Raw genomic sequence first — 141,525 nt, forward strand, 5'->3', positions numbered from 1 at the left:
TGAAATCTGTCAAGAACAATTTGAACAAATCTGGGATGAAGAAGAGGAGTGGCATTTAAAGAATGCCATTAGAGTGGATGGAAAGATTTATCATCCATCATGTTATGAGGATTTATCAAAACACATCTTCATTTGATTGTACACCATCTCCCAGCAAGACACCAGTTGAAAACCCTTTGAACATTATGTTGAACATTGTCAAAAATGAATTGCAGGAACCCTGTGAAAGTCCCAAAGTTAAGGAAGAGCAAATTGATACCCCACCAGCTTGTCCAGAGGAGAGCATAGCAACACCCACTGAAATTAAAACTGAAAATGATACAGTTGAGTCAGTTTAAATAAAATGAGAAAGATATGTTTTTCTTTTTTAAAAAAGCTGCTGTTTGGATGTAGGTAAAGAATTTTTTTATGTATATACAGAACTATCTATATAAATTGTCTAGGTGAGGCAGGGCTTTCTGCTATCATTTGGTTAATAAATACATTTTAGTATTTGCATATCCTATTGCCTGCACAGTTTCAGGTGCTTGTTGTTTGAAAGTTCTGTAGATGTGTGCAAATTTACAAAATGAAATTGTTATGTGTAAAAATGTACAATTTTCACTTGTGAAACTGTAAATTATAATAAAAAATATTTTTGCTACCAAAAAAAATAAAATAAAATAATAAATTTGGGGGAGGTATGGAAGAAAGGAATACATTTTATAAAATGTTACAATAAATCTCACAACTGACTTTTGACTAGTTGGTGTTTTAAGAATATTTTTTAGATTTTGTAATGTGCAGTTAAGGTCCATCTTGGAGGTTGGCTACCAGAGCTAAGCATTCCCTTATAACGCACCCTTCCTTCCTCCGTTCCTTCCTTTTCTCTCACTAATCAATTTCACATAATTACTATTTCAGTTGAACTAAAGATCAAATCAAGTTACAAAAAAATCCAGTTATAGTTTCTGTTGAATTTTCATGGATTCTACAGATTAATGCAGGAGAAATGGACATATTTATAGCATGGAGTCTTCTGATCAAGCCTTTTTATATCCTGTTAAGTTTTCTATTTTTCTTCATCTAGGTCCAACATACTTCCTGTTGTGATTTGCTGTTATTGTTTTTCTTGCACTAATTTTACCTCTTATAATTTTGAACTGGTTTTAGCTGGAATATAACAATACTATTGATTTTTATACATTTATTAAAAATGTATATTTATACTTATATAAATGTATGTTTTATGCATTTATAAAAATTTAATGTCTGACTTATTGAATTCTCTTATTATTTCCAATAACTTGTAAATTGATCCCCTTAGGTTTTCCAGGTATATTATGTCATCTGCACATAATGATAATTTTGCTATCTCCCTTTCAATAGTAAACCTCTTATTTTGTTCTTGTGACTAATTATACTATCAGTTATTTTTATGAGAAAAACCTGGGACTAGAAAGTCTTCTGAATTGGGTGGAAATAATATATAGGAAAACTATTTTACATATTTTATTATTTAAATTGGGGTGTAAATGTGGAATAACGTTTCCAAACTACCCTTCTAAATGCTATGAATCAAAACTTGCCACATAAAAAGCTTCCCAGAATTTTAGTTTTTAAAAATATCCCATATCTACATTGCTTTGAAAGAACTTACCACAGAGTCTGGCTTCCAGACAGCAGCCCTTTTTCCTTACCACTTCAGGCAAAGGTTCAAAGGATACTTTTCATGGGGCTTTAAACAAATTATTTTCCCAAGGAGTTTATGGCATAATACACTTTGAATCATAAAAACAAGAATCACACATGTAAAGATAAATAAGGAAAGACTCCTCTGAAAATCCAGAATACAGACCACAGCACAAAAACAACATAACTGAAGGAGGAGAAGGAAAGACAAGGAGAGACTCAGCTTTCAGAGGAATGTTACATCCTCTGCCAGGCATTGGCTTCTGTCCTTTGACAACAGTTGTTAACAATCTCTTGAGCACTGGGAGTGTCAGATATTTTACAGAGAAAATGCTGATGGGTAGCAATCTGGGAAGGGGAAACTAGAGACTTGCCTTAACTTAGTACTGCTCCTGTATGGTAAGCATAATGTTCTTACTTAGATTGCATGTTACACAACAATAAAAATAACATGTTTTCTAAAGATGCTTTTACTTATAATTTATAAACCTTCTTCTCCTTATATATCAATTATTGTTTGGAGGGATATAGCCTAAGCGACCATTGCAACTGAACGAACAGTTGATGGGTTGCTATGATGCGCACTAACCACCAGGGGGCAGACGCTCAATGTGGGAACTGTCCCCTGGTGGTCAGTGCACTCCCACAGGGGGAGTGCTGCTCAGCCAGAAGCCAGGCTCATGGCTGGAGATCCCAGCGGCAGTGGTGGGAGCCTCTCCTGCCTCTGTGGCAGCCCGCTACCAGGGGCGGCAGTGGCAGGCCTGGATGAGCAGTGGAGCTGTGCCTGCCCGGCCTGGGGCTCCTCCCTGGCTGCCTCGGCACTGCTACATTCCCCGAGGGGTCCTGGATTGCAAGAGGGCACAGGCCAAGCTGAGGGACCCCACCCGTGCAGGAATCCATGCACTGGGCCTTTAATCTATACAGCACTGTTCTGAATTATATAAAAGTATAAAGTTTAAAAGGATACAATTCTTACCCTCAAAACAGCACAGTACAAAGATCCAAACAAATGGATACAAAGAGAATGCAATGAATCAAAGAAGATGACTGAAATACCTGTTAACTATGGGCACAGTACAGAACTACTCAATCTCTAGGTTACAAACGAAAACACTGAAAAATGTGGCCTGCTCTCTTTAACTCTCAAATGGCCATCATGGGAGAAAAAAACAAACGAAAAACACTGCAAACTTAAGCGAATTTTGCTACGGCTCTGTAGGGGACTGAATTAACAGCAATTTTTAACTTAATGCCAAATGTGAGTCAGTTTAAACCAAGGATGTCAAACCAAGCCATTCTATTGTGCAGTAGATCGGAACAAACCGCATCCTAGCCTGGATCAGCAATATTCACCAGAACTCAAATGAGTGGGGAGAAAAACCAATTTAATTAATGTTCCTCACTGAACTCTTGATTGATTCTATCCACCATCCCCTCCTCCCAAACCTTTCTCTCCACACCTCCTCCACCTAAGAAAATGGCACCCATCCACCCAGCCACTTGGTCAATCCAGAGGTTAATGCTCTAACCTCCCAGTTTCAGACAATGACCTGTTCGTTCTACCTCTTATACAAGGTGGGGCAAAAGCAGGGTTACAATTATTCGTATGGAAAATAATACAATAATTAATAATACGAGAATAAATGATTTCATGTATTCACAACTGTAAATCTACTGTTGCTCCATTCTGTATATCGTGAATTTATCTACTTCTCTTCCCCCTACCATCACCCTAACCCAGGAGTGGGGAATGTCTGGCCTGTGGGCCATAAAAGGCCCGGGAAATCATTTGGTCTGGCCCTGTCAAGGCATTAGGACTGCGAGTTAATTAAATGTTTGACCAAATACAGCAGGCTAATTTTTAAGTTGATAATTCTGTATAGTCCACAAATAATGTTATAAATATCCAAAAGGTCCTTGGCAGAAAAAAGATTCCCCACCCCTGCCTTAATCCAACTCATCTATATCGCTTACTTGACACCTGCAATAGCTTCCTAATTGGTCTGCTTACTTCCACCCTGACCTCTACCAAATTCCATATATATCTATATCTATAGATATATATTCAACTTGTATACTGCATATTTCTTCCCTCAAAATGTAAGCTTCATGAAGACAAAGACCATGTCTGATTTTAACTGGGGTGTTCCTGGTGCCTAGCACAGTACAATAAAAGTTATTGTGAGAATGAATGGTTTGTAGAATCTCTGCATGACAGAAGTCATGTCCACAGCAGACAATTATAGTTCAGAGTCCATTCTCTTAAAAGTCTCCCTTCGCCGCCTGCCCAGGCTGATTGTATGGTGATGTTAGCAGAGCCTCTTAGGCAAAAAACCAGAGTGAGAGCTTTGATAAAGTGTGACTAGATGCAATGTATTCAAACTGAGCCTAACCCTTCCTAGTGCCCTGGAAAGAGATGAAGAAATTTTGTGGACACACACACACACACACACACACACACACACACACACACAATCTTATGGAGCCTTTGAGACATTACTGCCCTCTGGTGGCAATAATCTTTATCTGCTTGCAACCAAGAACTTCCTGTCTAATGTCTCAATTTTCCTGAAATTTTATGATTTTAACCTTGATATGTCTCCGTTGATCCATCATGTCTTCCTTCTAGAAGTGCATGTCCTTCGGTTCTAGAAAATTTTCTTGAATTATTTCTTTGAAATTTTCTCTGTCCTTTTTGTAATTCCTAAAATTTGTATGTTAGAGTCCTCAATTGATGTTTTAACTTTCCAATCCTTTTCCTCCCTCCCTGGTTTTATTTTGTACTACTTTTTGAGAGGGGATTCTTTTGGCTCCACCAAAATGTCACCAAAACAACCTGTTGATAAAGCAAAGCTGAGTTTATTCTCACTCAAGTGCGGGAGAGCACTAACTGTGGGCAGATTCTCTCAGCTACCTCTCGAGAGGTGGAAAGGCAAAGGTGAGAGGCTTATGAGGTCCTGAAATCTGGTTTAAGGCCGGTCTTCCAATGCCGGTGCTTCATTAGAAATCGACAAGGCCGGCCTTGGGTGCCGACGAAGGTTTCAGTACATGTCACTTTCACCTTTCAGGGTCTCCGTGTTTTCAGTTCACCTAAAAATGCGGGGTCTCACTAGATCACCTTGAAAGCCCCATCCCTGTTTTACCTGTCTGTAAGTCTAGGGCTCAGGGGCAGGTGGAGGTGGGATGGGAGGATGTACTGCTACAGAAAATAGTCCAACAAGGAAGCCGGTGAGAGGAAATTCATCAGAAAGGGGCAGTAAGTCAGTAGAATCGGTCTCCAGGGAGGGTACGTCAGAGAATGTGCAGGAGGAGCCCGCGTCCAGGAGGAGGTGAGAACAGATGCTCCTTTCTCAAAACTGCAGGATGTGAGTGACCTGGCGGTAACTTAGAGGCTGGACCTGCTGACCAGGCTGCCTAGGTCCAGGCCTTTGAGAGAAGGGCAGTCCCACTCAGAGGGACCGAGGGAAACTCCCCATCCCAGCCTCGTCTTAAAGGGCCAGACACCACGTCCACAAGCAGGTTAGTTTGCAGGCCGTCTGAGGCCGCAGGGGGGCTCACGTGGTGACTCCCAATTCCCCAGGCGTTGCTTTACTGCCCCCTGGGATGAATTCTTAGGGCACCCCTTACTCCCGTGGGTTATCCGACTCTTCAATGCCCCGCCGGCTCTCTCCTTTCCTCGTCCCCCAGGTCTCCTCACCTCGCCGCTCCTCTCACGTCCCCCCTCCCCCCATTCCTTCCCTCTTCACATTTCTCCAGACCCTCCTACACGCGCGCCCTTTCTGCCTCATGGTTTCCTATTTCTCGGCTCTGATGGTGGTATCTCCCTCCTTTCCCGTTTCTACCCCTTTCCCTGGCCTCCTTCGTACGCCTTTCCCGCGCTCACCCTGCTCTACTGGGCCCGCGGTTCGCCGACGACCCGGCTGTACTCAAACCTGGGGTCCTAGGGGCGCAGAGGCGCCGCCCTCCTTAAGGCTGCCCCGATTCTCCCGCCCTCTGAAGGCGGAGTGAGAAGGCTATTGGTCCCCCTGGTGCGCCTCCCAGGATTGGCAGCTCTTTCTATCCAACCCAGACGCGCAGCCGACTCCCGCCCCTCGCCTGGAAGGACCCTCCCCCGCGAGTGGCTGGCTCGTGCCTGACCTGGTCTGGTCCCGATTCCGTCCCCGCGCGCGTGGTGCCTCTCCCAGCTCTTCAGTCTGTTCTACAAGCGGCTCCCGCAGTTCCTTGCGGGGAGAGCCGCGCCCAGATTTGGTTTAAATAGGAGGCCGAGTCGGAATTAGAAAGCTGGCCGTTCTTCTGCAAATTTCCTGCTTGCTCACACGTGTTGGCCACACTTTTAAAGAACTCCAACAAACTGATCCTTACTAGTAGCCATGGACCGAGCTCCATGATGATAATAATAATAGTAAACACCAGCATAGACGCCTTATAAGAATGAGCTCCTTTCTCCGCAAGGTAGATGTATATGATCCCCATTTGTCAAGTGAGGAAACTAAGTTGCAAACAGGTTAAGAATCTTGCTAACGATCCGCTATTAAAACAGCTGTTAAGTGGCAGTTAGCGTTAGAACACAGGCAGTGGGACTTCCCTGAGCCATTCCCAACCCATGGTCGCCACTGCCTCCGGAGCGTGGGGTGAATTCACAATTCAAGAAGCAGATGCAAGTCTTCCACCGAGTCAGGGTTAGAAAACACGGAGAAGGAAGGCGAGGATGGAGAAGACCACGAGATTCTTCGCTTTGGCGCTGTGTTCTCTGAGCTTGGTGAATTGAAGGATGAGGTGATTTCATTAAGTGTGTAATACAGTATGTGGGTATCCTTTTGAAATCATGATTTAAAGCTAACTTTTTAAAAATTAAGTGGAAAAAGCTATTAAATGATTCTTTATTAAAATGGGAAACCATGGCTCTTTAATACTAAAACATAGTAAATACCTTCAAGGAGCAGGCTATCCCTTAGGAGTTTGTAAGTAGAAAGTATTTTGATTCTGTATTAATATTTAAAGGGATGTGTAACAGCTATGCAAATGCAGGGTGGGTGTCCTGCCCCTTAAATTTATATGCACCTTTCAAATGATTGAATAGTCACATAAATCTCAGCTCAAAATTCCCAGAAATAGAGCTTTTCTCCACAAGTACCTGTATTCACCATACCACATGTATACCACCTTACAGCATATTTATAGAATGACTGCCAGGAACAAAAATGCTAAGAGTTTATTTGATCTGGTAATATGAATTATTTCAAATCCAAGTTCAGGTAAGTCCCATGGGCAATTTCCAATATTGTTCAGTAAGTTTCCATTATTAGGATACAGTGAACTAGCCTAATCATTTCCTATTAAAGATTTTGGTGAGTTGATTGTAGAGCAGGAACTCAACTAGCTTTGCCGACAAAGACGTAGTCCGAATAAAGAATGGTAAAGAAGGGAACCCAATCTTTCTTACACACAATGGTGTACTGAACTTTTCCACTGAAGACCTGGAAAATGTGCCCTTTAGAGAAGCACTGAAATGAAAAAGCAAAGGATGACATAGTGGTTCAGATTTAATATAGAGCAACAAGACTGTCAGTATGTTTTGCTAAGTAAGTGGAGGTGAAGCCTTCAGCAATGACGAAGTGAATAAACTATGTATTTTCCCTTTTATACCTCAAATTATACCAGTAAGGAGCTCTGTAAAATGTGTTAGAATTGGTTCCTTTCTTTCTTTTCCCATGCTTCCTACTTAACTCTGCACCTGCTGGCAAACTCACTCCCCAGGCTTTGTTGTAATTTAGTTCATGCTTTGTAATTTCTATGGTGATTCTTTGTCCTAAAAGTTAAGTTAGGTATCCTCAGGCCCCTTTACTTCTGAGCGAGAGAAGACCCAGGCTTAATGTCTGGTTGGTTGGGTAAAAATAGTCATTCTTTCAGATTCTGGATGCTAATGCCTTCTTCATGGAGCCTTAGGCAAACAGTTAATTCTGGTTCTGAAGGAAGTCAGTATGAACCACTCGTGTTTTGTTCATTTGGGCATAGTATACATTGGTGATGTAACTGCAACTCATTGTGAACAAAAAATTGGTTATTTTTCTATTATTATTTTACTACCTTTGGCCCTAATGATGACACAGGTCCACAATAAAAATAAAATGTGTGGGTTTTTTTTGAAAGGCCAGGTCAAGATTATTCAGCTCAGAATGGGCCAAAAGGACTCATTTGGAGAACTGGATTGCCTTCCCTGGTATTAACCTGCAAATTCAACAGGACAGCATCCTATAACTTTCCCTGGATGGAATCAGGGTTGTAAACATAATACCTCTATTGTGACTGCCATTTATTTGCTGTTGACTTTCAACTCTAGATTTCCAGTTCTGACTTCCAGTTCCAAGTTCTAAATTCCAACCTTCTTTGTTCTGGCCTGTGTTGCTCAGTGGGTTGGGGATTCATCCCATACTCCAAAAGGTGGAGGGTTTGATTCCTGGTCAGGGTACATACCCAGGTTTTGAGTTCAATCCCTGGTTGGGGTGTGTACAAGAGGCAACTGATCAATGTTTTTCTTTCATATCCATGTTTCTCTCTTTCTCTCTTTTTCTCTCTCTCCCTCCCACCCTCTTTCTAAAATAGTAATAAATAAATACAGCCCAACTGTCTTCTTTATCTCTACCTGGGTGTTCTGGGTGTCCCACAGCTATCTCCAACCCAGCATGTCCAAAACTGAATTAACTTATATCCTCCCTCATGCCCTGCCCCAGAACTACTCCATATTTCTCTGAATGAATAGTAAAAATCCTTTTAGAATCAAGCCATAATTAGAGAACATTCCAGATCCCTTCCTCCCTTTACTCTCCCTTCTCACTCATCTAACTCGTGTCAATTGTATTGATTCTACTTGGGTCGGTGTATCAGGCATCTCCATACTCATAAAGTTACTACTGGTTGTCGGGTTGCCTAGAAGCAGAGTCTCAAGAGGATTTAGGTTGCATTTGATCTATTGAGGGAGTGAGTTTCAAGAGAAACACCTAAGGGAAGGAGAGAAAGAGACTAAGGAAAGGAAAAGAGCCCACCTAATAAAGATGCAGTCTCGGGTAAAGTCTAGCCTGGTCTGGTCCACAGGTAAGGGATCTGAAGCATTAACCACACAGCAGAATTATACCCCCTTGAGGCAAGGGAGCCAATCTCTTGTAGTAACCCACCCCCCATAGATATTGACTGAGGGCAGTGGTTGAAGAGGGTGTCATAACTTCCTGGGGAAGGCGGCCACAGTCAATGGTGGGTAATTCACTGGAGAAAGGGGCAGCTGTGAGCCATTCGCAGCATCCACAGTCACTGCTGGGGATGAGGGCTGGGCCCCCGCCTGGTGAAAGATCTGGGCAGGGCACCACAGTGTCTACCATGCCAGCCCTCATCATCTCTCACTTGAACTACTGTAGCAGACTTCTTGTTGGAATCCCTACCTCTAGTCGCAACCACCTCTAATTCACCATCCACACTGCAACAACCAGGATGATCTTTCCAAACAGAAAATCTGATCATTCATCTCTCAAAATTATAGAGAAAAAAGTAAACTCCTTAATTTCACAACAACCCTTCATGCTAAGACGTTATGCTACCTTCCTAGCCTTATTTCCTATAACTCTCTTCACCCACTTACACTTCATGACTATCTCATACTCACACACACACATATAAGTACATGACTGCCCTGGCCAGTGTAGCTCAATTAATTGTAGTATTGTCCTGTACACCAAAAAGACCTGGGTTTTATTTGGGTCACAGCACATATACAGATTGTGGGTTCAACCCCCAATTGGGGCATGTGTGGGAGGCAACTGATCAATGTTTAACTCTTACATCAATGTCTCTCTTTCTCTTTTCCTCTCCCTTCCTCTCTCTCTAAAATCAGTAAAAGCATGTCTTCAGGTGCAGATTAACAATAATAATGGTAACACGTGCATTACTTACACACATGCACACACTCACCTTTGCTCTAGTAATATCAAACTCACACTTCATACTCTCATGTTCCATGCTTTTACACTGCTGCTCAATCTGCCCAGGATATCTTTCTCACTCCCTGCTCCCACTTATCTGAGAAATTCCTGTTCCTTCTTCAATAGAAAGTGCATCATCACCTATAAAGAGCTTTCCCTGGCTTCTTTAGCTGGATTCAGCACATGTTACCTTGTATTGTAATTGTGTGCTTATGCACATATTTCTACAATTAATCAGTAAGCTAGCTCCTCATTTTATCTCCTGAGACTGGCTTGGCGTCAACGCCCAATAAATGTTGGTTGGTGATCTTCCAGCTTTATCGCCCCTTGAACACCAAGTTCCATTAGTTTACCAGTCAGTTTCATGTGATCTTCCCTTGCATGTCCCAAAACTCTCTTCTTGAAGCTCCATGGCATATCCCCTTCTTTTAATATTGTAGAAGTTGGTAAACAGTCTATGTTCACTCATGATTTGAGTGATGTTAACATTATTCCTCCTGAGTCTTCTGCAGTTCTAATATAATAATTTATACTTGAGCCAAGTAAGCTTTAAAAGCTGAGTAAGATTTCTACAGTGAGAAATGAGAAAGTGTCCTTCCAGACTTAGGAAACAGCATGGACACGGGTGGAAGAATGAAAGCACTAGCGAGTCAGAGCACTAACTAGCAGTGTCAGGAGGTCAGAGGGATGTAGTGGGAGAGGAGACTGGAAACCAGTGAGTGTAGTGCCCTGAGCCTCACTGATGGAGATGCAGGGCACTCCCTGTAGAGACAGAGGCTGTGTAAATCCTGGCTCTACCATGCCCTAGCTGGATGATCTTAGGTAAGCATCTTCACCTCTCTGAACATCACTTTCCTTGTTTATAAAACTTAAACACACACACACACACACACACACACACACACACACCTACCTTAGTTAAAATGTGCTGACTGAATGCTATTGGGGAGATGGCTGGCAGAAGGGAAAGAGAAGAAGACCAGTTCCAAGGAAGGGGAAGAGCTGGCTGGGGTCTGGAGGCCTCCCCTCCCAGCTGTTGGTGGTCCAGCATGGGCAGATGGAAAAAAGCAGATGGAAGTAACTCCCTGGTCAGACTGGAATATAAAAAAATGACTCATGAGTGCCCGGCCAGTGTGGGTCAGTGGTTGAGCATCAACCTATGAACCAGGAGGTCACAATTTGATTCCCGGTCACGGCACATGCCTGGGTTGAGGGCTCGATCCCCAGTGTGGGGCATGCAGGAAACAGCCGATCAATGATTCTCTCTCATCATTGATGTTTCTATCTCTCTCTCCCTTCCTCTCTGAAATCAATAAAAGAAATTTTAAAAAATTTTTTTAAATATATTTTATTGATTTTTTACAGAGAGAAAGGGAGAGGGATAGAGAGTTAGAAACATCGATCAGCTGCCTCCTGCACACCTCCTACTGGGGATGTGCCCACAACCAAGGTACATGCCCTTGACCAGAATCAAACCTGGGATCTTTCAGTCCACAGGCCGATGCTCTATCCACTGAGCCAAATGGTTAGGGCTAAAAAAATTTTTTTTTAAAGACTCGGGAGTTGCAGTAGACTAAGGCTTGGTTATTGCCCAAGCAGATTAACTTCCCAGAAGTTTCCCATATGGGCTGAGAAATAGGAAAGAAGTTTGCCTTCCAGGGTGGGAACTGGTTTGGGGGAGGCAGCCCAGTCGTTCAGACTCCCTACTTGGTGCAGAGTTGCTTGCCCCAGAGTCGAGAGCATGTGCAGGTAGTAGAGAAGCAGCAGTAACTGCAAGAGCATTCACAGCCATGGTGAGACCAACACATTTGGTCTCAGTGGGTGGGAGGACTGGAGCAGAGAAATCCCCAGGGCTCAATATCCCCCCACCCCACCCCCGCGCCCCAAGAATTAAGGAGCAGCTGTTGCAACCCATCAACACCTGAGAAACTGGAGGCTCCTCAAAACCAGGCTGTGGAGGCAAAACACTTAAGTTCAATCTTTGTGTTTCCAAGTAGAGACTTCATCTAGAAAGAGGTTCCCTCCCTCACTCCTCCTTGGGTACTATTTGGGATGTGCTGAGACAAGACTCGTGTGAGTGGTGAGTTTGGGAGAAGGGACAGGGCTTATAAGGCTCAGTCTCTAACTTCCTCCTCTTTGGAACTGGGCCTGATCTCAGGATGCAAATATTTTAGTGTGTATAGCAAAGAGACTGTTCCTATAGGGCAGCGGTTCTCAACCTGTGGGTCTCGACCCCTTTGGGGGTCAAACGACCCTTTCACAGGGGTCGCCTAAGACCATCGGAAAACACATATATAATTACATATTGTTTTTGTGATTAATCGCTATGCTTTAATTATGTTCAATTTGTAACAATGAAAATACATCCTGCATATCAGATATTTACATTACGATTCATAACAATAGAAAAATTACAGTTATGAAGTAGCAACGAAAATAATTTTATGGTTGGGGGTCACCACAACATGAGGAACTGTATTAAAGGGCCGCGGCATTAGGAAGGTTGAGAACCGCTGCTATAGGGCGAAACCTGAGGTTGTCCTCGGCTACTGTCCTGAGTGGGAAAGTGCTGCACATTCTTCAACTTAAGCTTTTATCATTTAAAAAAGAAAAAAAGCTGATCTTCTCTTTTTTCCCCCTCAAATACACTTTTATTGATTTCAGAGAGGAAGGGAGAGGGAGAGATAGAAACATCAATGATGAGGGAGAATCATTGATTGGCTGCCTCCTGCACATCCCCTACTGGGGATTGAGGCTGCAACCCAGGCATGTGCCCTTGACCGGAATTGAACCCAGGACCCTTCAGCCCGCAGGCTGATGCTCTATCCACTGAGCCAAACCAGCTAGGGCTGATCTTCTAATTAATTTTTAAAATAAATTTCGTTTGAAATGGATAAATTACTAACTTTATTTTATTTAATTAAAAATAAATTTAAATTTATTTTCATACTTTTAGAATAATTAGTACACTTAAAAATGTTTATGTCTAAAGAGGCAGGACTATGGGCTGATTTTTATTTTTGTTAAGCCTCACCCAAGGATATTTTTTTCCATTGATTTTTAAAGAAAGTGGAAGGGAGGGGGAGAGACAGAGAGAAACATCGATGTGAGAGAGACACATTGATTGGTTACCTCCCATGTGGAGTTAAGTGCTCTAGACCCGTGGTCGGCAAACTGCGGCTCTCGAGCCACATGCGGCTCTTTGGCCCCTTGAGTGTGGCTCTTCCTAAGCCTTAGGAGTACCCTAATTAAGTTAATAACAATGTACCTACCTATATAGTTTAAGTTTAAAAAATTTGGCTCTCAAAAGAAATCTCAATCATTGTACTGTTGATATTTGGCTCTGTTGACTAATGAGTTTGCCGACCACTGCCCTAGACCAAATCGAACTGAAGACCCTTCAGTCCACGGGCCAACACTCTAACCCAGTGGTTCTCAACCTTGGCTGCACATTAGAATCACCTGGGAATCTTTTTAAAATACTGATTTCTGGGCCTCATCCTCCAGAAATTCTGTTTCTTTGTATGGGGTGGGGCCACAACATTAGTAACAAACAAACAATTTTCAGAGGATGAGGCCCAGAAATCAGGATTTTAAAAAGATTCCCAGGTGATTCTAACGTGCAGCCAAGGTTGAGAACCACTGCTCTAACCACTGAGAAAAACAGGCTAGGGCTGGGCTGATTTTTAAATTCCCACCTCCTTTATACTTTCTTTGGGAGGAAGTCCACCAAACTCATTGACACAATCTGAGTTCAAACAAAAATCCCTTAGAGGAATGTAATACCACACCAAAGTACTTCCAACAATTTGGTTTTTTTTGTTTTTTTTTTTTTTATTTTAATAATTTTTATTTCTTAAAGTATTACATATGTCTCCTTTTTTCCCCCCCTTGACATTCCCCCCAACCCTACCCCCCGCCCCCCCCCGCCCCGTGTCTTGTGTCCATTGGTTAATCTTATATGCATGCATATAAGTCCTTCAGTTGGTCTCTTAATCGCCCCCCCAACCCTCCCCAGGCTTCCCACTGTAGTTTAACATTCTGTTCAATGTTGCTCTGCTTCTGTATCTACCCCTGTACATCAGTCCATACTGGTCCCCTTTATTTGTCCCAACCTCACTGAAGTAGTCTCAACCTCACCAGGGCTGTCTGAGCCTCACCAGGGCCGTTTCAACCTCACCGGGGCCGTCCCTACCTCACGGGGGCCGTTTCAACCTCACCGGGGTCGTCCCTACCTCACGGGGGCCGTTTCAACCTCACCGGGGTCGTCCATACCTCACGGGGGCCGTTTCAACCTCACCGGGGTCGTCCCTACCACACCGGGGCCGTTTCAACCTGACCGGGGTTGTCCCTACCACACTGGGGCTGTTTCGACCTGACCGGGGTTGTCCCTACAGACCGGGGTCGTCCCTACCTCACGGGGGCTGTTTCAACCTCACCGGGGTCGTTCCTACCTCACGGGGGCCGTTTCAACCTCACCGGGGCCGTCCCGACTTCACCAGGGCCGATTCAACCTCACCGGGGTTGTCCCTACCACACCGGGGCTGTTCCAACCTGACCGGGGTTGTCCCTACCACACCGGGGCCGTTTCGACCTGACCGGGGTCGTCCCTACCTCACGGGGGCCGTTTCAACCTCACCGGGGTTGTCCCTACCTCACGGGGGCCGTTTCAACCTCACCGGGGTTGTCCCTACCACACCGGGGCTGTTTCAACCTGACTAGGGTCGTCCCTACCACACCGGGGCTGTTTCGACCTGACTGGGGTCGTCCCTACCTCACGGGGGCCGTTTCAACCTCACTGGGGTCGTCCCTACCTCACGGGGGCCGTTTCAACCTGACCGGGGTTGTCCCTACCACACTGGGGCCGTTTCGACCTGACCAGGGTCGTCCCTACCTCACAGGGGCCGTTTCAACCTCACCGGGGTTGTCCCTACCACACCGGGGCAACAATTTGTTTACTTAGAGATATTTCCCTGAGGCCCATCCCAGGTCATCAGGACATCATTTGGCTAGTGATTTGATGAGGATAGATAGTGCCTTTTCAGGTGAGGTAGTGAACAACAGCTAGCAGCAGAATGAAGAATTTTAGACTGTTTGCATTTCAATTTGTGAAAATGCAACAGGTCTTTCCGAAGAATAGCCAAATATGAAATAAAAAATCTTTGCTTCCCAGGAAATTAAATTCCATGCTGAAGTTTTGCAAGCAGTGGAGGGAGAGTGTCAATAAGAAGCACCCTTCTTCCCTGCCCAAGTTGAGCATCAACTGAAAGACAAAGAGGTTGGTTAGATATTTTTTAAACGTGATAAAATCTTAATTAGGAATCTGGGAGAGTGGAATACAGATGTTCTTTGTACTGTAACTGGCACCCTGTAATTTTATTTGCTAAATCTGGCAACGTAGGACCAGATTGTGGAAGACTTTATTCCGTACTAAGGAATTTACATTTTATTCCATAGCTAATGAGAACGCATTGGCACAAAGGAATGACATTGATAAACGTGGTGTTTTGAGACTAGCCAGAAGGCAATGACAATTGTCCAGGTATGAAATTCTGAAATATAAGCCTAGGATGGTGGAAGATGGAAAGGAAGGGGGGAAGGATCCAGTAACTTGCTAAATATGGGCAGATGAAGAATGACAAGAAATCTAATATGATAGGTTTGCAGCCTGAATGGCTGAAAGAATGGCAGAACTACTAATGGAACTGAACGTATCTGGAGGAGGAATTGCTTTGGAAGGAAAGAAAAACTGACTTTGAGATGAGGCGTGTATGTCTAAGTGAATTCCACAACAGGAAAAGTAACTGTTACCCTTTCTTCAGCACCTCCTCCCAGGTACTGCAGAAATGTTACTCCTCACCCTCACAGCTACCCTGCCAGATCGGTATTATTACTACAATTTTCTAATGGACAAAATCGATGCCACCAGTAGGTGGCAGAGTCAGAATTTAAAGTCCCAGGCCACTTGACTTGAGTCTGAGCTTATTTTCACTATTTCACAGTCTTTGATTAGAGAACTAGAAAGAGAACTCCAGAGAAGTCGTGGCTTGAGCTGTGGCTGCTGAGAATTGAGAAGAGGGAGCTGAAATGGAGGAAAAATCTGCTAAAAGGACGTGGAGGAGGAGGATCAGAGAGAGCTTTGGAATACCTCTGGCAGGGAAAACAGCATGGGAAAGGAAGTTTGAGTGAGCCTAGTGTTTTGAAAACAACAGCATAATGTGATGTTCCTGGAAAACGGGATGGTGAAAGGAAATACTGGAAAGATATAGAGACACCATGTCATGAAGCCTTGTGTGCCATGTCCAGATCAGAACGATCTTATAGGCAGGAGAGACTGTGAATTTTAAGCAAAGAATCAACATAACCAGACTTGTGTTTTAGAAAGATCATGCTGGTGGCAGTGGTGTGAAAGGACTGAAGGCCAATCAGGACGCTGCTGTGCTGATCCAGGAGCGAAAGAGTAAGAAGAGGAAATAGATGTTTGAGAGAATCAACAAGTTATAAACAGAAAAGAGATGTTGGGCGACAAAGAGGACTCTTTCAGGGAGACTGGGGATGGGGATAATATTTACAAAGCAGTGAATGCAGGGGGAGGAGCATATTTGGGAAGGAAGTGTGAAATTGCTCATCTTGTATGTTTACCTACAACATAACTTAGAGCTGACAGAGTAGAGAAGTACTATGTGACTCTAGGGAGCTGGTATCTCAAAAAACTTGTTAGTCGGGACACTCGTAAGTCAAGGCCCCACTGTACTTACCAAGAGGAAAACCAGGCTTCTGCCTTCAGGTAGGTGGGCTATTCAATTCCACAATCCTATTTTGAGGGTCTACTCTTAAAGACCACTCCTGGGACCATCATTTTAACAGGATCCAAGAAAACAAAGCTGGAAGCATAAGATTATGTATTAATGCTTTATTGATGGGTGAAATTCCAGGGAAGAGAGTGTGAAAGAAAAAGGAAGTGAGGCAGGAAAAAAGTGAAAACAAACATGAGAGATGTGTTACCCAGATGGCCATAGCTTCACTGCAAACAAAGGTGGTTGCTTGAACTTCCAGGACATCTCCAGAAAGAACTTACAGAGCTACTGCCTCTCAGAACCCTCTATCACACAGGAGGAGTGAGCAATGTTGGCTTCTTTCTGTCTCTCATTGGTTAAGGTTTATCCCACCCCAGATATTAATTCACCACACTTACAGATTATATGACCTAGTCCCTCCAGGTGGCTTCTTGGGAAGCTAGAGCCTCTGTATTCCATTCTAGCCCATTTCCAAGTGCTTCAGTCCTTCCGCCTAGTCAGTACTACATGTGGGGGCCCCTCAGTTTGTGGGGCCAGATTGCAACAGAGGCTGTGGCTTTATGACTAAAGGATACTTCACAGAGTTTTTGCGAGGACTCAAGTCAAGTAGTACCCAGTGCCTGGCATTTAGTAAGTACTTAGCAAATGTTAGCTATTATTAGCAATGGTAATTAAGTGAAATTTTTGTGTGTGATTATTATGTGACATGGCTGCTGGGAGCATTTTCTCCATCCCCTCTGAGCCTTTGTTAAACACCACTAGATTCAGTCAGCACTCTGACACACAGCCAGACACATCTCAGTGGTTCAGCAATGCCATGGGCTGTGGTCCATCCATAGCAGCAGGAGCAGGGGCAGGGATGAGGCATCCAGGCAGTCAAAAGGTTTTGCAACAAATTCGCAATGGTTGTGGCCACCTGCCAAGCAGTGCACAGCTATGCAATGAGGCTGAGTAGTTTGCCTTTATAAAAATATGACTAGTGATAATGCCTTCCATTGTATAGCCACCTTAAAATACTCTTTTAAACATTTAACTTGTCTCTGAAGTCCACTAAGAAAATGAATTGACATTATTTTCTGTTCTATAAATTACAGCTATGCAGTGGATGGATCATTTTCCTATTCACAGAGTCGTAGATTTGCTTCTGAAACCATGAATACAGGAACTCTCAAATGTCAAATACCTGAAGGCTAATATTTTCCTTGGGAAATGTGCTACATTATCCTCTGAGCTAGGTTAATCATAAATAAATAGCCTTCATTTGATGAATAATTCAAATCTTAGTCTTGTCACCATGGAAAAGAGGGCTCCCTTCTCCATTTTTCTCTGTGAGGCACTCAGTGCTACAGACATAATGTTTACTTCCCTCGAGGGTATAACCGCTCTTGACAAGTGGAAATATGATTTCAGCCAAGAAATTGCTGTTCTGTATGATAAAAACAGCTTCAATGTTCTGTTTTGATTCCTGCTTAAAATATAGAGAGAGGATTTTTACAGTCAGGGTAAATCTATGTAGTGATAAATGTAATAGACTTGAGCCTTGAGACTGAAAAAAAGTGAATTTGGGGCTTTGAAAAATATGCCTTTTGCTTTTCTGGAAGCAAGAGTTAAGTTTTTAAAAATAAACCCAGTAGAAGTTATTCAGTCTAATGAAAAATGTAAGCTGTAACATGGGTGGTTTCTAATAAATTTACTAAATCATGCTTTTCTTGTCGAAGACAAATGTCTATCATAACAGTCTCATCTTTGCATTTAAACCATTTGATGACCTAATTGCCCCTCTTCCCAAATCGACATCACCCCCATTACCTGAATACAGGTTTGGCTCTATCAGCTCTGATCTTTGGACTTGTACCTTAACATGGCATGGGCACCTGTCTAAATGCCTCAGGCCACCCCCAAAGACTACCAGCCAGAACTAATCCAGCCCGTAGCCCCACCCTTCTGAGACTAACTGTGGGCCCAGGAGACGAGTGGGACATGCTCAGCAACATGGAGCTGGGTTTCATCGAAGTTGCAAAAAAAATATAAGAAATATGTGGTAGAGTTATGCAGAAAGTATTGGACTTTAATTTGGGATAAATGCAAAAGAAAGCAAGCCAGGGAACCAGGAGAGAAGAGAACATCCCTTAAGCATCTCTATGTTCCAAGTGCTTTAACATTAAGATGTTTAATCTCCACTACCCTTCAATGAAGCCATTATCATCTTAATTTCTATAACTGTGAGAATAGAGGCTCCAAGAGGTTAGGTACCTTTTTTAAAGTCACTTAGGTTTCGATTTCTTAGGGAAAGTCAGTAGTTCTGTGTGGTAATTACATACATGGATGGGTGGCATGAGACAGTGGTAAGAAAGATGTTGGAAAACTAGATTTCACCCAGATAATAGAAAGCCTTAGTAAGCCCTGTCCTTTTCACATAGCTTGGCTTCTGTCCTTGTTATCTCTGTAACCAAAGGCAAGTATACCTCTCTCCACCTGAATTTCCTTGTCATTAAAATGGAGGGCGGGGGAGGGTGTGTGTCTGTGTGTGTGTGATTTCATCATGCTTACCACAAAAAGTTCTGTTAAAGCCAAAGGAGACAAACTCTCCTGGATGTGGTACGGGACAATCAGAATAGTCCGGAGCTTGTAGCCAAAGGAAAGAGGCAGGTGTGAGGAGTCAGAAGAAAAAGGTGGCTAGAAAGAGGTCCAGACAGTGGCCACAAGTGGGCCTCATTTTAGTATCCAGGGCCTCATCCTCTGTGGCAGGGTTTCCTATGAGCCGCGCTCAGCATGGCCAGGGTGAACCTGAGGAGGGGGCAGTGAAGGATTAAAGAAAACAGACAAGAGAATAAAGCTGGGGCTAGATGGGACACTGCTCTCGGATGGAGAGACAGCACCACAGCCTGCAAGCCGAGTCTTTATTTTATACCCAGATTCCACGAGGCAAAGTAAGGGCGTGGTCAAGATGTTTACAATGTTCTCTCGGGTTTCGAATCTACTCAGTTACATGCACCTGAACTCTATCAAGCTTTGTTTTGGCAGCACTTGCTGCACCTCCTGCAGCCTATATCACTTAGCCACCTGGGACCACAGGTTCGGACCATAAGGTCAAGCTTACAACCATAGCCTTTGGCTATAATTGTGCTGGGAGGGCTTTGCCCTCCAAGCTGGGATTTGCATGTGGCTTTGCCCGAGAGGACTGTGCCCTCTCATTAGTCCGAGGCTTGAACCTGTCCAAACACTGTAGCCGCTCTCCATATTCCTATAAAGGGCCAGATAGTAAATGTTTGCAGCTTTGCATAGCCTCTATCGCAGCAACTTCACTGTGCCCCAAGCAGCCACAGACAGTACGTAAATGAGTGGGCATGGTGGAGTGCCAATAAAACTATTTAGGACATGGGGGGGGGGGGGGTGGCGGGGAGAGACAAAAAATACTAAAAAAATTGTTAGCTCAAATGAATTAATATAAAGAGGACATTCATACATAGAAAAATGCCATGCAACTTCAACTCATTTTTCATTGTTTCTAGTTGCAAAAATGTGCAATCCAGCTGGGAGGCCATATCATAAACACAACCTATATAGAATAACCACAGAAGTGTAATTCAAGGTTTAGCTGCCTTGATGTCCCAAAGTCCTTCAGCCTACTGGAGAATCCCTCATCCTTTAAGATTTAATGGATATGGTCTTGAACCCCCATCCTATATCAAATGAGAAAAAACAACACAGTATTGCCCCCAATATTTCTGAGGTTTCTTGGACACCTTACCTCTTGCCTTATAATCTATGACTCTATTTTTACTCCTGTTGACTGCTTTGTCTCTGCTGACTGATCCATTTACAGCACGCCATCTACATTGGACACCACTTAGTTTCTTGAATTCTTCAAAATACTACTACTGACACTAGATCATCTGTAGAACAGGCTTTTACTGAAGATTTGAGGGCAAAACTAGTGGGGTTACAGTAGGGTAAATATTAGGTATCCCTGTTCTTAAATGCCCTTTGCCCATTTCTGCCTTTGAGAAGTCCTCCCTGGCCATCTCTTCACAAGCAGCCATAGTTCAGCATCATTTTGCTTCGTTTTTTCTTTCTTTTGCCTTCCTATTTTCTACCTGCTACGTATAAGCCCCACCCCATCCCTATTACACTTATGTAGCAATAACTAACATTGACTAAATGCTTACTTTATATCAGGCATTAAAAGTACTTTATGCAAAAGGAGACATATGTAATACTTTTTGTAATACTTTAAGCAATAAAACAATTTTTTAAAAAACCAAACCAAAAAAAGTGCTTTATGCATGTGCTTTCATTTGGCAAACATTTTCTCTGTGTTCGTTTTGCCTCAGGTGTAGGACCAAACCTTGGAGCTTCATCTTTTTTAGTCCTCAACCAATATTAAACACTTCATTTATTATTTACCATGTATTTATTTAGGCGAGGCAGTGCTAGCTCCTGGGCTTTGGCAGCAAACAGACTTGGTCTCTTTCCTCCTGGAGCTCCACATTCAGGGCTGATAAAAGTAACTTGTTAAATAAAGACATTTTGGTCTTTGAGGGAATTTCCAGATTTTATAACAATTATTTTTATATTTGCTTCAATAAAAGACAACAATAAGACAAACAGCAAAATAAGACAAAAATACAAGATGCCACACAGCAGGACATGACTGGCACACAGGTACTTCAGAAAGTGTAAATATGTTAGAAGCTGATGAGACCACTTGGATTAAACCAGTGGGCCTTGAGGCACTGGATTAGAGCAAGCAGATGTAGGCAGGGAAGCCTGAGGTCGTATGAGAATAGACGTAGTGGTTATAAGCAAGTCCTTTGGAGTTAGACAGATCCTGGGCTCAAATCCCAGCTCTGTCACTTACTATGTGAGTCTAGGGAGCAATTTATAATCTCTCTAAGCCTATATTTCCTCTCCTGGAAAACTTGGATAGTAATAGTACTTTCCTCAAAGGGTTGTTGTATGGATTAAATGGGGGAAGAAAGCAAACATGTAAATCTCAATAAGTAAGCAATGCCAGAAGTGTGATAAGTACCAAGCGAAAGTTCATGTATAAAGGAGCAGACTCTCTGAGGTCCTTGCACTTTAACTACTTGTGAGAAGACTATTTTTGGAGACCTTACCATTTCCACAATGTGGCTTTTCATGTACATTCAAATTTTCTAGCAACGTGTAAGGTAGATATAACTATCATCACCTTCATTATTCAGAAGTGGATATTGAGCTTCAAAGAGATTAAGAATTTTCACGTGGCTTCAAAGGAACTCAGGCCAAGACTTTGAATCCAGATCTTCTGGCTCCTAATCTTTTTATTTCTGTCTTAAAAGTCAGTTATTCTCCTAATGGACATAAGACACTGGGGGGTAAGGGAGGGCAGGGGCTTGTCAAGGGCGGGGGGGGGGGGGGGAGAAGGACACTTATGTAATACCCTTTGTAATACTTTAAGCGAAAAATTAAAATAAATAAATAAATAAAATAAAATATAATCTGAATTTTACTGGAAAAAAAAAAAGTCAGTTATTCTCACAGGGGTGAGAACCTGGCTTGACAACCAATAGCTTAGGCAAGAACTTCCACCAAGAGTAGATGGGGCATCTAAAGCTAAGTCAGAAGTGGGAGTCAAACACAAAATTTGTGTGCCTCAGGCTTCCAGAAATAATTGGCCAAATATAAATCGATAGAAATGCCCATTAATAGAGAAAGGATAACGTAAGTACCTCCTTACCTGGGGTACCATGTAGCCAACAGAATGAATGAGGTACGTCCATATGTACTGGCCTAGAAAGACGTCCACACACCTTAAACAAAAGGGCAGGCTGTGGAACAATATGCACAAGAGGGACGTCATGGGTAGTGTTTCAGAGAACAGACTTGACCCACTAAATGACTCAGGTGGCCACTGTCCTTTCCTCATCACATGGTCCCCTTTCCACACTATTACTCCCACAGCCTCCTTTCACAACTCCTGTTTCTCTTGGTCCTGCTTATCTTTTCTCTTCCCCTCCCTCTTCCCCAGTTTCCTCTCTTCTCTCTGCTTGCCGCTCCTCCATCAGGGACCCTAGGAGCACTGGTTTGTGGAAGCCAAGCGCAAGCGCTTCCTAAACCGGGGCGTGGGCATGTTTGCCCCGCCCCCAGGATGAGTCCGAGAATCATTGATCCCGTGCCTGCACCCAACCCCGGCTGCCCAGCCCATTTCCGCCCAAGTCACCTTCGTGCTCAACTGGGAAGTTGTCTGAGTTTGCAGAGATCACATTCGGTGCCGGGTTTTCCTGTTCGCTTCTCTGGCTGGTGAGACTCTTCTGCAGGTGGTGGTGTTAATGATTGCCGTGCTTCCTGCTGTTACAGCTCCGCCCTCTAAGTGAGGGAGTTTAAACCAGATTTGCTTTAACTAGGAAACTGAGAATAAGAAAGCCCGCCCTTCCCCCTGAAAGGAGATAATGAGTTCCCTCCCCTCCGTGCTACAAGCTTCCTTGTGTGAACTAAATTGCATACAAAACTCAAACTGATAGTCGTGAACTAAGCTCCTTAAATAGTAATGATTAGTAGCAGGTAACCCTTACATTGAGCCTACAGTGAGCTGTCAACCTCACAACCTTTGCCTATAGGTAGGTCCATTTACCCCCATTTTATTGATGAGGAGCCATGACACAGAGAAGTTAAGGAATTTGCCGGAGTTCACCCAATGTACATTCATTTAGTACATTTAGTGGCAGAGCCTGAATTAGAACCCAAGTAATCTGGCCAAGTGTCCAGTACCACCAAGCACTGCATTCTGCTGCCTCGCAGAAAGAAACCAGGCCAGGGTGAACATCAGTGTGCAGGTCAGGAAGCAGTTTATTGAGGCTTCGCTTTCTTTTATGTCAACTTTGGGAAATAGGAGAGAGGAGATTGGAATGGAGACTGGAAAGAAGACCAAGAAGTTCTGAGCTCAGAAGACTGTGAGGTGGAAGAAGGTAGATTAGTTACAGGAACATACAAGTATCTACATCCATTTTTAGACATATAAATATAATTTATTGAGGTGAAATTCACATTACATAAAACTGATCTTTTTAAAATGAACAAGTCAATGACATGTATTACATTCATACTGTGCAACCACCACCTCTACTAGTTCCATAACATTTCCATTACCCTGAAGTAAAACCACATGCTCGTGAAGTGGTTGCTCCCAATTCCCCACGCCCCCCAGCCCTGGCACCACCAACCTATATTGACTCTATGAACTCATCTGTTCTGAACTTTCACATAAATGGAATCATACAAAATAGAATCATACAATAACAAGCCTTTGTGTCTGGCTTCTTTGACTTAGCATAACATTTCCAGGTTTCTCTTTGTAAGTAGCATATATTGGTACTTCATGCTTTTTATGGCTGAATAAAATTCCATCAAATGTACATAACACAGTTTGTTTATCCTTTCAGCCATTGATGGACATTTGGACTGTTTCCATCTTTTGACTATCCTATATAACAAAGAGGTAGTATGCAAATTGACATTCACACCCTCACAAGATGGCTGCCAAAGACCAGTCTGGCAGGGGGGTTAGTGAGCGACTGACCAAATGACTGAATAAGCAGGCTGGGTGGGGCAACTAGGCCGGCAGGGGTGACAGTTGGGGGTGACCAGGCCATCGGGGGGGAAGTTGGGGGTGACCAGGTCAGCAGAGGGGGGCAGTTGAGGGTGACCAGGCTGGTGGGGGGGGGGGCAGTTAGGAGCGACCAGGCTGGCAGGGAGGAGGCAGTTGGGGGTGACCTGGCTGGCAGCAGGGGGCAGTTAGGGGCAATCAGGCCAGCACGCAGAGGCAGTGAGGGGCGATCAGGTCCGGGGCGTGGGGGGGGGGGGGGGGGGGGAGTTAGAGGTGACCAGGCAGGCAGGTAGGTGAGCGATTAGGAGCCAGCAGTCCAGGATTGTGAGAGGGATGCCTGACTGCTGGTTTAGGCCCGATCCCCTGGATATCCCCCAAGGGGTCCCGGATTGGAGAGGGTGCAGGCTGGGCTGAGGGAAACCCCTCCCCCAATGCACGAATTTCATGCACCGGGCCTCTAGTTATGAATAATGCTACTGTAAACATGTACATATATACTTGTATGAATATCTATTTTCAGTTCTTTTGCATCTATGCCTAGGAGTGGTATTGTAGGAACATGAGGTAATTCCATGTTTAACTTTTGAGGAACTCTATATCCTTTTGAAACTCTTAATAGCATAATATTTTAATACTATAAATAATATTAGATATAAGGAATATACTAGACATTTTAAATCAGAGTGGTGAAATTTGGGGCCAGAGAAACCTGTGCATTATAGGATGCTTAATAGCAATCCTGGCCTCTACCTAGTAGATGTCAGCAGCGTCCTTCCCCTCTTCCCCCATTTGTGACAAGTAATAATGTCTCCAGCCGAAACCGGTTTGGCTCAGTGGATAGAGCGTCGGCCTGCAGACGGAAGGGTCCCGGGTTCGATTCCGGTCGAGGGCATGTACCTGGGTTGCGGGCACATCCCCAGTGGGAGATGTGCAGGAGGCAGCTGATCGATGTTTCTCTCTCATCGATGTTTCTAACTCTCTATCTCTCTCCCTTCCTCTCTGTGAAAAATCAATAAAATATATTTAAAAAAATAATAATAATGTCTCCAGACATTGCCAGACGCCCCCTGGGAGGCAAAATTGACATCCTGTTTTGAAGGGTTCCCTGTAAACTTGAGACAAATAGGGCACTAAAGCACAATACTAAAACAAAGTACGGATCTTGAAGAAATGGACATTCCTTTCAAGTTTGTAGATAGGAAATACTTTTTGTTTACTATGTTATGTTAAGGAGGTTGTATGTGTGACAACCAGAAAAAAATTTCATCATTATATATTCATGTAACTTTCATATGTATCTTTAGAACCATAAATCTATCTCATCCACAGAACTCCAAGAAATACAGCTTTTCACCACAGTGTGCATTACATACTAAGTCACATTTATAGCAGACTGTATCACAGAATTTTTAAGGTGGCAACTAGAAGGAAGATTTGCCAGATATTTTTGATATGGTAATATTTATTATTTCACATGTAAACTCAGACAGAGCCCATAAAGAATTTCCTATTTGGTTCAGCCAAATAATGGAAAGACAAATGCTGATTTTCATTATTGGCATACAGTGAACCAAATTATTTTTTTACATGTACTGTTAAAGATCATGGTGAGTTAGTTGTAGAGTGGGAACTCTTGACTACATAAATACCTTTACCATCAAAAGTCTGTCAAGACTGAGACTGTTATGAAAATGGACCAGCCTTAGGCACACACAGCATTGTTGTAGAAGTCACAGCAGTTAGTAAGGGCTATGGCACTGAACTCTTTATTTTCCCATGGACCAGAAAAAGAAGGAGCGTTGGTACCATTCAGAGAAGTACTGAAATGAAAAGCCAGAGAGATACATAGTGGGTCAGATTTTTTTAAAAATTCAACAAGACATATCAATAAGTTCTACCAAGCAACTGGAAAAAAACAACAACCTATAAATGGATCCAATTGCAATGACCAATTAAATAGGACAGAATTAAGTATATTTATTTTCTCATTCATGCCCAAGATAAGACCTGTATATAAGCATTTATTTCCACCACCTCCTATATACACTGCCCCCCCTCCCAGTCCCAGGCAACCACCACTCTACTCTGTTTCTATGAGTTTGACTTAAAAAAAATTTTTTTTATTCTACATATAAGTGATACCATGCAGTATTTGTCTTTGTCGATCTTATTTCACTTTGCTTAATGTTGTTACAAATACCAGGATTTCCTTCTTTCATAAGGATACGTTTTCTGTATCCATTCATCTGTCAGTGGACACAGAGGTGGTTTTCATACCATGGCTACTGTGAATATGCTGCAATGAACATGGGAATACAGATAGTGATTTCATTTTCTTTGGATATATACCTAGAAGTGAGATTGCTGGGTCACGTGGTACCTCTATTTTTAATTTATTTGGGAACCTTCATACAAGTAGGGGATTTTAATATTCCCACTTAGTAATGGATAGATCATACTGACAGATAATCAACAATGAAACTTTGGACTTAAATGATATGATATACCAGATAGACTACCATACATTTACAGAACAATCCATCCAACACCAGAATATACCAGTACATTCTTCTCAAGTACACATGAAAATTATCTGATAGGTCAGATGCAAGGCAACAAAACAAGTCTTTTTTTAAAGAAATATATATTTTACTGATTTTTACAGAGAGGAAGGGAGAGGGATAGAGAGTTAGAAACACCGATGAGAGAGAAACATTGATCAACTGCCTTCTGCATAGCTCCTACGGGGGATGTGCCCGAAACCAAGGTACATGCCCTTGATTGGAATCGAACGTGGGACCTCTTGGTCCGCAGGCTGACGCTCTATCCACTGAGCCAAATCGGTTAGGGCCGTGGTCAGCAAACCGCAGCTCTGGAGCCACATGCGGCTCTTTGGCCCCTTGAGTGTGGCTCTTCCACAAAATACCACGTGCGGGCGCGCATGTACAGTGCGATTGAAACTTCATGGCCCATGCGCAGAAGTCGGTATTTTGTGGAAGAGCAGGTATTTTGTGGAAGAGCCACACTCAAGGGGCCAAAGATCCGCATGTGGCTCGAGAGCTGCGGTTTTCTGAGCCGCAGTTTGCCGACCACTGGGTTAGGGCAACAAAACAAGTCTTAATCAGTTTAGGAAGATTGTATTACTATCTGTTTCTTGTAAGGCTGGTCTAGTGGTAATGAACTCCATCAGCTTTTGCTTGTCTGAAAAACACTATTTCTCCACTTCTGAAAGACAACTCTGCCTGATAAAGTATTCTTGGTTGGCAGGTTTTTCTTTTGAATATATTATCCCACTCCCTTCTAAACTACAAGGTTGCTGTTGAAAAATATGCAAATATTCTTATGAGGATTCCCTTGCACATAATAAGTTACTTTTCTTTCGCTGATTTTAAATTCTCTTTGTTTTTAACTTTTAACAATTTAATTATGTGTCTCTGTGTAGGTCTCGTTAGTGTCCCGAAGGGGTGGTTTGCAGTCAGCGCCTGAATGCAGGCTAATTAGAAGCTGGATCCTTAGATACCAGCTGCGGTCAGATTCTTTTCAGGGAGAAACTGGGAGGTGGGCATTTGTGCCTGCTCCCTCTGTGCTGAACCTGGGTGTGTAGCTATTGGGGGTTGCTTCTGTGCTCATTTAAAAACTTCATCTTTGTTGGCTAGATTTCCCACTGGAAATGGATTTCCAATGCAAGCCCAGTTTACTACCAGAGCCAGGTGATTTGGGGGCCTGTGGCAGCCATCTAAATTGGGGCATTAGATGTATATACATGCTCCTTCCAGGGAGATACTGGAAAATTGGTTTTATTGTTGGAGGGAGAAAGTGGGCTCCAAGGAGGATCACCATCATCCCATAGATACATGCTAATTAGAAGCTAGACACGGGGGACTCACGAATGCAAGCCACATTGGTTATCAGAGCCAGGTGACCTGGGGGCTTGTCCCTTGGGCAACACCACAAAACCTGAGGCACCATAGGTGTGTAACACTCTTCCCGGAGAAATGCTGCTGACCCGGTTTCATCATTGAAGCGAGCCTGGGGGAAAAGGTCGGGGAAGTGCCCATGGGCTTGTTTGGGATCCGGGGAGGATTGCAGTGAGCACTTAGACGCATGCTCATTAGAAGCGACAGTCTAGGCAGCAATTTGGAAAGTGTACTGTTGAGCCCTTTCCTGGGAAAGACTGGGAGATGAGTAAGTTTGCCTGTTCCCTCTGCACTGAGCCTTGGAGGATAGCCGCAATGAGTGCTCACCCCCTGTTAAGACTACTCTTGGTTTGCTATAGTTCTGGGAGACTCAGAAACCCAAGCCCCATATTATTTCAGAGCTAAGTGTTTGGGGCACCTGCCCCTCAGGTGGGAACCTTAGAAGTTGGTGCCCTAGATGTGCAGTCCAAAACCTTCCCTCCTCTGGGAGAAGATGAGTTAGGAATTCCCTCAATTGTATGGTTCTGTGCCAGGGGTGGGGTTTATGGTGAGACTGTGTCTTAGCCTTTCCTACCCAATTCAATGTGGGTATTTTCCCAATGTGTAGGAGTCACTCAGCTAGTTTCTGGTTTTCTTGGAGGGAATTACAATATAGCTGTACATTCAGTGTAGCTTGGAGGAGGGAAATTCAGGAGCCTCCTCATTCCCATCTTGGTCTGGAGTGACTCAAAACTTATTTAGTATAAACAAAAACATGATCTCTTTTAGAATCTAGTCAGCCGTGGGCAAACTACGGCCAGCGGGCCGGATCCGGCCCATTTGAAATGAATAAAACTAAAAAAAAAAAAAGACCGTACCCTTTTATGTAATGATGTTTACTTTGAATTTACATTAGTTCACACAAACACTCCATCCATGCTTTTGTTCCGGCCCTCCAGTCCAGTTTAAGAACCCATTGTGGCCCTCGAGTCAAAAAGGTTGCCCATCCCTGATCTAGATGCTAATGACACTAAGTAAATGACTATAGACAAGAAGTCCATTACAGCTTCAGAGGCAGAAATGAGCAAGAAAGAGTATTCTGTTAATTTTTCAGTGAAGTTCAGAGATGGAAAGACAACTCATTGTTAAACAAAAATTAGCATTTTTCACTTTATTCATTTACTTTAGATTGTGCTTACAATGAACTCCACTGGACTGCCACAAGAACATAGGAATCAAACTATGTCACTATCCTGTTTATAATTCATCTTTAATAGTACAATAAAGGGATTATTTTTTAAAGATTGTTGGTTGCCTACTCTGATGATAACCTCCAAACACAAGAGGGTAATATCTGTTTATTTGGCATAGTAACTTGTTAAGCAGCCAGCACCCAAACATCTGCCTATATAGTGAATAGATCACCTATTTAATGATAATTTCCAAATATATCTCCCACTCTGATTTCTCTCCTGAACCCCAGACCCCGATTGGCTTGTGAGTAGTGTCACGTGGTGGTCCCACAGGTACCTCCAAGTCAACATATCCAACTGAATTAAGCTAAACCATAATCTTTCCCCTTTATCCCCATTCCTGAAACTAGACCTCCTCTCAGTGAGCTAGTGTCATCCCTTTTAGACCCACTTTTGCAAGCTACAAAGAAGACAATCACTTGAGGCTCCTTTCCCTTCCCTACCCCATCCTTCCCTCCTATCTAGCAATGACCAATCCCATTAATTCTCCTCGGTCTAGTGCATTTCATCCCCATAACCACTTAGTATCAGCTGTCACCATTTAGTCACTTAGACTATTATAGCAATGTGTTTATTGGTCTCCCAGACATCTAAATGGCTATAAGAATTATCTTTAAAAAAATCTTATCATGCCAATGTTCAGAATTCTGTAAGTCAAGATCTAAATTCCTTAGCATTTCATACAAGGCCTTTTAACATTTTTAGCCTCGCCTCCCAGAACTCTCTTCATTGTCTTCAAAACTCTCTTCACTCACCCATATATCACTACTGTACACATCTTTTATTTTGGCAGAACTAAACATTCTAGTTCCTCAAATCTTTCTTTCTGTGTATCCTATAACTAGTTCTTTTAGCTTATATATGCTCTCTTTTTCCCCCTCCTGGCTTCTTTTAGTATGTTTCTTTATCTTTGATTTTCTGTAGTTTGAAAATATGCCTAGGTGGAGTTTTTTTGGCATTTATCCTGCTTTGTGTTCTCTGAGGTTCTTGGATCTTTGGCTTGGTGTCTGACATTAATTTGAGAAAATTCTCAGTCATTATTATTTCAAATATTTTTTCTATTCCTTTCTTCTCAGTTGATTGGAGCATCATCCCATACACTGAAAGGTGGCGGGTTCAATTCCAGGTCATGGCTTATACCCAGATTGTGGGTTTAATCCCTGGTCAGAGCACATATGGGAGGCAACCAATCGATGTTTCTCCCACATGGATGTTTCTCTCTTTCTCTCTGCCTTCCTCTCTCTAAAATCAATTTTAAAAAATATATCCTTGGTGAGGATTAAATAAAAAAATCCAACAGCCTGGCCAGTGTGGCTCAGGTGGTTGAGCATCGTCCCATGCACCAGGAGGTTGCTGGTTCGATTCCCTGTCAGGGCGCATGTCCAGGTTTCAGGCTTGATCCTCAGTAGGCGGGGTGCAGGAGGCAGCTGATCAATGATTCTCTTATCATTGATGTTTCTATCTCTCTCTCCCTTTCCCTTCCTCTCTCTGAAATCAATTTTAAAAAAGCAGACATAGATACAGAGAGCATTTTGACAGATGGGACAGGGGTTGGGAGAATGGGTGAAAAAGGTAAAGGGATTAAGAAGTAAAAATTGGTAATTATAGAATAGTCACAGGAGTGTGAAGAACAGCATAGGGCATATAGACAATAATATAATAACTATGTATGGTGTCAGATGGGTATGAGATTTATCAAGATGATCACTTAGTACGTTATATAATGTCTAATCACTGGGTTGTACAACTGAAAGTAATATAAATTTGCATGCCAACTATAATTGAAAAATAAAAAATTGTTTAAAGAAAATAACTCATAGAAAACTAAGACTCAAATGGAGCACCTGATAAAGTGATTGTATTTGACCATACAGTTCTACTGTTCTACAGACCAACTTCTCAATAGCATATTTTTCATCATACATGTATCTACTCTAGGACCCAGCAATTCTACTCCTGGTATTCACCCAAAATAAATAAAAACATGTGTGAACAACAACAACAAAAACAGAGTCTCTGGTATGTTTTTAAATGGTTCCTTTTCCCCCTCACCCAGGGAGGGGGAAAGGGAACCATTTGAAGTACACCAGAACTTCATCTCTGTTTCTTTTCTATTTACTGTGAGAACCTGGTTTATCTCCTGGAGGTAAAGCTCACAAAAGTGTGGGGATGCCCCCTATAACTGTCACCCCCCCCCCCAAGTTTTTAACATTCAGACTTGTCCTCACTATGCCTTCAGCAATTACACTTTCAGGTTTTCCTACACCTGCATAGGTTTCCACTCCTGAGTCTCTGCTCCAATAGAGATAGTCTCAGTGACTATCTCTATTCACCTGTCTCTCTAATCTTGAGGGCAGTTGTTTTCTGTGTGTTCTCACCTCTCTTAGGAATCTAAGAAGAATAACTGATTTTTCAGATTGTTCCGGTTTTTTACTTGTTTACCAGCTCCTTACATGAGAAAACAGAAAACCATTATGATATCCCAGAAATTGGTAAACAAATTCATTTTTCTGAATGCATCATGACCAATTCAACTTGATCCTCTTTCAGTCATCATTTCTGTCTGGAGAAGCCCATAATTTTTTAGCCACTTAGGACCATTGCCAAGCCTTCACCTACAGCATTCTGGTCACAAGAGGGAAACCACACTTCCTTTCTTCTTCCCCTGCCCTTCCACTTCTAAGTATCCCACCAACATCGGTAAGATCTGTCACTTGTCCACACTAGAGATAATACATACTAATAAGAGAAATAAGTAATAAGAGAAAAGAGCATAGATCTAGACCACCACAAATACCCATCTTCCTTCTTAAACACTCTATTCAGGATCCACATGATTACTCTCAATACCCTATTTCTCCCAGAAGATTCCTGAGTTGAGGGCAGAGTGTAAGAGGAGGAAGCTGGGGTCCTGATGCTCACTCACCTCTGGAAGAGCTCTCTGCAGCACACATAGGCCTCATAGGTTCTATTGGTGAAACTTGTGTTTAGGAAGGAGACACAGTCAGCTTCAGCTCCCCTGGGAACATAGAGGATTCCTGGATAAAGGAGACAGAGATCGTAAGGGGAAGATTTTACACATGTTCCTGATAGCTCTCAATAATTTGGGTGTAAATTGGAGAAGGTTGTAGATTAGGTGCCTTTTCTATGCATCTGTGATGGATGGTTAAATCGGTATTCTGAGAGAGATCTTATCAGTTCCTAGGTGTGTGAGTTCTACCAAGAGACTAAACTGAAGTACATACCTGCAACACAGGCACTGATAAGGGATACACAGGCCCCTGTGAAGAGGGCTCTGACTACAATCTTGGACAAGTCACTCTTCCGGTGGGGTACCATTGATGCTGCAGACAAAACAAAATAATTTTATCTCTTCCTCACCAGCCAATCTGGTATTTCCCATGAGCCCCAATTAAAGAATGCAGAAGAACAAAACACAGCAGATGAATAGCTTTTTTTTTACTACTAACCACCAGAGGCTGGCCAGCAGTGCCCTAAGAAGTGTGTATATACAGTAGTCCTGAGGGTTCACTAACTCAAACATTTCCCAGGTCAAGGAATGTGTGTCTGACCCTAACTTCAGTGGTTCCATGAACATTCCCAAGATGCATCTAGATCAAGGAAAGCTCCAGTTTGGTCCAGACAGACACAGATGCCTGGTGTTCACTAGTTGGACCAGAATCTGATGGACTGTTTGGAGCCAGAGGGATAAGGACGGCCACATCTGCCTAAACCTCAGTCACATGATGCACATCCCACTGCTAGATGGCAATCTCACAATCAGACAGTAATTGGGCATCAGAATTAGAACAGCACAGACAAGCATTTAACAAAGGGGGGAAATAAACCAAAAGGAAATTGTTTCACCTTGAAATTGTTCAACCAGCAGCCAAATAAATCAATTTAATGATTCTTAATGATTCTAAATGGACACACTTAGCTGCATTTCTTCTTACACTTTATTTCTAACCTGGATCTTCCAAACTCTTGGCATTTGCTTTCCCTGCCCTCAAGGACAACTCCACTTTCCTCATACTTTTTCATCCAACCATCACCCACAATCTAAATGTATCTGTGTCTGCTTCAAATACTTACCCCTCCCCCACCTAGTGATTTTTAGCTTTTAATCCCACACTTGATACCAGTGGTTCTTACTGTCTATCTGCCTTATGTGTCTGATGATTTTATTTGTCTTTTGATTCCTTATGCAACTCCTACTTCTGTGAAGACAACTGGTGAGCAGCCTAATCTCAGAAAGTACCTTTGGTACTGAATAATAAACCAAGTATCTCTACTTATATATGCATAATACCCACTTAATGGCAAAATAAAAGTAATATCATGATAATCTTCCTCAAAGGGAAAATAAAAGTAAAATAAGTCTTTTGAGCCTTTGAACGGAAAAAGAGTAACAGAAATTGAGATTGTAAATCCAGTGTGGGCTCCATGCATAGTCAGGCAGCATGGTTGCCTTAACTCCAAATTATCTGTGCCAATCAGGGCCCATTTCACACCAGCTTCTCTATCTGGTCTCAACTTGTACTGAAGCACCAGACTGCTTACTACAGAAACTGGAGTCTGTCTGGCTTATTGGGTAGCTGGGAAAATGAAATAACTCACTCAGGCCTCCCAGTGTGATTCCTATGGAACTAAAATTGGCAAATCCACAGAGTGAGAATGTTGTAATGGTTTCAGCTCTCACCTAGGAAAAACACATGTAAATAAGTAAATAAATTCAGTCCCATATGTGTAGTCATAAAATCATGATAGAAGTTCCAAAGATCATAGAATCCCCAATCTTTTCCACATTACCCTAAAGACTATGGGAAAGATGCTCAGAAAATAATCACTTCCTGAGTTATTACAGGAATAATATTATGGCAACCACAATGGGCCTCTTTGCCCAGCACTCTTCTTGTTCAAGTCCATGAGTACGGAGAAGGCCTAAGAATGAGGATGATTGAGATAGAGGGAGAGAGAAAAGGAGATCAATTTATAGCATTTAAACCTATACATGAAGCCCTGACCGGTTTGGCTCAGTGGATAGAGCGTCAGCCTGCGGACTGAAGGGTCCCAGGTTTGATTCTGGTCAAGGGCATGTACCTTGGTTGCGGGCACATCCCCAGTAGGGGATGTGCAGGAAGCAGCTGATCGATGTTTCTCTCTCATCGATGTTTCTAACTCTCTATCCCTCTCCCTTCCTCTCTGTAAAAAATAAATAAAATATATTTTAAAAAATAAAAATAAAAAAATAAACTTATACATGAAGAAGGGGACCTTAGATCATCAAAAATAGTGTCCACCCTGAACTGCCCCAACTGTAAACTACATTATAGAGAAAAGTTGGGTCAGAATGCAGGGGAGGAATAGCACACAGACCTCAGGGGACTGGAGCTAAGTATACTGTTATGCTTCTTTGTGGTTTAGGCCTGGGACCCTGGAAAGGGGTCCATGGGTGTGAAACAAACTTGTGTAACACTTTCTGTCTCCCCACAAATGACTTATGCTCTTCTGAATTGTCACTTACAGAAATCCACTGTTTCTCGCCCCCGATCCACTCTTCCACTCCAGAGAGACGTTTGCTCTTGTATTGAGACAGTTGCTGATAGGCCACAAACTCATTTGTGAAGAACTTGATCCCCACCATCTCAGCCACCATTGGACAATCTGCCCACTCTACACCCATCATAAAAACCATAGGCCTTAGGATATAGGAGCAAATCACCTAGGTGAAAAGAAAGAACAAGTAACACAGGTCAGGACCCAAGGACTTTCTCTGGAGCCTTAACTTAGTCTCCTCCACCCTTCTATCCATACTTTCTTTTAGCTCACTGTGGGTCAGGGGAGCACGCACAGTTCAAGGACCACTTAAATACAATCTACAGGGGCAGCCCAACAAATGTAATTCTTTACCTGGAAAGTGAGCCCCTGTATGTCTACCAATTCCCCTAGCCAGGTAAGGGCAGCATTGACGAAGGCCAACACGGCCAAAAAGGCAATCAGGTTGGCTGCTACATTAGTAGCAAGGCCTATGGCATCTGAGGCTCCATTGCTGGCAGCTTCCAGGATATTCGACTCCTTCCTGTGGTCATTGGGCATAGAAGAATATGGTGTCTGGATTAGTCTCAGCCTCTCTCAGAAGAGAAATTCCACTTTTCCTGTGGTTCAGAAGTGCAGGAGGAAGGTGCAAGACCAGCTTAAAAGGTGATGGGGTTCCTTAGTGATCCTTGTGGTGGAAATTATAGTGAAGCAGTATCAGATTTAATTGTCATGAAATTGCACTAACACCTAGGACAGAGGATACTGGTCTGCAGAAGACAGAGGCAGTTGAAGGGTTAAACAAATAAAACCTACATGATCAGCTAGAGCAGCGGTTCTCAACCTGTGGGTCGAGATCCCTTTGGGGGTCGAACGACCCTTTCACAGGGGTTGCCTAAGACCATCGGAAAACACATGTATAATTACATATTGTTTTTGTGATTAATCACTATGCTTTAATTATGTTCAATTTGTAACAATGAAATTGGGGGTCACCACAACATGAGGAACTGTATTAAAGGGTCACAGCATTAGGAAGGTTGAGAACGCTTGAGCTAGAGGCAGAGGTGGACAAGAGGGAATATAGAATCATATTATTCTTTCTCCAGGAGACCTGAAGCCTCTGCCACCACAGCACTACTCTTGACTCTGCACCTGACCTCAGCCTCTCCCAAATTATATGCCTCATTGTACTCACCCACGGGGCAATTTTACTCCCTCCTTATTCTTGAACTTGGATTCCTCCACTTCTGGATATACCAACTTTGACAAAGCAAGAGCAGATGGGGCAGCCATCACAGATGCAGAAATCAAAGATGACGCTTCAATCTGTAAGGCCAGACATAGGAATCAGAGTCTGCAGAACGCAGACTTGGGTTTACCCAGGAGTGATCAAACAGATGGTGCCTACCCCAAAGGATATGAAGGCTCCCAACACAGTGCCTGAAATGGTGGCAAACCCTCCGGTCATCACTGCATGGATTTCAGAGAGTGTCATGTCTGCAAGGTATGGACGGATGAGCAGAGGTGCCTCTGTCTGTGAACAGGAGAAGCGAGTCAGATTCAAGAGGATGTGACTCCCCACCCCAGAGTGCCCTCAGGGACACATCCCTCTAGTGTGAGTGCCCTTCCAGGACAGAGCTCTGTTTGTAGGCCCTCCCAGCATCTGCCTCACTCTCTCTGGCACCTAATCGTATCCTGGCTGGTATTGTTATCATCAATTTTCATACATGTTTGTCTTATTTATTTAAATTCTAAAATGCTATGGAAGGGGGAATGGTATATTTTTTTCTCTATGTCTAAAATCAGCTACAGTACATCCTCACTTAATGTTGATAAGTTCTGTGACTGTATAATGAAACCAGTTTTACCATAGACTAATTGATATAAACAAGAGTTAAGTTCCTATGGCATCTCATCAACTTTATAATGAAATAAAATTGAATGAAATACTTTTTGTCCATACATTATTTGAGGACCTAATGTATTTAATGAGTGACCTTATGAAATACAGTGTATTTCCTGAGTACATATTAGTAGCTTTAAAAGTACTTGTTAAGCCCTAACCGCTTTGGCTCAGTGGATAGAGCATTGGCCTGTGGACTGAAGGGTCCCAGGTTTGATTCCAGTCAAGGGCATGTACTTTGGTTGCAGGCACATCCCCAGTAGGGAGTGTGCAGGAGGCAGCTGAATTGATGTTTCTCTCATCAATGTTTCTAACTCTCTATCCCTCTCCCTTCCTCTCTATAAAAAATCAATAAAATATATTTTTTTAAAGTACTTGTTAAATTAATTGCAAATATATTATTAAAGCCCATTGTTGATGAAATAAAAATATATGTTTGTGAAAATGTAATGAAATTATGAAGACCCAATTCTAAACTGTATTTAGCATCAACCTAAGATAATGTTATTTTTCATTTAATGAGTGACAATTATGTGCCTAGTGCTATACTAGATGCCAGGGATATTAATATAAATAAGGAAAAGTTTCTACTGATAGGAGCTTATAGTCTAGAACAGAAAACTAAGCCAATTATGGATAACTTCAGTAAAATGTGCAGTGCTAAGGTGGAAGCATGCAGAAGTTCTCTGAAAACATTTCAGAAACAGTTAATCAGCCAAGGGCCTTGAGAGAGGAAGACCTCAGTACTAACTCCTTGTCAATTTGACAAGCCATTGTCATTGTCCCTAACATTGAGTTAATCAGTCAATAGCATATATTGAGCACCTATTCCATATAAATGTATCAAACAATGTGTTATGGGGAAGAGCCTTGGTGTTAGCTCTGAGCAAGACAAATTATTGCCTCCTCAGAGACCCTGGAAAACACGGATCACAGGGAGAAACTAGAACCATAGAGCACACTGAAGGCGGTGAGATTTGGACCAGGACATTTCCCTATATTCCTGTGTAAGAAGTTGGATCAGTGGTTAAGGATGTCCAAACTAAGTATATCCAGGTAAGTAGTTGTATTACACATGAAGGGTAAAAGCAGTAGCCGAGTTTCCTTTGAACTTCTGAGTTTTCTTTCATCAGTGATTGACTGCCCATACATCTCATTTATTTGACTTTTCAGAAGGAAAACATACTTTTCTCAACCTGTTTTCTGCCACATCATGTATTCCCAGGAAAAAAATTATCAGAAGGCCTCAGAGTACTTACCATACCCACAAAGATGTTTCCTGCCACAGCTAGGGTCTCTGTGGCGGTCGTGCCCATGGTAATTTGTAAAAACCAGGCAACCTAAAGGGATACAAAAACCTAAACCGTTAACATTAGTGGAAGTCTTGGAGAGTATCTAGCAAGACTCCTCCCAAACCCCTACCCCCATTCCCTTCTCCATTTACTGGTAAGGAAACTAAAGCCTAGAGAAGTGGAATGACAAGCCCACGGCCACAAAGCAAATTACAGCGCCTGGACCAGGACTCAGGACTCTTGGCTTCCAAAGCTAGTAGATTAAAAGTCAGTATGAAATAGCAGTCCAGCCCATTTTCTCTTCCTGCTCTGCTCCTCAGCCTACCTAGAGCCTGGGCCTGGCCATCTGACATCAGGCATGCTTGAGTTTGTCTTTTCACACTGGTTCTAACATCTAGATCCTACATGTGAGCATTTTTCCAAAGCAAGTGTCATGTTCATGCTTCCTGACAGATCACAAGATGAAAACCCCCCTCCTGAGTGGTATAGGAGAATGACTCACCTTCTGAACTATCCACTGCACAAGGCCCAGATAGTAGAGAATGGACATCACACATCCAAAGTAAATGATGATTGGTAAGGCCTGTAATGAGAATGACGGGCAACTAATGAGATACTACAATAGACCCCCCTTATCCATGGTTTCACTTTCTGTGGTTACCCACCATCAACCATGGTCAGAAAATATGTTATGGAAAATTTAAGAAGTAAACAATTCATAGGTTTTAAATTGTGTGCCATTATGAGTATCATGATAGAATCTTGTACTGTCCTGATCTGTCCCAACTGGGACATGAATCATCCCTTTATCTAGTGTATACATTGTTTACACTAGCCGCCAGCCCATTAGTCACTTATTAGCTGTCTAGGTCATCAGATCCACTATCACAGTATCTCAGTGCTTGTGTTCAAGTAACCCTTATTTTATTTAATGGCCCCAAAGCACAAGAGTAGTGATGCTGGTAAGTCATAAAGTGCTTCCTTTAAGAGAAAAAGTAAAAGTTCTCAATAAGAAAAGAAAAAAAATCGTATGGTGAGGTTGCTAAGATCAATGGTAAGAATGAATCTTCTATCTGTGAAATTGCCTAATTTATAAATTAAACTTTATCAAAGGTATGTCTGTATAGGGGGGAAAACAATATTTATAGGGTTTGGTAATATCTGGTTTCAGGCATCCACTGTGGGGGGGGGATATCTGGTTTCAGGTATCCACTGCGGGGGGGGGAGGGGGGTGGTGGTGGCGGAGTCTTAGAATGTATCCCTCACAGGTAAGAGGGACTACTGCACAAATGTGCTCATGTATGCCATAGATGGACTGTGTTTCAGGCCTCTAAATTAACTCTCAGCCTTCCAAGAGCAGCTGACACAGTATAGATACTCAGCGGATATTTTTTAACACAAGCGAGTTTAGGAATAAATTTTAAATGTATTATATCTACTATCCCATTAGTACCAAGCCACAAGGAGCCTTCCTCCCCCCTCCTATTTTATTCCAGTTTCAGTATGGTAACGATCAAAGGGCGGGAGATTGATGCTGTTTCTTCTACTGATGAGGTTTGATCCTCTTCTTAGGGTCAAATTGGTATGTAGACTGGCTGATCTCTTGGGCACACATTTTTATCCTCTCCTTTACTCTTCTCCCCACACAGACCCTCATCCCTGCCTACAAAACAGATAATGACCTGAAAAGCAAAGACATCCTTGACCAGTGTATCCCCAAAGACAAAACTGGAGCCAGCCACTGTGTAGTTCAGGAAAATCTGAAAGAAAAGAGAGAGAGAGGTGAACAAAAGTGAAGCCAGGTAAGACACAGAGGAACATTTGATCAGACTCAGGCATGATTAGGTCCTCCTTCTGTTACTGAATGTATCTCTCACAGGTAAGGGGGGACTACTGTACGAATGTGCTCATGTAGGCCATAAGTGGACTGTTACTGAAGTGGGTCTCCCTTTGACAACATGGGGATAGGCTGTATCTCCATGAGCTACTCACTGAATGACATAGAACTCGGCAATTCAGTTCTCTTTATTCATGTGATTAGTTGTACCCTAGTATACTCTTTCCTTTCCCACCAGATCTCCCACCACCATCATTAACAAGACATAGTCCAATCTCTGCACGCCCCCCCCCCAAACCCCAAATCTCCTTTCTCTCGGGTTCTGAAAGAGCAGAGCCTTCACATTCAATTTCTCATACCTGAATCTGGTCTCCCAGCCATTGAAATGCATTAAATCCAGGATCAGTTCTGATGACCAAGATCCCAAAAACAAATTGAAGACCCAGGCCCCAAAGCACCGTCTTCCAGGACACCTGGGACCAATAAGAACTCCCGTTATTCCAATGTGAGTTCTAAACCCTACTTGTCCATTACATGGTTGGAATTTTAAACATGAATTCATGGTACTCTGGATGAAACCAACCAAGGATATTAACAGGAAATCTGGGGTAAGATTGAGTAGGGAGCAGGGGGAAACAGAGTGGGGTAATATTTAAAGAGCCACATATGTCCATATGGTTTTTAAAACTGTGTCTACATGTTAGATGACACACATGCATACATACATATCCTATATAATAAAAGGCTAATATGCAAATAGACTGAACTGCAGAACGACTGGTCGCTATGACATGCACTGACCACCAGGGGGCAGATGCTCAACTCAGGAGCTGCCCTCTAGTGGTCAGTGCGCTCCTACAGGGGGAGGGCCGCTCAGCCACAAGCCGGACTTAAGGCTGGCGAGCGCAGCAGCACTAAAGATGTCTGACTGAGGGTGCAGGCCAAGCTGAGGGACCTCCCTGAATGCATGAATTTTGTGCACCAGGCCTCTAGTATACAAATAAAAGCATCATAACCAATAGTTTAATATTCCTATGTGCAATGCAAGCCGATTCTTTATTGTATTCTATTTTCTTCCTTTTCTTTTCTTTTTTTTCTTTTTTTTTTTTTTTTTTTGGTTCTTTCTTTAACACTGGCCTCGATCCACTAATTTGATATTAAGGCTCATCAATGGATTATAACCTACCATTTGAAAATAAGTGGTCCACAGCCTCTGAGAACTTTAAAACTTCTCTTAGAAGCAAAGTCATCAAACAAGCAAATTCCAGAGATTCTAAAGAGCTTAGTTCTATGCCTTTGTAATCAATACTTGACACATGCACTTTGTAATCAGTAACACACAGTCCTTGGCCCACCCTGCATACCCCAAACTCACTGCACTGTGGTGTTTGGAGCAGGCAAAGAGGATGAGGATGAACATGCAGATTCCTGCAAAGGACATCAGCTGCTCTGGCCTTTGGGCTGTGTCTAGAGCTAGCCACAGGATGAGGCCAACCAAGGCGACTCCAGCGAACACCCTGAAGAGGGAATGCCAATACCATGTCATCAACTCGGTGAATGAATAACAAATAATTAACCTTACCTCTAAAAAACAGAAGTTCACCCCAAGGGTAAATGAAATAACTCAATAGATTAGACACAGAGACATCTCTTGAGAATCACTCATCCAGCAGTTTCCTAGCTAGCAGCTCCCTCTCCATTCCTTGTACTCCCAGAATGAAGCTGAAAGAGTCCAACCTGAGGATGCAAATCACATGAGTTCCTTTCCTCAAGCTTCCATATCAGTAAGATGTGAGATAAAGACTCATTCTTTACGCTTGTACTAATGAAAAACCACAGTATTTTTAATAGAAAGAAAAGTATGCATGGTCCTCCCCATGAATCTTCAGGCAATTTCCAACCACTCCGAGGGCCAGAGTAAAGGCTAAGCCACCAACCAACTGCTATGGTCTTATGGTCCCTTGATGTACCAAACATGCTGGATCAATCAATGCACAGACAGGTTTCCTCACATCTGAGTGTTGGAGTCATTTCAGTTCGAGGGAAAAGAATTAGAAGCGGGGGGCGGGGGGGGAACATATGAAAAGAAAGCAAAACAAAAAGAGTACTTTGTCCACTGAGGTGTCTCAGGAACAACAACAAGGATAACAAAATGCATTACAAGGCAGGGTTGAATTGTGGAGCTGTTCTTACTGTGAACTCTTCTCACTTAAAGTGAATAAAATATGGCTTCTAGAATCTATCCTGCTAATGAATAGTGTCATTTTAGCTTTGTCTCCTCAGTGTCAAATAAATCAATGATCCAAAATTTAGGTTTCTCCAAATAATTGCTGTTGCAAACATTTTTAACACCTATTCTCTGTGCGTCCATTGGAGAGTAGGCAGAAAACAGGAACTCTATAGAGAGTCTAAAAGTTATTTTGTCACTCCAGGCCTGTGTTCAAAGAACATGCACATGCTATATAGTTAGTTAGATGAGCTGTGGCTGCTATAAAATCCAGTTCAGTATTTATTGAACGGTAAGTTTGCCGGTTAAGCTCTAAGGAACTGTAAAAGACACTGGTGGGGTGCCAGAAATCTAGGGGACTAGAAGAAAAAAAGTATCAGGGAATTAAGGGAGACACATACCAGTATGACCATCAAATCAATATGATAGCTTAATGCAGCTGTAAGCCTCTTTGTTTTGATTACTACGTTGCAGAAAAGTATGGTTTTCCTTATTTCTGTCATAAACCCTGACAATAAACAGATGGAAACGCTTCTCTGAAACCTAACCCTTCCTGCCCCCCCCTAGAAATGTTGATACACGAGGCTACAAGAAACTGGACGGAAGTCCTGTGCTCAGAGGCCTGTTGTTATTTGCTCTCTGAGCATTGATTTTGAAAAGTATAGGTGAGGGTCTGAGAGACAGCTCAGGAAATGTCAAAGAAGAAAGGGGGACAAGTTTGAGCGACCAGGGATATTGAGATTCTTAACTCACCGGTTCATCCAAAGCTTCAGACAGGAGTTTTCAAAGGGCTTCAGACATCTTGTTAATGTTTTACCAAACACACTTTTCAGAGCTCGGTGAACCAGGACCAAGAGCACCAAGCACGTGAGGACGAACAAGGCCAGTGCCCTCTGGAAATCCAAGATGCAGGCTGCCAGGAAGTAGGCAGCGTAAGCTAAAAGGAGAAGGGGCAGTGTAAGGATCAACAACTGAGAGCTCCCCAGGGGCAAATGAAGCTCTAGTCACGAATGTCTGGGACTTAAAGCAAGAAAAACCCTCCAGCGATGTTGCCCCCCCAGCCTCAGACTGAGCTGCAGTTCTCAAGGCCAGGATAGATGGCTGGTTTCTTCTTGAGGATACCCAGGGAGAGTCCAACTTAGTTTGAATACTGCATGTTTTCACTTATCTTTAATTAACTCCCTCGAATTTACTCTGATATCCTTTTTCAGAGTAAATTTGGAGTGCATTTGATCAGTATCCACCATTAAAACACTCCAAAAGTCATCTTTTCTAAAGCTTTTAACCTTTCCTCTTGAGCAAAATCATATAAACATGAGGAAGAATATCAGGTCCTCGAAATATGTCTTTTATTATAACATTGATAAGATGCCATTGGAACTTAATTCTTGTTTATATCAATTAGCCTCTAGTAAAATTGGTTCATTATACATCACTCCACTTCGAGTGACAGAACCCATTGACAATGTTAAGTGAGGACTTACTACTATACAGTCCTCATCCCATAGCTCCTTGACTGACCCCCAAATATAATTTTTGTTCTCATCATCCCAGCTGCCTCTAATATTGACATCAAAATCCCATACATCACTGACAATATATATCAAATAGAGGTTTGCTGTTTTAAAAAGTATTTTAGCCCTAACTGGCTTGGCCCAGTGGATAGAGAGTTGGCCTGTGAACTGAAGGGTCCCAGGTTCGATTCCAGTCAAGGGCATGTACCTTGGTTGCGGGCACATCCCCAGTTGGGGGTGTGTAGGAGGCAGCTGATTGATGTTTCTCTCTCATTGATGTTTCTAACTCTCTATCCTTCTCCCTTCCACTCTGTAAAAAAATCAATAAAATATATTAAAAAATACTTTATATCATTGATCTTACTAGCAAATAAATAATGTATACTACAGGTTTCTCTTGTAAAGACTATAAAGACCATGCCCTACATTGAATCAAGACACTAAAACAGACACAAGCCCAGATTCTCTGAACTATTTAAGTCTATCAAATAATTTTGAAAAATAGTTTATGCTCAGATTTTACTTATTCCTAGAAGTGCAACTCAATAAATATAGTTCAGATTATTTACTTATAAATAATTCAGATCTATACATCAAATAAAAAAAGAACAATTTGTGAATAAAGTTGTATCTCATTTAGAAACATCTTGACACAAGGTCACATTCCTAAAATGATGTGTCTCTCGCTTATAGGAATTCTCAACACCTCACCCGAACAGAACAGGCCCAGCAGGATCTTCTTGAACAGGCTGGCATGTCTTTTGCAGAAACTTCTTGCCCTGGTGAAAGGTTGTAGTAGTCTCCCACTGGTGAGAACCCAAAAATTAAGATACAAAAGTTACTCCATCCCATTTGTGTCAATTCCAGACCTTAGATGACCTGGCCCGAGGAAGAATTTTCTCTTCTCCGTGAGGAAATTATTCAGCCAGGGGGACATTAGGTAGAGTCCCGGCAATGCCCCAAAGGCCACATCGCAATGGGCCAGAATAACCCTACCCAATCCAGACTGGCAATATCTCAGTAATCTCCTACCACACAGGTGGACACTCACATCAGGGAGAGACTCCTGGGACCTATTCCTTTCCTGTTCCCTGGGGACCAGGCATTGCTCAGTTTCCAGATTCAGAAAAGGGCCTTTTCTTCTGAGTGGCAGCTTTGACCATTCCTTTCTAAAAACCACACAAACCCGTAACTCTGAACAGCCAATCAGATGTGCATTGACAGACTGGAAGGAAAACACCAATAACCCCTGGGTGGGCAGGGCCTGAGAGAAGATGCCCAACAGGGAGGACTATTCAAATTTGATTTAACATTTATATAGCCCTTTCTATGTGCTGGGCTCTTCCTAAGTGTTAGGTTTCCAGCAATTGAGTTAACTCTGCTACCTTTCCAGGCTTAATAAAGAATGTAGTGAGTAAAAAGTATTGCTTAGAAAGGTGTCAGATACCCAAAGCACATCATTCTCTTTGGGATGTCATTCACAAAGCACATCAAGGAAAGAATTTATTTTTAACCCTAGTCTTCCCCTATGTGCCAGGTGTATTTAATTTGCTCCTCTAGATCCACTCTCCACCTTGCTTTGTGCCCAGGGAGTCTTACCCTGTGGACTACACCTAAAGGCTCCCATGCCCTCTGGCTTATCTAGTTGGGTTCTACCAGGGGAACCCAGAAGGGGATCAGAATGTAAGAAAAGACTGAGGTCAGCATACTGAGATCTTCTTTATCTGACTCTCTTGGGTCCTCTTACATCTTGTCCCTTCGGGCCTAGAATAGTAATGGTTTACTGTTGCTGGCCTCAGGTTCTTGCACTGTCCTTCCTTGTGGTTCCACTACATCTTACACACATCTTTGTAATGGTCTCTTTGTACAGAAACCCTTTTCTAATTACCCTAACTTAAGTATTCCATTTGTTTCCTGTTGTTACTCAAACTGATACAGTAGGTAAAGCTGATATAAAATTATACCCAGTCCAATGCCAGATCAGTAAGGTCACTGCAAAGTAAGAGTGGGCATCCACTAGTCCAGTGGTTCTCAACCTTCTGGCCCTTTAAATACAGTTCCTCGTGTGGTGACCCAACCATAAAATCATTTTCGTTGCTACTTCATAACTGTAATGTTGCTACTGTTATGAATCTTAATGTAAATATCTGATATGCAGGATGGTCTTAGGCGACCCCTGTGAAAGGGTCGTTCGACCGCCAGAGGGGTCGCGACCCACAGGTTGAGAACCGCTGCACTAGTCCAAGAGTGAATATAAGTCACACGTCTGGAAAAGGTTTTTGCCATCACCTTGTAATCAGACTTGACCATTTCCTGGGAACTAAAGTTCAATGGGTACTACCAGAAATCAATTAAAGAACACTCATTTCTGCAAAACCCATTAACAACCTGATTCTAGAATATCAAGTTGGAACTGGACCTCTGGTTTAAAAAATTAAAACAAAAAATAGAAAGGAAAGCCAGGAGGGGCATCCAACTGAAAAGAGGAACCAATTGAGAAGCAGTGCACAGAAGCATGTGAGCAGGTGTTCATGATCCTGGCATCCTGCTTGGCCCAGGATCTTGCTAATACTACCAAGCTCTTTACTTTACATAATGGTAGTGTTTGAGGGTTAGTGTTATGTTATATCAGGAAGCTGAATTTAGAAGTAATCTACCTGATAGATGCTGAAATTCCACACCTTGCCCATAACTTGTTTGAAGCATGTGCCCACTGTTAAGTTCTCCCGGTATGTACATGGGAGGCTTTCCAGATATGGACTAACAACAACCCTCTCACTTATAGGCTTACTGCCTGCAGGCTCAAGTGATAGAGCAAGAAAGAGTAGGGTAAGGATGATAGGCCATGCTAGCTGGACATAACAGTAGAGGACACTACAGGTCAGGCCTAGCAGTAAGAGTGTGCATGCATTTTCTCAGAGATCCTATCCACAACATGATGGTCTGAGTAAAGAGTGAGGACCTCCAGGCAGAAGTGATCAGAATCTTTTCAAAGGCTTAAGGGATTTATTTAATGAGGATATGAAAAGAATTAGTCGGTGGGTACTGTACTTGTACCGCTTTGCCAGATTCAAAATTATGTACACAGCCAGTTTCAAACTGGATGGGCAAGGAGAGCTGGGTGGTGTTGTACAGGGTTTGAGAAGTTATCAAAGTGTCCAAGGGTGACTGAGTCTGAGGAACAAAAAGCTTATCAATAAGCCAAAGTGGAAATCCAAATACTAGTAGGAGTTGGAAAACCCAGGAAGGCAAGAGAAAGGTCTGTCAGAGGGAAGCCAGAAAACTTACACTGGAAGCAGACTGTGCACCTGGGGATTACCAGTTCTGAGACCCATCAGCCCAGGTAGAGTGAGAAGGCAGCCCAAACCAGAACGCGGCCAGGTGCTTAGTTGCTGAGCTGTGATGGATGTATTGTCTTGGAGAGAACTCTTCCTCCCACTGTATCCAAATCTCTGCTTGCTGTGGCCATTTCAGGTAACAGAAAACATCAGATCTTCACACTAAGACAGGAAGGACCTATGTGATGGGATTTCTAACTAGCCCTTCAACCCATCCTCTTCTTCCTTCCAGAACTCTGTTCTCTCCAAGTTAGAGGTAGCAGTGGTTCCGACAGACAGTGAAATCTTCCCAGGTAAAGTGTCCCCTCTCATTAGGGAGAGTCATGACTACCTTTTGAGCCAGGCCCTTTAGTTCTGTTGTTAGCAGAAGTTTCTCCTGGTTTCTAATATATGGTTAATGCCCATCATGGACTTCCTGTGCTAATAGAGTTTGCCCTTATTTACACCTTTTAAAAAGATCTCAATAGGAATTTGAAGACAAAGGAGCTCTAGCTCATTCAGCTATTGATATCAGGTTCAGGCCCTAATAAGAAACAAAATAAAGAGGAGTGAGGAGAAGCTCCCAGCAAGGAAGGGCTGCCTAAAATTCTTCACTTGGAAATTGCACTGGCATGTAACATAGGCTGCAGGCACCCTTCCCAACCTCCCTCCTGGTAACTTGTACAGCTCACACCCACCTACCTATCTTGCCATCCCCACCCATCCCTACCAGGCTTACCACCATCCTCCCAGGAAGTCAGAACAGTCGCTCTGATAGGGCAGCCAGAAGACACAGCAGACATAGTAGGAGCAGTTTGAGAGCTAAGAGAAAAAGTGAAAAAGAGAAATGATCTTTAGGCAGGAGGAGAGGTCAATGATATTCAATGATGATAAAATCAAGCAGCTTAGCAAATGAGAAGAAGATGCTAGATTCAGCAGTGAAGAGGTCACTGGTTCTGTGGGAGAGAGCTGTTTACAGGAGAGTGCCTGGGTGAAAGCGGAATTGCAGGGGATTGAGTATGTGTGAGCATATATGGACTACTTTTTTTATTTTAGGTTTGCCTGTGAAGAAAAAAGCCAGATAATGTTTATTAAGCACCTTTTTCCAGGCCTCACCAATCATCCTCCCCCCAACCACAAGGTTAGTTAGGTGTATGAGCAAGGGAACTGAGCCTGCCAGTAGGTGGCAGAGTTGGGATTTAAAATCCAGATCTTTCCATTACTCCATGTGGCTTCTACTTAGAGATGTAAGACTAGAATTTCAGAGGGATCATCCCAGAATTCAAAATGTATGATTGCTAAGAGAGCAGAAGAGAAGAAGCAGGTAACCATGCCTGTGATTGCTGAAGAAGCTCTCACAAAGGAGAGGAGACGTGAACTGATAGGAAAGGAAGGGGAAGAAGTCTGCTAAGTGGGTATGTTGCAGGCAGTTAGAAGAGAAGGTTGGGGAGTCTCCGGAAGAGGAAAAGCATACTTGAGTGAGCCTAGCATTTTGAAAGAATAGTATGATTTTCAGTTGCTGGGAAGCAGGGAGGATGTAGATGGATGGTGGGAAGAAAGCTGGTAAAAAGGGACAGAAGCCAGGTCATGGAGATTCCTGTTATATGCCATGGTTAGGAATTCAGGTATTATCTTGTGGAAAATGGAAAGCCATCATAGAAGGTACGCAAGGTAATAATGTGAGCAGATGTGTGTTTTAGAAAGATCACTCTGGTGGCAGTGGGGCGAGAGATAGACTGGGGCCATAAAGGAAGTAACTGAGGGTGCAGGGGGAGATTGATATGAGAGGTGAATGGCACAGATGTTTAGGAGAGAGGATTAATATCAAGTGGAGGAAAACTGGGATGATAATGAAGTTCCTGCTATGCATGCCTTAGTCATTCACCAAAATAGAGAATATAGGAGGAGGAACAGACCTAAGGAGGAACAGACATGAGGAGGAAATGTGAGTTTATTCATCTCTGTGTGCCTAGAGCCCAATCTGGGACCTGAAGTAGTATGGAAGCCTCAAACCTATGCTGATAGGAGTTGGGTTGCAATGTTTGATTTGAAGTATAGATGTGACATCTAAGTGTTTAGATGTTTGGCAAGTGGTGGATATATAGGGATGAAGCTTAGAACAAAGGTACAGACTTCAGATATGGTTTTATGAATCAAGACATTACATATAGGAGTGAGAAGAGAAGACAAGTGACAGACCCTGGAAAACTAAAATAAAGAATATCCAGAGAGGTAGGAGAATGAGGAGGGTGTAGTGTCACTGAAATCAAAACATTAGTTTCAAGGAAGGAAAGGGTCAGAAAGGTCATGCTGCAGAGATTTCCAATGAAGTGTGTGTACATTGAACTTGATAAGTAGGTTTTTATTGCTCATCTGAGTAAGAGAATTTCAGCTGACCAGTGGTAGTGAAAACTAGGTTACATGGGACTGAGAAGTGAATGGACAGGTGATAAAATGATGTTGCAAATAAGTCCCACTTTTCCAAGAAACTTGGCCACGAAGGAAAAAGATATCATAAGGTTGAGGTAAGCTTGAGTTGTTTGTTTGCTTATTGTAAGAAGAAAAAACCTTGAGCACTCTATTCTGTTCTATTGGTCTATGTGTCTTGACATACTAGAGGCCCAGTGCACAAATTTGAGCATGGGTGGGGTCCCTCGGCCTAGCCAGCGATCAGACCTGATTCCATAAAACATAAGACCTGATTCCATAAAACTCTTAGAAGAAAATGTAGGAGGAAAACTGGGATGATAATGAAGTTATCACTTATAGATTGAGGAAGGGTCTAACAGAGAAGGAGTAACTGAAGATGTCGGGGAAAGAGGGCTCTGTAGAAGGGGATAGAGAAGGATAATAATGAAGTTGGCTTCAGACTTAGGGAGAGTAGGCCTTCTGATAAAGGAGGGAAAAAGATAAGGATTCATGCAGGTGGAGGTACATTTAAGTTGGAGCATATAGGAAGATAATTTAGTATTTAAACAAAAATAGTAGTATGGAGTTAATAACATGTAGAAGTAAGATGTGTAAACAAACAATAGTAGTATAAAAACTGGAAGGAGAGATACAGAAGTATACTATTATATGGTTCTTATACTTTACATGAAAGGATATAATATCACTTGAAGGTATACTTGTAAGTTGAAGGTATGTTATAAACACTAAAGCAAGCACTAATATAACAAAAAAAAAGAGTTGTAGCTAATAAACCAACAAAGGAGATAAAATGAAATCATTTAAAATATTAAATCAACCTAAAGAAAGACATAAAAAGAAGAAAGGGCATAACAAGAGGAAAGGCATTAAAAATAAAATAGAAAGACATCTCATGTTTATGAGTCAGAAGAATTAATATCGTTAAAATGTTCATACTACCCAAAGCCCATCTATGGATTGAACACAATCCCCATCAAAATACCAATGGCATTGTTCACAGAAATAGAAAAAAACATCCTAATATTTGTATGACACCACAAAAGACCCCAAATAGCCAAAGCAGTCATGAAGAAACAAAACAAAGCCAAAGACATACTTTTTTATTTCAAACTATAATACAAAGCTATAATAATAAAAACAATATGAACTATATATATAAAAGCCTGATCGACCATTACACCTGGATGACTGGCCAGTAGCTATAACGCCCACTGACCACCAGGGGGCAGGCATTCAATGCAGGAGCTGCCCCCTGGTGGTCAGTGCACTCCCACAGTCAACCTTCCATGGCTGGCCAACCTCCTGGGGTCCCTCCCCACTCCACCCATGGCTGGCCCTGATCGCTGGCTAGGCCGAGGGACCCCACCCATGCTCAAATTTGTGCACTGGGCCTCTAGTATGTCAAGACACATAGACCAATAGAACAGAATAGAGTGCTCAGAATTAAATTACCACATATACAGTCAACTAATATTCAACAAGGGAGCCAAGAACACCCAATGGGGAAAAATAGTCTCTTCAACAAATAATGTTGGGAAAACTAGATAAACACATGCATAATAATGAAATTGACCTCCTATCTTACACTACTCACAAAAATTAAGTCTAAATGGATCAAAGATTTAAACATAAGACCTGATTCCATAAAACTCTTAGAAGAAAATGTAGGTGAAGAAGCTCCTTAACATTAACCTTGGTGATAATTTTCTGGATATGACACCAAAAGCACAAAAAACGAAAGCAAAAAATAAACAAGTGGAACTACATAAAACTTAAAAGCTTCTGCATAGCAAAAGAAACAGAATGAAAAAAAGCAGCCTACAGAATGAGAGAACATTCTGCAAATCATATATTGCATGAGAGGTTAATATCCAAAATATATGAAGAACTCATACAACTCAATAACAAAAAAACAAACAATTCAATTTAAAAATGGAGAGAGGAAACTGAATAGACATTTTTCCAAAGAAGATATCCAATTGGTCAACAATGAAAAGAAGCTCAACATCAGTAATCATCAGAGAAATGCAAATAAAACCCACAATGAGCTATAACCTCACACCTGTTAGAATGGCTGTCGTCAAAAAGACAAGATATATAACTAGTGTTGGCAAGGATGTGGAGAAAAGGAAACCCTTGTACACTGTTGGTGAGAACATAAATTGGTTCAATCACGATGGAAAATAATATGGAGGTTCTTCAAAAAATTGAAAATAGACCTACCATATTATTCAGTAATTTCACTTCTGGGTATATAGCCATAGGACCCACAGGAAATGAAAACAAAATATTAGAGAGATGTATGTGCTCCCCTGTTTATTTCAGCCCATCAATGGGTGAATGGATAATGATGCGATATGAATATATAGGGTATCTCTAAAAATGTATATACCCTTTAAGAGCTAATAGCTCAATTTTGAAAGTAAAATGTATTTTAATAAATGCTGCCTTTATAATTATTCAAAATGTGTGTATACATTTTTGGGGACACCCTGTATATGTATATATAGCTAAACTCAGAAAGAGTAATGGAAAGAAAGAGAAGCTAAAATCAGTTTACATTGCAAGATCAGATTAAGGATTTCCTGAGGAACCAAGAGCAGAAGTAAGAGAGGATAAAGATGGGTCTGAGTGTGTGTCCTGAAAATGGTTGACCTTTAATCACTAAAACTTGTCAATTCTATTCTAAAAGTATATCTGGGGTTTATCTTTCCTAATCTAGTCCCACATATCTGTGTTTTTTAAATTGAGGTTTAGAGAGAGAGGAAGGGAAGGGGAAAGAGAGAGAGAGAGAGAGAGAGAAACATTGCTGTGATAGTGAAACATGTGGCATGCCCCCTACCAGGAAACTAGCTCGAAACCAGGGCATGTGCCCTGATAGGAATGGAACTGGCAACCTTTCGGTGCATGGGATGACACCCAACCAACTGAGCCACACTGGGCAGGACAAAATCTGTAACTGGCTGTGATCAATTGATTGTAGGTACCATTGCACTTGGACCAGCCATGTCCATGTTGATATATATCAATTTGTATACAAAAGTGACTTTCTGAAGAAGAAAATAGAATTTAAAATTTTAAGCTTGTTTTCTCTGTGAAGTCACTAAGTTAATTCTTAAAAATAAAGAAAAGAAAACCAAAAAAATAACTCTGTATTTGGGATTATTACCTTTAGAAACTATTCAACAGCCTCTTCTAAGCTTCTCAACGTCTGATTTCTGCACTTTTTGATAAATATCCAGGTCCTTTTCCACACCATGCAACATGGCTTCCATCTGACCCACTTTATCCAAACAACTTTCTTAGGCATCACTTCTGGGACCAAATCCATGAGCAAATTCAAAGATTGTTCTCACTCCTACTTCCCTGACCCCTGTCTGTTCAGACAAAATTGTGAACTGTTCATTCTTGATACTTCCTTCCCTTTTGACTTTCAAGGCTCTACATTTTTACTTTCACTGTTGTCCCTCGTGGTGGTCCTTCTCTGCCTTTTTTTTCTTTCTCCCCATCCCCAAATTTGAGTATTCCAGAAGAGGTTTTGTTTGTTTGTTTGTTTGCTTTTCTTTCAATGATATGGGTAAGTTAATTTCTAAGCCTCAATTTTCTAATTGATAAAAAAGGGGGATGAAAATTAATGTTCACCTATTGTTGTAAAAATTAAATTACAGTGGGGCCTTGACTTAAGAGTGTCCCGACTAACGAGTTTTTACAAGCCGTCTCTCAGCCGATTTTTTGCTTTGAGTTGCAAGCTAAAATTCGGGTTACGAGCCAGCTTCAGATACCCCACTGCTAGTTGGCGCAGTGAACGTCACAGTGAACGCCACAACATCAGCCCAGCATCACGTGTCTCACTCGTTCACTTTAATGATTTGACATACAAGTAATTTGAGTTACGAGCTCTGTCACGGAACGAATTAAACTCATAAGTCAAGGCCCCACTGTAATTACATAAAGCATTCTGTACAATACTGAGTACTCAAAAAATGTTAGCTGTTACTATTCTCATTGTTGTTATTTTTGTTGTCCGTCCAACCAACACCAATTATATATCGCACAGGTTTAGATACAAATAGTTGTGCATATATAACATCAGGTGGCTGTGAGTCTTATCGCTACAATACGACCATGAGCTTCCTGATTTCAGTGGCCACAATGAACCCACCCTAGCTCCTTAGGCCTTAACTAAACCAATTCCAGAACACACGTACCTGTGGTGAGTGGAAGGCCCCAGCCCATCCGGGGGGCTTTGTCCTTGCTCTTCAGTCCTCCTGGGTCCCTCAGGATTTAATCCTTCTTCCTGTTAGCACAGGTAGAGCTGGGTCAGTCATAGGGCCCTGCCAGGGGTGATGGGGATTGTGAGCAGCCAAAGACCCTACAGGAGGCTACACAGCAGACCTGAAAGCTCTGCATGAACTACTAGTGAACTGGTGGGTTACCGTGAGCTCCAGCCCTGGGTTGTCTATGCCAGTCTTCATTGTGGACAAAGCAACGGCTTCTCTTCCACTTGTTTTCTCCAACTCCTGTTCTCCTCAACTGCAAAACAAATCCAGGGCCAAGGCTGAAAGATTGGCCAGTCTGTAATGTGGGACTCGGGAGAATTTTTAGGGCGTTACCCACAGAAAAAAAACAAAACTAAAAATCTTTAGAGGTTTAGCTGATTTCTTTAAGAACTGAAAATTGGGAAGATTGGAAACATAATTTTAATATAATAAACAATGAAATACAGACTTCTGTTTCCTATTGTGAATAGGCAAGGAAGGGTAATAAGATAGGAGAAGAGAAATAAAGGCCAGGAGGAATGGAAATGAATCAGTGGTTCACCCAGGTCCCCATTAGGTCCCGTAAGGAGTCAGAGGGCAACTACTCCTGTTAACCTGGGAGAGGCTCCACTGACCTGTGCCGGGTAAGAAGAAAACAGAAAGGGAGGCAGAGGGCTGGGAAGGCTCCACAACCCAGCATATTGCTGAGAAAACAAAGATTAACAGGTTTTGAAGTTCCTGACTATATTATAACACAAACATTGTTTTTGTCCTGGTCAGCGTGGCTCAGTGGTTGAGCATCAACTTATAAACCAGGAGGTTATGGTTCGATTCTGGTCAGAGCATATGCCTGGGTTGTAGGCTCGATCCCCAGTGAGGGGCGTGCGGGAGGCAGCTGATCAATAATTCTCTCTCATCATTGATGCTTCTATCTCTCTCCCTCTCCCTTCCTCTCTGAAATCAACAGAAATATATTTTGGAAAAAAAATTGTTTTTGGACCATCTAAGACAGCTCCTCATTAGTTAAATAAAAGAAACCTACACTTAGAATAGTCAGCATGAATGTTAATTATCCCAAATAAAGAAAGTTTTAAAACAAAATGAGAGAATCAAGAAACTAAAGCAACATTTGAGCCTCACTGTACTAGTAAGCAATCCTAATAGACAAACATTCAAATTTATAAACTTATTCTGAGATGTTTCTTTACTTTGCAGAAAGTTAACTTACCCCATGAAATGTTTTTTTTTTATGTGATCTCTTCAAGCATTAAAATATAATTTCATTAAACACACATAACAGATTTTTGCTGTGTAAAATTAGGACCTTCCCGTATCAGCAGAGAACAACCTGAATTTGGTCTAAATAGGATCAATTACGGAATTTAGCAAATCAGGTTCCTACCCTCCCCAAACCCCCTTTCTTACACCAGCTTCTGAGATTCCTTCTGTCTCCTCGGGGAAGGACGGAAAGAAAAACTCAGCTCCCAGAGATCCTGACTCTGAAGGGAGTCCTCCCCTGTAGAGGAGGAGGGCAACTCTCAAGTTAAACATTTACATATTTTAAAGGCTGCCTTGCGGGGTCAGGTCTAAGAGTTCTACAGGAACTCCCAACTGGCATATCAGCAGAAGCTCTGTCCAGCACTGAACTAAGAGAAAGGGCTCTGCGCTCGGGAAATGTATCGTGTTGTATGGGAAAGACAATTACTAGAAAGAAGGAAAAACAGAAAGCAGGACTATGCAGGATTCAATGCCAAATGATTACTAGGAAGCACTAGGAAGTCTTTCATTAATCCATTCAACAAATATTCATGGAGTACTCACTGTTTTGGGTGCTGAAGATAGAAAGATGAATGAAACATGGTCTCTGCCGTGAAGGAACTTACAAATCATTAAGGGAAGACATGTGTCAGAAAGGTTCACGGAGTTGGTAACATTTGCCCTGAGTCTGGAAAGTCTTGAAAGGTAAGTAGGGGATGAATGATGGAGAAGGGGAAAGACGTACCAGCAGAGAGAGAAGCGTGAACAAAGGCACAGAGGTGTGGCCTTCTCTGACATGCTAAGGAGGCTGCAAAAATTAGCTAAAGAATGGAGAGACTTTTTAGAGGAATTAAGAAAGGACAAAATAAAGAAATTAGTTAAGAAATGGGGGGGGGGGGGCGGTATGACCGCCCGGTGTTGCTCAGTGGTTGAACATTGACCCATGAACCAGAAGGTCATGGTTTGATTCTCAGTCAGAGCACATGCCTGGTTTTGGGGCTCAATTCCCAGTAAGGGGCATGCAGGAGGCAGCCGATCAATAATTTTCTCTCATCATTGATGTTTCTCTCTCCCTCCCTCCTCCTTTCTCTGAAATCAATCTATAATAATAAAAGTGTAACATGCTAATTAGACCAGATGTCCTCCTGGACAACCTTCCAGATGAAGCCGGGGCTGCAGCCACAGGATCCAAGGCAGCCGCTGCAGCTGCAAAGGCCTACTCTTGCACAAATTTCATGCACCGGGCCTCTAGTAAAAACATGTTTATTGGAGAAACTACTGAAAAAGCGTTCAAAATGAAGCTAAGCATGTGTTGAAGCTAGGTATAGAGTTTATATTAGAGTTAAGACCTCTGTTCCCTCTGACCAGAGGAAAGTCCCTTGAGGAAATTGTAGTAAGTGTAAAGGCAGAGAAACAACAGACCGAAAATTCCAATTTTCTCATCATTGGCTGAGCTAATGTTGAATGGATATGTCACATTATATTGTTATCTGCTAAACGAGAGCACCGATTTGGAAATTATCCTTCTTCCAGGAGGACAACTGAAGAAATTAAAGCACCGAGGAGGAGTATTTGGAGGCCCTGCTTTTCCTCCCTTGCTCAATTTCATCTTGCCTTGGCACCAGCCAAGGTCATAAAATAGCTTTATCTAGGGGTGTGGAGCAGGTTATCTTGTAGAGTGATATAGATTTTTAGAGCAAAGTGGACCTTTAACATCTTCTGGTTAGCCGCAACTGCTCTGACTGTAGGTATTGTAAGTCATCAAGCGGCAGGCAGTTGCCTGGTGAGCATGGCAGAAGGACTCTGTGCTCTGCTGGTCATGCACTCAGGCCCAGTAAACCCAACAGCCTGTTACAAACCTCCCACTTTATGGAGATGATATCCAGTCCCTCTCTCTAGCCCTGACCTTGAGAAGGTAAAGTAAAAACAAAGGTCGTCCCAGAAACCTGACGTTCATTTCCACTTAAATGACTCACTGATGTCTCAGCACCAATAGGTTCTAAACAAGAACTTTCTGTTATCTTCTCAGGTGCCACCTTCTCCCCTAGGTCAAGCATTCCTTATACTTACTACCCTCCTTCTTTCACTGCCCCCCTCCCATTGGCCCTTGCCCTCACTCAGCTTTGTGTTGGAGGTAAGTATGTGTTAGAGCTGGGTATAGAGTTTGCCTTGGAGCTAAAGCCTTTGTTCCTGCTCACCAGAGGGGAAGTTTCTCCAGGGAAGAGCTTTCGAAGGAGAAAAAAAAAAAAAAAAAAAAAAAGACATGATGGGGCAGAAGGCAAAGGGAAGCATTTAAAGATACATTTCTTCAAATGTCACAATTTTGAGTAGGGTTGACCCTGAATATCAAGCCGTTTGAACTACTGGGGGTATTTAAAATGGTTTAAAGAGGTGGTGATAACAAGTGTTTTCTAAGAACCCCAATATTTTTATAATGCCTAGGTATACAATTATAGTTGATTTTTTAAAATGTTTGCCATTTCTCATAGAATCCTGAAGTTTTTTAAACTTTGCCTTCAAGAAGCTTAAGGTCTTTTTCTCTCTAGCTTTGTCCCTCCTACAGGCTCCTTTCAGAGTAGTGAACGTGTGAAGGGTGTGGAACTAGAGAAGGGGAATGATAAACACCCCTCCATACTGCAGCGCTGGGCTTGGCCAGTTCCGTGAGCATGTACTAGACAACCTGCTTCTTCAGCAGTTTTTAACAATCCCAGTTGAAAGATCAACCACGTTATCTGACCACAGAAAGCAGAATGAGAATATGGCAAGTCCTAAGCAGTTATAACCTTTCTGCTCTGCCATTAGGGGTTTCTATCTTCTTTGGTGCCCTCTGCTTTTACATCCTACTTTTAACCTCTCCGATCTCTTTGACTCCACCTCCCTCCCTCCCTCTCTTTTCTCTGTCTCTTCCGCAAACCCCTTCCTCTCTATGTCCCATCTCTCCTTCTATTTAACTTTGCAGTGCTTCGCCTGAGAAGGTTGTGATAGAGAGAGCTCTGGAAAAATAGGCTGCAGAACGCCTGTGGGGGCCGTGTCAGTCCTTGCAGAGCAGAGCTGGTGATGGAGGCTGACAGGGCTGAAGGCCTGTGTGTCAGGGAGCAGATGGGTGAGCAATCCCGGCTTTGTGATGGGAATGGGTGAGGCTTATGTTCTGGAGACTTAGCATCAAGAACCACCTCCCACACTCAGTCATAGGTTGGATTAGAATCTTTATTCCCTATTTGCTGAACTTCCTGGAAGACTTTGGTTTGGGTTCTAATTTTAAAAGCCTTACCTCCAGTAATTCTTATCGATTAATAGATGGCTAATGATTTCCCATGGCGAAATGGGTAGGTGGACAAAGTCTAGTAAGTTGGTGGTTGTAAGCCACTCCTGACCCTCCCCGCAGATGCTCTAACTATATCTCATTGGTGAAAGTCTACCGTTGATTGGGAACACAAGTGATAAGGAAGTAATACTATTTATTATTAAGCATTTCAGGGTTTACCTCTCCTGTTTTGTTTTGTTTTTACTTTACCTTCAAGGCAGGATCGGAAAGATTTGGAGTCAGACTCCATGGGCACAGTGACCTCACTCCCAAATGATTAAATTAGAACAAAAGTGCAAGGTAAAAGAAATTGTATCAATGGTAAGTGCTTCAAAAAATTTAATAGCTAAAGTGTTAAGTTCCCCATGTAGATCTTTGCTTTTTAAAGCTGTATTGTTCACTTATATTCCAGCCACCGAAATGCATTTCACACATTTTCTGATTTACTCCTGACCATGCACCTCTGAGGAAGGTACTATTGCCATCCCAATTTTCCAGACGAGGACACTCAGGCTTAGAGACATGAAGCAATTCACCAAACACCAAAGTGAGCAAATGACAGAACTAAGTCTGAGCCCAGAGTCCTTGCCCTTAACCACAACTATCTGCTGTTCATCCTGGCCCCAGCCGTATGCCTCTCTCCCCTCTCCTGTTCTCATTATACCATCCGTTAATGTCCAACTCAGCTGATTTCTTTTTCTGAACACCGCTGGCCTCCACTTCAGCCTCCAATGAACTCACTGTCTTCCTTTTATTGCCTGAGCTACTCATGTGGCATCTTTTATATTTTTCTCTAATGCTGTTTGTCATAATGTTGTCATATTGTATTCTGGAGGGGGGGGGAAGTTTGCATAAAAGTGGCAGTACAATGCCTCATTGAGAATTGTGGGTTTTGTTTTGCTTTGTTTTAGTTTTAGCAAATTTCTTGATTGACTTTTTGGGTATGAAGCTCCATTAGAGCAGAGACCCAAGCCCCTAGCACACAGAAATTGTGTAAATATTATTTGTTGAAAAAAATAGAAACACCTACGTATGTGCCCAGATATCTGGAGCAAAGGAAAGTGAGGATATCTGTTACTTGAGAAGTGTACAGCGCTTAGCATCGTGCCTGGTACAAAGTAAGCATTCAATAGGTGGTGGCTATCTTGTTTTACATAAGTAATAGAGCAGGAATTATTGGAGCATCTTAGGAGGAGCAAGTAGAAAAGGGCAGGAGAAGAGAGAGGGGAAGAAATGGAGTAATATGTTGGTCACAGGGGCTCCATGTAAACTGCAGGCCAGTGAGGTCTTTTCAGAGGTGGCAATGGCCAAGGGACAATTAAGGAAAGGCTAGTTAACATTTTCTGTGCTGAGCTACAACTTCACCCTCCTTCCCTCAAGTCTTTAGTAAAATCTGTTACACATACAACTTGATGTCAGTAATTCTTGGAGAATTCAGGAAGCCAGGTTGTGTGCGGGGGCTGCCAGGGAGTGGGGGCAGAGAGGTGATACAGTGGGGCCTTGACTTACGAGCGTCCTGACTAACGAGTTTTTTGAGATACCAGCTGTCTCTCCCCGATTTTTTGCATTGAGTTGATAGAGTAATTTGAGTTGACGAGCTCCTTAACGAGCTCCTTAACGAGCTCGGTCTTGGAACGAATTAAACTCGTAAGTCAAGGCCCCACTGTATATCTATATGAACAGCCCATTCAGCAGAGTTAGAGAATTTAGCCAAAGTATGCAAACAGAACCAGAGGCAACAAGGAGAGAGGCCCCAATAATTTTCAGAAATATTGGGAGTGATGGTGATTAATCTCATTCAACAGAAGATGGGGGGTTCGAGATAATTTTATTTAAATATTAAAGGATGGGGGATGGAGACAGGTCCCAGCAGTCCAGAGGACTTTGGGAACATCCAAGTGATTAACACTTTAGTCACATATACATTGTTATCATGCGGTTTATGTTATGTTCCCTTAGCTATATTATAAACTCCTTGGAGTAGCAACTATGACAAGGTATTGAATTGAAACTGTATGGCTTTTTCTCATTCCTGTGTATTGACACATTGGATCCTGGCAATAACCCTCTGAAATAGTGTGGCAAGTATCCGTGTATTTCCCCTATTTTCAATATAAGAAAGTGCAGCCTCAGAGTGGTGACATCCTGTTCCCTGGGTTACAGAATCAACAATGAGTCAGGCCAACCTGGGGCAGTAGGGAGAGCCTAGATATATGAGAGTGCACCTGGATGTCCACGTGAAATCTACCTTTCCAGCCCTACTCACGCTCTGCCCATTAGAGCTACTCACACAGCAATCTTTGTCCTCTCTAGCCCCACAGAAATATTTGTCTATCAGCCCACAATCACATTTACCACCTAAGGCAGTGGTTCTCAACCTTCTGGCCTTTTAAATACAGTTCCTCATGTTGTGACCCAACCATAAAATTATTTTCGTTGCTACTTCATAACTGTAATGTTGCTACTGTTATGAGTCGTAATGTAAATATCTGATATGCAGGATGGTCTTAGGCGACCCCTGTGAAAGGGTCGTTCGACCGCCAAAGGGGTCGCGACCCACAGGTTGAGAACCGCTGACCTAAGGCAAAACCTTTAGACAAGTTATTTCATATTTAAAAGGATGATAACAGAGGAATCTTCACAGAGCTGTGGAATTAAATGGAACAAATAATTCATTTAATTAAATGAAAATCTTTGACACAGTGCCTGGCACATAGAAATGTTCAATAAATGGTCTCTCGTTTCTCTCCTCCCTTCTACAGCTCACTCTTCTTTCTCTATCTCGAAATGTAGGTTCAATGTTTGTTCTATCCTGCCATGTCCCTTATGTTTTATTGTACCTTTGATGGTCCCTGACACATAACTGTATCTGACCCTTTGCCTGGGGGTAACCCTGAAGAGTGGGAGCAGGGGCTGGGCTGGGCTTAGGCTTGGGATGAGAGAGCCAGATAGCAAACCCCCGGCCATGTTTAAGGTACAAGGCCTGGGATCCAAAGTGGTGGAGCCAAATCTGTTCTCATGTCCAAGAGGCGACTTCAGAGCCAAGAACCAGGGGCAGCCAGGTCACTGGATGGTTTCAACACAAATACTAGTCCATGTGAAAACATCTGTCAATGAGAGAGAAACATGATCTGGAAAGTTTATTGGTGTGTTAGTTGGCTTGGGCTGCCATAACAAAATGCAATAGAGTCAGTGGCTTAAACAACAGAAATTTAAATTGATGGCTCACCGTTCTGTAGGCTAGAAGTTCAACATCAGCGTACAGCATGGCTGGATTCTGGTGAGAGCTCTCTTCCTGGCTTGCAGATGGCCTCCTTCTTGCTGTGTCCACACGAGAACAAGCGAGCTCTCTGGTTTTTCTTCTTATACGGGGATTAATCCCACCAGGAGGGCCCCACTCTCATGACCTCACCTAAACTAATTACCTACCAGAGGTCTCATCCCTAAATATCATCACAGTGAGGGCTTCAACATTTGGGAGGGACGGAGAAACAAACATGTAGCCCATAACAATAGGCAACTACTACAGTACAGTTTTTATTTTACTTTAGTCTGTACAATTTTGACCATTAAAGGAAGCCTTTCAGAAATGTGACTTTCTTTCTAACCAAGTGAAATGTATACTTTTGAAAGCACAAAGTTCATTTTATTTACTGACACAAAATGCCGGTGACCAATACCAGCATGTCATGATTTCAAGAGTTTCATCAAAAGGCTGATGAGACTTGGGGACTCAACAGGGTTGAGTCACACATGAAGTCACCTGCTGGGAATGGCTAACGGCATTTCCCCAAACCTGAAAAGGGATTATTGATTGTGGCTGCCAGACAGTTAAAGGGCATCTTAATCTACATCAGTGATGGCAAACCTATGACATCCGTGTCAGAGGTGACACGCGAATTCATTTTTTTGGTTGATTTTTCTTTGTTAAATGGCATTTAAATATATAAAATAAATATCAAAATATAAATCTTTGTTTTACTATGGTTGCAAATATCAAAAAATTTCTATATGTGACAAGGCACCAGAGTTAAGTTAGGGTTTTTCAAAATGCTGACACGCCCAGCTCAAAAGGTTCGCCATCACTGGTCTACATGTTATTGCCTCCTACTGGCCAAACACCTGAACAGCCGTAGGCTAATTCCCCCATTCTGACAATGGACTCTGTACCAAATCCTGACCCTTTGAAGTGTTTATCTCTGCCTCGCCTCAGGACAAATTGTGTTAATAAAAAGCATGGGATCCTGGGGACGAGGAGAACCTAAGACCTTAGACTTAAGATCTTAGATCTTAGCTCCTTTAGCTAAGCTCCTCTGACCCCCAAATGCCTTTCAAAATTATATCTCATTTCCGAACTCTTTATTAGTCTCTGGATTCCTATGTCATCTATGTATTCCTTCTCCAGATTCCTGAACCCTTCTTGATGCTGGGACAAGAACCCCGGCAACAATACTCAAAGCTACTTCACTCATAAGTTTGCAGATTTCCTTATAAATATCTCCCCATATATTTGATGTAGGAATTGAAACAGAATGTTAAGTCTGTTTTTTAACAAGTTTGGAGCAGCAAGTTCTTTGCCAAAACCACATTTCTTCTTGTCAAGAGCCATTGTTCCCTTAAGGGAAGTGAACATTATGTCTGCAACACTGACTTTCTTGTAAAGAGAAATTAGAGGGGACTCCTTTTCTCCTATGCACTAGGTTTAAATTCTTTGTCAAAAGAATACCTCTTTGTGATTAACACAATGCACAGAATGATAAGGCGCATTTCCTTAGGAAAATAACTGTTCAGATCTATTACATATAATAAATTACATAGATTGCATAGAATAAGTTATTTATTACATAAGAAATTATTGGGGATAAGAGGCAAGTTAATTGACCATAAACAGGCAAATAATCCTTTTGCCACATGACTGTAACATTCAGATAAAAAATATATCTATGCTCTGGCTGGTGTGGCTCAGTTGGTTAGAGCATCATCCCTGACACTGAAAGGCTGCAGGTTCCATCCCTGGTTAGGGTGGGATCAATGTCTCTCTCTCTCTCTCTCTCTCTCTCTCTCTCTTTTCCTCTCTCTAAAATCAATAATACATATACATATTATTCTTTAATAATTATATAGATAAAATAAATGCTACATTTTCCCATTTGAGGTAACTAGGCTTTTTAAAAAATTAATCTTTAAAACATCCCTGTCCTTTAAAAAGTGCCACAATACATAGTAGCCCTTAAAAAGTGTCAGGTATTATTTTGGGGGGAACACAACAGAATATAAGAAAGAAGTGCTAGACTAAGAAAGACACTGTGAGAAATCATATTTTTGTAAAAGGAAACATTCCATGCCATGGCAAGTGAATGCCACCTGCCAGGGAGGCCCCGCTTGAGCTTGGTGCCCAAGCACCATGAAGTTTTGTCAGCTCTCTCTATGTCAAAGCACTGAATGGGTTCATGAAAATTTGACCAAGGCCTACAGGGAGAAGGAGAAAATGCTCACTGAAACCATGTCCTAGAATGGTCACCGATTATTAATAATAATAATAGTTAACCTTTATGTTCAGCTTACTTGGTCTTGAACTCTGAGCCAAGGGCCTTTCATGCATTATTTCACTGCATCCTTCCAACCCCCTCCCTATAAGCTCACTGCTTTGTTAAGCCCATATTTTACAAAACCTGGGGCTTAGAGAAGTTAAGCAACTTGTCCAACTGCTGTTAAGTGGAAATCTTATATATGAATCCAGATAGTTGGGTATTTTCTCAAGTGGAGTCACAAACCTTCCGTGGTAGGCACCAAACTTGCCTCCTGGCTCCTCTAAGGCCCCAGAGGGTGCTGACGGGGCATTGTACAGTTGGGGAACTGATTCAGGCCCTCAGTGCATATCTTCTCAGGAAAAAGCCTTCTCAAGCAGTGTTGCAATGGGGATAAGTGTAATTCTGCATTCTACTAAAATGAATTAAGATAACTCTAATGATAGGGAAAGGCCACCAGGCTGGCACCAGCTTTGAAGTCTATAAACTCCACCTATGATTCACTCCACAGGCTTCTTGCTCAAGAACTTTTCCAGGTGGAAGTTCTGCTGATTCTGTGGCCTACACGAGTGGAACCTGCCTGTGAGGAAGATGAAATAGAGTGGTTGCTGCCACCTCCTCGCTTCACTCCTCTCTCTTCCACCTCCACAAGCAGCCCTAATCTGATCCTTTCCAAGGAAACCACTGTCCATATCATCTTTGTGAGAGTCAGAGAGGAAAATGGAGTCCAACCTGGGTCAGATGGGGGTATAAAGAGGAGGGGTCATGCCTGAGACATGTACTGAAGGACAGCACAGATAAATGGGAAGCCAGCAAAGTGTCTTTGGAGCCGAGCCCCCTTTCTTTTCCCTTTTCTTCATCCTCCGTCTTCCTCTCTCTGGCCTGACCAAAATCTGTCTTCAGGGAAGGATCTGAGATCAGCTGCCTCACTGGGAACAAAGTCAGGAAGTACTGATGTGGTTTCTGTGCCCTGTTAAGGGCTTTTAGGAATTAGTGAGCAAGTCAGGGAGGTAGGTTTGTCTTGTTCAGGATTAATGACTCAGTGCCTAGAATAGTGCCTGGCTCCTTAAACTTTGTGGGATAAATACATTTAGGAGGCCAGGGAGTTCTTGGGACCCTAAACTTCCACACCTCTTGGCCCTGGACTGTGGACCTGTGAGCCACAGGTGCTGGACAGAGCTTCCAGCCGCAGCATTCCACACCCACTTCTTGGGATGCAGCGCCTCCTAGTGGGAGTCTGGGGCTGCTGCCTCCTCCCTAGATGCCTCCAAACATGGGCCCCTATATTACTCCCCCTATATCTCCATCTTCTCATTCTCAAAACCTCAATGTCACCTTCATCGGTGAAGCCCAGTAGATGGAGCAGGCCCCTTCTAGTCACCACAAGTACTCACAAGATGAACAATAAAGGGCTTCAATGGAGCCAGGTAGAGAGTTACCCTATGTGAGAGCAGCACTCCTCAAACTAAGGTGCAGATGAATAATGTGTAAAAGCTTATAAATTACAGTTGTCATCTTCAAGATTTGCTGCCTCTTTTCTAGTGCTGAGACCTAAAGAAGAGCTTAAACTTCGAGTTGGAAGGAATGCTGGGGAAAGGACCACATTCCCAGAATCAGAAACTACAAAATATGGTTTACTAGTAAAGCAAGAGGTCAAGGGGAAGAGGGTGTGGTCTGACTTCTCGGAGAGGGCGTTCCAGAGCAGCAGGTGAGGTCATCCCTAGTTCTCAGCTCTGCCAGCCCAGAAACTCCTTTTATCAGTGCACCCAGAGATAAGGAAATTCAAGGCTAATGAATCATACCAAATTATTAAGAATCTAAATCAAGCCTTGTCGGCATAGCTCAGTGGTTGAGTGTAGACCTGTGAACCAGGAGGTCACGGAGTTCCATTCTGTCAGGGCACATGCCCGGGTTGTGGGCTCAATCCCCAGTAGGGGGCGTGCAGGAGACAGCTGATCAATGATTCTCTCTCATCATTGATGTTTCTCTTTCCCTCTCCTTTTCCCGTCCTCTCTGAAATCAATAAAAATATAGAGGAAAGAAAAAAGAACAACTGAGCTTGTTCAGAACAATGCTCTTCCCTGCAAAAACATCTACATGGATCTACATGGGCAGTCATATCATTATCAAAAGTCTGTTTTGTAGGCCTGATATCAGAGCAAGGGGAATCAAGTGACTTCAGAAAAGGGCATTATGAGCCCTGACTGGTTTGGCTCAATGGATAGAGTGTCGGCCTGTGGACTGAAGGGTCCCAGGTTTGATTCCAGTCAAGGGCATGTACCTTGGTTGCAGGCACATCCCCAGTAGGGAGTGTGCAGGAGGCAGCTGATCAATGTTTCTAACTCTCTATCCCTCTCCCTTACTCTCTGTAAGAAATCAATAAAATATGTTTTTAAAAAAGGATATTATGAAATTTTGATAGTTGGGTGCATCTATCTCCAGGATAACTGTATACCTGCCAAGAAGGTCAGCAGTTGCAAGTGCAGAAGAACACCTTCCCCTTCTGTCACTCTTCCTCAAGAAAAAAAACAAGAGACTTTTCTTACTTCCCACCCTGACACCTCATTCCAGCCTGTGAATTTAAACACCTTCAGTGTAGCTATTTGGTAAATGGTCAGAGGAAAAAAGTTCATATTTCTGTTGGCCAGTTCTGTTTTTTTTAAGTGATGTTGACTATGGGTGTGTGTGTGTGTGTGTGTATATATATATATATATTCTTAAGTCTGGCACTTTCTCAGGCTCACCTTCCTCCATTCTGTTCTCTTGTGGTCTGAGCTGTCCTGTTGTGTGGCTTTAAATTCATCAAATTTCGGAAACTGGCAGTGGGGAGACCGGGAAAATGACAGCCCTCAACAGTGTCTTGCTCTCACACACCATCAGTACGTCCTTGCTGATAAACTGTCGGCAAAGGGGGCCCAACCCCACTGCAGTGTCCACCTCTCCCAGGTTTGCTTCCTGGCTCGCTGTGCCAGCCCCAGGTGCCCTGGGGGCAGCTGGAGAGGCTCATTTCTCATCAAGTCCTACCTCATTCCCTCCTCGATGTGATACAGCTGCTGTCAGCCACCCCAGAGCCAAGTCCAAAACTTCCATTTTGCCTGATGCCAAATGACAGGCCTTCATTTGCTAAATTTGGATTTTTTTAAGTGCTCATATAACAACTAACAAAATTTGCTTTAAACCCGAGGTAGATTAGGAGGGAAATCCTCAAGGAGGAAACACCCTGTCACCTAGAAGGCTGTGGAGACGGAGGTCACAAACTCCTCATCGCGACTCTGGAAATCAGCCCCCCCAGGGCCGCCAAATTTTCCGTTTGTCACAGTGTATTGTCTACTGCACATTCTTCTCACCCTTCATAAATGTTTGCACATTGTTCTTGTGACCCCTAGACTCCAAAGTATTTAAGTTCTAGCCCAGTTGGTGAATCTTTTGAGCTCGGCGTGTCAGCATTTTGAAAAACCCTAACTTAACTCTGGTGCCGTGTCACATGTAGAAATTTTTTGATATGTGCAACCATACTAAAACAGAGACTTATATTTTTGATATTTATTTTATATATTTAAATGCCATTTAACAAAGAAAAATCAACCTAAAAAATGAGTTCGCGTGTCATAGGTTCGCCATCACTGTCAGTGCGAGGCTTTTTAAAGAGCACAATATATGATCTGACCCTTGATAGGAGCCAAATGAAGAAAGAATGACGTCCTGCGGTAAAACAATCACAGAGCAGGGAACATGAAGGCCAGCGTACCCAAGGGCAGATGAACTAGCAGATGAACTAGAAAGGGGAGTCAAGCCCCAGAGTTTATTTTTGGCCGCTTTGGGATCTGGGCTGTGGCTTAAAGTCATAGTAAGAGCTAGGGAACAACAGAGCGGAATGTGACTTCCCAAACCCAAAAGGGCGCCCTTGCCGTGCCATTGCCCCACAATGCCGTGACTCGGATTCGAACCGAGGTTGCTGCGGCCACAACGCAGAGTACTAACCACTATACGATCACGGCGAGCTACCGGAACGCCACGGGGACCGGCCTTCCGCGGGCTGTACTCGTCTACAGAGCCGTCATGCCAACCTTCCCAAGTTGGCCATTGTCACCCAGGCCCTTCTGGCCGGCGCCCTGACCCGAAGCAGAGGACGAGCACCGCGGACTCCCCGGCCTGGTCGTCCACACAAACCGTAAAAAAGAGACATGAAGATGCTTTGCAAACGAAAGGACTCCAGTGAGGCCAGGCCTACGTGGGCAGCGCGAACGAGAGGCCCCGGAGTCGCCCCAAAGGTGGCCCTCCACGCACGCCGCTCACGCTATCTGGTTTGGAACGGGGCTCTCTCTTAAATTCTACAAGAAAATCGGTTCCGACCCACCCGAGCAACTTCCTTTGAGACGCAATGAAGCGAAAACCCGAGCGCAGCTTCCCTGCAGGCGAAGCGGCGGGATCCGGCCCGCGGAAGAAAGCAGGGAAGTGCGCCTGCGTACGCTCGAACAGCCACGTTGGAGATGGGCGGGAGCAAGGGCAAATCAAAGATGTGTTAAGGGGCGGGGCTTTTAACACAGAAGACTTCAGGAGACGACTCGGTGCGTCAGGTCCCCAGTAGCTCGCCGTGATCGTATAGTGGTTAGTACTCTGCGTTGTGGCCGCAGCAACCTCGGTTCGAATCCGAGTCACGGCATTGCGTGAAGCAATGACACGGCAAGGGATCTACCTTTTACTTTTCTCTCGAGTTTTTAACGGCAGTCTGGAAAATGGATCGCAATTCTCTTATGACAGCGGGAAATGACTTTTTCGCCATCTCTGGCTAAACTGGATATCTGACAAAAATAGGCTTCCGGTTACTCCAGATCTACGTGCGTTATCATTCTTGGGGGACAAAGCACAAAGCACTCACAAGGCTGTGTTATAACAGACGTGTACAAATTCCCATGGCAGCACTGGAAAAGGACTCCCAATAATAGGAAGAGAAGACCTCGCAGAACAGTTGTCCTTTGAAGTAGCTCTTGAAGGCAGAAAGGAAATTTGTTAACCAGCCAAGATAATCTCTTGTGCAAAGGCTTGAATAGCTATCGTAATTTCTCTTTGTAAATTTTCTCTCTGAAAGGGTAGACGAATTTCTTGGAGGGTGGGAGTGAGAGGTGGTGCGGTCAAACGATTCAATTCGTGTTTAGCAAGATCCCTCTGGCGATGCTGTAGGGTGTGGGGAGGTGATTAGAGCAGATGGCACTGGAGAGACGGGTAGTCATTGTGGATTCACTTTTTAGAACCAGTGGCAGGTTCTCGGTTTAGCAGAAAGCCACTTCCTACTGTGGGCTCGGCCGGGTTCTAGGCGCGGTGGGGACGAGAGCACAAGAAAAACCCGACCTAAATCCTGCTGCAGCCCAGGCGCACAACAGAGGTGGATACCAGGTCCGGCGGGAGATTGCGGAGGGAGGAGTCAGCGCCATCGGGGAAGTAGAAGAAGCTGCAAGGCAGTGGGTGTTGGGGGGAGAAGAACGGCAGGGTGAGATGCGTTGAGTCCATGCTACGTGGCCAGCCGGGGTGTGGGGCGTCCACATCTTCCGCAGAGGAAGCGTTGGGTCACTCCTGGGGGAATCAGCAGGGAAGAGAACCCCTGAGGAGCGCCCTGCAGGCCAACGATTATTGGAAGCGTCTCCCGAGCACAGAAGCAGAGGTCGGCGTCCCCCAGGGAATGGGAGTTACACAGCTTGTGGACACTCTGATATCCGACCAGTCCTGAATGCGGATGCCCCAATGGCCCCCTCTGAACTCCCACATCTCACATGGAACCCACCCTTCCCACTGCATGGTCAGCATCTCCCGCGACTGAAGGACCAAAACAGGAGAGAACCCGAGCAACTGGCGTGAGCGCAATGGACTGCGCGTTCTCAGGCCTTAAACAGAAATCCCGCCCCAGAGGCGGGGCTTTTAGTGACGTGCAGACTGGGAAGGCCTACAACTATTGAAAAGGACAATCAAAAGCTGCGAGTCCCAAGGCTCCGGTAGCTCGCCGTGATCGTATAGTGGTTAGTACTCTGCGTTGTGGCCGCAGCAACCTCGGTTCGAATCCGAGTCACGGCATTGTGGAACAATGGCACGGCAAGGGGCTTAAGTTTTTAACTTTCTTTACTTACTCTATCTCTTTCGTATATATCATAAATTGCTTTTGAAAAAATAAGCCACTGCATTTCCCTACCCTGAATATTGAGCCACCTTTAATATCGCCACCCCCAGTAATTCTGATTTAACGCTTCGGCTTCAGATCAGTTTGAAAATCGGTGTCTAAATCATTCTCCTACACCAGCAGAACAGCGCCTCTGTGACCTTGCGATTTTTTCCCCTTTCATGCATTTTTTAAAATTTGAGTTGTTCTTTTTCAATTAGAGAGTGCATGTGCACAAGTCCAGTGAAAAGTGAGTCTCCTCATTCTTCACTTCGTCTACCAATTATTGCCAGTTTCCAGTGTATCTTTCTATGACAGTCCTTGTATATGTATGCAAATATATTCCCGCTCTTACTTCTTGCAAAATGTACAAATGACCTCTTCCCTTCCTCTCTCACCCTCAGAGTCAAAACTTGAGGTGATAGATTTGCACTGATAGGCAATCTCCATTTACAGGGAAGAATAGTACACATACCTGGAGGGAATCTCTACTACCCCGATCCTGTCGTTTTTCTCCCCAGCCCTCGATCCTGGCTGGGGAAGGTGGGAGATGTTTGGGTTGGTAAGAGAGGGGAAAGTGGTTCACTACTGTGTCCGTAGAAACCTTTGCATGGGAAGCAGCCCTATTTTGATGATTTCAGGTTGGAAGGGCAGGGAAGCACCCTGGGTTTAGAAGTTGGAAGAGGAATTTGATTAGTTAATTCATTTGAAGGCTCTCTACTTCCATCTCTCCCCAATCGTATTGTCAGGATCCAACTTGAGTCACAAGCCAGTGATGTTAGAAAATTCAAGTTCATTGAAGGCAGAACCAAATCTTACTATGTTTGTGTTCGAAGCATACATCTTCTCCATAAATATTTGAACTGAGGTTTCTAATGGAGTTTATAAATGAGTGAAGTGGCCTAATTTGCTTTTTGGTTGTAGATTAAGTTGTATTCTTTCAACACAGAACCATGTTATTTTCATATCAGATAAATAGAAAACTCGGCCCAAATGAACCTCCATTTACATCCAGAATCTCAAAGAACAGAGTGCATATGTGAGTGTACTAGGATATGTTAGTCCTCACAAGGTTGTGGACAGGGATTGGTCCAAGGCAGGGCAAGGACCAGACTTAGAAGAAGGCAAAACCCAGAAGGAAGCAGAGTTCAGGACAGAATGAGCATCCAAAGTCAGGCACAAACAGAAGTGATGACACCCACTCAGAGTGTGCTCAGTAAGAAAAGTGAGGGCTAAGGACTAGGCCTTGGGATGTGCACAAATTTAGGAGGTTAAAGGGGGAAGAGAGGATTTGGCCTGAGAGAAAGGAAGAGAACCAGAACAGTGTCATTTAAAGAAAAATTTGGGAGAAGAGTTCAAGCACAGAGGAAGTCAGCAAAACCAGATGCTGCAAAGGAGAAAGAGGAATGAGACAAAATCTTTGGGTTTGACACTTAGAAGTCATTGTTGATTTTTAAAACCTTCTATAAGAGCAACTGGATAATGTGTATCAAGAGTCAGGAAAAAAAAAAGTATACTCTTTGCTCTAATAATTCTACTTTTAGGAATCTTGCCAAAGCAAATAATCCTAAACTTGGAAGAGTTACCTGCATAAAGATGTCTGTTTACAGAGTTACTTAGAAGGGAGGAGAATGGAAATAGCCTAAATGACCAACAAATAAAGTGCTGAACTAAACTAAGGTATGTAATAATAATTTTAATTTTTTTAAATAATGATCATTTTTAAAGTATAAAGTCAACTTTTAAATATTATTTATAACTAAAAAAAGAGTAAGATTCCCTTAAAGAAATGACTGATTACAGATCTTCAGCAGGGGAAGTACAAGTTGAGTCTGGAATATCTTGTGTCAGAAAGCAAGTAAGTGCTTAAAGATTGATAGGACCAAATCAAAAGGACACAGAAACCTTCTGAAAGGACTCCTATTGGACAAATTTGGGGCAATTTGAGCATCAAAAAGAATATTGGTAGCAATAGATTACTTCACGTAGAATTAAAGAATTTTTGAGATCATGGGGAGAGAGAGAAAAAGACGAAAGAGGAAGAATTCTTTACAGAAGAATGCCAGATAATAAACACAAAAGTAATGACAGAAGTAGAGAGTCACCATTTTGCAATCGCAGTGTAATAACAAATGCAAGCAGGGAAGCCAAAATTACTTGGTAAAACCTTGTTGGGAGCAAATAGTGAAAAGGTCTTAGGAAAGCACAACAGAACTTACTTTAACTTGTTGTGTAGAGAGATCTGATGAATTCTAACTTAACCAAGTGAGCAAGCCTAGCACCACCAATAAAGAGACAAATATGGCCGAAACCGGTTTGGCTCAGTGGATAGAGCGTCGGCCTGCGGACTGAGGGGTCCCGGGTTCGGTTCCGGTCAAGGGCATGTGCCTGGGTTGCGGGCACATCCCCAGTGGGAGATGTGCAGGAGGCAGCTCATCGATTCATCGATGTTTCTAACTCTCTATCTCTCTCCCTTCCTCTCTGTAAAAAATCAATAAAAATATATATTTAAAAAAAAAAAAAAAAGAGACAAATATGCACTACTGGCCTCCCAGTGTGACACAACATCCCCTACATGGTCGTCTTTTCAAAACTGAAAAGTCTTTTCAAATATGTTTAACCTGAATCTAGTCATGAGGAAACTATGGAAGGATCCAGAATGTGGGACATTCTATATGACAACTGCTTTGGACGCTTCAAAACAATGCTATGAAAAAATAAACTACCAGCAATAAAATGGGGAACTGTTCAAGATTAAAGAGACTAAAGAAACTTAAACAAATGCAATGGAGGAATCTTGATGAAGTCAAATCTATGTAAGTATATATAAATACTAAAGGCCCAGTGCACGAAATTTGTGCCCTTGGTGGGGAGGGGGTCCCTCAGCCCAGATTGTGAGAGGGCACAGGCCAGGCTGAGGGACCCCACCAGTGCACAATCAGGCCTGGGGAGGGACGCGAGAGGACTCCAGGGCATGTCTGGCCCATCTCGCTCAGTCCTGATCGGCCAGACCCCAGCAGCAAGCTCACCTACCAGTTGGAGCGTTTGCCCCCTGATGGTCAGTGCAAGTCATAGTGAGCGGTTGAGTGGCCTTAGCATATCATTAGCATACTAGAGACCCAGTGCACAAATTGTGCACTCGGGGGGGGGGGGGGCTCCCTCAGCCCGGCCTGTGCCCTCTCAAAGTCTGGGACCCCTTGGGGGATGTCCACCTGCTGGCTTAGGCCCGCTCCCCAGGGGGATTGGGCCTAAGCTGGCAGTCAGACATCCCTCTGGCAGCCTGGGAGCCCTCAGGGGATGTCCACTTGCCAGCGGGGAGCAGGCCTAAGCTGCAGTCGGACATCCTTAGCACTGCTGAGGAGGCAGGAGAGGCTCCCGCCACCGCCACCACCACCACCACCACCGCTGTACTGGCAGCTGTCAGCCTGGCTTGTGGCTGAGCAGAGCTACCCCTGTGGGAGCACACTGACCACCAGGGGTCAGCTCCTGCATTGAGCGTCTGGCCCCTGGTGGTCAGGGTGTGTCATAGTGACTGGTTATTCCCAGTTGTTCTGCTGTTAGAGTCAATTTGCATATTACCTTTTATTATATAGGATTATGCTTTGATTGGTTGGATGACTGGATGACCGGACATTTAGCATATTAGGCTTTTATTATATAGGATATGAATATATATATATATATATATGATTTTGCAGAGAAAAATAGAAAAAATTCAGTATAGACTGAATTTTATTTATTTGTCTATCACAATAGACAATACTATTGTGATAATGTTCTTATGGCCCTATAGAAGAATTCCTTATTCTTAGGAAATTGCTGCTGAAGTATTTAGAGCTGAAGAGCCATGATATTTGCAATGTGCAATCAAATGGTTAAGAAAAAAAGGGGGGGGGATAGAGAAAATATGGCAAAATGTTCAAAAAGAGTGAATCTAGGAGGTGAAAGGTATACAGATTCCCACTGTACTTTCTTTGAGCTTCTCTGTAGGTTTTCAATTTTTAAAAAAAGGAGTTGGAAGAAAATAAGACATAACAAAAATGGGGAAATTATGCAATGCTAAGTATAGCTCTACAAAATAAGAACAAGAGAAATGTTCTTTATTCATTTCAGCAGGCTCCTGCCACACAACAGGCTCTGTACTAAGCGGTGGGAACACCCTGTTCCCCTTCAGAAGCCTGGTTTTATGGTGTCATGCTTAACGTGTTTAACATTCAAGACTTTGGATCTGGCCAATGCCACCCAAGTCTCAGAGGACGCTTGCTGTGACAGCTTCACCTCTGCTATCCTGGGTTCCTAGCAAGATGCCTGGCCCCATGACACATTCAGTAATGCCTGCTGCCAGGAGTCCACACTTTGGTGGGGAAGGAAATTGCATTAACAGATAATTTAAAATAAGATTAAGAACATGGTGCAGCCCTAGCTGGTTTGGCTCAGAGAGTAGAGCGTCGGCCTGTGGACTGAAGGGTCCCAGGTTCGATTTCTGGTCTGGGCACATGCCTGGGTTGTGGGTTTGATCCCCAGTGTGGGGCGTGCATGAAGCAGCCAATCAATGATTCTCTCTCACCATTGATGTTTCTATCTCTCTCTTCCTGTCCCTTCCTCTCTGAAATCAATAAATGCCGGGAGCCGGTCCATCCTTGCTGCTTGACACAATCGTTGCAGGAAAGAAACATCTGCACAGCATATGTTTCAATGGACCTGGCATATATAGCATACTGTTCTTAATATGTTTGCTCCCTTTAGCGCCATGTGTTTTAACCAAGGTCACCTCTCCGAGAAAGGTTGTTTCCCCAGGTGAGGATCTTTCCCTGAGGTTAGGGAGGGGATACAACCCCTTAATTAAGTGCCAGGCGGGTAGTTAAGCTACATAATCTTTACTCCCTGGAATGGAGATAAGAAACGCCCTAACCTTTGTAATAGAAATTGACAGGATTAAAATCGGCTGGTATAAATACGGATGTAACAAGACAATAAACATCAGAACCTCATCAGTTCCTAACCAGAACTCCGACCAGAACTTTGGCTGGAGATCCTGGCTAGAGGTCCAGACTAGGCTGCTGATCAACTGAAGGCTGTCTTCGTGTCATTCCTTCTTCGCCGACTCCGTCCACACCTTTGGGGACCCCTGGACCCGCTGGGATTGGACCCCAGCAAATAAAAATATATTTTTAAAAAATGCTAATTGTTTACTTTAAAAAAAAAAAGAACATGGTGCACACAAGGTATTAGAGCATTTTAATTATCATTTAAACTCTTACCTTTATGATATCCTCCCCCTCCTCATCTAACTTTATTTCCTACTCTTCCCTACTATGAATCCTCCCCTTCTTTATGGCATTCTGGTTCCTACCTCAATGCCTTTGCTCAGCTCATGCTGACCTCCAAGCTTGGCATGAATGAACTTTCACTCCTTTGCTCCAAAGCCTACCCAGCTCAGGTCTGTTTTTACAAGGTGCACATGTCATTTTCCCAATTGTAGTTCATGAAGCCAGACAGGGTATCAGATATTTCAGTATTTCTTACAGCCCAGCTAATCGAAGTGTGGCGGGAGGACCAGCAGCATCTGTATCAGCTGGGAGTCTATTAGAGCTACAGTCTGGAGTCCTACCCAGCCACAACCTCAGAATCAGACACTGTCGTTGAACAAGTTCCCGGGGAGATTCATGGTCACATTAAAGGGTGAGAAGCACGGTCCTGTAACAGTAACTAGAGTATGAGTAAAGCAGAAGCTCAAATATTTTGAGAGCTGAGGCCCTCCCTGGGGATCCTAGGGGGTTCTCAGGTTTGCCATCCAGCTCTGAGCCCCCTTCCTGGGCTCTTTGCTCCCTCAGAAGGCAGATAAGAACCTAAGAGTGAGGGAGGCGCTGAGGCCGTGTCCACGGGGCGATGGTGAGGCGAAGCTGCTACCTTCCCAGCAGAGCCGAAAGCAAATGTTGATGTCTGCTTCGCGGGCACTTTTCCGGGGAGAAACTGGCTTTACTTCTAAGACAAAAACGCCTATCGCTTCAGCATCCCAGCCTCAGGGTAAGAGGTATGTGATAGACAACATTGGAACGGTTTCTGGACTTGATTTATTGACTTGTCTGTTTCTCGTCTGTCAACTAATCTGATTGACAACGAAACCCGGGATGTGACTTAAGGTGATTCCTGCGGGAGCGCGCGCTCGGCGGGCCTGCTGGAGGCGGGTGCTCGGGAGAACGAGAGGCAGGTCTGCGGGGGCTGTTGGCGTGTGCGGAGGGCGTGTGTGGAGACGACACGGGAGGAGTGGGCGCCTCTGGGGAGCTGATTGTCTGTGATGGGAGATGTGTCTGCCGGACTGAGAAGCAATGCGGGCTGGAGTCTGTACCAGGCGAGCAGCTGGGCGGGAGGAGGCAGGTGGGGCTCCCACAAGGGAGGGTGCAGTTACAGACACATCTTAGGCACACCCCCTTTCTCGCCTTCCCCAGCTTCCCCTCCTCGGGTCTGATTTCCCAATTGGGGGGCCTTGGGGGAGGGGAGGGAGAGGGTCGGAAGGTGCCCGAGGGCTCTTCGCTGGCAGCAGCGGAGGCAGAGCTGGTGGGACAGGTGCGCCCCCACAGGGGCAGCGGGGCCGCACGTGGGGGGCTCGTCCTCCGTCCGGGACTCGGCCCCCGCCCCGGGGTCGCCCGCTTCAGTCCCCGGGAGTCCTCTTCGCGGGGAGCCCGGGGAGGTGGACCCCGCCGGGAGCGGAACCCCGCCCCTCCTTGTTACTGGCGAGCCCCGCCCCGCCCGCCGCCGCGGAGCCCCGCCCCCGCCCCGCCCCCCGCGGCCGCGGCTCGGAGCGCAGTCGGCTGGCCCCATGCTGCTGAGCGGAGCTCCGCCCGCGGGCTCCGGCCCCGGGCCGCGGGCGCAGGGGGGCGCGGGGGGCGGCCCGGGGGGCTCGCGCCGGGGCGCCGGGGGGCCCGGGGCCGGCCCGGGAGGAGGCGGCAGCGGCGGCGTGGCCAAGTGGCTCCGGGAGCACCTGGGCTTCCGCGGGGGGAGCGGCGGCGGCGGCGGGGGCAAGCCGGCGCCCCCGGAGCCGGACTACCGGCCGCCCGTCCCCGCCCCGGCCGCGCCCCCCGCGCCCCCGCCGGACATCCTGGCCGCCTACCGGCTGCAGCGGGAGCGGGACTTCGAGGACCCCTACTCCGGAGGGCCGTCCGGCTCCGCTGCCCTGGCCGCCCCGGTGGCCCCCGGCCCCACGCCGCCCCCCGCGCCACGGCTCGCCCCCGCACCGCCTGATTCGGGTCGAGACCCCGGGCCCCCCAGCGCCCCCGCCCGAGGAGCGGACCTCTGGACCCCCGGCCGGCGGCGACAGGGTGAGTGCCGGGACGGGCGGGGGGTCCAGGAGCGGAGGCGGCGGTGGGCTCGGGCTTCGGAGAGGGACAAAGGTGGCCTGGCCGCCGGCCCCTCGGTGTCACGGCTCCTGACGGACCCCGGGGGCCCGGAGCCTTCACCCACCTTTGTTCCAGTTCTCGACCGACTCCTCTGGGCGCGGGCCCCCAACTCTGCCTCTGTCCCCTCTGATCGCCCCAGGACTCGGTGACCCTCCCCCTCTGGGCTCTGATCTCCTCGTCGCAGCCCCCGGGAACCTAACCAGCCGACCGGCCTTTTTCTAACGGGATTTGAGTTCCCCTCACCCCCCTTATTGGCCCTTGTGCCCACGGGGAGCAGCAGCTCACTGCCCTTTGATCTCTGACCCCTCCCACCAGGGCAGAACCAGCACAAAGCTCCACTCCTCCCCCTCCTCCTCCTCCTCCTCCTCCTCCTCCTCCTCCTCCTCCTCCTCCTCCTCCTCCTCCTCTTCCTCCTGTAGCCCGAGCATCCTTGCAGGTGGCTGGAGCCCCGGGAAGGAGGGGACGGCTGGGGTTTCTCCCCGTAGACACAGCAAGAGCTGGCCTTTGCCTCACCCAGTCGGACTGGAGCTGGGTGGACTGTTGTTCTCGGGAAACCAGACGGGCAGTGCGAGCTCTGCGCTGAGGATGCTGACCACTGAGGCTCGGGCAGGCCCACCCTACACTCCCTCCCCTGTCCCCCCAGGTGTGGGGACAGCCAGTGCTCAGAACCTGTTGCCCAGAGGGGCTGACCAGCTGAGACCACTCTCCTTCTCCTTTTGGCCTCTCCCTCCCTCTGTCCATTCTGAGGGTGGTGAGAGCCTTTTATGGATCTGCAAGCTTGGGATGGAGAGGAGAGCTGGACGCCCCCTGATCCAGAGAACACCCGCTGTGCCTCGGCAGGCCCTGGTGGAGAAGCCACCCCACGCCCAACCGCAGTTTGACTTACCCTCCTTGACAGCGGAAAGCCAACCCCAGGTTCCTCTGGCCCTAAATTTTATGACGGTCTGGGCCGCTCTGGCTCTGTGGTCCCTCTTCACTCTCCCCTGGGAGCTCAGCTCTGGGGCTTGTCCCCCCCCCCCCCCCCCCCCCTCAGAGAACAGTTTTATTGGATCGGAGAGCAAATTGCTGTCCGAATCCACTGGCTCCAGGGTGGAGGCTTTCAGCCGAGAGAGCGCCGTTCTGCCTGATTTCCTGGGCAAGAGAGATGTGTCAGGGTCAGAGCAGAAGCCTCAGGAATGCGAATTATTTTTTCCCCTAGTTCCTGCCATGGGGCACGGCTGCCCATCCTGAGTTAGGATCCTTAGCCTGCAGAAGGAGGCTGTGCTTTCTTCACATGTCCTGACCTAGTCTTCTCTTTTTCCTGATTGTCCCCGGCTATTGGGTGATGTGATGGTGGTGGAGTAAGGCACAGAGAGCATTAGGCCTTGTTTTTACTATTTTTAAAAAATGTTTTTGTTGATTTTAGAGAGAGAGAGGGAGAGAGAGATGGAAACATCAATGGTAAGAGAAAATTGATTGGCTGCCTCCTGCATGCCCCCTACTGGGGATAGAGCCCTGACCAAGAATGGAACCGTGACCTCCTGGTTCATGGGTCCACGCTCAATCACTGAGCCACACCAGCCGGGCTTGTTTTTACGATTGACCAATAGTCTCCTCCTCCCTGTCCACACCTATTCGCACATGGGCCTGAGCTGTTCCTGGCCCTCTTCCTCCTAGAATGCTTTAACAGCCTTCTCACCAAGCTGTGGGCTCCTCCAGGACAAGGACCATGTTCTCCTCAAGTCTGTGTCTTCCAAGTGATGGACACCATTTTTGGCATAGAGAAGGGTGCATGACTACGTCCTGAATGATGACTGTCCATTGCCGGGGTGGCCCAAGGTCAGAGACCCCCCTTGTACATTTTGCCACAAAGACCCCACAATGAAGGAGCTGTGCCCACACAACCATTCAGAGACCTGCAGCCTCCTCTCACTGAGAGCACCATGCCTCACCCTGGGTCAGTTCTGTGATCTGTGGGCTGTTCAGCCCTTGGGGGCCAAGAGGTGTCTGACTCCTTTGTCGGCTGCAGGGACAGGAATGAAATCCAGCAGGATATCCTGGGAACCACACAATCAGGGGTTTCTTTACCAGGTGTGTTCAGAAGGAACCAGGATGCCATCCAAGATGGCCCAGGGGCAGGGATGCTGACCTGGGACTTCCCACCATTTCGAGAGAGCAGCTCCACCCCTTTAGGAGCCGTTTTGGGGGCCCCAGAGTCTTCCCTTAGGAAGAGCCCTGACGAGGTACCTGAACCCCTTACCCTAAATCCAAGTGTCAGCACATGCCTACAGAGCTCACTCTGTCCCTGAACAGTGAGCTGGCTCTGGCTCTTGAGGCATTACTGAGCTAGTTTTTCCATTCTGTGGCTGTTTTATCCCTATTCTCTGTTCTCCCTCCTCTCAGCCCTGCAGATCCTCTTGGCTTGTTGCTTTTGGGTCACTTGCTGAGATGAGGTAGGCACTGGATGTACCTTGGGCTGGTCAGTTTCCTCCGAGAGCCCAGTGACTGGTGCTGGGTGGGTCAGAACCCTGTGAAAGGGGCTGGTTTGTGAGGTTTGATGAAATGGGTGGAAATGCCTCTGTGATGAGCCAGAGAGATTGAGGGGAAATGAGTTCAGTGACTATGGGGTAGGAGAGAATGGGGACTTAGATGGGACCCTGAGAGGCCCAAGGGGCTCAGGACCATTAGCTTTCTCCCCAGGCAGGGCTTTGGCTGTTGGCCCACCCTGAGACCTAGTGCTGCAGTTGGCAGGGTACCAGGGTGGCCATCTGGGCAGGCCTGGCAGGACAGGCATGGGAGCAGCAGGAGCCGAGCCCTGCATGGGATGGGAAGGCAGGGACTCGCCATCTGGCCGAAAAAGAGCTCCTGCTGGGTGTGTTGGACCCTTTCTGGCTGCCAGGCCGTGCTCTGACAGAGGGGTTAGAGAGCCAGGCCTGCCCTTGCTTTGCTCCCTTTTCTCAGACCTTCAACAGGAAAAACCTGGTCTAGGAAAGGGGGATGGGGTGGGAAAGGGGCCCTGATTGGATGAAGCTTTGAGTTGTCTGTGACCGTCTGCACAGTGTGTCCTTTGCCTCCATCATGCCAAGCAAGATATGTGTGTGTGTGTGTGTGAGAGAGAGAGAGAGAGAGAGAGAGAGAGAGAGAGAGGGAGAGAGAGGGAGAAATGTGATGGGAACAATAAGACAGGCATCCTGTATGAAGTGAAACTAGAGCTCTTATTCTTAGCTTATGGGGGCGTTTCTGGAGTTCATGAGCCTCCAGAAATTGTGCAGACATATGAGTAGATGAGCATTTTTTCTGGGAAAAGTCTCACAGCTCTCAGATTCTCACAGGGGTTCACAGGGCCCAACATATTAAGAATGTAAATAAAAATAGGTGTACCTCATAGATGGTATCCACATGGACTTGGATCCCTCAGGCCCAAATTTAGAACAGACAGGTAGGAAGAGTACAGTAAAGTGAAGGAGATATTTGGGTGTCTGAAATTACACAAGACATGCCTCCCCTGGGGTTAGGAGGGCGGGTAGGGGCCCTCCCTTACCCATTGTTCATAGAGTGTTTATGTATCATTAAATGATACCTAGGCCCTGAAAGGGACTCACCACCCAGAAGACCTGGTCCTTGACTTTTTTGAGTTTGCTTGTTTGCTTTAATTTTCCTTGTTATGCCTTCCACAGAGCCCCGAGGTCTGATCTGTTTATCTAGCACATGGCCTCCTGTGGAAGTAGAGGGAGGAGAAGAGAGAGGTCCAGATCAGGAACCTTTGTGGACTGGCTAGACCTCTTAAACCCTGTGTGGCCTGAACTGGTCGTCTGTGCTGCAGGCGGTGCTTTGGGGAGGGCTGAGGCCTGAGACCTGTGGGATTGTATGGCAGGCCTGTCCACTCAACCCAGTGCCGCCTCCTCACATTGCGGCACTCCGACCCTCTAGAAGACATCTTTGGCTTGTTGGCTTGGACGATGACTCAGAGACATCTCAGCCCTGGCACTCTGTCCATTGGGAGTCTGGAACAGCTGGGACTCTATAGACCAGTGGTTCTCAACCTTTCTAATGCCACGACCCTTTAATACAGTTCCTCATGTTGTGGTGACCCCCAATTTCATTGTTACAAATTGAACATAATTAAAGCATAGTGATTAATCACAAAAACAATATGTAATTATATATGTGTTTTCCGATGGTCTTAGGCGACCCCTGTGAAAGGGTCTTTCGACCCCCAAAGGGGCTGCGACCTACAGGTTGAGAACCGCTGCTGTATACCATGAATGGGAATGGGAGCAGCTGACTGGGCCCTGGGCTTGGAGGGGGACCTGCTGCCTACTCCAGGTGCCCTCACCATAGAACCAGTGTGGTATATGACAGCAGTGAACCTGTGGTGCCTCTAGAGCAGTGGTTCTCAACCTTCCTAATGCCGCGACCCTTTAATACAGTTCCTCATGTTGTGGTGACCCCCAACCATAAAATTATTTTCGTTGCTACTTCATAACTGTAATTTTGCTACTGTTATGAATCGTAATGTAAATATCTGATATGCAGGATGTATTTTCAGGGGTCGCGACCCACAGGTTGAGAACCGCTGCTCTAGAGCCTGGGTCCCAGATGTGGGGCTTCACAGCACCTCGAGATGCTTCGATCTTTTGGAGTTTATTCTGTGTCTGTCACTGTGAGCTTCTGGAGGACCAAGGAATTTGGTCTCTTCATCTTTAATGATATAATGGCAGACATTTACTGAGCACTTACCTTGTGCCTGGTACCATTTTGAAGCGGCTGACATGGATTGGGCCAGTGATCCTTACCACAGTCCTATCAGGAAATTCAGTTATTATCCCCGGGTTATAAACAGGGGGACTGCAGCACAGGAATGCCGGGTCACACTTGCGTGGTTTCATAGCTAGCAAGCAGGAGAGCCCAGGTGAACAGCCAGGCAGCCCGACTCCGGATTGGCCGCTAGCGCCATGCCAGGGGACACTTGCACTTATGGAGAGGAGCCCCGCAGAGCAGAGGTGCTCACTAGACATTTGCTAGTGAACAAGGGGAAGGAGACTCGGAGAAGGAATGAGGAGTGCATTCTGGCCTGAGTTCACCAATTTCTGGATGATGAAGGACAGCATTTGCCACCCAATCTCGAGGGAGCCATAGACACACCTTTTAAGGGCTGGCAGCATCGATTGCATCCATCATCATCTTCCCAAGCCTATGGGGTAGGTACTAATACCAGCTCCGTTTTACAGATAAAAATACAGGCCTCCAGATAGTAAATGTAAACTAAAGAAATGGAGAAAGGGGGCAGTGGTAGATTTTGGGGACCTTGCAGAGCCAAATCCTGTGATGTTTGTCCCCTTGGTCTCCCTGGACTCACAAGCCCCATAGAGGGCGGAGGTCAGAGACTCATAGCAGGGCCCAGCTGCAGAGTAGAAGGTTCCACCAGATGGTGGGCCTTCCAGCCACCTCAGGAGAGGCTTGGGCAGGAAGGAGAGTCCAAACCTGACAGCTGCTCTGGGAGGGGCACTGCCCAGTTGGAACAGGCACAAGAGCTGCCTTCTGGAGGCACCCTGCCGGATGACAGAAAGGAGGGGATCTGGTGGGCAGGCGGTATGGGGACAAGGGGGCCCTCTGATTCAGCATTTCAACAGCATTGTGACTACCAGAGGGCTTGCCCAAATATCAGCCCTGGCCTTGATGTCTTCCCTGCTAGTTTCTCTCTTCTGCTCCTGAGTCAGGGGCTTTGATCCCCATTCTAAAGTCGAGTCTCTGCCGAAACCAGTTTGGCTCAGTGGATAGAGCGTCGGCCTGCAGACTGAAGGGTCCCGGGTTCGATTCCGGTCAAGGGCATGTCCCTGGGTTGCGGGCACATCCCCAGTGGGAGATGTGCAGGAGGCAGCTGATCGATGTTTCTAACTCTCTGTCTCTCTACCTTCCTCTCTGTAAAAAATCAATAAAATATATTTAAAAAAATAAAAATAAAAAAGTAAAGTGGAGTCTCTTGACTGCCTGCTCCTACAGCTGCTACTGGTTGGTCAGAGTTCAGATAAATGGGGATCTGAGAGTCTATGGGTATAGGGAGAAGGAGGCCTGTTGAGCCTCCAGGTAATGTGCACTGGGCACCCACTGTGTGCTAGGCTCCGTGGTGGACGTGGTATATAATAGTGAGCACATTAGAGTCCGGTAAATACACAAAATAAATAGTGGTAGGACAAAGGTGTCGGAAGCCTACAGGGGGGCAGCTTCCCCCACTGAGCAGTTTTGCCTCCTTGTGTAACCCAGAAGCTCCTGAGGAAGCAGGCCTGGCCTATGACACGGGTCCTCTGTGCTCGGGCAAGTGCCTGTCCTGCCTGGTTTCCCAGCAGGCATATCTGCTGTTGCTCCTTACTCCCAACCCCATGGGCGGCTCCTTGGGCACCCCAGCCCAGGGCAGGGGAGTTGGGGCTTCCTGGAGCAGGGTGTGGGGCCAGGAGTGGAACAGAGGAGCCATTGAACTGCCCACAAAGCTGCCACCTGGGCGCCCACGGGCACCAAGGGCTGGCGCTAGGGAGGCCCACGCGGCCTGGGAGGGGTCGTGGCTCTAGGCACCGGCCCAGGACTCCAGTGGGAAGGGTGCTGAGTGCAGCTGTGACCAAGCTTGGTGAGGGAAGGGCTGGGGGGCTCTGTGGAGTTGGGGGCCACCAGTGCGTGGTTCTGGGTGCTTTTGCTCACTGGGCAGCTTCCAGGGCCTCAATCCCCCTACCTGGTCCTCCACCCCACCCGGATTCATGCTTCCTCCCTCTTCTGAATGAACAAGAAAATGCGCTTCCTTTGTCCATTCTTCCTGTTTTATGTGAACTGATTTAACAGATTTACTGAGCACTTTTGGGCACTGGGAATTTAGCAGTAAACATTCTTGCCCTCAGGAAGCTCACAGTCTGCAGGAAGACAGATAATAAAGCAAGTATTCACTACACACATGATGACAGCCCAGCTCAAAGGCACTAACCTGACCTGGGGGGAGAATGGAAAGGCTTTCTGAAGGAAGAAAAGAATCTGATTCAGGCTTAGGGAAAGCTTTTGAGGTGAGAAAAAGAGCATTGAGCTTTTAGGTAACAATGTGATCTGAGATGGATAAAGAGAAACCAAAGAGGAAAGTGGAATCTTAAAATCTCTTTAACTATGGACTTTTTATTGTAGCCGCTGGAGAGCCATTGCAAGGTTTAAGGATAGCGTGTCCGTTGATTCAGTTACTGTTGAGTTGCTGCCATGTGTGAGTTGTGAGTCTGGGTGCCAACTGGGCTGGGTACCCAACAGGCTGGCTCCAGAGCCCCCTTGGTCAAGTGTGTGGGGCCACTTGGGGGTGTGCCAGCTGGCCTGGGAGGAAGCAGTTAGGGGGAGGAGGGGTGAGTAGATTTATTTTCTTTACTTCTTAGAGGAAGGAGGTTGAGGTGTGGTGGGCTCTGAGGGAGGTAGGAGGTGATCTAATAGAAACATTTTTCTAATAGAAACATTACTCTAGTGCAGCCGTGGGCAAACTTCGGCCCGCGGGCCAGATCCGGCCCGTTTGAAATGAATAAAACTAAAAAAAAAAAAAAAAGACCGTACCCTTTTATGTAATGATGTTTACTTTGAGTTTATATTAGTTCACACAAACACTCCATCCATGCTTTTGTTCCGGCCCTCCGGTCCAGTTTAAGAACCCATTGTGGCCCTCGAGTCAAAAAGTTTGCCCACCCCTGCTAGTTCCTATTGTGAGCTGGGTACTTACTGAAGCCAGAGAGACAAAAATGACAAAGGGCTCCAGGGTAGTGGCTGATCTGGTGGTGGGTTAGGAAGATCTGAGATGGTAGAATTCTCGGAAGCAGGCAGAGATCTGAGGGCAGAAAGGGGCTGGGCGGCTTGACTAGGACAAAATGGAATAAGGTGGGAGCTGAAGAGCTGAAGGGTGAGATGGCAGGAGCCTTTGGGACATGCTTTGGAGACCTTTGGAGGGGTTTGCAGCAGCCCAAGGAACATGAAGAAGGGGTCTCTGAGGTGGGAAGCTTCCTTTTTTCATTTCTGCCTTACTAAGGGTCCCAGATCCGCTAACCCAGGGCAGGGAGGTCACCTTTACAGCTTCTCTGCTCAACTGGCTCCCACAGTCCTGATCTGTGGGATCTTGGCCCAGAACCAAAGCCTAGACCAAGAATGGGGGAGAGGCAGGAGTGGCCCCTCCCCATGCTGCTGGCCCCAGAGCCACCTCTTGTTAATGCAATGCTCCCCTGAGGGGCTGGGTGGACTGGGCTCTGTCTCTGCCGCAGCCAGTCCTCCCCTCCCTGCCCCCCAGGAGCCTGTGCCCAGCTTGGAGAAAGGCTCTATTGTCCTCAGTTGTGCCCCACCCTGAGCACCTTGAACTCCTCTGCAGGGTGTGCGGCTTGTGGTTCCCTCTTCCTTGACTGGGAGCAGAGACAGAGGGGTGGCCACGAGCCGCTTGTGTGGGAGAATGCAGGGGATGTGCAGGGCCAAGGCAGGCCTTTCCTGTCCCTGTTCTCCACGAGCCCAGGGGATTTCAGCAGAGCCCCAATCCTGGCTTTCCTCATGGCTGTCCTAAGGTTGTCTTTCTCCTGGGACAGCCAAGGTGCCCACCGGTGGCAGGTTGGCAGCGTGATTTTGTACAAAGGATGCAGGTTCCAATCCTGCTTCCTCCACTTACTTGGAATGGTCTTGGGCAGGGGTCCTCAAACTTTTTAAACAGGGGGCCAGTTCACTGTCCCTCAGACCGTTGGAGGGCCGGACTATAGTTTAAAAAAAAACTATGAACAAATTCCTATGCACACTGCACATATCTTATTTTGAAGTAAAAAAACAAAACGGGAACAAATACAATATTTGTATTTGCATGTGGCCCGCGGGCTGTAGTTTGAGGACCCCTGGTCTTGGGCATGTTGTTCCCTACCTGCTTTGAGCCTCCATTTCTTTCAAATGGGATAATGATACCCACATGATGATTATGATGGAGGTCATGCAGCTAAACCATCAGAACTGTGGCACAAAGTGAGTACTCAGTCTTTCTGTTCTTGATGGTCAGCAAATAATATTTGTTCAGCATCTGGTAACACACTGGTAGGCATGGACCAAGCTAATCTCCAAGTTGCCTCCTGTGCCCTGTCCATTCTTTGAACTCTGTTGTAACCAGTTCTCTGAATTAATTCCCTCTATGAAACCACCTGGTGTAAGCTCTTGGGCTGCCTGGACTCAGACTGAAGCAGGCTTTAAGGCCCAGAGTCTCATCCTGGCTATTTAGCCTAGGGCAGTGGTTGGCAAACTGCGGCTCGCGAGCCACATGCGGCTCTTTGGCCCCTTGAGTGTGGCTCTTCCACAAAATACCGACTTCTGCGCATGGGCCACAAAGTTTCAATCACACTGTACGTGCGCGCCTGCACGTGGTATTTTGTGGAAGAGCCACACTCGCGGCCAAAGAGCCGCATGTGGCTCGAGAGCCGAAGTTTGCCGACCACTGGCCTAGGGGATGGCCCAGAGGCACAAAATTAACAGAAAAGAAAGCACCATTTTTTGGGCAGCCTAGTGGGAGACCCCTGCACAGGAAGAGCCAGGGCTTGTCCCCCTCTAAGTTCAGAGACTGGGGCTCCAGGTCTAAGGCAGCCTGTCCAGGACTCTTGCTCCTGTGGATAGAGCATCTGGGGAGCAGAGCTGTCTCTCAGATGTCTGACGCCTGCTCTCTTCCCACAGTTGGCAATCCTAGAAGACTATGCGGACCCGTTTGATGTCCAGGAGACTGGTGACAGCCTAGTAGGAGCTTCAGGAGCCCCAGAGAAGGTCCCGGAAAACGATGGCTACATGGAGCCCTATGAGGCCCAAAAGATGATGGCCGGTGAGTGATAGAGTAAGGGAGGGTGTTGGGGGAAGTTGTTCCCTGAGGCTTGAGTATCTGCAAAGCAAGCTTTGGGACCCACACGTCTTAAGAACTGATTCCTTGGTCTCTAGAAAGTATGGAGAATGCCTTTGCTGGGTCCTCGGGGAAGGTGACCACTACTTTCAAGATAGTCACTTTGGAGAAGGAGCTGTGGTTTGTGGTACCTGAGACCTGAGGTGGTAGAGAAGCCACACAACCAAAGGTCAGACAGATGGAAGCATTTGGGATAGTGAGGAAGGGCAAGATAGTGGTGTGGGCTGGGGGTCATTGGTCCCTAAAAGAGAATCACTAGCTTTAGAGAAGGTGGTAAGTTTGAAACGATGTTATGACAATTGGAAACGCATGACTATAAGTGCAGATGCAATGCCCATGATGCTGGGCAAGTAGTTAAAGGAGTGAGGGCAGGAAGAAATGGATAAGCCTGGCTCTAGGGAGCAGAGACCAAGAAAGGGCCCAGGGAAAGACCAAATCGGGGCAAGCAGACAGGAGGACAGGGGTGAGTCAGTCTAAGCCAAGGTCCCAAGGCAGGATGAAAGGAAGATATGTTCACTGGAGAGGCAAGATGAGAGAGGCCAAGAGGGGCATTGATAGGCCTTAAAGGCTGGAATGAGGTATTTGGACTTGCTCCAAAAGGGGAAAGGGAGCCATTATGGATTCTTGAGCAAGAAAGCAACAGGACAAATAAGGCATTTTAAGAGGATTACAGAGGCTTTGGTGTACAGAACAGACTAGAAGAACTGGGCATCAATCAGAAAGATGAGTTAGCAGGCTGTTATGGAAATTACTGAGGCTTTACAGAACCAATAATTAACACCCTTTTCTTCCCCTCTGGAGCTTGGAAATAATTGAGAAATAAGATCAAGGAAACAGAAAATGGAGATAACAATGTCAGTTTTCTTACTGATAAAGGTGATTGGAGAACATTACTTAGCTATGTCACTACAATGGGCTTCTTAATACTTCCCCACAGAATTAAACTTGCCCACTCAGGCTTGGGCAACGTAGCATGACTACGTAGCATGACTGTAGGCCTTTGCACAGGAGCAGAAGGAAAAAACCATAATGTTCTCTCTGTGTAAGAAAGCAGATCAGATAAACTGCTCTCCCCCCTTAGAAGAGGTGGGAGACGGGCAGAGGGCAGTCAGGGGTGTTATTCCATGGAGCCAATGAAACAAAAGCCTGAAGAATGGAGGTTCGCCCTAGTAGTAATCTAGATGTGGAGAGATGAGGGTGAGACTCCTCAGACATTGGCAATGACAGATGGGACTCAGGCAGTGAAGGAGGGCCAGGACCAAGGAGAGCAGTATAGTAGACAGAAATGGAGACAGTGGGAGGGGTGTGGCCCCCTAGGACAGAGTCGCCAACCTTTGGACCTCACAGACCACCAGTGGTCCGCAGACCACCGGTTGGCGACCGCTGCCCTGGGAGGCCCATGAGTGCCCTGGGATTGATGAGAAAATCTGCACATAGGGGGAGCTCCATAGCTTTTATCAGTTTCACTGGGGTCAGAGATCTCAAAAAGAAAATCACAGAACAGACTAGAAGGACATTCGGGGAGAGTGGGGAGTTTGAAACATCGAACTGAAACATCTTTATGGCAACTAGAAACATAGATGCAAAGCATTCGACTGGGCAAGTAGTGCAAGGATGAGGCCTGGGAGAAATGAATGAGACTTGGCCTTGGGAAACCGAGACCAAGAGAGGATCCAGTAAAAGAGACCAAATGGGAAGGGGACAGATTCAAGGATGGGGTGGTCAGCAGTGTCTGAGCAACAAAGGATTGTCATATTGTGAATGGTATCACTTGGGACACAAGGAAATAAATGGAGTTGGGTAGCAAGGAGATGGACTAGGAGAGGACCCTGACTTGGTTTCCTAAATGTGTACGCCTCAGCTCCCAGCCTTTGCTGGCCATCGCAGGATCCTTTTTCTGTCTTTCATGCTGGTGCCGCTGCCCCTGCCTCTGTTGGGTCCCATGCTTTTGGAACCCCGGAGGTGTTTTGAGGGAGAGGGACCCTGTATGTGTGCCCCAGACCCACCGGCATCTGTGAAGGAAGCCTGCCTGGCTGCTGGGAGCACTGCTGGGGGCTGAGCCAGGCAGCCAGGCCCTCACGCCTCCCTCCTGCTTGCCCTGGTAGAGATCCGGGGCTCCAAGGAGACGGCCACTCAGCCCCTGCCTCTGTATGACACACCCTATGAGCCAGAAGAGGAGGGGGCCACCCCTGAGGGCGAGGGGGCCCCTTGGCCCCGGGAGTCCCGCCTGCCTGAGGATGATGAGAGGCCGCCCGAGGAGTATGACCAGCCCTGGGAGTGGAAGAAGGAGCGGATTTCTAAAGCCTTTGCTGGTGAGTCCTGGGCGGAGAGGGCAGGTCCGCTGGGGCCTCTGGGCAGCTTTCTGGGCTCGGGGGAGTGAGGGAGAGGCACCCTGGGAGGGGAGGCCCAGGAGGGAAGTGTAGTTGAGTCTTCACCATGGAGCTGTGAGTTGGCAGATGGACAAGGAGCTGTGTGCAGTCAGGGTGTGGGCACAAGAGGAGGATGAAGGCGTCTCCCTGCATCACCACCTCTCCGACGCCCAGAGGCTGGGGCCACTTCCACCTTTTGGGGGACTGGGTATATTTAAAAATAAACAAGTTCCAAACAAAATTATAAAACTTGTGGCATATGTTAAATACTTAACAAAAGCGGGTATTAACCCTCCAAACAATGCAAACAGCTGCCTCTGTAACCGTTAGAGAAACCAACCCTGAGTTAGCGGCTGTGTCTCCCAGTGGTAGGCCATGCAGACCAGGGGTGCCTACCCCCAGAGGGGTTTCTGAGAAGTCCCCGTCACTGAGTGAGGGTAGGTTTCCTCTGTACCGAGCACCCCAGTGGCCATCCCAGGCCTGGAGTCCGACATGGAGAGGTGTGTGTGGGGGGTTTGAGTTGGGGGTAGGGGGCACAAGAGCTTTAACTCCTGGATCCTTGATTCAGTGAGGACATAGAGGACTTAAATGCCATTAGACTCCCTTTCCATTCCATGTCCCTCTTACTCCTCCTTGGGCGAGAGGCTCATCTTGGAGCTGGACCCAGCTCTTTGCTCTGTGGGGAGGCCCACCCTGGCAGCCAGACTGAGAAACCACACGGTGTCTCATTTGTTTCCTGTAAAGCGCGCACCATTGAGGATGGGCCGCTTATCTCCAGAAGTCTCCTTGGAGAATCAATACTGTTTGGCTTGCTTAATGGGAAAATCTATGCTCGTCATTAGGAAACCTTGTTAGCAGTCCTGGCGCTGCCCGTGGCATCACTCTTCTCATTGTCAGGGCTTGGGATTTAGGGTGTGGGGGGCAAGTTTCATAAAACATCTGCCCCCACATCTGAGTATCCCTGACAACCTGGGGCTGGGCTGTCTCAGCGAGGCGGTGGGGAAAGGAGGGATGGAGGAGGCCGAGGGAATCTGGGGTGGTGCTAGGAGACGTGGGCAGCTCCTTCTCCCTCTTTTCCTCCTTTCCTGGCCCCTCTGGTTCCTGGAAACTTGTGTGAAGTCAAATGAAGGGAATCCGCAGGGCTGACAGCAAGACCCTGCTTTTGCCACCTGAGCCTCCCACCTTTGACCCTGCCAGCCCAGGGTGGTCAGTATGGCTCCACCCGGCCCTCTGAGAGTCCTGCTCCCCATTCAGAAGCCACCCCTGCCTCCACTCTGACCCTCCTCCTCTCTAGGCTGTCCTGTGTCCTGGCTCTGGGTTTTGGTGTCTCAACCTCTGCCTCTCTCTGTCTCTGTCTCTGTCCCTGTCCCTGCCTGTCTCTCTCCTCCCTGCTGTGCTCCTGGTTCCAGTTGACATTAAGGTCATCAAAGACCTACCTTGGCCTCCACCGGTGGGACAGCTGGACAGCAGCCCCTCCCTGCCCGACGGGGACAGGGACGTCTCCGGTCCAGCCTCACCCCTCCCCGAGCCCAGCCTGGAGGATGGCAGCGGTGGGTCCTGTCGGGGCTTCTGGCCAGGGTGACGTGTCCTCTCATCCCTCGGGCCCTTGGGGCTTGGGTTGGAGGAGCCAAGAGGTGGGGCATGGTTTGAAGGACCCAGGAGCAACCCCTCTCTTCTGAGGAAGAAGGAAGGGAGAAAGTACACATCTCCCGCTCCCTCCCCAAACGTGGGGAAGGTGTCTCCTAAGGGAAATCCCACGGAAACCCACTCTTCTAAATCCACTGCTTTGGGTCGTGCTTTGCCTGACCCGACTGCAGCAATGCAAACAACTCCTGAGATGGGGGAGACTAGCTCACACAGCAGGTGTCTAGCTCCTCAGATAAAGGAAAGGGTCTGCTCCTTGCAGTTGGTGTCTGAAAGATAATAAGGGCTTGAAAGTGCTACAAGGAGAGAAAAATAGTCCAAGTGGGGAGAAAGAAGGCACTGAACACCTCATCTGCGTTCAGTTTTACCCAGAATGGGCAGTTGAGGGGAATGGAGGGGGTGCATCTCTGCATGTGCACGGAGGCCTGAGCACCTGTTGGTACATGTGTGCCCGAGTGTGAGTGGGGATTTTGTAAATACAGGATGTCACCTGTGCATGTGTGCCTCTGTCCATGTGGTCTGCTGGCTTCAGCTGTCCCTGTGCAGGCTCAGCAGTCAGGTCTGCCCTGGTCTGGGAGGGCAGAGCGCCCTCTACTGGGTTTCTGTGGGGGTGGGGAGGAGAGTCTGAGGGCAGCGACCTTGGGAGCGGGGGAGGGGCGGACCGGCTGGCGGCTTTGGGCAGGATTAGCCTGTCAGGATGGCACCAAGGGGAATCAGATAATTGTTCTCAGATCGATAAGTCAGTTCTACAGAATGGCTTGGCAGGGTGATTTGGAGAACGGTAATGAACTCTGAGGAGGAGAAAGAAACAATATTATCAGCACTGAAGCCACCCTGAGGAGGATGGAATAGGGGAAGGCAGTCAGCTGCTCCCCAGGGAGAAGCTTAAGTGGTTCCTCTTGTTGCTCCTCTCCCCTCTTCTCCCACCGTGTGGGGACTGGGAGGCCCTGTGTGGCACCGGAGGGCTGAGCCCCCCCTTCACCTCCACCCCTGCCCCTCCTGGGGGATGGACCCAGAATTCCATCCCTAGAGCCAGTCAGACCCATGAGCATGTCCAGGAAATGGGGGTGGGGTACTGGCTATTCTATAGGGCTCTACTTCTAGGTTCCTCAGTGGCCGTGACTGGTATGTTCCCCACAGCCCAGTTTGAAGGATCTGAGAAGAGCTGCCTGTCACCTGGCCTGGAGGAGAAGGGGCGTCTACCTCCCCGACTCTCTGCAGGGAACCCCAAGTCAGCCAAGCCTCTAAGCATGGAGCCCAGCAGCCCCCTGGGGGAGTGGACAGACCCAGCACTGCCTCTGGAAAACCAGGTGTGAGTGTCTGTGTCCAGCTGGGGACTCTCCCCTCTCCCTTCCCTTCCTAGCACTTGCCTGAGGGGACACCCCAAATGGGTGGGCCTGGTCAGCGAGGCACCCAGCAGAGATGCTCCCCTTCCTCTCTCTCATCCGCAGCTGGTACCATGGGGCCATCAGTCGAACAGATGCCGAGAACCTGCTCCGGCTGTGCAAAGAGGCCAGCTACCTGGTGCGCAACAGTGAGACCAGCAAGAATGACTTCTCCCTGTCCCTCAAGTGAGTGGGGCTGGCTGGCTGGCAGTTTTAGACAGGATTAGCCTGTGAGGGTGGCACCAAGGATAATCAGTGGGAGGACAACCGCCAGTTCAGGAGGAGACCCTAATATTCTCAGGCCCAGCCAAGCTGGGGAGAACCCCATCCCCCATTAACCTTTGCCGACTCTGGGCCACACCCTAAGGGTCTGAGCTCAGCCCCTGCTCTCAAGGAGCTTATAATTTCTTGGGGGAAATAGTTAAGCTGTTGTCCAGTTCAGAAGGGTTCTGTCCCTTTACTAGCTGTGTGGCCTTCGGTCCCCTTAATCTCTCTGGGCCTCAGTTTCCTTAACTTACAAAGTGAGGGAATAATATCTACTTTATAGGGGTGATTAAATGTATGGGAAGCACTTGCCGTGGTGCTAAGTGCCCAATAAATGATCACCATCACCATCATTAATGGAAGTCGGAAATGTTCTAGTAGCACAGGCAAGGAGATAGGAACTTTGCCTGAAAGGATCTACAGGGTGAGATGGAGGCTGGGTCCTGGGAGGAGGACAGGGCTGTGGACACTCTGAAGAAGCAGACAGGAGGTCTGGTTGCTGGTGGCTGACAACTGAGCTTTAAAGATCCTGGAAGAGGTCAGGGAGGTTGGCCCTCCCTTCCCATCAGCCCTCCTCCCTGGGAGCAGATACACAGGCCAGGATTGGCTTCCCAGGCTCTCCTGGTGGGATGGCAAGTCCTCTCCTTGGCACCCGAGAGTGCCCCCTGGTAGAGCCTGTACTCCACAGGACCGCCTGTCAGAGCGGTGTGTCCATTCACACCCCTCCTCCCCCCGCCACTACTGGAGCATCTATATCACCTTCTACCACATTTTCTGGGTTCAATAGAATATAGATATACCCGTCTTCAAACAAATCCAATATATGGAAATTTGGGACTACTAAACAGATACATTTGAAGATAATTATTCAACTTCACTAAAAGATAATGAAGAAGAAAAAAAAGCCAGACTACAGTCATAACCTGAATTTTATTCTTGGGTTTAATAAAATTAGCTATGTGACCCGAGGCAACCTTAACCCCTCTGGGCCTTGGTTTCTCCATTTGCAAAATGGAGAATGGTTACTTCTTAGGTTTCTTCCAGCTCTCATACTCTGGGAGTCTGCAAATTATCATAAAATCAAAGGAGCATTTGGGAAAAATTTGTCAAAAATGTGATTTACATAACGTCCGGAATGTGTATTGCTTTAAAGATTATAGTTAAGATTCATAGAGCATATACTATATGCCAAATAGCAGCATATACACCATCTCTTAAACCAACTAGCATCCTGCAAACCAATCTCTTTTTATAAACAAAAATAGATTCAAAGAGGCCACCAGCTAATAAAGTTCTAAGAGCAGAATTTTTAAAAAATATATTTTTATTGATGTGAGAGAGTGAGGGAGAGGGGGACAGAGATAGAAACATCAATGATGAGAGAGAATCATTGATTGGCTGCCTCCTGTACGCCCCCCCCTACTGGGGATCGAGCCTGCAACCCAGGAATCGAACTGGGGACCCTTCAATCCACAGGCCAATGCTCTATCCACTGAGCCAGACTGGTTAGGGCCAAGAGCAGGATTTGAATCCAGCTCAGTCTGACTCTAATAACTACACTGTTCCTCCATTGCACAGCTCCACCCCTCAAGTCTGGAACAGTCTAAGGCAAGTGGAGACTGCAGGGGTCTGGCTCCCTAGCAGAGCACGGCAGAACACAGCCCTGCCTTAGCCTGGGGTGCAAAGGGGGAGGCACGTCTGGACGCCTGGCTCCAGCCCTGGCTGATCTGGCCCCGACAGCAACTGTCTGCCAGAGCCTCGTTCACATATAAATGGCTTTTCTGAAACACAATTATGGTTTCTCTTCCCTCTGTAATGGAAGGGCTTTCATTGGTAATTAAACAGCTTCCTCCACAAGTCAAGCCAGCCCTGGCTCTGCTTCCCAGCTAGTCCCTCCCCGGCCCCGGAGGGTCTGGCACGGGTTCTGCTGTGTCCTAATGGACCCTTGGGACTTTGTCCCAGGAGGTCAGTTATCCAGATGGAAGCTGAGCTCTCAGCTTCCAGCTCTGGTCTCTGGCTACTTGTTGCCCTGTTTGCCCAGATCTGTCCCTCAAAGAGAAGATACAATGCACAGGTGTTAGGAGAGGTGATGTTCCCAAGTGGACTGTGGGAAGGGAGCCATCCCCAAACTGCGAGAGGGTGAGGGAAGGCAGGGTCCACGCTGCTGCCCACAGCTTTGGGCCCGGGCCTAGGCATAGGACAGACAGGGGAGGGGATCACTTACTGCCTCCCCTTTCTACAGTCCCCAGGGGCTGTGCATTTTCCTGAGGCCCTTGGCTCCTTTCCCAGGGCCTGTGTGGTCACCATCAGCCTCAGCAGTTATCTCAGACCAACAGATGAAGGATGGCCCCACGCCCTGACACCCACACCCAGAACTGGGGCTTCCAGCAGGCTTTGGGGCACTGTACCCTGGGGAGGGAAGGATGGAGTTAAGGGCCTGTGTTTTCCTCCCATCCCTTTACTCTCCCTGCTTTCTAACTGCTGGGCCTAGTGAAATGGGTCCAGAGGCCTCTTTTAACCCAGGCAGGGGAGGCAAGCGAGGAGGTATTCCAGCTTGCCTCTCAAGAGCAAGGGCCTCACCAGGAGTCCTGCCTCCCACACCTGCTTCTGAGCCCTGTCCTTGTCCCCAGGTAGGCTCTGACCAGCAGGGCTCCCCTAAGCAGTGCTGACCACTTGCCAGTGAGTGGGTTTCAGACCTGGGGCCTGGGCTGTAGTAGTTTGGACAAATGTTGTTCTTGCTGGGGCCCCACCCCCACTCTAAGGCCGAGGGTGCCCAGACATCTGGGAGACTGCCAGAGCTGTGGGGGAGGGGAAGGGCGAGGGATAAGGGGTGTGGGGGAGAGACAGGGTCCTTGTCTGTGGTCAGGGCCAGGCACTACTGCTGACTTCCTTTCCTAGATTGTGCCGGGAGATGGGAGAGGCAGTGGAGCATGTCCTCTCTGAGGAGGGCATGGAACAGCAGCCTCACCCATGACGTCAGCCCAGGCTGAAGGGCTGGATGGATGGGCTGGGTGCTTGGCTCAAGGCCAGTTAGCAGGAGGGTGAAGGGATGTCCCTAGGACAAGGTGGCTGGCTCTCCCCAGATTTGGGGAGCAGCTCACCTCCTCCCCTAGTATCTGCAAGAGAGAGCCCGAACCAAGATTCTCTTGGTTGTCACATCCACCCACCACCACTGCCCTGCCAAGGGTGTCTGTGTCTCCACAGGAGTGACCAAGAGCCTCACTGTTGTCCTCCCGCACAGCTCGGAAAGGGGGATGGGTAAACTGGTCCTGGCCACATAGGCTGGAAGGCAGGAGTGCCCGGATACCAGGGTTTGGGGTGGGGGCGAGGGGTGTTGGTCCCTCCAGTTTCCACCTGTACACACCCTGTACACTCACTGCAAGCACATTCTTGGCACACCCTGTGCCCTCACCACAAAGCCAATACCTACTGCTACCTACTCACAAAATCCCCTCCGCCCCCTCCCTGCTTTCTGGGCTGACCTCCATCTTCCACAGCCACCTCCACTCTCTGCTGGTTTGGAACAAGACCTTGGCTGCAGGGCTGGGGGAGGGAGGGGCCTGGAAGGGGCCCCCACTCACCAGGGTCTCCTCTCCTCTTCCCAGGAGCAGTCAGGGCTTCATGCATATGAAGCTGTCTCGGACCAAGGAACACAAGTATGTGCTGGGCCAGAACAGCCCGCCCTTCAGCAGCGTCCCCGAGATCGTGCACCACTACGCCAGCCGCAAGCTGCCCATTAAGGGGGCCGAGCACATGTCCCTGCTCTACCCCGTGGCCATCCGGACTCTGTAGGGGTGAGGCTTGGGCACTACGGCAGATATGGACCCAGTCCTGTGCCCGTCCCCTGGCTGAGGGCTGTGGTCCTTCCCAGGGCCGTGCTCTCCCAAGCCTTTCTTCCCCTCTCCCTGGGATGGAGTGGAAACTGGAGATTCCTTAATTTATTCTAAAGAGTAAGGGCTGTGGGGCCTTGGAGGAAGCGGAGGTCTGGAGCTGAGGAGAGAAGAACCCCTGGGGAGAAAGGGCAGCCCCTGGAGGAAGGGGGCTTCCAAACCGCGAGTCTCCCGAAGAGTTTAAGATCCGCAGCTGCAGGCCCCGCCTCTGGGGCAGAGGTGGCAACCTACTTCCCCTCCGCCCTCTACCCCGGGTCAGTACGAGGCGGAGCAGGATGCAGGCCCGAAGGGCACCCTGCCCTCTTCCCCTCCACCCCAAAACGATCGGCAGACCCCTGGGGTGGAGATGGCATTGGGGCGGGAGAGGCGGGAAAGGGATCGGGACGGGGGGGGGAATTCGTGCGGTCCCCCGGCCGTTCCGGCTCCCGGCCAGAGGCAATAAATAAACCCAGTGCTGCCAGGCACTGCCGCGTCTGCGCCTTCCGCGCTGCACCCCGGGCTGACGGGTGGGGAGCGGCGAAGCGAGCACAGATCCGTTTATAAATCAGCTCTGGAGCAGACACAGGCCGGCTGTGGAAAGCGCTTTCGAAGCATCAAGTTCCTTCCTTTGACGAGATATCAAAACATCACCCACTGCCCCCGCCCCGGCTGGGGGGGCGGGGTGCGGGGGCCGGAGCCGGCGGCCTCGTGGCGCCCCCTCCCAGCCGCGCCGAGGAGCCCGGCTTCCCAGGAGCGCGTCCAATTTCCTGCCTCCAGCCATTTGTCTGGAGGAGGGGAGCCGCGGAGAGACAAAGAGGCAGCGCGCCAGGCGGGAGGAGCGGGTGGCCCTGCCACGCGGAAGCCGCGAGCTGGGAAAGCTGGCGCAGCCGACTGCGTTTCCTTTCCAGAGGAAGCGGGCCCTGCCGCTGCCTCCTCCATTCACTGAAGGATGGGTTCGCCCCGGGACCTGCAGCCGGCGGGCCTCGGTCCGGATCTGCCTCCCGTTGCTGCTCGCGGCCGAGGCCGGCCGTCCGCGCGCGCCCTCTGCTGGCCGTGCCCTTAACTGCGGGACCCGGGCGCGGGATCACACCCGCCGGTGGCCCCCAGTGCACCCCTGCTGCAAACCGCCGAGGCTTGTGGGCCCAGCTCCCGGGTATACCCTTGGGCCGCCAGGCAGGGCTGCTGTCCAGCCACTCCAGGCCTGCCCTCCTGCTCCCCTGGGCGAGCGGAACAAAAACTCTACGAGGGGCTGAACACACACCCTGGGGATGGCTGCCTTGGGGGGACAGTTTGAAGACCTCCAGAACCTAGATCTCTAGTTCTGAAGTGTGATGTGAATCATGAGATTTTGGATGTTCTAATCCAGTGGTTAATTTATCAGAGATCGGGACGGAGGATATGAGATCTGACAAATGTAAGAATTCCGTGGAGACAATAGAATCACTTGAAATTGGGCACTGCTTCAGAAATTCCCTCAGAGAGGGTTGCCCTCTCTTTAAGTAGACGTGGAGGGCATTCAGTCATTGTGTAGATGCAAAAACAGTTCCAAAAAGGTTAGGTGATGTGCTCATCTATCTCCTCGCTGTCATCTCACTACCTGGAGCTCAGAGAAGGACTGGGAGTAACAGGTCCTGCAGCAGGCCAGGCCAACTCTGCTTCCCTGTTGGCTCCTGGGTGTCTCGGCCCCCATCCCACACCCCTTGTGCCCAGTCCACCTTCTCCAAAACCCTTCACACCTCGTCCCCTCCTGACCAGGCTTCAGAAGAATCACACTCGCCACTCAGAGAGGCCCTCTGTCAGGAAGGGTGCCCTAGAGCAGGGGAAGGGGTCTCTAGCTGGGGTGCTTGGCCTGGACGGGTTCCTTTATTTAGAGGATACTAGCAAGCTCAGGGAATGTCTGCATTGGCCTGTTAGCCGGCTGGTTGAGTGGCTTCTTCTGCCAGTGCTTACCCCATCCTGGGGCAGAATAAAGCAACCCAGGGGGCAGAAAAGTGGTTTATTTGTAGAGGAGGCTATGGAACAAGAAGAGCAGAGATCGTCTGAAGAGCACTACATAGAGAGATATTGAGCCAGGTTCTGACTACAGAACCTGTTTAAGAACTTGGAAGAGAAGATTAATTGTGCTGTTAAACTGAGGTGCTGAGAGATTTCCTATAAATTTCTCTCTGGGGTCCAGCCTCTGTCCCCTTGAAGGCATTTGTCAGCCCTTTTGACAGTGGAAAGGCCAGAAGAAGGGGAGGACTTAGGGGAGGAGTTCTAAGATGCCAGCATCTGTGCTCCCACTTCATCCTTAGGCTCACAGCCCCCTATACACACACACACACACACACACAACTTACCACTTGTCAGCCCCAGTCTTTTGAAATTTTTCTTAGTTTGGAAGAAGAGGTGTCATTTTGCCCCAAAACAACAACCTCTAGTCCCCGGACGGTGCCTCCCACTTCTCCAGGCTGAGACTATGAGTCTGGGGGTCCCTGAACCCACATGCGGTGACTGACCGTGGCCCCCCCCCCCCCCCCCCCCCCCCCGGACCAAGGTTGGTAGGTGGGAGTGGGGAGAAGGCGAGGGAACCAGAAACAGGAAGTACAGAGGTGAGACGAGGTGTGACCCAAACCTCTGCTCAGCAGGCAGTGGGTGGAGCCCCTGGGCAGGAGGCCTAGAAGTTCTCGTAATGGTGGGAGAAATGAGTCCGGTCCTGCCTGTTAATGAGCTGACAGGCTTTTTCCACATTCTTGGTCATGCCAGGGGGGCCACAGCTAAACACCCCAATCTTCCGGACCTGTTGGGGAAGGAAGAAGTGAAGGCTCGCTCAGTGTTCGGAGGGAGGGCTAGCTCAGGGTCCATGTTAAAGCCATGAAGAGTCCCTGACGAGGGCTCATTCCACGTTCCTGTGAAAGTTTGCTTCTTCCATGCCTGGTGAGGGCCAGCTTGGTGTTTTTAAATCTAACTTGATTTTAGTAGACCTTCTCTCTGTGGGTCCAGCCTCTACCCCTTCCAAGCATTTACCAGCTTCAAGAGCAGTTTCTGATATGGGCCTGGGTTAATCAATGTTCAAGTTGAGGGATAGCTTCGTGTCTCATTAAGGGCTCACCCAGTGCTTATGAGAGCAGTGGCTTGCTCAGTGTTCATGGTGAAGATTAGCTCAGTGTCCAGGATGAGGCCTGGCTCAGCGTTAGTATGAAGGGTAGCTCTGAGTTTATGGTGAGGACTAGCTCAATCACTGAGCTCTTCCTTCTGAACAAGGCATCATGGCTTCAGAAGTGGCAAGTCCCTGTTGCCCGCCTCCCCACTTCCCCCTCAGGGTGACCCCCTCTTCTCTTTTCCCATTTCATTACTCCACCAACTTCCCAGGGGGTGATGGGCTCTCATCAGCAGTCAATAGCTTCCCTGATGGAGCAGGTTTGGGAGCTTTGCTCAACCCCCCAGAGGATAAACTGAAGAGACCCTGGATTGGGGGCGGGGGAACTGACCTGTGGGTGAACCTCCTGCAGGGAGTTGAAGAAGGCCTCAAAGGGGGGGCGACCAAAGTGGGTGACAGAGCGCAGGCCCGTGAAGAGACTCCGGTTCAGCACCTTCTGGAAGTGCCGCTCACAGATGTACTGGGGGGGCACAGGGGCCGGTCAAGACAAGGACAATCAGGGTCAGTGCCTGGCCCAAGCCAACCCAAAGCCTGGGTTGGGAAGGGGGCTGGAGGCTGAGTATCGGAGCCACCTGCTCTGTGCCTCCTGCCAACTGAGCCTGGCTGTCCACCCACCTTCCCTGGCCATCCTCCTTACCCTGCTAAGCCACTCAACCACTGAGCTACCCTGCCCGGCCGGCCCTGACGTACCAGCATGGTGGTCCTGAGGTCGAACTTCTCAGCCAGCTGGGTGATGTAGATGTGCACGGACACCAGGTCCTGGTGGTCATTCTCCTCCACCTCCCGGATGATGTCAGCCAGCCACTCGAACTGCCGCTGGGTCCGTGTCACCCAGATGAAGTAGATCTGGGGACAGGGCTGGAGCTTAGGGCCCAGCTCAGCTCAGGCTCCTTATACCCCAGGGATTTGCACACCAATAGAACTCTTCTGGCCAGCGTGTGCCCCTCTCCAGATATCCTGGGGAATGGAGTGTAGAGGGCCACAGGGCCAGGCTCTGGAGCAGGACATGGAGTTGCCCCAGGGCATGGAGAGGTGCAAGTAAGTGACAGCCTGGGGCACCTGACTGTCGGAGCCTATCCTGCCACTCTCTCCAATGTGCCCTCCTTAGGCTCTCAACTGACCAAAGCCCAGAAGGAGAGGGTACCACTAAAGGGCTTGTCACAGAACATCTTCAGGGAAGACCCAGCTGTCTGTCTGGAGGGGATGGGAATGGACTCAGAGACCAGGGGGATGGAAACTTCCCTAGGGGAACCCATCTCCAGCTTCTGATGGGGGAAAGTGGGGCTGTTTAGGTTAAGAATCAGAGACAGCCTGGCCAGTGTGGCTCAGTGATTGAGCGTCGACCTATGAACCAGGAGGTCACGGTTCAATTCCCAGTTAGGGCACATGCCTGGGTTGCAGGCTCAATCTCCAGTGGGGGGTGTGCAGGAGGCAGCCAATCATGATTCTCTCCTATCAGTGATATTTCTATCTCTCCCTTCCTCTCTGAAATCAAATATATATATAAAAATTTTTTTTTCCAAAAAGGAAGCACAGGCAGAGCTAGCTTGGACAGAGGAGCAGAGAACTGTCTGTCACCTCTGAATGCTGACAGCATATGGGCTGGGCCTCTGCCTGCTGCATTCCTGCACTCCTGACTCACCTGCCAGGCCTAGAGAGACAAGCAGGGGCCTGCCACAAGGTGCAGGCTGGGGTGAAGGGGCCTGGCGTGGAGGGGTCCTGAGGGCCTGGGCTGTGTTCCTGGAGCCAGCCGTGCCCTTCAGCCCTGCCTACCACCTCCTGTTCTCTTACTCTTGAGAGCAAACCCAGTTTCACCTGTGCCCCACCCCAAGCGTGCCCTTCCTTCTCCCAGGCCGACAATGCCTCAAGTGCTAGCTTTCCCTGTAGGAGGGGACTTCTTCACCTTTCTCCGGCCTGCCTGGAGGGATTCCCTATGTGGGGTGCTTCATAACTGAGGGAAGGAGCTCAGGGGCATCAACAAACTAACTCTGTCCTTTAGGATCTGGGGATATCCTGCCCACCCAGGGCCAGGCCAGCTTGGCCTTGCCTAGACTAGGGAGACCAAGAACAGAGGCGGGAGAGCCAGCACAGATGGACACAGTGATCAGGAGCAAGGGACATGGGCTGGGGGGCACTTACCTTCTTACAGAACACTTGGTAGCTGACCGACGACTTGAAGACCAGGTCTTTGAGGATAGAGGCAAAGGGGGTGACCCCAATGCCCCCTCCTACCAGCACTGACACCTCAAACTTATGCCATTCCTGGTGGCCCTCTCCAAATGGCCCATCGAGGTACAACTGCAGGGAGGAGAGTGGGTGTGAGTTAAGCTCTCAGCTATCACCACAGTTCTGAAGCCAGAAATGAGAGGCAAGAAAAAGCAGGTAGGTTAATGGAGTGAGGGGGAAGGGGGACTGTGGCTTTATCTGGGACAGCCAGTCTCTGGATGGCGGAGGGAGGAGCACAGTGGGCGTCTGGTGCTGCAGAGTCGAGGCCTACTAAGGGGCTGTGGGAGCATGTGGCATATCTGGCCTGGGTCTGGGCACCTTTGGGTATCTGGCACAGTCGTTGGTCGGGGGTGAGTAGATCTCCCTGAGGCGAGTGGTCCAGGGCCCTGCCGCCCGGATGTGCAGGCTGAGTGTGTCCTCATGGGGCGCAGAAGTCAGTGTGAACGGGTGGTACTCGGTGGTCCCCAGAGCCAGGCAGGCGATCCGCACCCACTGTCCTGACTTGTACTCAAAGCCTTGGGGCCGCTGGAACTGCAGGTGGGTCACCCCTGAGGAGGGGAGGTGGGCGGGAGGCTGCTGTCCTGAACCCAGCAACAAAGTGGTCTCCAGAGAGTTCCCCCACCGCAGCCTCAGCTCTGCTCTGGAATATGCCAGGGGACCTCCCCCCATCAGACCTCATTACTCCCCTCAGGCCCTGTCTGCCCTGAGGAGGGGCTGGTGGTCAGCAGGGCAAGGAACAGCCTGGCCTGGGCTTCTCCTCTCTGTTGTGAAAGAGGCTCAGGGCCCCTGGCAAAGAGCTTCTTTTACCAGCTCCCTCATCCCTTCCACCCCAAGGCCCCTGCCAACTCCACGGGGTCAGGCTAGGAGACTGCAAGGTCCAGGCTCTGCTCTGCTTCCCCAGTCCCACCAAGCTGGGCCCCTCACAGCCTCTCGGCTGGTACCTGAAGGCAGCAGCTCAGCCTTCACCACGCTGATCTCCACCTTCTTCCGGCTCAGGCTCACCAGCTTGTCCCCCCCGTAGATTAGGGCCGGGACCAGAAAGAAGATGTGGAAACGGGGCAGCTGGATCAGAGCGAAGCTGCCGTGGATGATGAGCTGAATAGAGTGAAGGATACCGCTCAGACCCGGCCACACCCACAACAGTTCTGCGGCCAGCTTGGGGCTTAGACCCCTGTATCATTCCTCACTGGCATGTCCACGCCTCACCTCACTGTGTGCCATGCTCCTTCCAGGTTCCAAAACCGAACTGTTCCCAACCCCATCCTCCAAAGCATCCTTGACGAATAAGACTATTTGCATCTCTCCAATACCATCCTAGACCAAGCCATGTCAACTCTCCCCTGCACTCATGCAGTAGCCTCCTAACTGGTTTTCCACTGGGTTTCCCCATGTGATCGATTCTCTTCAAGGCAGGCAGTGTGACTTTTTAAGCTTCATTTTATCATGTCACCCCCAGCTTTAAAAGCCTTAGCGGCCTTCCCATTGCACCACAAGGCCTGGTGATACTCTGATCCCTGCCTGCCAAACATGGCAAGTCCTTTCTGCTTCACGACCTCTGCACCTGCTGTTCCCTCTGCCAGGAATGCCCTTCCCCTGGCTCTTCCTGGATTATCTCCATCTCATGCTTCAGGTCTCAGCAGAAACACCGCCTCCCTGGGCTTTCCCCCAGTCCTCTCTCTCACAGCTCCCTGCTAACTGCCTTCAAAGCACTTGTCAGCCACAGTAATTGTGATTCTCTATTCATTGACCCTGTTTGCTGTTGCTTTCCCCAGTGGACTGCTGGGGTAGGTCCTGCTTCCATTTTGTTTGCCACTATTCTCTCAGCTCCTAGCAGTTTCTGCCTGGCACATGGTAGGCACTCAATAACGGTTGAGTCAATGAAAGAAGTTCCCCCAATGTATCTTCTGCCTTTGGAGTCTAAAAACACATAACCAGTCTCTGTTTTCCATGAAATAACTGACAGGCATTGTCCAGCTCTAGTCCTTTCCTCCATAAGCTGGTCAGACACTCCTTGCCCCGTTCCTCCCACTTGCTTGCTCCTAAGTCTGGTCAGTCTGGCTTCCCCCTCAAGCTCTTCTCAGGATCTTCTCACTGAGGGCTCACGAATGGCCAAACCCCAAGGTGTCCTTTCAGACCACTTTTGCTCCCTGCCTTGGCACCTGTGGCACAGTGCCCCCCCCCCCCCCCCCCACCACCACCTTGACACTCCCACAACAATACAATGCTCTCCTGGGTCTCCCTCCTCTCAGGCCACTCACTCTCCACCTCCTGCACTGACTGTTCCTTCTCCACCCCAACCCTTGTGTTGCCCAAGCCCAATTTCCTCACCCTCTGCTTGTCTTTCTATGCTCTCCCACGTAGCATGGCTCTCAGCTGAACCACAGCCTCTCAGCTTCAGTGCAATTCACACAGGTCCACCGTGTCCTGCCACCACCTAACGCCCTTGGCCAGCCAGCACTGTCTCCTCGGTGCCCTGAATATTCTGTCATCATTCACACCTCCACACCTGGGCTCATGCCCTCCCTTCTACCTGAAATGCTCTTCAGCTTCCCCTCTGCCCTGTCAAACCCTAGCTTATCTGTCCGTAAGGCTTGGCCCAAGTCCCATCTTCTCCCTGAAATCTTCCCTAACCAGTTTGGCCCAAATGAAACTCCCTTCAATGAGTTCCTGTAACTTACTTTTCAGAACACTCAGCTCAGCAATTAATCCTGTATTGTCTGCTCATGTCCATCATTTCACATGCATGGCGTTTACCTCTGCCGCACATCCTAAATTCCTGAGGGCAGAAAATCCAGTCTCCCCTTCCCTGCAGCGCTTAGCACAGAGCTAGGACCTAACAGACTCTCAGCACAACTGTTAAACTCTGCTTCCTCATTCACCTCTCCCTCCCCCTAGCTGAGGGTCCCAGAACTCGTGAGTGAGCCTTTCCCACACAGGATTCACTTGAGCCTCTCGGAGCTCTCCTCTGAACTGGCTCCAGTTCCCCCAGTTCCTCTTTCATTGTGGAGCCCACGCCCACCCCCAAGGCTTTCTGAGCATCCAACCAGGCTGAGAACAATGCCAGGGTGACCTCATGTTATACACCCTGTTTGGTGTTGGCTCTACTTTTTAACCACAATCTGCCCTCTGGCTGAGGAGCTGGGGGAGCAGCTGCCAGCTCAGCTTTGGCTGTGCTAGCCCTGCCTCTCCAGCCTTCTCAGGGTCTACTCCACCCCACCCTGGGTCCTTTACTTGGAACTTCTCTTTCTGCCTGAGGTCAAGTGGCCACACCTGTGAGGAATGGGAAGGAAGCGGGTGTTTTGTCCCTGACCTACCCCCAGGGGAGAAGCTCCCAAGCTGCCAGGGCTAGGACTGCCCAGCAGAGGGGCCTACACCTTTCTGAGCTGCTGACTTCCCTGCTGGCAGGAATCGGGGTTCTGAACTCCAGTGATTCTCCCCAACCAGCGATTAATCAGAAAGGGGTCTTGGTCTCAGGGAGCCAGTCTCCCATTAGTTCAAAGAAGCTCCTCTTTCACGAGGAATAAGAACATCACCTCCACCCCTGCCAGAAACAGTAACTAGGGCTCCACCCATTACTGAGGAGGCAGTGAAGAAGGGATAAATTAGCTTGAGAGAGATTTCTTTGGAAATAAACATTAATTCTAGGGAACAACCTAAGCCGAGGAAGGGATAAATTAGCTTGAGAGAGATTTCTTTGGAAATAAACATCATTAATTCCAGGGAACAACCTAAGCCGAGGCTGGGTAGTCATCTTCAGAACTGTGGAGTACCAAGCCTTGGGCAAGATAGAAATAGACCCTCCTACCTATCAGTGAGGACGGAACAGCAGCTGGGAGGAGACCCCTGTGTGCAGTTCCGCCTGGAGCCAGTGACGGAGAAGGAAGCCATGTGGACTATGCATTTCTTAAATGCTCCCAGCCAAACTGTCATTAGTGGGGACTTGGTTTAGCTCCTCAACAAGCAGGTCCTCAGGGTGCCCTTTTGGGAACTGCCTGTGTCCCTGAGGAAGGCAGGCCAAACAGAACCATGACACAGGCGCACAGATCAAAGTCAGCTCCGAAGCAGCTGACAAACCCAGGGAAGGAGGAAGGGAGCAGGACAGGAGAAAGGAGGGAATGTGAAGGAAGGCAGGCAGGGGCCCAGATTAAGGAGAAGGAAAGGGGAAAGGGGGCCTTAAAAATCCAGTTTATCAACAGTCCAAGTGAAGACTTTTGGAGCAAAGTCATTAACTTTCTAGGTAGCACTTAGTTGGGTGGGGTGGCTAACATCTTAGAAAATGGGATCAGAACAAAAGCGGCAAAACCCAATTAAGATAAGTTTCTCTAAAAAAGGGCAATACTCCCTTGAGCGTAGGCAGCCACTCAAAGTGGAGAAAGACTGGCTGGGCAAAATGATGTGGGCTATCTGCTGGGAACGCAGATCAGTCTGCTAGAGCTGCTACTGCAAAGCCCGGCAAGTCCATCTCCAAGCGCTGCGTATCAGGGTCAGTCTACTCGAAAGTCCCCTACTATCATCTCCATCTTTTAAGTGACAAATGAAGAGGATACTTGAAATAACTAAGGGGATGGAGAACCGACGTCTCAGCCCTCACTGCCTCCCTGGGAACATCTTGCCCAGACCCCATTAGCCTGGCTCAGAGCCAACAGCCCTCACCAGGATGTAGAGCAGGATGTAGAGGTGGTGGGTCAGCCAGAAGCCCCGGAAGCTGCAGCGCCGGAAGTGGCGGGAGGCGAAGACATACATGATGGCCAGGACCAGGAGCATTATAACCCCCGTGAGGCCTGCAAAATGAACAAGGGTTCTGAAGGGCAAAGGAGCGAGGCTGTTCTGGGCCTGCCAAGGGCCTGGACCCTTTTCCACCCCACTGTCCTAGGAGGGGGTGGGGAAAGCCCAGCATCTTCCTCTGTTCCTCTCCCTTCACATCACTGGTCACAGGTACCTCTCGCTTCTATAGACCCTACTCATCCTTCATAGACTTTGTCAGGATATATATATATTTTTGCCTCCGTTCTCTTTATTGGTGGGAGTTTAAGTTGATGTATCTTTTTAAAAGTGTACATACCCTTTGAGTAAGGAATTCATCTGTTAGGAATTTATTCTACAAATATATCAAGAGGAATGCAAGAATACATCTACAAGATGTTCATGGCAACATAATTTGTAACAGTAAAACAGTTGGAAATAACTTAAATGCTCAAGAATAGGGAACTGGCCGAGTAAAATTATAGCATAGGAATACAATAGAAAGGTATTCTGCCACAAAGAAATGAGGCAGATGTACTGGTATGAGATGTCCAAAACAAAATGCTGCCCTGACCGGTTTGGCTCAGTGGATAGAGCGTCGGCCTGCGGACTGAAGGGTCCCAGGTTCGATTCTGATCAAGGGCATGTACCTTGGTTGCGGGCATATCTCCAGTGGGGGATGTGCAGGAGGCAGTTGATCGATGTTTCTCTCTCATTGATGTTTCTAACTCTCTATCTCTCTCCCTTCCTCTCTAACAGCTGGCTGTGTTCCCCTGTGATGGAGTTCTGACTTGGCTCAAACAATAGTTCATTCTAGTGGACACTTTCTGGGTTGTCATGGAAAACGTCAATTGTCGGGGGCTGTTTCTCTCTTTTCCATGTCCCGCATGGAAAAGGAAACAGTCCATTTTCTGAGTGGAGGAGCTGGGGATTAAGAAATTAAAGAAAGACCAAGATGCAGAAATAGATTTTAAGCTGGGGCCAGGTGGGCGCCATCCTCTCTGATGGAGAGGCGGCAAAAGCGGCCTGAGCCACACAGCAGGTTTATTTTAAAGGCCTAGATTTACATATCTAGTTCTACCCCTGCCTGATTAACATGTCCAGCCTTATTGGGGAAGCATGTTCCCAGGGCGTGACTGCCTATGCTCTGAGTTCAGCTGACAATAATTATAAGAAAATGCCTAGGTGCCTCCCAGGCAGCCCTCTACAGTCAATAAAAAACCTGGTTCATCTGAATGCAAAATCCAGGCTTTTATTTCTGCTAAGCTGGTCTCCCCCTCTTGGGGGACTGAAGCTGCTGCCTCATCCTCAGTGTCCTCTACCTTAGTCACGGTAAAGTGTGGCATTGCTGTTGAAATCCTGTGCTTTTTCTGTATTTAAACCTCCTTCCAAGTCTACTCCGCCCACCCCTTCCTCGCTGTGTCCCTTTCAGATTCTGTCAGGATATTTTTCAAGTACCTGTGTTTTATGTTCATCACTTTCCTGGCTCTCAGCTTCACAAGAACAGGGCCAGGCTAGGCTAGTTCACCACTGAACCTAGTGTAGGGCCTAGTGTAGGGCCTGGCACACTGTGGGCCTTATATAAATGTATGTTGAATAAATGAATGCATGGGGCTGGGGCTCTGGACATTGCAGGCCCTGCCTTATGCAGTCAAGGCTTGTACCAAGTCCCTGCAGCACTCCACCTCGCTGCCATAGCACACAGCATGAGCACTGGTGAGTAACTGCTACCCCCAGAGACCCCCTTGGGTTCAGCCCTGAGTTAGTGGGAGGCCCCTCTTCACAGGGAATCCCAGGCCTGGGCTACCCAGGAGGGCAATACTGGAGCCAGAATGGGAATGCAGGGGTCAGAGAAGGGCCCCTCAAGGATCAAGGAGGAGAGAGGCACAAATTAGGAAGATTAGAGCCCTGAAGAACGGCAAAGCAGAGGTTAAGAAGGGATCTAACCAAAGCCTGTCAAGTACAGAATGGAGAGCAGAGCATAAACACGGGCTTATCCTGGAAACCCCAGAGTGCAGGAATTAGCAGGCACTCTCTGAAGTTCAAAGCAGATCACTTTAGAATTAAAAAAAATAAAAAATTAAAAACCGGCGCTTTGTTTCATAGAGGAGTGAGTGTAGAAAACGTGTTGCCCCAAGGAGGGAACAGATTGAAAATATAAATAGGTTCAAGAAGTGTTTGAATAGATGCACAGCTAATAGCCCTAAAATGGGTGATTATGGCGAGTTAGGAATATGCCTCTAAACAGCCCTTGTCAAGACAGACTAAAAGGGGTGGTGGTGGTGGTGGGGGGGGTCTGCCTGACCTGACAAGAGCCTGGTCTCTCCCCCCTGCAGCTGGGGCACAGTGTTTCTCAGAACCAGTCCTGGCAGGTGTGTGCACTAGGGGAGCGGAGGGGCCCCTCCCGTCCCACAGAGGGAGGAACTAGTTCAGAGCTGGGGTGGAGCCCAGTCAAGCTCCCGAGAGAAGCACTAGAAAGCAGTCTCCTACTGCCCAGGAGCGTCCTCGGGGCCAGAGGGCAGGGCCTGACTGACCATGAGAGCCCAGTGAGTGCAGCTGGGCTGCTCTGTTGGTAGAGAGAGCCCAGAACCTGGAACTCGGAGCCAGGCCCAGAAATTCACGGAGCAGGAAGGGCTCTCACCTGGCACTGTCTGGAAGAACCACCAGTAATACTTCTGGGGGAACTCGGACCTGTGGGGAAGGGACGCAAGGGAGGATCCTGAGAGGAGATGTCTGGGACGTCCAGAAAGGACCCTCCAGATGAGGCACCCCAACCCAGCCACAGCCCCCCTTTCTGCTGACTCGGGGCAGGAGGCTCAGGCTGATCATTATCTGTCCTATAACCTGGAAGGTGACACTCTCCTCTGAGCAGAGATAATTAGATTCTTTCCACTCACAAATAATACACCCTTTCCCCTCGCTCACTACTCACCCATCATCATGGAAGAGGCCAGGGAAGAGGCAGGAGAGGATGCTGAGTGGGCTGATGGAGAACAGGTACACGTTCACCACGTGGCCTGCGCTGTGTAACACTAAGGAAGACCAGGCAGATGGGGTGAGCCTGGGGGCAGCCGGGTGGGGGTGCTCAACCCATTCAGCCCAAGGCGAACTCCCACCAGCCAGACGTGGGGGCCTGAAGAAGGACCCTAGGGGGCTGGATTTCTGATCTCTGAGAAACTTCCTGTTCCTCCCCATGTCCCATATACACCCCATCCGTGGAGACAACCATGAGTCTAAATTATATATTAGAAGTCCCCTCCTTTGGTTCCTCTCACAGAACTATCTTTTAAAACATAAGCGTTGCAAGATGGCACATTCTGTACACTCATTTGGGGTGTTAGTAACTTGTCAGGTAGAGGCTGGTGAGGTGGCCCTGAAAGTATAGGAAGAGGCACTGGGCCGGGGGAGGGGGGGCATTGAGGGGCTCTTGGGCTACTGCACACCACTGCCGGGGCCGCCATCCTTATGAGAAGGACAGCGAAGACTCACACTCACGTTAAGCACAGCGAGCACGCACTCTGGGAGAGGGACTAGGGGCTCTCGGAGGAGGGGATGCCAGTGGGGGCAGAAGGACAGGGAGAGGATGCCCTCGACCCCAGGCCCTGCCTGTGAGGACGATGGCAGTGGAGGCGATGAGGCGATGGAAGTCCACGGCGGCGTCGAAGGGCACGTAGCGGTTGAGGAAGGTCTCCCGCAGGAAGGTGATGAGGTTGCGGCACATGGTGAGCAGGATGTAGGAGAACATGAAGGAGATGCTGGCGGCCGTGCCCCGCGACAGGATGATGCCCACAAAGGTGGTCTGTGCGATGCCCGAGGGTGGCGAGGCAAAGGCGTAGTCTGCAGAGGGGCCCAGGCAGGTGAGGGGGGGGCAGTGCAGTGGAGAGAGCGCTACTGAGGGAGGTCACCCACAGGCCCCAGCCAGCCCTCACCCACAATCGCCTCCCCAAGTCCCCATTCCAGCTGCCCAAACACCCACTGCAGGCCTGCCCCCAGGGTGTCTGTCATTCACACAGTAGGCCCACTCTGTCCTCCCTGCAGCCGTCAATCAAGCAGGCCCCGCCCCCAGGGCTCTCCGTTTTTTTGCGAGTCCTGTCCCCACCCCCAGGGCCAGCACGCACAGTAGGCCCGCTCCAGGAAGAGGCCCGTGGCGATGGTGTAGAACACAGCCACACAGCCGATGTGGCGCCGGTAGTTCTCGATGAAGCGCTTGAACTGCTGCACGGTCTGGTGGCTACGGCTTCGCTGGAACTTCTGTCGGTGAGCCTCGGTGAACAGCAGGGGCTGAAACACCGTCACCCTGGGAGACAGCAAGTCTTGGCTCTCAGGTAGGGACCCCGCGCTAGTGCAGCCCCGCTCCCCTCCCAGTCTGAGCTCGGGAGAAAAAGGGCCCCGAGTCACTCAAGCTAAGCATGGCTCAGAGTCCAAAGGCTATTACCACACTCTTCCAGAGAGCTGTCAATGTAGGGACCCCTGCAAGTGGTCACTGGGTCAGTTCATCCCAGGGGATGCACTTCATCTACCCCAGTTCTCACTCACAGACAGCCCTCTCCCCTCCTAATCTGAGCTCCCAACTCCACATCTCTATTCTCACTCTACACTGGAGCTCAAAGGACACCTCCTCCAAAAAGCCTGCCCTGACCTCCCAGACAGAGATGAGCATTTCCTTGAGCTCTGAAGCCCCTTGCTCTTACCACCATTATACCATTCAGCAGTGGGACACTGCAGTTCTCAGTGTACCAGGCTATCTCATATGAGGCTGTGCTTAAGATAGTGCCTGGCACCAAGTAATCAATGCATGCATGCTGAAAGGATGGATGAACTGCCTGGCCTTAGGGGAAGAAGCAGGCGTACTTCTTGCCAAACCTCCGTCGAACCTCCTGGGGAGGATCGGTGTCCATGGGGCACTGCAGTCTCTGTGGTGTCCGCTCCACCTCGACATCGCTTCGGGAACAGCGAGCACTCACTCTGGGAGAGGGACTAGGACAGGAATGCAGGAGACAGAATCTTGGTTACCCAAGCCACTTGGTGCTCCGTTGCCCCTGCTCTGCCTCCATACCCACTCTGTTGAAGAAGGGTCAGAGCTCTCAGCCAGAGGACAGCAGGATTCCCAGAGACCTAGATAGAGAATGAGTCGCATCCTGAGGGTTCTAGACAGGGCTGTCAGAGATAGCTGTGCCCGTTACAAGGGCCTCTGACCCAGGCCAAAGGTGAATGCAGGGCTGTGTCAGCAGAGGAAGAAGTGTCTTTTTCTGGTTTGCACGAAGGCTTGATGTAGGCTAGTGGGGGCTGTGATCCCAGTCATTTCGGGGAGAAAAAAGGCAACTCCCGGTCCCCAGCCCTCCCTCCAACATTCCCAGATGAGGGCTCACCAGAGCTTATCCTGGCTGATGTAGGAGGCTCTCCGGCAGAGATCCTTGATGACTTCAGGCACCTCCACTCCTGCAAAATGCAGAGCTGAGCTAGGGAGCAGCTCAGGGACCAGAGCCTAAGGAGGACCTGGCTCAGATGTCCAGACACTATAGAGCAGCGGTTCTCAACCTGTGGGTCGCGACCCCTTTGGGGGTCGAACGACCCTTTCACAGGGTCGCCTAAGACCGTCGGAAAACACAGATATAATTACATATTGTTCTTGTGATTAATCACTATGCTTTAATTATGTTTAATTTGTAACAATGAAATTAGGGGTCACCACAACATGAGGAACTGTATTAAAGAGTCGCAGCATTAGGAAGGTTGGGAACCACTGCAATACACCAAGATTGCGGGTTTGATCCCAGGGCACATACAAGAAGCAACCAATGAATGTAGAAATATGTTGAACAACAAATCTCTCTCTCTCTCCAATAAAATTTTTTTTTTTCATTAAAATGCCAAACAAAATACTCATTGCTAACCTCTACTTAATCTTCTTTCCCAAGCCTGGTCCTTCCTCCACCCCAGGGGCTGTATATCGGGGACTCTGGCTTGCGCTCACTTCAGGCACCCTCCCCTGCTCTGCCCTCAGGCCTGGGTGCCTCCTGCTCTGGCTGCCTGGGAAAGGTGAAAAGCTGCAGAATTAGACTTGCTGGGTCTGCACTCTACCAACTCTCCTCCCAACCTGGGCAGGGGAAGCCCTGACCAGAACCCAACTGTGCCTTGTCTAACTCACCCCTCTCACCTGGACTGCTCAGCTCCCCCAGGGCCTCATAATCCTGGGAGGGGCTGGGTTTGGTTTCAACATGCCCCAGTGAGAATCCCAGGCTGTGAAGACACAGTAACAGCTCAGAGCAGGCCACAGGCAGTCCCTCTGCCTGCTCTCTGCCCACTCCTCACCCCGATTCTAGCCCCACCCACTGAGTCAGACACAAGAAGGGCAGGAAGTAGGGGGAGACAACAGGAGTGGGTCTCCACGCACTTAGCAAACATTTACTGACCACTCCTCTGGGGAATAAAGTGGCAAACAAAACTAGAACACCCACCACTACCAGACACCCCAGCTGAGGTGGGTATGGCCGGGGTAGGGCTGTAATGAGGAGACACTGTTTCCCCTCTGCACTGGGCTCCAGGCATAGGGTTCTTTGACAAGAAAGAGGAATTCCAGCTGCCATTCCCCACGCTATCCTGACCCTGCACACCCCACCAGCAGGGCTGCGTTATGACTTTTGTGGGTCCCAGGCCCCGTTGTCTTCCTGGGCCTCTTCCTCCATTAAAAAATAAATTAAAAATTACATTTAAAATAATTATATTGGTATAAAGCAGAGGTGAGGAACCTTTTTTTCTGCCAAGGGCCATTTGGATATTTATAACATCATTCAACGGCCATACAAAATTATCAACTTAAAAATCAGCCTGCTATATTTGGTCAAACATTTAAATAACTCACCCCTAATGCCTCGGCAGGGCCGGACCAAATGATTCTGCGGGCCTTATACAGCCTGTGGGCCGGACGTCCCCCACCCCTGGTGTAAAGAATATAATCCAGGCTGGATATGTCATTACATATTTATTATTATTATACTAATTCTCTTTTATGATTTTATTTTATGATTTTTTTTCTTGTCTTCTGATTTTAAAAGAAACGAAAACATTTCCATGGATTCCCAAAATACATGGGCCTTGTGTACTGTGCCTGCTGTGCCTAACGGATAAGTCAGCCCTACCTCCAGGCTCCCTCACCTTTGACACAGAGCTGTGTGAAGCGGAGCTCGCTGTCGTGGTCCCGCAGCATGAAGTGGAAGTCCTCCCATGTCAGCTCCTCCTTGTCCTGGAAGCCCGACTCCCGGAACATGGACTCCACCACCTCCGCCAGCTGGGCCTTGGACAGGCAGTTGTTGGAGATCTCGATGAAGGACCTGGGGGTTGGGGGAGGGGAGCTATCAGGCCCTGACAAGGGGCCTGGGGCCTAGACACAAGGGCCCACTGGCCATCCCACCAGGCAGGCCTTCAGAGCCCACATGGAAAGACCCCGATGGGCCAAATCCCAAGCCCCCTCTTAGCTCTAACAGTCTCTGGCTCTGCGGGTGAGAAGGTGGGGGCCCCTGCTCTTTACCCTCCTGCTTCTTCCTTCATGTCCCACCCTTCCCCCTGCGGTCCCTGCTCTGGCCCACTCTCCTAGCTGTCCCACTGGACCAACCTCAGCATCCTGATGAACTCATCCTTGGAAATGAGACCATTCTCATCAAAGTCGTACATGCGGAACATAAGGCGAGACTTCTCCTCAGGGGAGCCTGGGAGAAGGAGGAACCTATGAGAGGCCCAGACCTCCTGCCTAAACCCAGGCTGGCCGGGAGGGGCCTTACACTAGTGTGACCCACTGCTGGACACAGCGAGGGGTTGCTCTGCTTCCTGACTCTATCGGGGCGCTCCCAGATGTCTGCCATGGCTAGAGACCTGACCCCAGTGCTTCCCCATCTCCAGCAGGTCAGCTACACCCCAGCCTCAGGCTCCAGCCCCTTCCATCTTCTCCTATCTGGGCAATCACTCCCTCCTCCACTACCTTTCATGAAGACCACCAGGATGTCCAGGAACTCCCGGAAGGACAGGTAGCCATTGCCGTCTTTGTCGGCCAAAGAGAACATGGACTCCACAAACATGTCCTGGGGCTTGAGGCCCAGGGACTCGGCAAACTCGACCCTGCTGAGCTCACACGTCAGGGCCTCCTGCACCTTCTGAGATGAGTCCAGGGGCAGGGTCCCTGCGTCTGCCTGGTCGATGTCCAGCACCTGCACTTGGGCAGCAGCAGAGGGAGGGAGAGAAGGAGGCAGGGATTCCTTGACTTGAAGGCCAGTTGAGCCACCTTTTAAGGTACCTGCCCAGCACCCCCTCCCCTAAGCACTACCCCATAAGCCCCGTGGGTGGTCCCTGTGGCCATTTATTCTACAGAACGTTGGCCCCGTGCATTAGCTAATTGGACCAGGGATGCCCACTTGAGCCACGCAGGAGACCTGGAATTGGGACTGGGAGGTCCTAGGTCTGTCTTGCCTGAGCACAAGGAAACTCAGGAGTTGTGGACCACTCTGTTCCTCCAAGTGCTCAGAGACACAGAGACAGAGCGAAGCAGCAGCACAGAGGAGAGGAGGCAGCCTCCGAGGCAGCCTTGTTTGCTGACAGCTTTCCCTTCCCTGGTCCTTTCCAGGCCAGGCCACAGCCCTCCCTTTGGGGCTCCTGAGACACTGCTATATCCTGAGTCAACTGACCCTTCATCAGTGCTGGCTTGAATGGGTTGCTTTTACATCCAGAGTTTTGACTGAGAGAAAAGCTCAACTGGGTTGAGAAAAAGCTAGGCTTGGGGAGGGGAAATTCTCATCATGAGCCATCTTCCCCGCCCCCGCCCCCCCCCCCCCCCCCCCCCCCCCCCCCCCGGCCAAGGGGCTGCCCAGCATAAGGAGAAGCAAGCAGGCTGCAAACCACAACACCTGTTGTTCCTGCCTGTCAACTAGAAGCCCCTACTTCAAGCCTGGCTGTGATTTCATGAGGTAAACCTTGTTGCTGGAAACAAGGTGCTTTAGCGGAAAGAGCCGGGGGCTAGAGGCAAGAGACCCAGGTTCATGTCCCAACGGTGCCACTGTCTCACTGTGTGGCCTCAGGCAAGTCTGTTCAGTTGCCTGGCATTCGTTTCCTCACCTGCCCGACCTATCTCACAGGGTTACTGTGAGAATCAACAAGAGAGGCTGTACGAAAAATATCTGAAAGCTGAAAACACTGAAAGGGTTGGCAGCTACCCCAGGAAACAGTAGCACACCCTCACCTCCCAACACAGGGAGTTCTCCTTCACAGCCCTGGCGGATCCTGAACTGAGTGGAGGTGCCTGCCCGGGCCCTGGCAATGAGTCACCCCAGCAGGGGGACCCTCCGTTCTAGTACATACTCAAGTTCAACTTGTTTGAACAGTACATGATGTAGTCAGGTGCACACAGCTAATGACCATTAAATGGTAGCTTCCCTCATGGATCCTTTCTGCAGCTAGCCAACTCTGCTCCTTCTCCTCAAACACTGATTTTTTGCCCTTCTACCGGGTACCTCCTTTCTTCTTCTTCTTTTTTTGGTTAATCCTCACCTGAGGATATTTTCCCATTGATTTTTAGAGAGAATGGAAGGGAGAGGGAGAGGGAGAGAGAAACATCGATGTGAGCCCCTTTCTTCTGAGCCAAAACTTTTCCAACTTTGAGTCCTTGCCAAATCTCACCTCCACCATGACTTTATACCTGCCTGAAGCTTCAACTACCATTTCTGAACTCCTAGACCACTTTTTTCCTGGGTCACTTTTATAGCTGTCATTCTTTGCCAATTATCTTCCTCTCTGTGTGCATCCTATCTTCCCATTGGGATGATAAACGCCTTCAGTGGGCGCCCATGCTGTATTATATCTCCCAACCTTCTCCTCTCCACTGTTCTGCTCAGGCTGCCTTTATTTTCATGCCAGACATGGGTCCAAGTCCTTGCATTTCTCTTCCTATCTTATTTCCCCACAACCTCTCAGTGGCTCTCAGAAGTCTACAAGGTAGGCACTAATACCCTCTTTAGGCCTCTGGCAGCTACACTCCTCCAAGGAGGAGCGGCTAAGGGCTCTCACTGCCCCGCAAAGCCCATCTCACCCCAGATTTCTGCAGCCTTTAGGTGAGGGCAGAGAACTTGGGCAGCCCTGAGGAGAGATATCGGCACATGCAGATGAGCCCCTTCCTAGGAAATACCTCTCTGAAGTCTCACAGGTGGGTGGGATTGGAACGGGGCTGGCGCATCTCCTTACAGTAAGGTCAGGTGACTTGGCCAAAATCACAGTAGAGTTGACTCTTGGCTGTGATCTCAGGGTTTCTGACTGGCCCTGGAGTCACCCCATGGCCTTACACAGGTAAGGGCACCACCATAGACAGACGTGCAAGAACAGATCTGATCCCACATACACACCTGGGAGAAAAGGTGCCTGAAAAAGGTCTCCAGGAGGTGGCTCCGCTGCTCCCGTGTCACGGCTGCCCTCAGCAGCTCCTGCTCCCGCATCTCCCACTCCTGGAAGCTCAGCCCACTTTCCTTCAGAGCCACCCGAAGGTTTTCCACCAGTGCCTGCCGCTCTTCCTCCAGGTTAAACAGCAGCACCTATGGAGGCAGCAGGAGGGAGAGCAACCATTTGTCAAGGCCTCTTGGGTCTAGGACAGGGGTTCTCAACCTGCGGGTCGCGACCCCTTTAGGGGTCGAACGACCCTTTCACAGGGGTCTAAGACCATCGGAAAGCACATATATAATTACATATTGTTTTTGTGATTAATCACTATGCTTTAATTATATTCAATTTGTAACAATGAAATTGGGGGTCACCACAACATGAGGAACTGTATTAAAGGGTCGCGGCATTAGGAAGGTTGAGAACCACTGGTCTAGGAGCTTTATATGAATTTTGTCGGGGCCACTGGAAAGAGAGCCCTTGCAAAAGAGACTGTTATTTCCTGGGCTCAGGGGTTAAGTGGTTTTCTTATATGTGCAGAGGTAGCATTCAAAGTCACATATATGTATGAAGCATTCTTCCCTCCCTGTTCCATACTGGAGAAGGGGAAGGCAGGGAGGCCAGAGGATTGAGGGGACCATGAGCCAGACACTCAGAGCTGAAGATCGGCCTCTGGTGGACTCCCCTCTGAAATCTTTAACAAATCACTCCAGCCTGAAATCAGGGGACAGGGAGGAGCACCCAGCTTCTTCCAAGGAATCCCAGCCGGGCCTTAGAAAGGGAGGGGCAGACTGTGCCTGCAAGAGGAATAGGGGACTGTGGAGATCACATCCAGCAGGTCCAGAGCAGGACAGATGTGCTCAAGTTTCTCTCTCTATCAGGTACTATAGCCAGTAACCAGAAGCCAGAAACCCTGTGTGGCCCGGTGCTCTTTTCCCTCCACCTGGCTGGCCGTGTCTGTGGACGAGGAGCCAGGGGCTAGCGGGGCCATACCAGGTCATACTCCTTGGGGATCTTGAGCAGCAGGGTACGGCGTCCACGGTTGTTGGAAAGGATGAGGTTGACCTGCTGCAGGGGCCGCAGCTGGATGATGCGGAGCACAGAGAGCCTGCCGTCCAGGACACGGACCTGCCCGGGTTGCAGGTGCACAAGCACAGGCCGGCAGGGCTCCTTGCGGCCCGGCCATTCCAACGCTGGGGAGAGACGGGGCTGGGTCAGCTGGGGCCTCTGGGCCTGCCCTGCTGGAGGCACACCCAAAGGAAGAAGGCCAGCTCAGAGCTGGAGTTAGATCAAGGCCTCCTCAGCTCCTTGCCTCTTCTTGGGTCCTGAGGAGCCAGTATACCCCCTCCCCAATAGTCCCATGAGAAGAATAACTACCATTTCCCGAGTGATTACCATGTGCTCAACACGGCATCAAGTACTTTGCATGAACGAATTCATTTAGTCTTCATAAATCGATAAGGTAAGTGCTATTATTATTCCTATTTTACAGATAATGAAAAGTAAGTTTAGAAAACTTAAAGATCTGCCTAAGGCCCAGCTGGTGGGATCAAGATTCCAATCCTCAGTCAGTCTGACTCTAGACCTTCATTAATTACTTCTCTGTTGCCTGAAATTCCAGTGTAAGATGCACAAAGCAGCAGTTCTTGGGAATTTGTGAGTCACAGAAACCCTGTAAAATGTAGTCCACGTTCTGTGACTCCTCCCCATGAATCTATCTCATTTTCTCTGGGACCTTTAGGAGGAACTACAGAGGTGGGAGGACTCCAGGACCAACTTCCACCCAATGCCCCTGTGGCCCTCCCCCCTGCCCGGCTGCCAGGAGGCCTAGAAAAAGGAGGCCTTTCCTTAGGCTGCTGAGGTGGAGGAAGGGGCTGTCGCCCTGAGTCAAGTCCTCCTTCTCACCACCATGGCCAGCCCCAGGCTTACCTTCCACGCCCTCCACGAACTTCTCAGACTTGATGCTTTGGCAGTTCTGGCCTTGGAGCTTCTTGAAATTTCTCTTCCGGAGCCGGGCAACAATCCAGGCAACAAGCAGGCTCACTGGCAGGGCAGAGGCAGTAGGATGCTCAGAGGGAGGTCTGGGGAGATCAGTGGCTCCTTTGCCAAGACCCCTGCTTTCCCCAAGTCCTAGATCTGTCCATTCTCAAATTATAAAGCTGCCTTCAGAGAGGCGGGGAGCTGCTTTGCATCCTATGGGGAGTTTGGGTAGCATCTAAGATGCCTGTGCAGGCTCCTCCTCTGCTTCCAGCACTCAGGTCCTCTCTCAGCTAGAGCTGGACCCACTCCGCCAGGCTGCTGGTCCACCCACACACAAGTCCAAAGCCTCTGCCCCAGCAACTACATCCCAGCTCTGGTTCTCCAGCAGGGCATTGCCTCTGACAGGCCCAGGCTCCTGCAAATAGCTGTGGATTGTGGATTCCTGGGATGCCTGGCCAATCTGGGCCCTGAGAACAGGGGGGCAATTCTCCCTGGTGCCAACTTATCTGCAGGTCAGACACTTCTTGTGTCTCCTCCTGCTCTGATGTTTTTGTCATCTGCCCAGAGGAACATGGCTTGTTGCCACAGATGGAACCAACCCTACTCCCAGCTTGCATCTCTTACCCAACCCCACCCTTCCCATCACTGTTACCCAGGGGGAAGCAGCAGAGGGTCCCAATGGTGACCCCGAAGCCAAATCCACTGCCCTTGAAGTAGTCCCGCATGACAGGGGGAACACAGGCTGGCAGGCCCTCCGTGCTGAGTTGTCCTGGCTGTGGGCAGGGGTCTCCTGGGGAGGCAGAGAAAGCTAGAGTCCTGGGGGATCAGGCACAGCATCACTGAGGCGGTTAGGGTGGCAGAAAGAGGGAATGGTGGTGGCTCTGGGTACCAGAGGGGAGGAGGCTGCTTACCCCTGCCATTGTCCCTGCCATTGTCCCAAGAATGTGGTGTTTTTCTACTTGGGTAACAAGTGGGGTCCAAAATGAACCTCAACCTCTATCTTTCCCTCCTATGCACGTGTGTACACACACACACACACACACACACACACACACACACACACACACAGAACCCTTCTGTTGTTACTGCTGTGGGGTTGTTCCACCCACCCCCAGCCCCATCCCAGCTGAATGTGTCTCCTTACCAGGACTCTCTGAATCTCAGACCTGCCCCCACTTGGGCACCTGCAGTTGTGCAGAGGGGAACCTACGTAGCTGTATGTGGCAACCTTGGTGCCCAGATCCAAAGTTCCCAAGGGCACAACCATAGTCACTGCCCCCTTGGAGTCTACTGTCCAGCCACACTGACCCAAACCCACGGTTGAGGAGGAAAGAAACTCCAGACCCCAAACCCCTGCAAGCACCCCTTGGCCACTCACCCACATGCCAGAAAAAGACATTGGGTTGCAGGGCACTGGGGTCCACGTTGGTGACAGCCACTAGAACATCCCAGAGGGATGTGTTTCTGATCTCTGCGATCTCTTCCTCAGAGAAGAGTCTGGGGGTGAGAGAGGTGGGGTGTTCTCAGAGTGGGAGAGAGATGCAGGCCCCAGGCCCAGGGATCCAGATGAGGAAAGAGCCCCAGAGGGACTGGGGAGGGGGCAGTGCCAGCTGGGAGTCAAGGGCCCATGGGGGCTGCTTATAGGCAGAGGGTCTGGAGTCTGAGGTGGGAACCCAGGCAGGCCTTACCCATCCCTGGTGTTCTCAAACCAGTAACGGTCACCATCCCGCAGACGCACAAACTGGTCGAGGACTATGGTGCTGAAGAGGGGCCCGGGGTTCCCGTGGCTCTCCAGGAGCCCCCCGGGGAGCAACTCCAGCAGGGACAGGTCCTGGTTGTACAGAGCAGCGGTGGCTTCCAGCACCTGGGGCAAGAAGGGACAGGAGTGAGTGTAAGGACCTGGCATCACCCTCAGGCAAAGAGATGGTTCCCAGGGATCAGCCTTAGGGATAATAATAAATGACAGTGACAGTAACTCACTTATTATGCCCCAGGCACTGCTCTGAGTGCTTTGCATAAGTTCACTCATTATGGGAATCCTCTCACAGATGCAGCTGCCTATTTTACAAAGTTGGAATAGAATAGGCAGCCAATCCCCTACGTAACTTATTATTGGAAAGGTATACAAGTTCAAGAATCAAATCAGTGCAAATGTTAAATGGTAGAATGATGTGTTAGAAAAGGTTTCCATTTTTTTAGATCTAAAGAAGTGTTTAAAAAATCAAATCCCTACATATACATTGTATTTTAAAGACAGCCTTCAACAATATATGGGCAGCATAGTCTACCTCACCTTTACTTTAGTTCTTTTCTTCACAGTGTAAATAAGCAGTTTAATCCCAATGAGGTGCAATTGAAGCTAAAGATGTGCTACTTTGGGTATGCCTGCTGATTCTTATCTTGATGTTGATTTTATAAAGTTCACAAGCCCCACACACGTATCACGTCTTTGTTGGTCTTTCAATTCTCTATTTTCCAACAATTTTATAAAATAGTAAGGGCAAAGGCAATAACACTGTCATCAATTATAGAAACCCTGTTGTACCAAGATGTTAAGGAGCTAAAACTAGTCTGTTGGCGGGTGATAGCGTAGGGTGTGAGAGCTGACTCCCCTAAGGCAGCTTGAATACCAGTGTGCGAAGGCACGACTTGTTCCTGGGTCAATAACCTTCTTTATCCACCCAGGGAATCGGGGAAGAGTAAATGAGGTAATGCCTACTAAGTGTTTGGCATGCAATAGATGCCCAACAAACATTTGCTGGATCTGCACAGTTGCAGAGCCTAAAGCCAACTCCTGCTGGTCTGGTCACCTACAGCCTGGTGTGTGATACTGGGAAAAGCAAGGTGGGTGAGCCCTGGCCCTCTCAGCAGGTGCTTGTCTCTGGTACATGGGTCTCACTGCCCATCTTCTGTGTCTCAGGCCAGTGTTCCCATGGCCCTCCCACCCTGCCCTCTGGGTCCCGACCACTCCTCACAGTGCCATGACTCTGGGAGAGGGCAGGGTTGATGTCCTGCCATCTGGTAATGGGAGGCAGGCCCAGTGCTTCCCTGGCCTTGGTGTAAGAGGGCAGGCCCAGGTCCCGGCCCCGCTGCAGGCTGCTGGCCACGTGGTCAGTGCGGGAGTACTTCAGTGGCCCCGGCCAGAAATCTGTGGATTTGACAGCAGAGAGTCTCAGAGAGCTCAGCAACACCAAAGTTCCTCCGGCCCATGCCCCAGGCTTCCACTAGCCCCATGGGACATAAGCTGTACAGAGGGAGCTGTGGCCATTAGGTCAGAAGCTCTCTCAGCAGTGAGACAGCGCAGGTTCCCAGTCCTGGATACCCCGCCCTGCTTGGACCTCCTCCCAGGGGCCAGGGGTGCACAACCTACAGGCCAGTCTTGGCCTCACCTCGCACATCCTCAACCACCACATGGTCTTCTTGTTCAGCAATCTGGGAGGCCATGCCCAGTAGCAGCGCATCTACATCTTCAGCTCTTTGTAGATTTGGGTGCTATGGGAGTGAGGAGAGGAGACGAGTGTGGCTAAGGGGGCCAGAATTTGGGCAGCCAGACTCCCTCCACCTATAGTTTATGTTCTCTATTCAGTCCTGCTGTTCACTCCCAAACTGGTGGGCCATTCCTCTTCCACAGGGTGATTCACCACCCACAGCGAGTGATGTCCTCATCCAAAGCCCTGACCAGACCTTTCAGGGAGAAAGGTCTCCATGAGCACAAGGGACCAAACACTTGATTTCTTCTATTTTATTTTGTTTATTTATTCATTATTTCTTCTATTTTAGAAACAGACTTGAGATCCTGATTGACAAAGACACTAGAAGATATAGGTCTTGGTTCTTGTTTTGTTTGGTTACCAGCTGTGTGATTGTGGACAAGTAATAGGATCTCTCTGAATTCAGTGTCCTCCCCTTACTAAAAAGGGCATTAGAGATTTTAAAAATAATGAAATAAAATTAATAAAGTAATAAAAAGGGAGTAGGAGGACACTGAGGTCTCTAAACTCAGCCCCATGACTCTGATCCTATGCCTTCCTCTTCTCTGTTTTCCTCCCTCCTCACTTCCCTCTTATGAACTCTGAGTTTGCTTTAAATTAATGATCAATGCTCTTGATCCACACTGACCTGGTTTGGGTGGACAGACTATCCCTGGTAATCTCTCAGAATCCCTCCCTTCTCCTTGCCTCCAACCCACAGAAACATATTCATGTGCTGCCCTAGGTAAGTCTAATTGGAGAGTTTCTTTGGGGGCTGGGATGACTGGGGTACTCCAAGGCTTACAGGGGACTCAGAGCTGTCAAGGGAGAAGAAAAACCTTGAGGAAGCAATAAATGTAGAGCCACACTTGCACAGTCCTGAGGTGAGAATAGAGGGTTGACTTTTGACCATGTACAGCTACCCGGTCATCTCAGACACTGGTAGGAGAGATGGCTTTGGTCCCCAGGCTGCCTCCTCCACCCCAGCCCATCCCAGTTGCTGGCTGTCTCAGCCCTACTGCCCACCTTCACCACATACCCTAATACATGTGTATGTGTGTGCGCGCGCACACACACACACACACACAAACACACACAATACACATACCCACCCACATATATGTCCCCAGCTCTGACCTCTCGGCTCCAATAGCTGTTGCAGACCCGGAGAGCTCTGGAGACGCTTGAATTCCGATTGATGACCCTCTGGAAGTGGCAGCTGGCATTTCTGAAATGCAAGGAGCAGGAGAGTGGTGACGGAGACCCCAGGGTCCTAATGTCAGGCATCAGCTCTGGTCTCTCAGGCTGTATCGAGGGGCCAGGCCATGGCTTCCCTGAGGAAGGTCCTGAACAATCTGATTTTGGGGAGATCCCTCTCCCACATCAGACCAAGTATCTAAAAATGCACCCATAGAGTTTGCTCATACTCTCTTTCTCTTTCCACATGTACATAGACATTTGAACGAATTTGTAATTGTTCTTTTGAAATTACTTGTCTATGAATAACTCAATTGCTATGATTCCTTGGCCATCATCAGGCATATCCAGAAATTGTTCCAGCCCTGGCCCGGTAGCTCAGTTGGTTAGAGCATCATCCTGATATGCTGAGGTTGTGAGTTTGATTCCCGGTCAGGGCACATAAAAGAAACAATCAGCGAATGCATAAATAAGTGGAACAACAGAAATTGTTCCAGAAATTTTTTTTTTTTAATTATAATGCAGATCTGCTCCTTTTTGGGGGCTGATGCGGTGGCCAGGGGGCTTTGCCGATGCCAGCGTGAGCTAGTCAGGCTTAGCCAGGGCGATCCTAGGGGCGCCGTCTCAGCATCTGGGCCCCTCCCTGCCCAGGCCAGCGTCCCTCCCCTCTGAGCGGGTTCCCGTGGGCGGCCTGCCAGGCCGTGAAGACCCTGGAGCCTTCGTGTGGCCCCAACCTCAGCCCCTGTGCTCACAACCACCTTTGTCACAGCCACAGGCCCCTGGTCTCCTCAGAGGTGACCTCGCCCAGGGCGCAGGCTGCCTCTGCTGGCGGAAGCCGGTTGCTGAGGGTTGGAAATACACAGACATTTTTAATGGAAGCAAAATGGGGCAATGGAGAAACCAAGATGACGGCATAGGTAAACACCGGAAATTGCTGCCTCGCACAACCACTTCAAAAATACAACTAAAAGACAAAATGGACAGCATCCAGAACCACAGGAAGGCTGGCTGAGTGGAAATTCTACAACTAGAAAGAAAGAGAAAAGCACACTGAGACTCAGAGGAGGTGCAGAAGTAAAGTGCAGAGGGATGGAGGCGCATGTGGAAAGGGCTGGCAACTGAGGACACGGCTGTCTTTTTCAATCAGGAGGGAGTTTCAAGCTCCCAACTGCTCTGAACTCCAGTTCCAGGCGAGTCTCTGGGGAGAAACTGGACTGTCTGGCATCGGGCGGAACTGGAGGGTGGCTTTCTCTCAGAGGTGCTTGCAGTGATTACCATGGGACACTGAGACCCTGGGCCTCTTAGGGCAGGGCTGAGGATCAGCCATAGCTGTTTGCTCTCTGCCTTCTTGATTCCCTGAGACCCCGCCCCACCCAAGCTGTGCTCAGAGGCTTTTGCATATGAAAGGCCTGGCCCTTTGCAATCTGAAAATTACCTAACAAACTGCAGCTGGGTCAGAGAGACCCAGAACTTCCAAAAGAAGACCCAAGGCCCCACAGCAGCTTGCACTGCTTCACAGCTGGGCCTCATCTAGGCACCTCCAAATCCCAAGCAAAGAAGAGGAATCAGCAGATCTCTCCATAGCTCCTGCTGGGTAGCCTCAGGCAGAGGCTAAATTAGCACCTCCTTAGTGATCCAAGAGCCAGTGTACCCAGTGGTCAGAGTGGGACCATCCAGATTACAACTCCTCAGATCCATAAGGGACACACTCAGGGGGCAGACTCAGTGAGCACCAAAGCCCCACTGAAGCAAGTCTTGCCCCAGAAGGGTGTCTCCAGCACAGAAGTTCTCCCACCACAGACACAGATGATTCTCATAGCCAATTGGCCTGGAGGTCAATTCCTCCCAGCGATACCTACAACAATCAAGGCTTAAATATAACAAGACTGTACACAAAGCCCACAAAGGGGTGCACCAAGAGTGTCCACCTCAGGTAATTGGGGAGGCTGAGCCACTGGGCCCTATAGGACACCTAGCACAGAAAGCCACTCTATCAACACAGGGAAGCATAAAAAATGTGGAGACAAAGAAACAGGTCACAAATGACAGAAATGGAGGAAAGCAAACTACAGGATATAGAGTTCAAAACCACACTTATAAGGTTTTTCAAGAATTTTCTAGAAACTGCTGATAAATTGAGTGAAACCCTCAAGAAATCTAGTGAGACTCTTGAGGTTATGAAAAAGGACCCACTGGAAATTAAGCATACACTGACTGCAATAAAGAATATTATACAGAGTTTCAACAGCAGACTAGAGGATCTCAAGAATCAAGAGCCTCCTGAGCTTAACTACTTAATCAAACCTTGGAGTACTTAATGATACCACGCTAGCGAGCCTGCGAGCTGAGCGAGCGTGTGACCAAGATCTTTACATACATTCTCCCGGGTTTCAATCCTACTCAACTACATGCACCTGAACTCTATCAAGCCCACATCACTCAGGCACGTGGGGCCATGTGTTCGGACCATAGGTTCAAGCTCACAACTACAGCTGTTGGCTATAATTGTGCTGGGAGGGCCCTGCCCTCCAAGCTGGGACTTGCACATGGCAATGAGAGGACTGTGCCCTCTCATCAGTCCAAGGCTTGAACTGTCCAAAACACCGTAGCGGCTCCCCACAATAACGTTTTAATTCTGTTTCTTTGTTACTAATGTTGTGGCCCCACCCCATAACAAAGAAACAAAGGAAAATTTCCCCATCGAATTTCTGAATAGTATTACTGCTTCGGGAATGCCGTGTCATAAATTAAAATTGAAAGTGGGTGCAATCATCATGCTATTGAGAAATCTCAATAGTAAATGGGGTCTTTGTAATGGTACCAGATTTATTATCAAAAGATTACGACCTACCATTATTGAAGCTGAAATATTAACAGGATCTGCAGAGGGAGAGGCTGTTCTGATTTTAAGAATTAATTTGTCCCCATCTGACACTGGCCTCCCATTTAAATTGATTCAACGACGATTTCCCGTGATGCCAGCATTGGTGATGACTATTAATAAATCACAAGGACAAACTCTAGACAGAGTAGGCATGTTCCTACCTGAACCCGTTTTTGCACATGATCAGTTATATGTTGCTTTCTCTCGAGTTTGAAGAGCATGTGATGTTACAGTTAAAGTTCTAAGTACTTCATCACAAGGGAAATTAGTCAAGCACTCTGAAAGTGTTTTCACTCTTAATGTGGTGTACAGGGAGATATTAGAATAAGTTTAATCACTTTATCAGTCATTGTTTGCATCACTGTTGTTTTCATATCATGTTTTTGTCGTTTTTATATCATGCCTCTGTTGTTGTTATATTCTTTTGTTACTGTTATTTATTAATAAATTTATATATTATTTTCAAAAAAATTATAATGCAATTGTAAAAAAAACTGATATGCTTTGCTTTGTATACATTTAATTAATTGTTTTTAGTTAAAGTCCCCTTTTTATTATTTTGGAGCCTATATTTTCTTCAGCTCTCACACATTTTAAAAAAGATATATTTTTTATTGATTTCAGGGAGGAAAGGAGAGGGAGAGAGATAGAAACATCAATAATGAGAGGGAATCATTGATTGGCTGCCTTCTGCACACCCCACACTGGGGATTGAGCCCACAACCCAGGCATGTGCCCTGATTGGGAATCGAACCGTGACCTCCTGGTTCATAGGTCAACGCTCAACCACTCAGCCACACTGGTCAGGTTCACATTTTTATTATAATTTCTCCAAAAGGTTTATAAGCGCCAAGTTCTGTATTTACAGCTAAAAGTGCCCCAGGGTAGTGTCAAGTTCAGCACAACAGGCTTTGTGACTCAGCCTCTGAGCCTCAATTAGCCAGTCTTAAACTGGAGAATTAAGAGCTACATCAGTTGCAGGAATATGGACCTAAAGTGCTTAAACACCACAAAAATGTATCTTTTTAAACAATTGTTTTTATTCTTCCCCTCCTTGTTCACTGTTCCCTGATAATCCTGTCCTGAAGACTCAAGAGGGCAATTTTCTCAATTGACAATCCCACCCCCACCTGCCGCCCCCTCACCTCCCAACACACACTTGAGCCCTCCTTTACCTCATGTAGACGCCAGGGGGCACCATGGTGGAGAGGAACTGTTCAGAGGCTGCCAGGAACTCTGGAGAGATGCTGGGGTCCAGGAAAGGGCGGTAACCTGCCCCATGGGAGGAATAGGAGAAATAAACTCCTGAACCCTCCATCCTCCCATAACAGGCATCCACCTGTCTTCTTTCCGCCTATGGATCCTAACCACAACCTCCCTCAACACAGGTGCCCCCCATGCCCTCACCTGTATATTCTGGGGGTGTTTTCTGCAGGAAGCTGGGCAGCCACTCATACAGAGCAATGTTCTGAGAGTCAAGAGAGAGGAAAGGTGGGGCGAATGCTCCAGCTGCCAGGCCAGGAGGGTCTGAGCCAGGGGAGGCTTAAGTGGGAGAGGAAGACCAGGCAGGGGCAGTCATGGGAAAGGCAACTCAAGTGGGAGAGGAGCTGAGCCTCTCCCACAAGGAACAAGGGATTGGGGGGCGGGCAGCTAAATCTCTTGTGTAAGTGGCACTTAGCCTCTCTGTCATCCCTAGACTTTAGCTCTCCACGTGAGCAGGGGGTCCTGCGAGGGAGGGAAGGCGGGTCACTTGGTCCTGGTCACCAGCTGTCCCAGTAAAGGGTGTTTCTGGGTGGCCGGTGTCCAAGGATGGAGGGCTCTGCAGGGGAGCAGAGTCCCCGCGGACCAGGGCAGGAGGGTGGGGCGGGGAGGGCCGTGGCACCGACCTGGTAGGTGGCAATGACCCTCTTGCGCGCGTGCTGGAACAGCTCCTCGTCCCCCCAGCGCGGGTGCTCGCGGGCCAACCTCTGCGCGCACAGGTTGTGGTAGCGGAACCAGAGCAGGCCCAGCGCCTGCAGGAAGGGCTCGCGGTTCCCTCGCTCGGCCCCAAAGGCTGCATCCGCCAGGGGGACGCAGGAGGAGAGGAGCGGGTGTGACCCAGGGGAGCGCCACCTCGCAGACCCCAGCCCGCCCCGCCTCCCGCCCGCCCTGGCGCCCCGCGGCCTCACCGTACAGCCCCCGGGGCCCGCGCTGTCCCGTGGCGGGGTCGGGCGCGGTCCACATGAGCAGGGGCTCCTGCGCTTCCCGGGGGAAGGCGGGGTCGGCCCCCGACGCCAGCTGCCCCCCAGAGAAGCTCCGCAGCGCGTCGCTCCAGGAGTGCGAGGAGCCATAGATGGCGCTGCCGTCCAGCCAGCCCGTCACCTCGTTGGTCTGACAGGTGGGCAAGGGGGCAGTCGAGGCGGGTAAGGGGGGCCCAGGGCCAGGCGGGTGTCCGTGGGTGTGGGTGGGGGGATCCTCTCCGCACACGACCCTGCCAGACCCGGAGCCCAGAGCCCCACCCGCCTGGGATCCAGCTCCTGCCCGGCCACCTGCCCATCTCACCAGGTCCCGGGGGTTGCTGGGGCTCTGTCCGGTCTTGGGGTCCCAGCGGCTCCTCTGGAAGGGCAGCACCACGTCCCCGCGCCGGTCGGGGTCGAACACTGGGTCCCCGAGTGGGATGTGGATGTTGAGGAACTCGGCGGGGCAGCCGGGTCTCTCTATGCTCACCAGGTCCGAGAGCACGTGGTAGCCTGCGCACACAGGGGAGGGGCGCTAGGGCCAGGGGAGCCCACTCTCCTGTCTCCCCCAGGTAGCTAGTTCCCCCACCCCCATCCCCTCTCCTAGCTGCAAAAGACTCAACAGCCATTATGGGCAAGTCCCGGCCTTGACCTCACCCATTCCTTCCCAAAGCTTTGTTACACCCTGGTCCAAACTGTTTTCATTGACAGTTTGGCCCTCTCCTTGGTAACTGGGAGGTGCCCAGTGAGTGTGCCTGGCAGCATGGGTTCCAGCACATCGCTGGGAGCAGCCCGCCCAGAGGGCCCGCCAGCCCTGGTGGCCTGGTGGACACTGAGAAGCAGGTGTAGGCATTTGGAATAACTAGCAGGAGCCCGGCATTCCTGCTGTGAGCCAACAAACAAACCCGTCACTAGGCCCTTAGCAACCCCATTTCGACACCCGCCAGCCCTCCTGCCAGGATAGGAACCCTGTACTGTGCCTGTCTTAGGAGCCACAGAGGCAAAGAGTGAGAAGAGCATCCCACCAAGAGTCCCCACCAGATTATTTTCATGCTCCTGCTTCTACCCCCACCCCCGTCAACAGCTCAACCTGGAGCACATTTATTCCTCTTCTAACCAGACTTTAACCCTCTGCTCCCACCCCTACCCCACCTCATTGCCTGCCCCTCCATCTCTCTCCCCAGTCTCTCTGACCCTCCAACATTTCTCTCCCTCATTCTCTGAGTCGCCCTCAGGCACAGAGGTGTCTAGCTGACCCCCTGGCCTCTATCCCCTACAGGTTGAGGCCCTTACCGAAGAAGACCCCCAGCACTGTGCGGTTCTGCAGGGAGGCCTGCCCTGCAGGGCCCCTCGTGGCAGTGTTGCTGATGTCACGGGGATTAGGCAGGTAGGGTTCTCCCAAGGGCTGGTACACACCATCTGCATAGGTGGCTGGGACCAGGCGCTGCAGCCGATAGCCTGCAATGGGATGGGTAAGGACAAGGACCAATCCTCAGAGGGGTTCTCTGACCTCCTCTCTCCCAGGCTTCCTCCATACCACAGATCTTAAAACCTTGGGAATGGATAAGCCTTTGCTGGTGCCTGCCAGTTCTTCCAGTGGTTCTCAACCTTCTGGCCCTTTAAATACAGTTCCTCATGTTGTGACCCAACCATAAAATTATTTTCATTGCTACTTCATAACTGTAATGTTGCTACTGTTATGAATCATAATGTAAATATCTGATATGCAGGCTAGTCTTAGGCGACCTCTGTGAAAAGGGTCATTCGACCGCCAAAGGGGTGGTGACCCACAGGTTGAGAACCACTGCCCTAAGTAGTGGGTACCATCCTAACCCTTGGCTCGGTATCCACTTGACTCTCACTTACCTTTGCTGCCCCATCTGTGCTCCATGAGGTTGTTGTACCATCCATCAAATCGCTGCACCTCCCAGGAGATAGCATTCTGAGCTCCTGTGTGAGGATGGAGGGAAGGGGCAGCTGGGCAAGTCAGTACATGAGAGGATGGGCAGGCCTGAAGAATCTGTGTCCTGTGAACCTGACACTTGGGTCAGCAGAAAGTGGACATCCAGCACAGATGTGGGAGGTAGGGGAGGGTACAGAGGGAGCCAATCAGAGCAAAGTGATGTTCAAATTCAAGCCCAATCTTTAAGCTGTTGGGGGAGAGGGGGTCAGATATGGCAGGGAGCACTTCAGGATTGTAGCCAGGTAGCCACGTGCAGTGTGCTGACAAATGGCCTCAGAGAGAAAGAGGAAGCAGAAGAACAGGGGCAATGGAGAAGGAGATGCAAGAGTCTTTTATTACTTTCACACCTAGGCTCCCTGGGGGACATGGCAGGACAGCAGCCACTCCAAGCTTTAAGACATCACACAGAGCAAGAGCTAGCCACCCCCAAACAGCCAGCCACCCCCAAAGAGCAAGCCACTCTTCCACCCAGGAAAGGACATGTCATTCTCTAATCCATCCCCAGGCAGGGGCAGGGGCTTGGCCCTCTCCTGCTGAGCAGAGCCCAGGGCAAGGATGTGGGCCACAGAGTTGTGGTCTTGATCCTTTTTGCAGTTCTTGGGTGGGATCAGGGACTGATAGTCAAGTGGATAACCTTGCCCCCTTCTCTTTGGGGGTCAACATGTCCCCCATATAATTCCTCCTCTTGACCCTATTTGCTCCAAAAATCTAGGGTTTGGGAGGGAGTACTCAGCTACCAAGGGAAGAACTCAGGCAATGGGGACAGAGGGAAGCATCCAGAATCAGAAATATAGCAGGGGATCTTCTGGTCAGTAGATCAGATGACCAGTCAGATTCCTTTCCCCAAATGAGGAGGCCATAGCGCTGAGTCTCCCCCTCTCCTCAACTCAGAGAACAGAGCAAAGAAAAAGACTCTCATTAGCCAGAGGGAGGCCTGTTCCTCAGATTGTCTCCCCACTCAGACCAAGGACAGGATCTCAGAGCTACTCTCCTGCCCCATAGTTCACACACACACACACACACACACCAGGTGGTCAGAGAGGAAAAATGACTCAGGTCCTGGTATTTGAGCAAAGAACTGAGGAGGAGCAGAATAAGTGACCCCAAAATATGTCACTTTGGCATGTGGATTATTTTGAGCTGAAGGCAATCAAGATATAGCAGACTCAAAAAAAACCTACCCTTTTCTCAACCACCTAAAAAATATTAGGTAGGGGCCTGGCCCAGAAAGAGGGTTAATACCAGAGATAACTTTTGATCTGGATGGCAGGGCAAACATCTAACCAGATATCTGCTCTTCCTATTGTCTTCTGAATTTCCCTTCTCCCCTTTGATGCCCCAGACCACTATCCCATTCCTCAGCTTAGGATGGTAAAGAAGCCAAAGAATCAAGAAGGGATGAAGGGAAAAATTTTCCATCCCTGCAGAACCCAACTAAGGATCAGGACTCGGGGCAGAAATAGGGCAACCACATACATTCTATCTCTAAAATAAGATGAACTTGTGGCAGAACACGGCATGGGAGCTGTTGGGGAGGGCATGGGGGAGAATGCCTCTTGGGAATTAGAGGCAAGAGAAAAGGAAAATCTAAGGCCAAGGCATAGATAAGGTTGGAAGAAATGCAAATGTGAGCAGCTCTGGCAAGGGAGAAGCTGCAGGGGCTGGCTCATCACCCTATGCCGCCAGCCAGGACAGATCATTTCACAGATTTTCTTTGCTCCTTGTTCTTGCATCCCCGTCCCTGATGATCACAGACTTGCTCTTTTAACCTAATTTGTGGCACCTTAAGCCCACTTCCCTCCTCAGAGACCCAGACTATAGGGAATTGCCTCAGATTCTAGTAAGAGACTATCCAAAGCCAAAGGTAACAAGATGAAACGCTTGAGGATTTTTTTTCCCTAATCATATTGTTTTAGAACATTGTTGACTTCGCTTGGCGGAAGTCAGCATTCAGTCCAATCTGACCCCAAGATCCTTTATTTTCTTCTGTGTCTAATTAATCTTTTTCTATTTGGGGTCAGGGGTGGAGACCATAGGGCTGAGTCTCCCCTTCTCCTCAACTCAGAGAACAGAGCAAAGAAAAGGACTCTCATTAGCCAAAGAGTCACCCACTCAGACTAAGGACAGGATCTCAGAGCTGCTCTCCTGGCCCCATACTTGACATGAAAGGAAGGCACAATCAACCGCTGGAGATGAGCACCTGCAGGCTACTGTGTTAGCTAGGGAGCAGGCATAGAAATGAATGTGATACAGCTTCTGTCCTTGGAGAAGCCCAGAAGATGCTGGGTTCCTCTGCTCCTAGCCATGATTGTCCTCCAAGCTGTACTCACCAATGGGTATCCATGGCCCAACCAGGAATGTCCATGCCAGAGCCAGGCAGAAGCCCATGATGGAAATGGAGAATACCGTAAAATGGAGACACTAGAAAAAGACAGTTTCGGGAGAATGAACCCCAGCAATTAAGGAAAGTCAGGTCAGGGCCTTGGCATGAATCCAGGCATGGGGCTGGGACAAGGCCACAGTAAGTAGCACAGAGCAAGGAGATTCCCTCCCTCCCAAGAATCTTTCACTCATTCACAAATTACTTGATGAACACCCACTATGTACTGGGCATGGGCCTAGGCACTGGAGATTAAGTGATGAACAAAGCAAACAGAAATCCTCGCATTCCTGGACTTTGCTGCCCAAGAATAAATGGAATACCGTGCTTACTGCAGTGTGTTCGTTGGACAGAGCCTTGTTAGGAGGCCAGGATATGGTGCCACTGCCAGTCCACTGTGTGGATCTGAGATCACTTATCTGGTCTGGACCTTGGTTTCCTCTTCCAGTTGTGGGAGTAAACATGTCTGAACTGTCTACCTCCTAGCATGGTTTTGGGAATCAAATGTGAGATTGAGAAGTGGCAGGTGTTATGTAAATGTCATCTAGAGAGTGTGGGCTGGAACTTGGCTCCTCTGAGTCAACTCAGAGGGTTCCTATGCTTAATGCCAATGTCCTGCTCACGGCCAATAGATCACCTAGCGACAACAGGGACACAGAGGCAGCAGGGGGCTCAGGTTGGGACTTCTGAGTGGCACAGGGAGCGCCCAACACCAGTGAAGACCTCCTAAAGGCAATATGGAGGTTGCGGGTGGAGTGGGGCTGGGGAACTATCTAGTGGAGGAAGGTGGGAGCTCATGGAAAGCCTCATCTCCAGCCAAACCCTCAGGGCTCCTGGGTAGGTTGTCTAGCCACAGAGGAGGGAACCCAGAGGGTGACCTCACCCCCACTGACCATATCTCATTAAAGAAATGAGCTCAGCCAGCGTGGCTCCGTGGTTGAGCGTCGACCTATGAACCAGGAGGTCATGGTTCGATTCCTGGTCAGGACACATGCCCCGAGTTGTGGGCTTGATCCCCAGTGTGGGGCATGCAGGAGGCAGCTATTCAATGATTCTCTCTCATCATTGATGTTTCTAACTCTCCCTCCCTCTCCCTTCCTCTCTGAAATCAATAAAAATTAAAAAAATTTAAGAAAGAAATGAAAAAATGTAGGCCGTGTCTTAATTCAAAAGCTTAGTGTTCTACCCACTCCATCCCAGAGACTGTCCAGACACCAGCCTTTGATAGTTTGTGAAGAAAGAGCAGGGCTCTGGATGGTTGAAGCCATAAGGCTGGACATGCTGAAGTGCCCACAGTGGTCCTTCCCTGATCTAGAATGTCCTGCCTCCTTCCCCTCCCACTCTGACTTCTGGATCCTTGGTCCGGACACCAATGTACCGCTCAGTCCCTAAAAGCATGCGGTGAGCCTGCAGGCCAGGCTGTGGGAACAACCTGAAGGAGAAGGTGGACACGTAATAAGCACTCCTTGTGGGTGGGTAGCCACAGGGATTTACACAGCACATTTGTTCCCTAACTTTTTACCAACCTTCAAAGGAAGGCACAACCTCAGGAAAGGGCTGTAAAGCCCCAGGCAGCGGCAGAACCAGGAAGCGAATACAGGCCTGCCTCCTTCTTGACCCACATGGCAACTTTTCCAGCCACGAAGTCCTACAGCAGTGACTCTGGGGTGGGGAAACAGGAGTCAAGGCCCTAAGCTGTGGTCGGCAAACTGGGGCTCCCGAGCCACATGTGGCTCTTTGGCCCCTTGAGTGTGGCTCTTCCTAAGCCTTAGGAGTACCCTAATTAAGCTAATAACAATGTACCTACCTATATAGTTAAAGTTTAAAAAATTTGGCTCTCAGAAGAAATTTCAGTCGTTGTGCTGTTGATATTTGGTTCTGCTGGCCAATGAGTTTGCCGACCACTGCTAGGGAGTCCAACTTGGTCCCAAGGGAGGACTAAAAAGGAAAGCCTGGTCTCTAAAAGTTCCCAGTTCCCTCCGGGCATGATGTGCTGCTGCCAGGAAGAGCTCAGGGAGATCCCCCGACGCCCAAGCAAACCAGGTCACCCAACATTCCCAGACCCCAAAGCATCTAGTCTCCCAAAACCTTGGTGGATGAAGGATAGGCCCTAACGGGACCACTGCAGCCTCAGGCTAAGAACGGAGGCGCGGGAGGGTCTGGCTGAATTTCCCTTCCCTCAAAAATGTGGCGGAGCTGGGGCACACTCTGCCGCTGGAGCTCCCTCCGCTCCCCCCTCCCCCGCCCCCCTTCTCCCAGCGCCAGATCTGCAGGCCCAGGGCAGCCCTCCGACATCTGACCTGCGGTTTCGGAGTCCCCCCTTCAGGGACTGCGGCTTCGCTCCCTCCCGGACGACCGCTCTCCTCCAGCTCCCTCTCTAGTTCTGCGCCAGGACGGGCGGGGCTGGGGGGGTGGTGAAGAGGAGACGGCGCACCCCAGATCTATGGCTGGGCGGGGCGAAATGGGGCGGGGTAGAAGCCGGCGCACTGGGGACCCGCCGAGGTGCCCCGTGGACACCCGGGAGCGCAAGGTGAGACGCCACGTGCTCGCAGGACCCAAGTGGAGGGAAAGTTCGCGTCCGTGGCTAGGGCTCAGCTGGTGTGGCCACGTGGGGAGCGAAAAGGGCAAGTCCGCTTGCACACGGGTCTGACGAGGCTGGGAGTGGAAGACGGAAAGGGTGCAGGGGGCGGAGAGGCGCGCCCTATATCCTCTCCGCACCTTTGGTTCTGGGCTCTAAGACCTTGGTCCGAAGACCTGGCCAGGCGACCCAGCAAGGCACGCATCCTCAGACCCTGTTGGAGACGGTGCTATCCACCCCCGCCACCCCCGAGCAGTTCACGGTGAGATCTCGGAGGTCTCACGCCTCCCGCGCCCCGGACTGCATCGCTAGGTTTGTGCTGGAGCTGCCGGGGCGCTGAGTATGGGGGGGGGGGGGGGGCGGAGTCTGAGGGGTGGCTGCGGAGGGGCACGGTCCCTCCTCTGTGCCGGGCTGGCGTGGGGCAGCGCCGCGGAGCCTGGGCTGCAGTCTGAGAAGGTCGAGGGTGGTTTAAAATAGGAGGTGGAGAAGCATCCGGGACCCGGGTTGTCGGGTCAGAGCCTGGTCCTTAAGTGATGAGAAAAGTGGGGGGTGGAAGGGAGCCCCGCGGAGAGAAAGGGCGCGCGCTTTCTTGACAGAACATCCGGACCAGGTCCCCTGATTCCACCCCAGGTCCCCTGATTCCACCCCGGAGAGCGTCGCGGGTGAGGTTCCATTGGAGGAGGCCAGCGGCGCGAGCTGCCACGCACGCATTGTTTGAAGACGCGAAGGTGGGGAACCCTGGTACCATGTGAGTGGCGGGGATGTGGCTGCAGTCCCGGTGCATTTTGGAGGGGGGCTTGAAGTGCCGCCCTCGCCCGGGCCCCTAGGGGCGCACTTCTTGTGTTCAACAGGATCAAAACCAGATTTTCAAACAAAAAGTTTGGTAAGAAGCTAAGAGGAAGCAAGAAAAATCTTGTAAGGCCATAAATGTCGCAAGACTTACAGACATCCAGTCCTTCTCCTGGCTTAGCTAAAGTCTGGATAGTTCGGTTTGTATGATTCAGTACCCCTGGGTCCTTACTACCTCAGCCCTTACTGGAGATCCTTGTCTCAGGCTACATTTCAGATCTTGTTCTGATTCTCCATTTAATTTTTCCTTTAGTGCAACAACGCACATACACATGCCCACGCACGTTCTTGAAGAAGAGAGGCGGGGACAGGAGTTTCTGACGGGGTCTCCTTAGCCAGCCAGGGCTGTAAAGTTTTAATGGGGTCAACCCCAACCAGAGAAATAAACCATCAATCACAGTATAGTAGCTGTGTATCACCCATTAGAGCTCTTGGCAACTCCAGACATGTGACCCACTCCTCATTTGTAGAGAGAATTAATAGTCCTTACTCTATGGGTTCCAGAGATGGGGGAGGTGGGCAGGAGACTTCAGGAAGAAATTCCTGTCAAGCTATAAGAGAGGCTACAGAGCAGTAAAAAAGTGGCTGAGAACTTTGGATGCTGGGGACTGTAGCTTGTACTAGGATCAGTTTTCTTAAAGATTGGATCTATTTCTTGCTGGCCCCTCACACATACATTTCATCCTACGGCAGGAAGGATGTGTCCGGAATACAACTTAATATGAGAAATGCTTCAGTATTTGAAGGGACATCAGAAAGGGCACATCTTTCCAGGTCAGGTAATAAAGGAGGACCCCAAAGTGTGAGGATTGGTCTGCCCCAGTGAAAAAGTACTCCAGTTTTGTTACAGGGGCATCTGGCACAGGGCTTTAGTGTCTAGATGTTTGTTACTGAGAACTTCTTCCTTGTTGTGCCTGTATTTCTGTTTATATGAACTTGTAGGTGTATGTCTGATTGTTCCTAGTGTTTATTAATAACAATATGCATTGTGTTTATTTCCCAATCATGGTGGTGAGCTCAGGGAGAAGTGGGTCAAGTGAAGACTGACATGAGATTTTTATCAGATGAGGAGAAATTCTACTGTCAGACCCTTCTTGGCAAATCAGGGAGGAAGGTGTTCCTGAGGGAAACGATAAGCTTCATAGGAAAAGCAGGATTGCTGGATGTGGGGACTTTTCATTTTAGTTCCACCTCTTCATGCAGGAGAGGCCTGTTAGCTAAATCATGAAAATCAAATTAAGACAGGAGCATGAAAAATTAACTTTAAAAACTAGGCAATGTTGCCTGGTCAGCATGGCTCAGTGGTTGGGCGTCGACCTATGAACCAGGAAGTCATGGTTTAATTCCCAGTCAGGGCTTAAGCCTGGGTTGTGGGCTTGATCCCCAGTGTGGGGCATATAGGAGGCAGCCGATCAATGATTCTCTCTCATCTTTGATGTTTCTATCTCTCTCTCCCTCTCCCTTCCTTTCTGAAATCAATAAAAATATATTTAAAAAAAAAACAAAGAAAAAAACTAGGCAATGTGGTTAAGAAAGACCTAATTTATTAAATTGAACAAAAAAACTTAAGGCAAATTTCACCAATTATCTCTTTGATTTAGTCATCTTTAATAAATATTTTGGAAAATTGGAAATAAGTTAACAATGTTCTGTGCTTAGGATACAGAAAGCCTTTGGTAGTGTTTCTTTGCTGCACCATACTAATAGAGATGAGCCATTCTTGTAACATATTGTATGACTTCCCTTTTAAATAAATGCAGGAATAAGGTGACCCTGACCAAAATACATTACACTATTATTTGCTTATATTGCAAATATTTGTTTTTGAAGTTACAGAATGTAACATGTATTAGCAAGCTTGCTTTATCTTCCTATCTTACTAACTAATCATTTTATAGACTTCCTAAAAAATATAGCCTTCTATCAAAATTATAATGGTTTCATTTTAGGCTTCATAAATTTAAAATTCTTAGACCAATAAACATCTGTTTTAAAATAAATATCACTGCCCAGCCCGTGTGGCTCAGCGATCAGACCTATGAACCAGGAGATCACGGTTCGATTACTGGTCAAGGCACGATTCCTGGTAAGGGCACATGTCCGGGTTGCAGGCTTGATCCCCCGTGAGGAGCATGTAGGAGGCAGTCGATCAATGATTCTCTCTCATCATTGATGTTTCTATCTCTCTCTCCCTCTTCCTTCCTCTCTGAAATCAATTAAAATATTTTTGAAAATAAAATAAATATCACTATGACATATTTTACAAAATAATTTAATCCACAAATTCTGTTACTCATGTTGAGCTAGAGTTCAAATGTATGTTTCAGATTCAATTTAAAATGAACATTCGTGCTTTGAAGAACCCAACCATTCAATTTAAAATGAACATTCGTGCTTTGAAGAATCCAAAATTTCTGAAAATTTTGTGAAATCATTAAAAATTGACATGGTTAGTCAAATCCCTTCCTGCCGAGTCCTTAGCCCTATATTGGTGAGAACTCAAAGTAATGTTGAATGACAATGAGGGAATATAGCTCCCCCTTGTGTTCCAAATAGAAGATGCTGCCTGCACAGGGAGGAACCCGTTCATAATATTCATTCCTTTGATCCACAGACTGATTAGTATATGCTATGTTCAGGAGTTGCAAAGATGGAATAAGGATAGTCAAAGCTAAAAGGGAGGGAGATGTTCAAACAGACTATAAATTGATTATTGGGATCATGGACGGAGGTGTGTTCAAAATGCAATCAGAACATTAAATGTAGGAACATCCACATAGACCTGATAGCGTCCTTCACAGAGGGGTTAACACAAGCTGAGACTTGAAAAGTGAAAAGGAGTTTGCCAAGAAGGTAAGAGCATTCCAAGCAGAGGAAATAGCACGTACAAAGGCATGAAGGCTTGAAAGAGCATGTCAGATTTTGAGAAAGACCAATAGCTCAGTGTGGCTAGAGATTAGGCTGAGTGAAAGATGGAGATGGAAGGGTAGGTGGGACCAGACTACAAAGGACTTTCTATGTGATGGTGAGATTAGATTTTCCCCAGAGCAAAAAATTGAAATAATTATATTTTCTTGTTAGAAATATTGTTCTGACACCAGGCAAGACAGAATGAGGCTGAATTAGAGCAGAGGCAGTGGGGAAGGAAATGCATGGATGGTTTCAATAAATATTTAAGAAGTACGATATTCCAGGTCTCTGCTTTATTTGATTAATGGAGTGGTGACCAAAAAGATAAAAAAATGAAAAGCAAAATAGAGACAGTGAATTCAGTTTGGGACCTGTTAAATTTGAGGCATCCATGGAACATCGAAGTGAAAAAGCCCATGGGGTAATTGACCCTGTTGTGTTTGGAGCCCAGATAAGAGGTCTACTTAGAAATATAGATTTGAGAAGCATAAGCTATGAGAAAGGTGGTGGTGAAGGCAGGCTGGATAGGTTTCAGAGCCCAGAAGAAAAAGAGATACTCCTTCCTCTGGGATGGGAGAGTTGACAAGTTAAGAAAATAACCAGCCCAGAAGGAAAGGGGAAGTCTGGGAGCTATGATGTTTTGTAGGAGAATCACAGTATTTAGAACTAGAAGGGACTCCAAGATCATCATATCTAATTGTAGAGAAAGAAACAAAGGACTGGGGAAGTTGTCATTTGCCTTCCTAATGTTACATTATTCATTGAAGAACTGAAACCAGACCCAGAACTGATTCCAGCCCAGTTCTCTCCAAAAAGGATTGGAGATAAATGAAATAATAGATTGTCATCACCTTCCCAATCTGGTAGCTTCCATGTATTGATATTCTGTTCCAGGTACTATTCTTAGCACTTTACATACACAGTCTCATTTTATATTCACAATGACCCTATGATGTAAACATTATTATCATCTCCATCCTATATAATAAAAGGCTAATATGCAAATTGTCCTCACGGGCAGGAGTTCCACTGACCAGTTTGACTGACTAGGAGTTAGACATGCGTTGACCATCAGGGGGTGGCACAGAAGATGGTGGGCATTGGTGACACGGTGCTGGCAGCAGGCAGCAGTGGAGGCACTGCCGGCCCCGATGGACCCCGATGGGCCCCAATGAGAGCAGCACAGCGACCAGTGGCAGGGGGAGGGGCCGGCAAGCAGGTGGCACCAGGCCAAGGTGGGTGCAAGCAGGGGCCCTGATCGCCCTGCTGGTTGCCCCACAGATCAGCCCTGATTGCCGGCCAGGCCTAGGGACCCTACTTGTGCATGAATTTTGTACACTGGGTCTCTAGTCTATATATATAAAAGCCTATGCCACTGTTCCACCATTTGACAGGTAGTTATGATGCACACTGACCACCAGGGAGCAGATACTCAACGCACAGGCATGGAAACATTGAACAGACTGATTCATCTCAGAGGGAAGGGAGGAGGTGGGAGGGCAGGAAGAGATTAACCTAAGATCTTATATGCATACTAGAGGCCTGGTGCATGGAATTGTGCACTGGTGGGGTCCCTTGGCCTGGCCTGCAGGGATCGGGATGAAACCGGCAGCCCAACATCCCCCAAGGGGTCTCGGATTGCGAGAGGGCACAGGCCAGGCCAAGGGACCCTCCAGTGCACAAATCCATGCACTGGGCCTCTAGTTTTTAAATAAAATTCTCTGTAGAGGTCAAGTAACTTGCAAGAGGCAGAGGTGGAAATTAAACATAGAACTACTTAACTCCAAAACTTGTTCTTTCACTCTCATCCTATATAATAAAGAGCTAATATGCAAATGGTCATCACACCCTCACACTGTCATGCCCTCATGCCATCATGACATAATGGCTCAGACACTCAACACTGAGGAGAGAGGAATGGTGACCAGCCAGGCACAAATGAGCTCACAAGAGAGGAATGGGGACCAGCCAGGCTGTGGCCCAGGAGAGGGACAAGTCGCCCGCCCTGCAGTCCCGGATGTCAGTGGC

The 141,525-nt window shown here is 47.8% G+C and overlaps 4 protein-coding genes, 1 long non-coding RNA gene and 3 other non-coding genes across 14 annotated transcripts in view; 5 read left to right on the top strand and 3 right to left on the bottom strand.

The window, feature by feature from the left end:
- Positions 1-23,426: 23,426 nt before the first annotated feature.
- On the bottom strand, positions 23,427-55,001 carry SLC28A2 (solute carrier family 28 member 2). Of its 4 annotated transcripts, none has more exons than XM_070423510.1 (18): positions 54,921-55,001; positions 53,673-53,769; positions 53,445-53,533; positions 44,201-44,295; positions 42,729-42,912; positions 41,124-41,265; positions 40,108-40,221; positions 39,594-39,671; positions 38,414-38,494; positions 37,879-37,959; positions 36,125-36,250; positions 35,912-36,042; positions 35,089-35,257; positions 34,703-34,900; positions 33,796-33,877; positions 32,421-32,519; positions 32,102-32,213; positions 23,427-25,846 (listed from the first exon to the last, which is right to left on the bottom strand). In XM_070423510.1, the coding sequence occupies exons 2-18, from the start codon at positions 53,709-53,711 to the stop codon at positions 25,729-25,731; spliced, it is 1,938 nt and encodes a 645-aa protein (XP_070279611.1). In that variant the 5' UTR covers positions 53,712-53,769; positions 54,921-55,001; the 3' UTR covers positions 23,427-25,728. The 4 variants fall into 4 exon arrangements, with proteins under 4 accessions (XP_070279611.1, XP_070279612.1, XP_070279613.1 ...); XM_070423511.1 differs by lacking the exon at positions 54,921-55,001 and adding an exon at positions 54,724-54,740; XM_070423513.1 differs by lacking the exon at positions 23,427-25,846 and adding an exon at positions 25,862-26,322.
- A 128-nt stretch (positions 55,002-55,129) lies between these two features.
- LOC139015894 (uncharacterized) lies at positions 55,130-74,859 on the top strand. Of its 3 annotated transcripts, XR_011472551.1 has the most exons (5): positions 58,281-58,377; positions 58,469-58,603; positions 71,277-71,412; positions 72,364-72,548; positions 74,656-74,859. It is a non-coding gene; the product is annotated as an uncharacterized lncRNA (long non-coding RNA). The 3 variants fall into 3 exon arrangements; XR_011472557.1 differs by lacking the exons at positions 58,281-58,377; positions 58,469-58,603 and adding an exon at positions 55,130-55,457; XR_011472546.1 differs by having other exon boundaries at positions 58,281-58,603.
- On the bottom strand, positions 67,511-67,582 carry TRNAH-GUG (transfer RNA histidin (anticodon GUG)). The gene has a single exon. It is a non-coding gene; the product is annotated as a tRNA-His (tRNA).
- TRNAH-GUG (transfer RNA histidin (anticodon GUG)) lies at positions 68,176-68,247 on the top strand. Its single transcript has one exon. It is a non-coding gene; the product is annotated as a tRNA-His (tRNA).
- Positions 69,579-69,650, top strand: TRNAH-GUG (transfer RNA histidin (anticodon GUG)). Its single transcript has one exon. It is a non-coding gene; the product is annotated as a tRNA-His (tRNA).
- A 1,693-nt stretch (positions 74,860-76,552) lies between the features above and the next one.
- SHF (Src homology 2 domain containing F) lies at positions 76,553-97,034 on the top strand. Its single transcript, XM_070423514.1, is given in 8 exon segments — positions 76,553-76,939; positions 76,941-77,051; positions 86,802-86,943; positions 89,124-89,330; positions 90,797-90,937; positions 92,172-92,343; positions 92,483-92,602; positions 96,286-97,034. Coding segments are annotated over 8 exon segments (1,467 nt in total). The 3' UTR covers positions 96,473-97,034.
- Positions 97,035-99,063: 2,029 nt separating this feature from the next.
- Positions 99,064-133,168, bottom strand: DUOX1 (dual oxidase 1). Its single transcript, XM_070404740.1, has 33 exons — positions 133,111-133,168; positions 130,684-130,767; positions 130,111-130,275; positions 129,143-129,330; positions 128,770-128,971; positions 128,488-128,654; positions 128,009-128,069; positions 127,777-127,873; positions 123,658-123,748; positions 122,440-122,542; positions 122,026-122,198; positions 120,739-120,914; positions 120,429-120,547; positions 119,703-119,840; positions 119,000-119,113; positions 118,064-118,263; positions 117,040-117,225; positions 114,633-114,858; positions 114,270-114,363; positions 113,813-113,988; positions 112,027-112,096; positions 111,509-111,634; positions 110,776-110,954; positions 110,264-110,494; positions 109,590-109,689; positions 109,299-109,348; positions 106,568-106,695; positions 102,856-103,009; positions 102,233-102,462; positions 101,828-101,986; positions 100,379-100,534; positions 100,020-100,148; positions 99,064-99,328 (listed from the first exon to the last, which is right to left on the bottom strand). The coding sequence occupies exons 1-33, from the start codon at positions 133,166-133,168 to the stop codon at positions 99,206-99,208; spliced, it is 4,653 nt and encodes a 1,550-aa protein (XP_070260841.1). The 3' UTR covers positions 99,064-99,205.
- A 3,217-nt stretch (positions 133,169-136,385) lies between these two features.
- The window catches only part of DUOXA1 (dual oxidase maturation factor 1), a 10,767-nt gene continuing 5,627 nt past the window's right edge, over positions 136,386-141,525 (top strand). The window contains exon 1 of one of the 2 annotated variants that reach the window (XM_070404762.1): positions 136,386-136,466. The gene's annotated coding sequence lies outside the window, so the exon portion shown is untranslated. Of the gene's footprint in view, positions 136,487-141,525 lie in introns of both variants that reach the window. The other variant, XM_070404753.1, reaches the window with a different exon arrangement.

The sequence above is a fragment of the Myotis yumanensis genome, unplaced genomic scaffold (assembly GCF_028538775.1).
Source record: "Myotis yumanensis isolate MYYU_CA2020_CCGP unplaced genomic scaffold, mMyoYum1.0.hap1 SCAF_1, whole genome shotgun sequence".
Lineage (NCBI taxonomy): Eukaryota > Metazoa > Chordata > Mammalia > Chiroptera > Vespertilionidae > Myotis > Myotis yumanensis.

Excerpts from the sequence above, each read along its gene's own strand:
- SLC28A2 (XM_070423510.1), bottom strand. The coding sequence starts at position 53,711 with ATGAAGACTGGCATAGACAACCCAGGGCTGGAGCTCACG. Across the intron at positions 38,495-39,593 it reads AGGATGTCTTTGCTTTTCAG|GCCTTACCAATCATCATTTA; the intron begins GTCATTATCTGT and ends TTCTCATTACAG. Across the intron at positions 32,520-33,795 it reads AATCACACTGGGAGGCCTGA|CATCAATGGTACCCCACCGG; the intron begins GTGAGTTATTTC and ends TTTTGTCTGCAG.
- DUOX1 (XM_070404740.1), bottom strand. The coding sequence starts at position 133,168 with ATGGGCTTCTGCCTGGCTCTGGCATGGACATTCCTGGTTGGGCCATGG. Across the intron at positions 113,989-114,269 it reads GAGTTCATCAGGATGCTGAG|GTCCTTCATCGAGATCTCCA; the intron begins GTTGGTCCAGTG and ends CCCAACCCCCAG. Across the intron at positions 109,349-109,589 it reads GGCCTCTTCCATGATGATGG|GTCCGAGTTCCCCCAGAAGT; the intron begins GTGAGTAGTGAG and ends CCTTCCCCACAG.